The sequence below is a fragment of the Pleurodeles waltl genome, chromosome 6, assembly GCF_031143425.1.
Source record: "Pleurodeles waltl isolate 20211129_DDA chromosome 6, aPleWal1.hap1.20221129, whole genome shotgun sequence".
Taxonomy (NCBI): domain Eukaryota; kingdom Metazoa; phylum Chordata; class Amphibia; order Caudata; family Salamandridae; genus Pleurodeles; species Pleurodeles waltl.
In genome coordinates this window covers 1,606,622,541-1,606,766,719 of record NC_090445.1, presented here as the reverse complement: position 1 = coordinate 1,606,766,719, position 144,179 = coordinate 1,606,622,541, and positions in this window count along the sequence as shown.

Sequence of the window (144,179 nt, the reverse complement as noted above, 5' to 3'; positions counted from 1 at the left end):
AAAAGAAAAAAAAAAAAAAACCTTAAGAAGGTTTAACAAGGCCTGCTCCCGAGGCTTGACCCTATACAGTGTAATACACTAGACGAGCCAGTAAAGATTGGGGAACTTCGCCTTGCAATCAATCAGATAGCACACAGCAAAACCCTGGGAATGGATGGACTGCATTTGGAATTCTTCTCCACCCATAGAACAACACCTACTCCTTCAATTGTACCAACAAGCCAGAGACAAGGGCACCCTGCCAGAGACCATACAAGAAGCGATGATCGTAGTCCTTCCCAATCCTTTGGAGGTGCATTCCTATAGACCGATGTCTCTTCTTAACACTGACTGCAAAATTCTCAGGAAGATCATTGCAAATAGACTAATAGCATTCCTTCCTATGTTGACACACACCAATCAAAATGTCTTCATCCCAAGCAGGAACACACTTCTGAAACTACACCATTTATTTTGAATCATGGAAGAAAGCATGTGACGGGATTCACCACCCACAGCCTTATCCCTCAATACCAAGAAGGCTTTTGATACTCTGGAAGGGCTCTATGTAACTGCAATGTTGAAGAGAATGGGTTTTGGGGTCTGCACAGGCAGACAGATCGCTCTTTGATTGCTCACCGCGCCTTCGTGACCTGTTTCTCTGAGGTCTTTTCTCTACGGCTTATCAGGGCCTTTCATACTTTTCTTTACCGACGTGATCTAATACTTAAACCAGCCTTCTGTTGCTCAGGCAACCGTACCACTTTGAAATTTCCACTATCCATAAGATCATTATCACTTTTTCCAGCCCACAGATCTTAATAACATTGTTCACTCAGGCCGGACGGCCCAGCCTTGATGAAGTCACTTGTGTGACGAAACACGTGTTGGCTGTTTTTCTGCAATTATCATGCTCTTCAACACCTACGAATAAAGGCTATCTCTACTAATCAAGATTCTGGACGTTTTCTTCAACCTCAAACTTTCGCTTACCTTCAACAAACCACCGGGGCTCTTCATCCCTGCAACACTTTTGGACACAACACTCTGTGTGCTCTGGCCTATTTTCTCTTTTCTAGATCTCCACTGAGTTTTGGGTGCATACAGGCACCAGACAGGGATGCCCATTGTTGCTGATAAATTTCATTCTGGCAATGGAACCCCTCACAAGTCTCGTCCGCCTACAGGTACCACAGCGAGGGATCCCCAGACGTGATACTTGGGAAGTTATTTCCCTATACATGGACGATGCACTGGTGTACTTGTGGAATGTCCATAGAGACCTCATTAAAGTGATAGAAATGCTGTAAGATTTTGGAAAGATCTTGGGCCTAAAACTGAACTAGACCAAGTCCTGCTTGTTCTCCCTGTAAAGTGTCACACAACAGGAGCGTGAAGCACTTTCTCAGCAGGTTCTGGCATGACAGTGCAAGATGTTCTGGACGTGGGGGTAAACATAAATCATTTAGAAGATGCTCTCATACAAGGCAGGTTGGGAGCGGCGGTGGCCAACACACATAGGGCCTCATTATGACATTGGCGGTGTACCGACCGCCATTGTTTAAGTGGCGGTAATACCACTAACAAGCTGGCGGTAATTACCTCCAAATTATGACCATGGCGGTGAGACCTCCCATAGACAGCCAATGTACCACACCAACCACCAGGGCGTTAACACCACCGACCACAGGGGTAGCCACCTACAGCCATGTGGAAGTTAAGGGACCGGCCACCATATTATGACAAAGCACACCACCAGGATTTCCGTGGCGGTAGCAACTCTATCAAAAGTCTGGCGGAAGAACATCACAGAAAATGAAATACTCACCTTCAAGAATGGTCTTAATGGGAGTGGCTGCAGTCACACTCAGGGGCCCCTTAGTGGCAACAGCAAATTTCTTGGTGGAAGCAGTGGCAGACTGGTTGACTGAGGTGCTGAGCTGAGTCCTTGGAACCCTGCGCTTACGGGCAGGACTAGGGGGCAGAGGGGGTGGAAAGAAGTCAAGATGGGCAAGGAAAAGCTTATTAGTGACTTTGGGGCGGGATGTGGGAGGAGGGATGGGAGTGCAGGTAGAGGGAGTGGTTGTAGGGGGTGTACGTCTGCTGGACTTGGGTGCAGGTGCATGGACAGTGTGCGTGTGATAATTGGGATGCTTTGTGGTGTCTGAGTGTGAGCGTTTGTGTTTCTTAGGAGGGGGGCAGACAGGGTGGGAGAGGACAAACACGACGTGTGGATGGATGTTGTGGAGGTGTCTGCAAGTGAGGTGGGTGTGCTGCACGAGGTGGTGATGGCGGTGGTGGCTGTTGATGCAGTGCATGCAGGTGTGAGTGTGGATGTGACTGTGAAGGAGGAGGAGGGGGAGACACTGGAGGCAGTGGATGTTGTGTGTGCAACTGTCTGTTGTTTGTGTGAGTGCTTGTGGCTGGACGTCACTATGGTTGTCTGCCCTACAGAGATGGATCTCAGGAGGTCAATAGCCTCCTCACTGATGGCAGCAGGACTCACTAGGGCAGGACCTGAGGTCCCTGGGACGAAGGAGATGCCCACCTTCCTGGGTGAGCGAGCACTGGCAACTCGGTGGGGCGGCTACTGGGAGGGGGGTGCAGGTACAGGGGGTGGCGACTCTACATGTAGCTGAGGTGGTTCCAGAGGTGTCCGCCACCACCAGGGTGCTCCCATCGGAGGAGGTTTCAGAGTGAGTGTTGTCAGCTCTTGTCCCCACTGTGGTGCTCACCTCACCCTCCGTCCCACTGGTTCTCTCGGCGTCGGTGGACTCTGCCTCCTGGGTCCCATAGGCTGCAGCTCCCTCACTCGCGGAGGCCCCTGCTCCTGCTCCTCCGTCAGATGTTGCTAATGCACACATGGATAGGATGACAGAAGAAAATGGGAGGGGAGAAAGGGTGCACTGGGTCAATCACAGCACCAACAACACAGATGACATACACATCACCATCACACACAGGGACCAAGATTGAGCAGTATGCACCACACTGGCATTCCATTGGCTAGGTAGCACAGCAGGATGAGAGCCAAACACCACCATCTGCACCCCTCCTGGGACCTACTAAGCCCTGTCTGATATAGAATGCCACCTAGGTAGCTATCCAAATTTTGCTATTCACCCATTTACCCTGAGCAGGACCACACAGCAATGTATGAGCTGGCATTAAGGGGTACCCACTGACTTAAACCTACCACCAGGATTCCATGCCAGGATCCCATGCCAGGCAACTAAGATGGATGTCACACACACTAGACTTACCCCCTTGTGGCTGCTGTGCTGCTCTCAAGCGCACATCCAGCTCTGGGTAGGCCACCGCCAGTATGCGGGCCATCAGGGTGGTCAGGTTCCGACGGGCACCACTCCCTCGTTGGGAGGCCATCCCCATCTGGGCCTCTGCGGTCTTCTGGGCCTAGCGTCTCAGGTCCTCCCACCGTTTCCTGCAGTCGGTGCTCCACCTGCTACAGACCCTCAGGGTCCGCACGTCCTTGGCGGTGGAATGCGACAATCCCTTCCTCTGATGGGCGCTTAACTGCAGAGGAAACACAATCAGGAGGACACCATTAACCATACAATCCAGCCTGTCACACACATGGCCCACAAAAACCATTTCCCCTCATCAGGCGTACACATCACCGGGAGCCCTGCATGTACACTACCACCAGCCATACCCCCCACCCAAATGACACACTGCCACCAAACACACACATCTCCATGCAGCCTTGTCGCATGTAACGTCCCCATGGTGTACACACCTGTTGGTCTGGAGGCCCATACAGCTGTTCATACAGGGGTAGGACCCCATCCACCAGGTGCTCTTGTTGTGTAGCCATCTTAGTTACAGCTTCATACACGTTATTTTAGCAAACTAGGCCTGCCGCTGTGCACTTTAACTTAGATATATTTTAGTCAGCTTTGTTTTATTATTTTAACAATAGCCACATCTGCAGTGTTGTTTTATTTTCTCTATCTAGCTGTTCTTTGCCTAGGCCAGCACTGCATTCTTAAACAAGACATTTCTTTCAGTCTGTGCTTTTCTTGAGGCTGCAAGCCGGCAAACGTGGAACGCTATGTCCCTAATGTTCACAGAAACACACACACTCTTACGTGGGAATCCTTTCTTGGAACATCAGCTGTTTTATTATAAAAACACTACTTTGACCCATGTACGTTAAAGGGAGATTCCAGCCAGATGACCACGACTATGCTGATTGCTGAGTGCTTCGCTGCAGCTGCTTATGCAGACTACAGGCCTCTTGCTCAGGTATGAGGGATGATGTCTTCCCAGGGGAACCTGAAGGGCAGAGTTAGAGCTTAACATGCTGTGCTCTTACTTAGCCTAGGTAGGAGCTATTTTAATGATTCTAGTGACAATATGGCAGCATTATTTCTATGCTTAACTCTCCTTGTCACAATTTTAGTCCTGTCATGCTTCATCGTCCTCATTATTGCAGTACATGCTTTATTATCTAAGATGCAGTTACTTCAATAAAACCTTATTGAAATATAATCTGCCTCTGCTTGTCCTTGTATATGTGAGACTAATGTAACTGAGAGAAATGGATGAGATCTGAGTGACCACGATTTACCCGAGGAGTCAATTGTGTCATGCGCTTGGTTGCCCAATCATCCCTGCTCTTCGGTGGAGATGAGGCACTGCTAGTCAGCCAGAGCAAAACCCAGATTAGGCCGACAGGTGTCACCTGAAGTGGGTTCAGACTCAGTCAACCACAGTGCAAGTGATTCTGCTGCCCAGATCCAGTAGTCTCATTAGGATAATGACAGCCTATGCGACATGGCGCTGCCAACGTTTGGTCAGGCGCTAATTTTCGGGTCCTCCTGAGTATCTCTGTCTCACTACATACAAAGACACCTCAGTACTATATAGGGAGACATCCATGGTATCGAGGATTTTTCTCCTCAGCTAAGTAGGAAGTACCTAATGAACGCTGTTGGTTGTTCAAGCTTGAACTCTAAAATGATAATCCCCATTTGGTGTGCTTATCTCTAAACAAAAATTTACCATTCATCATGGCAAACCCACAACAGGTAGCAATTACAGTCAATATGCACCCACCCCTTACTGCACATTTCTTGGCACATGCCCTAACGGCCCAGGGGGGTCAGTTACATTTGTTGTTGAGGCTCATCCAGCCTATAGAACAGAATTTTTTTATTCTTGGGTCACATTTCCAGTAGCTGATGGGAACACAAATACATTTCATCACTATACACCTTCAAATATACCTGCACAGTACAGAGCATATGCATATCGAGACATACGTCTATCTTATCAAGGACACAATAATTGGCTTGATGGCGCCCTAACCCATACAATTCTATGCGTTAGGTTAGGTCCTCTAAGTAAGAATGGTCCTACCTGGCCTTTATTGGCCCCTTATACACCTCACCCTGCTGCAGCAAATTTAACAGTAGATGAGGTTTGTCGCTTGTATGCTGAGCTGATAGCAATATACAGGCGATTAGTACAGTGTGTAATGCAAACATTAAACACAAACCCAGCACATGCTGCTCCGGCGCAACCACATGTAGTAACGCCACGCATCAATCCTGCGACTGTACATTCGATCATGGGTAAAGCACCCGCCAAACGAGAAGAGATTCCGTTTTGGTTAGCTCAAAAAATAAATGCACTGGAAGCAATATTTCCCCAAACGGGACCTCAGGATAAGCATAGAATATTAACTATGTGCTTGCCATTTGAGATGGTTCCCGCAGGAGATAACTGCAATTCTTGGGCCATGGTATTTGCCACGCTCTATACTACTGCACATGGTACACCGACACTTGCCAATTTACCGGAAGTGTTAAAACAAATTCTAGATGAATACGGGGCTGCCCCGCCCTAGATGCAACTAATGGGAAATTTTGCCACAGTATCCTCAATTATATTAAGTAACCTTGAAGGGGAAGCAGTTGCACTAGTAGTGTGAACGCAGCTCCGGGATGTTCCTCCACAGGATCAAGAACGTGAGATGCCAAAGATTATCACGGAGACCTACTGTAGTATTGGTCGAGATACTCTGGGGGCCAGACCTACAAACCACATTTTCAAGGTGAATCTACTAAAGATTCTACCAAGCAAGCTCCTGAGGGTTGTAAAAAACAACCTGGAGAAAAAACAATAAACACCTAAAAAAGAAAGGGGAGAATCTCTGCATACGAAGACCCCACAGAATAGATATAATCTCAGAAATAGAGATAATATAAAAATGCCTGACAGATATCAATATACTGATACACGCCAATCTCGTTCCTTTCAGGACTCACCGGAAAAACGCAGTGAGAGAAGTGGGCGGTCAGAGCGAAGAACTGAGTAGGTGAAACCCAGACAGGAATCACAACGCCCTACAGAAGTTTTTGTTAAAAAAGAAACTTCCCCAACAAAACCACAAGTTAAAAAGAAAAAAGTGGCAGCGATTGCAGTTCGACATGCCACTCAAGAAGAGGGCTCTATTGAAGAACAAGAAGTGGGCATTAGCGCTATTAGCTCAGCAGAGGTCACAATAGTTCGCTGGAATCATCAAGAGCATCTGGAGGTGAAAGCAACTGATGACTTCTTAGAAGTTGAAACTGCAGACATGCGTGTCTCCACGCCTGATCGGGTGTATAAAGTAACGTTACAGATAGCAGGAGACATTGAACCTAAAATTGACGCAATCTTTTGGGACCGCATCATAAATATATATGATATTCTATTGGCCGAAAGGGATTGGCCACCTGAATTTGTCCATACTTGCCCACATGGGGAAGATGTTATCAAACCTTCTTTCTCACCCCTTGTTCCCGATGAGCTCACAGAATCCTATGCCATTGATTGGGCATTGTCAGAGGCACCCACATTATTATATCGCAACCACGTGGGGTGGGATACAGATTCCCCCTATCATGTAATTACAATTAAAAATCAACCTAAACCTCAACCCCAGTAAAGCACCCGTCAGGGAAATCCTCACACAACTGGAGTACTAGGGCCTAATCAAACCCTGCGTCTCACCAATGAATAATCCCTTATTCCCAGTAGCTAAAACGGACCATTCGTACAGAATAGTCTTAGACTACAGACATTTCAACAGTCATACACGCACATACGCTATACAAAACTCACACAGCACAGCACTCATGAACAACATAGTGCACACAAAATAAAAAAAAAGCACTGGATATTTCCAATGGTTTCTTCGGCCAAAATATAGCACCTGCGAGAAGCAGCCTAACTAGTTTCAGCGCACTAGGCTCCCAGAAAAAACTCTGTTGTTTACCCCAGGGGTACAAGAACAGTTCAGGAATATTTGCGGCTTGTGTGACTTCAATATTGCACAACATTGACCCTGAAGCATTGTGCTATGTAGATGATATCTATCTCACGGATGATGAATTAGTGCAGCATCTAAGATGGGTAGCTCTCATTGTTGTAGGATTTGCCGAATTCAGCTATAAATTCAATTAAAAAAAAATAGCCTTCCATAGTGTTCTTTTTCTGGGTTACGAATGATCAAGTGAAGGAAAGAGCCTACACCACAATTCTTAGAAAAATGCGCACAGTTACAACCTCCAAATACCAATAAAGTACTCCAATCACTAGTACGTTTCCCAAATTTTGGTAGAATTTACATTCCAGATTACGCATCACGAATAAAACGATTACATGACTTAATACATCCTGACTTTTCAAGTAAATTCTGGGCAGTCGAACACACACACGCATTCTCAGAGCTTTGCAAACAGACAATCTTACACACAAGGGAAAATAAAAAACATCTGGTCATCAGAGTAATTGCTGGTGCCATTGGTTTCACCTATGTAACTTTTAATGAGGGTGAGACAGTCCCGATAGCATACAAATCACATTTGTATTTAGCAGCAGAACAACACTTTGCTCCCACTGAGAAAATTCTTGCTGCTGTTCAAATGGTTGTCATTAAAGAAAGACCACTGGCCCAGGGGAATCGAATTATTGTTGTAACTCCAATCCTAGCCCTTGAGGGTGTTACCAAAGCGAGCGTTCCAAAAGCTAAAGCATTACATCCACGTCGGATTCAATGGGCAACATCTTAGACAGCCATTGATGTTGACTATATCTTTGACCCAAAATTACAAACTCAAGAAGTTTTGTAATATGAACTAGAATATCCAGTTCCAACAAATACACTGCCTATTGATCAATATGAAAGAGTCATGTACATTGATGGCTCGGCACAACCTGCAATTGGTACAAGGCATCAATACTCCACTGCTTGTGCGGTCGTAAGTGGCTACATGGAGGGTAATACATTTTGTCTGCAACATACATTCACATAAACCCTAGGGGATTGCACAGCACAACTAGCAGAGCTAAAGGCTCTGGTGATGGCACTGGAACATGCGGATCCCGCACAGCTAACACTGATTGTCTGTGATTCGTATTATTGTGTCCAGTCCTTCAATGAATATCTGCACTACTGGCACCAGAATGGGTTCAGGGATTCTAAAGGTAACACCATCAAACACAGAGTCCTGTGGGGGGAAAGTAGCAGATCTGAAGGAAACACTACCAAACATCCATGTTGTACATACACTTGAACACCAGCGCATTGGAATACACGTTGCTCTAAATTTACTGGCTGAAGAAGCAGCCAAATCAGCAGTAGCTACGGCTTCTGTTGCTTCACTAACTTGTTCTGGAACTAAACCAGACGATGACACACGGGCTGCCGTGAAAGTCACGGCTGAAGGCACGCACTATCCAAAATAATTTCCTGCTAAATATTGCTACTGAATGGGAGGCTTCCTTGACGCAGAAGTAAAAATACCAGGCAAGGGAGTTCAAGTAATTCCCAATAAAGACATAAGACCAGAATTGATTAAAGTAGCACATGAGGGGGATGCATATGCCCATGCTGGTGTGGCGGCTACAATATCATTATTGCAAGCACGTTATTGGTGGCCACGTCTATACAAACAGACCAAGCAGCATGACCTTTGTTGTGACATCTGCCAACAAATTAAAGGTTCCACGTCAAACCCCACCGCCGACACCCCTCCTAATTTCCAACAAACCTTTACAATGTGTGTACTTGACCATTGCGGTCCCCTAATACCGTACAGTGCATACAAATACATTTTAGGTGCTGTTTACTCTTGCTCCAGATTTCTATGGGTGTGGCCACAACGCTCGGCTGACGCTCGGACTGTTATTCAAGATTTGCAAGTCTTTATCGGCACATATGCAGTTGCGGCTTTCCACTCGGACCAGGGCCCTGTTTTGCCCCAAGGGCATTCAGGGAGGCCATGGCTTTGTTAGGGGTCCAACTACATTACTTGTATCCATTTCATCTCAACGGAAATAGTGTAGTGGAGCGACAAAACTGTGATTTAAAGCAGTCCTTAGCAGCCAGAGTATTAGGTATGGGTCATAGTTGGCTTAATCACCTTTATGGAGTCCAGAGAGCACTTAATATTCTGCCTAGAAGGTCCCCGGGGGGTCGTATTTGATACAAGTGCCTGCTTGGAACTCAAATGTATGTTCCAGATCTTGATGGTCCTGGTGTGGAGGCGGCGGAAACACCTTTTGACATAAATGAACGTGTCACTGTCTTGCACAAATTACAACAGTTCCATGACGACAATGCTTCAGCCAGTGCTGCCTCGGCAGGAATTAAGGATGTACCAATAACATCTACCAGCTGGATTGCAAAGGTTGGGGATCTAGTACGTGAAAAAGTTGCTGTGAAAAAGGAGTTTGGTCCTTCTTATCATGCACCAGTCCTAGTCTTGGGAATACACGGTACCAGAACTGTCATCCTACCACTGTTGTCTGGCGCTAAAGAAAACTGCTTTGTATTTATTGACAATGTCAAGTTAAACCATGTGGCCGATGCTGCACAACAGACCAAGAGGATCAGCCAGTTGCTCCCGAATCCCTCTCACTACTGGCCGAGATGTCCCTCTACAAGTTTTGAGCAGCAACGAGGAAAATGATCTTGCATTAGTTCCACTAACATCTGTTACAACAAACAACACAGAAATTACTGATCAATTTAACACAACTTCTACACAGACGGATAGCATCATTTACTGTGAACCACCGCTGGAGACACCTGCCAGTTCTGCTTCTAAACATACGGCTCCAGGTTTTGCACGAACTGCTTCTGGATACTTTGCCGACATCAACAACTCTTTCTCGGACTCATTTGCCTCTTCTACATCTGAACTACCAAAAACACGTAAGCTGATAAAGTGGCTTAAAACAAAGTACTTTTTTTCACATGGAACTATCTGTGGCTTTTCTTGACTGTATTAGCTTTTCTCCCTTGGCTTGCCTTTTTTAATGACATTCTTTCTATTAACACATGGTCATTACCTTCCTGAAAGATCAACAGTTGAACTGGTGGATGAGGTCCTAAAAGCCCATTTTTCTTCTCGCAAGTTCCGCAGAGACTTGTCTTTCGTGAACATTTCCGCTTTATCAATTCCTGATGGGATTGTTTGGGCTAAAGTCACATTTGATATATACGGCCCTACGGAGGTCATTCAAACACCGTATGTGTTTAAACTTTCTATGAACGATGTAATAATACCCAGAGCTGTTTCTGATGACTGGGATGTAAAAACAGTTGATTCCATGATGACTGAATTGCAGTATTTTACTGTTTTTGAAAGTGAGGATGTTTATAAATCTAAAGAGAATTATGGTGACATGTTTTGCTATAATTATTATGGACACCATTTGATTCACAGAGCAAGTAGCCCAAAGACTATTTTTAATTACACACAATGGGAACATTGTCCAACTCCACCACAGGGGAGTTCTAAAACCTATTCTGAAAAATTTGCATATTTTTCTGGGCACAATGTTAAAAATGCTGAGTCATATTATTTCAAATTGCCATTGATGGAAAATGTACATATATTACTGACAGATACGAAATTCATTTATTTGGATTCCTTTGTTTCTCGATTGACTTAAAAAGTGTGTGGGGAACAAAAAATTGGCAAAAAAGGGGGAAGGAAGCTTTATTTGGAGGATGCCTGATATTTGAAATATCAAATGATATTTTTAAATTAAACTGTACAACAGACAAGCTGTTTAAGCTTAGCAAAAATTAAGGAATTGAATGCGTCCAGTGTTCCCCTCCCCGCAAAAGTTTATAAATGGCAAAAGTATGTAAATGCAACTGAAGATCAGCTCGATGAATGGGTCTAGAATAGCACGTTTAATGCTTCACTTTCACGTCCTGGTGGGTAGGTATTGTGCCCAATAGATACAAATGGGTGTCATAAATGTTTTATATCCTCCATGTTTTTTTTTAGAACAAGTAGGCCAGACCCTCACTATGTGTCATCTGAACATGCGGGTATAGTAACATACAGTGTAGGGAAACTATGCCAGCAATGGTCGAAGAGTTCCTTGCTAGATGCGGTTAGAGAACACCTCAATCTCCTGTCTAATAATACTGACTTACAGGATTTCCTGTTAGGCCCCAGAAAACAATGCAGAAAGCGCTTCTTATATGCAATCTATAATGAAATTTGGAAGCTTTCTCAACAAGAAGCTGCTGCCCGGATAAGGCAAATAGATCAGGAAAACTTACAGAAGGCATTAGCTGTTGTAGGTAATGGGGTTAATACCCTGTCCGACTGGATATACACCTTAACCAACATTGTTTCTTCTGCAATAGGCATAATACAGAGTGACATGTCTTTGTTACACCATGGACAGAGTCAACTAAGGTCCATTATGCAGTTGGGTTGGACACTACAAACACTGAAGGCAGGTCGCGTTCCCTGGGAACACGTTAGCGCAAGGGACATATTTTCCACAATTAATTTAATGCGACAACAACAACTAATGGCTAAGAAAAAAGGGGGTCATTCCGACCCTGGCGGTAAAAACCGCCAGGGCCGTGACCGAAGGAAAGCACCGCCAACAGGCTGGCGGTGCTTTCCTGCCCATTCTGACCGCGGCAGTAAAGCTACCCTTCTCATACAAATGTCTCAGTGGCATGAAAGAGGTCTTTCTTAGCGGTAGTAAATGCAAGACTTAGTGGTAGTGAATGCAAGACTTCTGTCAGCCATTCAATGGTTTGTAAACAGCTGTCCTTACATGGGGTTGTGTGACGCTTCAGCCGCAAACTTGGCTTGTTATCTGAAGGGAGTCCCAGTCACCTTGATTAGACCTGCGTTCCAGGTGCTCTCGAATGGCAGCTATGTCCTCCTCAATAATGAGAACTGTTGTGGGATGCGAGGCGGAATAGTTTATGTCGTTTCGGTCTCTAAGATTGTCACATGCCGCGGGAATGTACTTTTTCTCCTACACAACAGAGGGAATTAGCTGAAATTTGGCCCCATATCGCTACTTCAAATGTGAATTTTGACAAGTTGAGCAGACTCAGGGCTTTATTGTTTGAAAAACATGTGGCGCTCACATCTGCACGCGAGACCTATGTACTTCAGGTTGCAAGGTCATCAGCAGAGATACAGGCCCTCATTACCACATTGGCGGTAAATCCCGCTTACCGCTGTGCAGAAGACCGCCAACACACCGCCGCGGAAATCTGCTACATCTATTACAACCCACAGCTCAGAATCTGCCAAAATCTAGACACCCACACAAGTCCGCCACACCAAAGGTCAGTGATAAACTGGCGATAACCAAACCTCCACTGTCACGCCAACAGGAATACACCCACACTATCACGACCCACGAATCCACGCGGCGGTCTTTCAACCGCGGTATTCCATTGGCGGAACACACCGCCTCGCTCAAAATAAACACACACATTTACAAAACACTACCACATTGGACAATTCCAAATACACTCACCTGATACACATACACACACCACTCCCACACACCCAATACAATGTAAAACACACACCCACATTACCCACAAACCCTTACAACCAAAAATTTGGCAGAAGCAGAGACAGCAAAGCAAAGACCACACCAGCATACAGAGGCACACAACACCATCACTCACACAACATCCATGCACAAAACACTACACACCCCTAAACATCACCCCACACATCACAACACACACCACCTCACACATCACCCACACCACCCCATGGCACCGCAAAGACACCCCAGGTTTTCTGAGGAGGAGCTCAGGGTCATGGTGGAGGAAATCATCCAGGTAGAGCCACAGCTATTCGGATCACAGGTGCAGTACACCTCCATAGCTAGGAAGATGGAGTTTTGGCGCAGAATCGTGGACAGGGTCAACGCAGTGGGACAGCACCCAAGAACACGGGATGACATCAGGAAGAGGTGGAACGACCCATGGTCTCAAGACACCACATTGCGGTTCAGAGGACTGGCCGCGGACCCCCACCTCCTCCCCCACAACTAACAACATGGGAGGAGCAGGTCTTGGCTATACTGCATCCTGAGGGCCTCGCAGGAGTAGCTGGAGGACTGGACTCTGGTAAGTCAAATCATTCACTACTTCATCCCTCACCCTATCTGCATGCTATCACATACCCCAACGCTCACCCTCACCCCCATCACTCCAACTCCTCACATATGTCCCACTATCACAAACCACACATCCCAACACCAAGCCCTGCATGCAACAACAAAGCATGGACACCCATCACCAATGCATGTCCACTACACATACCCACACAGACCCCTAACCAATTATCACACAAGGTCATACACAAGAATGTAAGCACTGGGGTACAGGGTCACCCACCCATTGCACACCATGGCACACACAGATGCAATAATTATGCCTTTACACCCCTGCAGGACCCCTACCCAACGTCACCGGACAGGAGGTTCCAGACATGTCCACTCCACCCACAGAAGAGGCCCACAGTGATGACAGCAGCTTTGTCCAACTGGATCTATATGACCAGCCCGGCCCATCTGGGACCTCAGGACAGTCGGTTCTCCTCACACAGTCACAGGCCACCACAGAGCCTCCCCCCTGAGGAAACACCAGCACAGCACTCCAGGACATGTCAAGCAGCAGTGTGTCCACCACTACAGGGAATCCAGGCAACCCACCACCCCAAGAACAAGAGGGACCTGGGGGCAGTGGGCACATGGTTCAGGGGACAGAGGCCCAGGAAAACCGGGGAACTGGGAGGTCTGCTTTGCGACAGGGGGAGGACAGGCCCAGGGAACCCACTCTCCACGAGGCCCTCTCCAACATCATGGGAGCGTACCATCATTCCCAGGAGTCAAGCGGCTGCAGGAGGAACAGTATTTGGGGTTCAGGGAGGAACTCAAATCCATCAATACCACCCTGGGCACCATTGTAGGGGTGCTGTAGGACCTCATGAACACCAGGAGGGACACTGTGGCACAACAAGGGGCCCCTGACACTAGCCTGGACGATGAACTGCCCACCACCTCCGCCGGCGCTAGTGGACAGGAGGCACCGCCACAGGACCACGACACCAGCACCCCACCCCCTGCAGATGGAGAACCACCCTGCAAACAGTCCCTGAGATCCAGGACAAAGACAGAGAACAATGCCAAGACCCCCACCAAGAAATGAGACCACCCTGAATGTCATCCTTCTGTCCCACCTTGTCACCCTGTCCATCCTTAAACTGCCCTAGCTCCATTTCCTATGCCCCTATGGACAATGCACCTGTGAGACCAATAGACTGGACTCTGCCATGGACATTCCTCCACCATCACCCCTGACCATTTTACAACCCCCTCCACTATTTAGCACTTACATAAACACCCTTGAACCACAAAACAATCTGGAGTCAGTCTGTGCTTTCACAAATGTGTATTTGCAATAACTGCGGGAAACAGCAATGTCCATTCTATTGTCAACATACCTATGTCACACAGCTCTAGTCCATGAGGTAACATAGCAGAGGTCATACAGTGGGACCCACATCTGTGAAATCAAAAGGGAAAGTGACAAATTAGGGTCCATACACTGGGTGAAAGTGACAGACAGATGAGAGGTCGAACAATTTTATCAGATGTAGGAGGCAGTGATGTCTTTTTACCTGTGTCTCATTGGAAGTATTGTTGGATCACATTGTTTCTGTTGTCTATGTTCTCTTCTTCTGCCTCCTCTTCTTCACTGTCCAAGGGCTCCACAGCTGCCACAACACTTCCTTCAGGACCATCCTCCTGCAGAAAAGGCACCTGTCGTCACAAAGCCAAATTGTGCAGCATACAGCAGGCCACGATGATCTGGCACACCTGTCATATGGAGGCACTGGAATCTGTCCTTCAGGAGGATGAAGGTCCTCTCTATAAACCCTCCTAGTTCGCCCATGTGCCTCATTGTAGCGTTCCTCTGCCCTTGTCCTCGGATTCCTCACTGGGGTCAGTAGCCATGACAGGTTGGGGTAGCCAGAGTCACCTGCAAATGTCGAGGGACAACTGTTAGACACACACTAACCCTTAGGGACAACCCCAGGCCCAGACAACTATTCACACTGCATAGGGTCCTTGTACACACCTAATAGCCACACATGGTGCCTCTGGAGTTGCCCCATCACATAAGGGATGCTGCTATTCCTGAGAATGTAAGCGTCATGCACTGAGCCAGGAAACTTGGCGTTCACATGGGAGATGTACTGGTCAGCCAAACACACCATCTGCTCATTCATAGAATTGTAGCTCTTCTGGTTTCTGTACACCTGTTCACTCCTGCGGGGGACGGGGGTACCAAGGCCACATGTGTCCCATCAATGGCACCTATGATGTTGGGGATATGTCCCAGGGCATAGAAGTCACCTTTCACTGTAGGCAAATCCTCTACCTGAGGGAAAACGATGTAGCTGTGCATGTGTTTCAGCAGGGCAGACAACACTCTGGACAATCCGTTTGAGAACACAGGCTGGGACATCCCTGATGCTATGGCCACTGTTGTTTGAAAAGACCCACTTGCCAGGAAATGGAATACAAACAGGACCTGCTGTGATGCTATTAATTGTGTTTGACCAATGACTTTGTGTTTCACCACTGCGCATATTAGTTGCTCAATGTTCACCAGTAGCACATTATGGGGGTCATTACAACATTGGCGGTAAAAGCCGCTTACCGCCGTGCAGAAGACCACCAATACACCGCCGCAGCTGCGGAAATCCACCACAGCTATTATGACCCACATCTCGGAATCCGCCGAAATTCAGACACCCACACAAGTCCGCCACACCAAAGGTCAGTGATAAACTGGCGAAAACCAAACCTCCACCGTCACACCAACAGAAACACGCCCATGCTATCACGACCCACGAATCCACGTGGCGGTCTTTCAACCGCGGTATTCCATTGGCGGTACACACCATCGCACTCAAAATACACACACATCTCCAAAACACCGCCACATTGGACAATTCGAATTACACACACCTGATACACATACAAACACCACTCCCACACACCCAACACAATATAAAACACACACCCACATCATCCACAAACCCATACGACCAAAAGTGATTGACGAAGGCCAGAGAGAGAGCACAGAATAGACAACCCCACCACACAGAGGCACACAACACCATCACCCACACAACATCCAGGCACAAAACACCACACTCATCACCACATACACCACCCCACACATCACCTACACCACCCCATGGCACGGCAAAGACACCCCAGGTTCTCCGAGGAGGAGCTCAGGGTCATGGTGGAGGAAATCGTACGGGTAGAGCCACAGCTATTTGGAGCACAGGTGCAGCACACCTCCATAGCTAGGAAGATGGAGCTATGGCGAAGAATAGTCGACAGGGTCAACGCAGTGGGACAGCACCGAAGAAATCGGGACGACATCAGGAAGAGGTGGAACGACCTACGGGGGAAGGTGCGTTCCGTGGTCTCCAGGTACAACATCGCGGTACAGCGGACTGGCGGCGGACCCCCACTTGCTCCCCCACAACTAACAACATGGGAGGAGCAGGTCTTGACCATTATGCATCCTGAGGGCCTCGGAGGAGTCGGTGGAGGAATGGACACTGGTAAGTCAAATCTTAACTATCATATCCCCCACCCTACCTGCATGCTATCACCGACCCCCACCCTCGCCCCCTCCCCTATCACTCCAACTCCTCACTAATGTACTAATAACACAAACCACCCATCCCAACACCAAGCCCTGCATGACACAACAAAGCATGGACACCCCTCACTAAAGCATGCCCACTGCACATACCCATAACACCCCCCAACCATCATCACACAAGCCCCCACACAGGAATGCTAGCACTGGAGTACACGCACATCCACCCATTGCACACCATGACACACACACATGCAATAATCATACTTTTACACCCCTGCAGGACCACTACCTAACGTCACCAGACAGGAGGGTCCAGACATCTTTACCCCACCCACAGAAGAGGCCCACAGTGATGACAGCAGCTCTGGCAAACTGGATCCGGATGACAAACCCGGACCATCGTGGGCCTCGGGACAGTCAGTTCCCCTCGCACACGCACAGCCCAACACAGACCTTCCACCCTCTGGAAACACCAGCACAGCACCCACCCAGCGGGCCCATACCTACGTACCCAGGACACGTCAATCAGCTGTGTGTCCACCACTACAGGGAACCCAGGATAACCCACCACCCCAACAACAACAGGGACCTGGGGACAGTGGTAGTGAGCACACGGTCCAGGGGACGGAGGCACAGGAACACAGGGGAACTGGGAGGGCTGCCGTGCGACAGGGGGCGGACAGGCCAAGGGAACCCACTCTCCACGAGGCCCTCTCCTCCATCATGGGAGCATACCACCACTCCCAGGAGACGATGGCTACGGTCCTGGCCAAGTTTCAGGAGACCCAGCGCCTGCAGGAGGAACAGTATTTGGGCTTCAGTGAGGAACTCAGAACCATCAGCTCCGCCCTGGGCACCATCGTAGGGCTGCTGAAGGACATACAGAACACCATGAGGGACCGTGGCACTCCAAGGGGCCCCTGACACTAGCATGGACGATGAACTGCCCACCACCTCCGCCGGCGCTAGTGGACAGGACGCCTCGCCACAGGACCACCACACCAGCACCCCACCCCCTGCAGATGGAGAACCACCCCGCAAGCGGTCCCTGAGATCCAGGAACAGGACAGAGCACGATGGCAAGACCCCCACCAAGAAATGAGACCACCCTGATTGTCATCCCACTGTCCCACTTTGTAACCCTGTCCATATTGGAACTGCTCCAGCTCCACTTCCTATGCCCATATGGGCAGTGCACCTGTGAGACTAATAGACTGGACTCTGCCATGGACATTCCTCCACCATGACCCCTCACCATTTTACCACCCCCTTCAATAATTAGCACTTCAATAAACACCCTTGAAGCAGAAAACAATCTGGAGTCAGTCTGTGATTTAGAAAAAGTGTAATAGCTATGACAGTGACAAAATCCGTTCTCAATAGTAATGTCAACATACCTATGTCACACATCACAAGTCCATGAAGGATGCAAGCAGATGACACACGTTGGTAACCACACCTGTGAAACCGTAATGGAAATGTACAACTCAGTTACCAAATACTGGTTGAAATTGACAGACAGGATAGAGGTAGAAGTGTGAAAGTACTTGTAGTAGTCAAGAAAGTGTTCTCACCTGTGTGTCACTGGAAATATTGTTGTATGACTGAGTCCCTGTTGTCAATGTCTTCTTCCTCTGCTTCCTCCTTATCACTGTCCACAGGCTGCACAGCTGCCACAACACCGTCATCTGGACCGTCATCTGGACCATCCTCCTGCAGAAAAGGCACCTGGTGTTGCAAAGCAAGATTGTGAAGCATACAGCAGGCGATGATGATCTGGCACACCTTCCTTGGTGAGTAGAATAGTGAACCACCTGTCATATAGAGGCACCTGAACCTGGCCTTCAGGAGGCCGAAGGTGGGTTCGATCACCCTCCTAGTCCACCCATGGGCCTCATTGTAGCGTTCCTCTGCCCTAGTCCTGGGATTCCTCACTGGGGTCAATAGCCATGACAGGTTGGGGTAACCAGAGTCCCCTAATAGCCACACCCGGTGCCTCTGGAGTTGACCCATCACATAAGGGATGCTGCTATTCCGCAGGATGTAGGCGTCATGCACAGAGCCAGGGAACAGCATTTACCTGGGAGATGTACTGGTCTGCCAAACATACCATCTGTACATTCATCGAATGATAACTCTTCCGGTTCCTGTACACCTGTTCACTCCTGTGGGGGGGACCAGAGCTACATGGGTCCCATCAATGGCACCTATGATGTTAGGGATATGTCCAAGGGCATAGAAGTCACCTTTAACATTAGACAAATCCTCCACCTGAGGGAAAACGATGTAGCTCCTCATGTGTTTCAGCAGGGCAGACAACACTATGGACAACACATTGGAAAACATAGGCTGGGACATCCCTGATGCCATGGCCACTGTTGTTTGAAATGACCCACTTGCAAGGAAATGGAGCACTGATAGCACCTGCACTTGAGGGGGGATTCCTGTGGGATGGCGGATTGCTGACATCAGGTCTGGCTCCAACTGGGTACACAGTTCCTGGATGGTGGCACGGTCAAACCTGTAGGTGATGATTAAATGTCGCTCCTCCATTGTCAACAGGTCCACCAGCGGTCGGTACACCGGAGGATTCCGCCATCTCCTCACATGTCCCAGCTGACGGTGCCTAGGAAGGACAAAAGCGACCACAGAGTCAAGCAACTCAGAGGTATGTACCCACAGCTACACAGAACACGAAACATAATCCAAAAAGTTGTCTGTATGTGTGTTGAGTCCAGGCCTAGATATGTGTGACGCAGTTGAAAATGAAGCCATGTGGGCCCCTGAAATGGCGGCTGCCTGACCTCTAAACTGGGACAATGGGATGTGAGGTAACTGCGCTGGCGTTGTACACCGTCGCGGTAGGCAGTCGAAGACCGATGCGCAATGCTGCATTGGTTAACATTGGACCCTATGTGTCCCAGGCGCCAATGACGAAGTGCGCCGGCGGTGATGATACGCACCACCGCGGACGTCACCGTCACGGATGTGACCGCCATTTTCTATCTGTTGAATCACTCGATACCTGATCTTCGACAGGAGAGGACCTATACTGCAAGTGCTGCTGTGACCTCGGTCTGGAAGAGACAATGGCACGTGCGTCTGGGGAAAGGGCCCCTGCCTTCACTGCACAGGAGTTGGAGAAACTCGTGGACGGGGTCCTCCCCCAGTACACGCTACTTTACGGTCCTCCAGACCAACAGGTGAGTACATAGGGTGCAAGTTGTAGGGGCTATGCCTGGGTGGAGAGGGCTGGTTGTAAGAAGGAAGGGGGCAGAGTTCTGCGAGCATGAAGGACTGTGAATGCATGTCCCACATGGCAAGGGTAGGGATGTGGGCCACTCGCTTCGACGGTGCAGTTGGTAATGACTTCTCTTCTTCCCCTGTACATGTCATGTAGGTCAGCGCCCACCAGAAGAAGAATATTTGGCGTGCCATTGCCAAGGACGTCCGGACCCTGGGAGTCCACCAGAGACAGAGCACCCACTGCCGTTAAAGATGGGAGGACATTCGCCGCTGGAGCAAGAAGACGGCGGAGGCTCAGCTGGGGATGACCTCCCAACGTGGGAGGGGTGCCCGTCGCACCATGACCCCCCTGATGTTCCGGATCCTGGCGGTGGCCTACCCTGAGTTGGATGGGCGCTTGAGGGCATCACAGCAGACACAAGGGGGTGAGTACACTCTCATTCAGCTGACTTTGCGCGCAGTGGAGGGGTCTGGGTGGGGGAGGAGGGCTGTGGGTTTCCCTAGGCCAGGGCAAGTTCAGTAGGCTAGGCCCCTCCGTAATGCAGGCCATGTGCCACTCCACCCCACCTCTGTAGAGTGCCAAGTACAGGTATACATGCCCCTGTGTCATCTATGTGTGCAGATGTCGACCATAGCCATGTAGGCCATATCCCAGGAACTGCATCTGTAGAGCCCAACAGTGCGGCGTAGTGCAGAGGGCTGCTGTGTCTGTATTGTCCGCCAAACGGTTGTGGTAAGCCATGCACTCAACCTGTCTTTCCTCTGTCCCCCCCCTTTTTGTGCTCTCCCTGTTCTTTTGTGCATCAGCATCATCAGGCGGAGGTACAGTGGCACCGGAGCACGAGGGGGCTGCATCCCACATAGCCATGGAGGGCCACACCACAGACTCAGAGTACACCAGTGGGACGGAGGGCGAGGGGAACTTCACGGCGGTCACCGGATCAGTAACCAGCGACACGGACTCGTCCTCCGATGGGAGCTCCTTTGTGGTGGTGGCAACATCTGTGCCCCCCACTTATACAGGTACAGCCGCCACCCCCCCCCCACCAGCACTGCCCTCCCAGCAGCCCCTCAGCCTTCGCCCCGTGCCCGCTCAGCCAGGAGGGTGGGCATCACATTCGCCCCAGGCACCTCAGGCCCTGCCCCTGTCACCTCTGCTGCCCTCAGTGAGGAGGCCATTGACCTCCTCAGGTCACTCACTGTTGGGCAGTCTACCATTGTGAATGCCATCCAGGGGGTAGAAATGGAGTTGCAACACACTAATGCATTCCTGGAGGGCATTCATTCTGGTCAGGCTGCCCATCATCGAACCCTGCAATTTCTGGCCTCAGCACTGTTGGCAGCCATTGTCCCTGTCTCTAACCTCCCCTCTCCAACTTCTTCCACCCAGACCCAATCCCCTGTACCTCTGCATATCCCAAGCACACCATCAGACCAGCCTGCACACATGTTAACATACAAGGGAAGCTCAGTCAAACATAGGCACCACACATCCCACAGGCACTCACACAAGCATCACCCACATACAGACACAGCAACATCCACTGCCTCCACTGTGTCCCCCTCCTCGTCGTCTCCCTCCTCCCTCCCAGTGTCATCTACACTCTCACCTGCATGCACTACCACTACAGCCACTAGGACTCGCACCAGCACACCCACCACCACACCACGCTCACCTGCACTCACCATCCCCACTACCATTTGCACGTCCCCTGTGTCCTCTCCCAGTGTGTCTGTGACGCCCCCTCCCAAAGTACACAAACGCGGGCACACACACACCCAACATACATCCACCTCACGATAGCCTCCAGAACATGCACCTGCACCCAAATCATCAAAAGTTACACCTCCTACAACCACCTCCTCTTCCTCCACTCCCAGACCCCCTCCAGTCCCAGTGTTCGTCAGAAACTTTTCCTGAGCAACGTTGACCTCTTTCCCACCACCCCCACTCCAATTCATAGGTCCCGTACTAGCACCTCAGCCAAAACATCTCCGGTACCAGTGGTGCCTGTTAGAGGTATGTGGAGTGCACCGGGCACCAGGGCAGCCAGTGTGACACGGAGCCAAAGCACAGCCAGTCCCCCCCCTGTGAAGCACCAGAAGTTGGACAGTGCCCGACGGGAGAGGGGGAAGACTCCAGCCGCCAAAGCCCCTCACAAGGGTCCCGGGGGGAGTGTTGACTCAGCTGTGACTCCTCCCAAGGTGGGGAAGGGGCAGAAGAAAGCGCCAAAGTCTGGGAAGAGTAGCACGGCGGAGAAGGCCGCCATCATCCCCGCTGTCCAGGAGGCCACCGCCAGCCCGATCGTCACTGGCCAGGACGCCACCGCCAGAGTCAGTGCCCAGGAGGGCAGTCCCATCGTCAGTGGTCAGGAGACCACCGCCAGAGTCAGTGCCCAGGAGGGCAGTCCCATCGTCACTGGTCAGGAGACCACCGCCAGAGTCAGTGCCCCAGAGGGCCCGGCAGCCACAGCCCCGCTGGGCAATGAGGGACCGCCATGGCAAACACCGCTGCACAGGTCAGAAACTGCAAAGTCAAGCACTGCTGAACAGGGCAAGCACCGCTGAACAGGGTAAAGACCGCCATGGCAAGCACCGCTGAACAGGGCAAAGACCGCCATGGCAAGCACCGCTGAACAGGTCAGAAACTGCAAAGTCAAGCACCACTGAACAGGGCAAGCACCGCTGAACAGGGCATAGACCGCTGAACAGGGCAAAGACCGCCATGGCAAGCACTGCTGAACAGGTCAGAAACTGCAAAGTCAAGCACCGCTGAACAGGGCAAGCACCGCTGAACAGGGCACAGACCACCATGGCAAGCACCGCTGAAAAGGGCAAGCACCGCCAAGTCAAGCACCGGTAGCCCATGTGCGGCAGGGGCAGTGACGGAACTGAGACTGTCATGGGGAGAGTGATGCACTCTGGGCACCAGTCCCCCTCCAGAACCAGTGGAGAACAGCATCCACTACCTCAGTCCTTAACAGGATGAAGCACTCTGAGAACAGCATCCACTACCTCAGTCCTTAACAGGATGAAGCACTCTGGGCACCAGTCCCCCTCAAGAACCAGTGGAGAACAGCATCCACTACCTCTGTTCTTCACAGGATGAAGCACTCTGGGCACCAGCCCCCCTCTAAAACCAGTGGAGAACAGCATCCACTACCTCAGTCCTTAACAGGATGAAGCACTGTGGGCACCAGTCCGCCTCCAGAACCAGTGGAGAACAGCATCCACTACCTCAGTCCTTAACAAGATGAAGCACTCTGGGCACCAGTCCCCATCCGGAACCAGTGGAGAACAGCATCCACTACCTCTGTCCTTAACAGGATGAAGCACTCTGGGCACCAGTCCCCCTCCAGAACCAGTGGAGAACAGCATCCACTACCTCTGTCCTTAACAGGAAGAAGCACTCTGGGCACCAGTCCCCCTCCAGAACCAGTGGAGACTGTCATCCACTTGAGAGACTGTGGCGTGGCGTTGCACTCCCCAGGATGGTACAGTGGGCAAACCACCCACTGAAAGGACTTGTGAGACTGTGGCTTTGCACTCCCCAGGATGGTACAGTGGGCAAACCACCCACTGAAAGGACTTGTGAGACTGTGGCTTTGCACTCCCCAGCATGGTACAGTGGGCAAAAAAAACACTGTAGAGACTTGAGAGACTGTGGCTTTGCACTCCCCAGGATGGTACAGTGGGCAAACCACCCACTGTAGAGACTTGAGAGACTGTGGCTTTGTACTCCCCAGGATACATCAATGGGCATGGAGCCCCGTTGTGGATCTGGCGTGGTGCTGTCATCCGGCTGAGGTGCCCCCCCTTCCCCCTGAGGTGCCTGTTGTATTTCGATCTGATGCCCCAGCAGTGTTCTCTCCGTTTCTGGTCAGGTATCTGATGTGGGCCTCGCCCATGCATTTTGGGCCCAGTGGTCCACGGACATTGAATGGTGCATACCTGCACTACTAATCGTGATGTATATTTTGTTGAATGTGTATATATATCTGTATAGATTAGCTCACTGTATTTTGATACATTACAATGGTTCAACTCATTTCCTTTTGTCTTTGCATTCTTCCGGGGGGATTGGGGGTTGTTACTGTGATGTTTGGATATGCATTGGTGTATGTGTTGTAGTGGGTGAGGGTCGGGGTGGGGGTGGGGGTGTTGCGTGTGTGTGTCCCTGACTTTTGCCTCCCCCCTCTCCTATGTCGTAGGTGCAGTACTCACCGTTGTCTTCGGCGCTGGCGTTGCTGATGATCGTAGAGGAGCAGGAAGACTATCGCCGGGAGTATTTGGAGTTCCGGCTCCATGGTGCCCTCCTTCCTCGTGGAGTGTGTTGAGGTGAGCGTTTTCCCTTTGAAATGGCTGTTTCTGCCGTGTTTTTATCCACGGTGAATCCGCCCTGGAAAAGGTGGCGGATTGGTAGGTTGTTATACTGTGGGAGGTACTTTGTCTCCCGCCTGTCTGTTGGCGGTGACCGCCGCGCTGCTTGTCTGTACCGCCGTGGCGGTCGGAGTGTTAAAGTGGCTGTCTTTGTTGGCGGTTTCCGCCACGGTCATAATTCCCTTTTTTTTCCGCCAGCCTGTTTGCGGTCTTACCGCCGCTTTAACACTGTCCGCCAGGGTTGTAATGACCCCCTATATGTTTTGTTCAGTTTAGCTGCCTATTGGTTTTGACATGATATTAGACATTACATTTGGTATTCAGTTTAGCTGCCTATTGGCTTTGACATGATATTAGACATTACGGGCCAGATGTAGCAAACGATTGCGACTCGCAAACGGGCCGAATCGCAATTTGCGACAGTGCAAAATCGGAAATGGGATGCAAAAAGCCCATTTCCGACTCGCAAAAAGCGATGGGACCCGTTTGCGAGTCGCATCCGGTGCGACCCCATTTTGCGACCCGCAAATTGCAAGTCGCAATTTGCGAGTCGCAACCCATATGCAATTGCAACTCGCAAATTGCGACTAGTCGCAAAAAGGCCAGTTTGCATGTCCCATTTACCACTAACTCAGAGCAGGTGGTAACCACTACCAAAGTATAAAAGGGGACCCAGAAGGCATCTGGGTTACTCAAGATGGCGGATATATACCTGATAGCAGTGAGGAGGAGAGTCTACGCAGCCCAGCAGAGGAGGAGGAGGGGCCACAGACAGGAGAAGATATATAGAACCAGGCAGACTCTTTTTTAGCAAACTGAAGAGGAGATCTATGACAAATACCGGCTTAGCAGCGCAGCCATTCTAGAATTAATAGATTTACTGAAACCACAGCTAGAACACAAGACTCTGCGTGGCTGCGCCATCCCTACGCATGTGCAAGTACTATGCACACTGCACCTCTTGGCCTCAGGGAGCTATCAGGGGGTCATTGCCGTGGCAGGTGGGGTATCCCAAAGTGCAGTGTCAAGGTTCCTCAGGGCATTCCTAGAAGCCTTAGTCACGCACATGTCTCAGTTCATATACTTACCAAGGAATGAGGCAGAAATTAACAGCACCAAGCTGGACTTTTACCGCATTGCCCACTTTCCTCATGTCATAGGGTGTGTAGATGGGACACACATTCAAATATGCCCCCCTGCTAATCTGGAACACATTTTCCGCAACAGGAAGTGTACCCACTCACTCAACATACAGGTTGTTTGTGATGCCCATTATGTCATCACGGACATCGTTTCCTGGCAGTACCCATGACTCATACATTTTTAGGCATAGTGGGATACATCAACGCCTGGAACGTGGGGAATTTGGAGACGGTTACCTCCTAGGTAGAGCCACAGACCCTTGCAGACATACACACAGGTCACTGTGCACGACAATCTGGACTTCCTAACCGTGTACTTTTGTGCCCAACAGGTGACAGTGCATATGCTCTCAGGCCTTGGATCATGACTCCGTTTTTAACACCCAGAACTGAATCAGAGAGGCAATACAACAGTGCACATAAGAGGACCAGGAACCTGATCGAGCGCACCTTCGGACTGCTGAAGGCAAGATTCAGATGCCTCCACCGCAGTGGAGGCGCCCTCCAATACACCCCCATTACCGCTTTCAAAATTGTGGTCGCATGCGCCATCCTCCACAACATAGCCACCCGACGTGGGCTACCTCTCACCCCTGCAGACCCAGATCCTGATGATGAAGAGCAAGAACAACCACATCGCCATCATGGGGATAGGAGTCTAGCTAATCAAGGCAGACTGAGACGGGACCACATTGCAACGCAATATTTTGGACGGTACGTGTCAACTCCCACCATACTCACCTATTAACCATTTGTTAAGTGGAACAAAAATAACTGTTTTATCAATGTCATGAAGAAACTATATACAAGTTGAAATTGTCCATGGGCAGGAAAATGCCAACCAGTCATGTGGCACATTAACGCCATGTGCCACATTAATCTGTCCTGGCTGTTATCTATGATCTCCTGCCCCTCCTGCCAGCCTGGCTGGTCCCTGCTGCGTCCATGGTGCTGTGCCTACCACTCCTCAGCACCCTACTGTCAGTGGCAGAGACACTGCTCACTGTTGAGCCCTCCTCCCAGGTGTATTTGTTAACCTCCTGGCTGTGATGTCATCATCATGTGCCAGGAAGTGTTTCCAGAGTGTTCTGGTATGCTTTCTGGAGTGTTCTGCTGCATCTGCAAGCAATTTTGAAGGTAATCGCAATTTGCGACACCCACTCGCTAATTGCGAGTTCGTTTTTTGCACACTCGCAAACAGCGACCTCGCAAACTGCGGACTCGCACACAGCGTTGCGAGTCCGGCTGCGAGTCGCAAAATCGGATCGCTTTTTTTTCTGACATTCCAATTTGCGACTCGCATTTTGCGAGTCGCATCAACTCGCAAAATGCGAGTCGCAATTTTTATTTTTGCTACATCTGGCCCCATATTTGATATTTAGGTTAGCTGCCTATTGGCTTTGACATGGCATTAGCCATTACATTCTGTATTCAGCTTAGCTGCCTATTGGCTTTGACATGACATTACATTTGCTATTTAGTTTAGCTGCCTATTGGCTTTAACGTGGAGTTAGACATTGCAGTTGAGACATTACAAATGAGCTGTGTTTTTCCAAGCTGTGTTTTTCCACAAGATGGACCAAGCTGTTTTCTTCACACCAGACCTTAGCTGATAAGAGCACGTAGATTTTGTGTTTACCTCGCAATCCAGTCTGAGAACGAGGAGCTCAGGAGAATTGGCCCCTCTCCAAGGTTCTTCGGCTCTCACACTGAGGCCCGTATTTATACTTTTTGACGCTAAACTGCGCTAACGCAGTTTAGCGTCAAAAAATGTTGCGCCGGCTAACGCCATTCTGAAGCACCATGCGGGCGCCGTATTTATTGAATGGCGTTAGCCGGCGCAAGCAGACCGGCGCTGCCTGGTGTGCGTGGAAAAAAACCACGTACACCAGGCAGCGCCGGCGTAGGGAAAAATGGCGCTAGGGCGTCTTAAAAATGGTGCAAGTCAGGTTGACGCAAAAATCGCCTCCACCCGATTTGCGCCATTTTTAACGACGCCCAGACGCCATTTACATGACTCCTGTCTTAGTAAAGACAGGAGTCATGCCCCCTTGCCCAATGGCCATGCCCAGGGGACTTATGTCCCCTGGGCATGGTCATTGGGCATTGAGGCATGTAGGGGGGCACAAATCAGGCCCCTCTATGCCACAAAAAAATATTTAAAAAAAAAATATTTATACTTACCTGAACTTACCTGAATGTCCCTGGGGTGGGTCCCTCCATCCTTGGGTGTCCTCCTGGGGTGGGCAAGGGTGGCAGGGGGGGTCCCTGGGGGCATGGGAGGGCAGCTGTGGGCTCATTTTGAGCCCACAGGTCCCTTAACGCCTGCCCTGACCCAGGCGTTAAAAAGTGGCGCAAATGCGGGGTTTTCTGCCCCGCCAACTCCCGGGCGTGATTTTTGCCCGGGAGTATAAATACGACGCATTTGCGTCGCAGTCATTTTTTTGGACGGGAACGCCTACCTTGCATCTCATTAACGCAAGGAAGGCGTTCACGCTAAAAAATGACGCTCTTTACTCATACTTTGGCGCTAGACGCGTTTAGCGCCAAAGTATAAATATGGCGTTAGTTTTGCGCCGAATTTGCGTCGAAAAAAACGACGCTAATTCGGCGCAAACGGAGTATAAATATGCCCCTGAGTTTGCTTTTAAGGATGACTCTGGGCTACAATGAGTTAGATTTGAATCTACTTGACTTCAGGCGGCAACTAGACTTCAGTTGCCCGTCTCCCGTTTGAGTAGAGAATCTCTTTCTCGCAGTTGACCGGAGTCATCAACTTGCAGACCCTAGAAAGATAAAGCTGAGTATAGGCCCTACCGCCTTGCACATACGGTGATGAATTTTGACTTTTATGCTTTGCTTTGAAGTTCTGCTATAAATCTCTTCACCTATATTTGCTGTGTACATTGCAACTGAGAAGTACTTTGATATATTTTGCTTTCATTGCTGCGACTACTTTTGAACGTGTGCTTCCAATCTACTAATTTCGTCTCTCAGGAACTTGTGGATGGGGGAGAATTAACAACAATAAAGGTCTTCTTTAAACTCAGAAGTGCATTCCAGAGAGGTTCGGTAAGCTCGGTTATGAGATAAGAGGAAAAGTAGAACACCTGCACAAGAGGAGGGATTCCTGTGGGATGGGGGATAGCTGACATCAGGTCTGGCTCCAACTGGGCACACAATTCCTGGATTGTGGCACGATCAAGTCTGTAGGTGACTATTACATGTCGCTCTTCCATTATCGACAGGTCCACCAGCGGTCTGTACACCGGAGGATGTCGCCATCTCCTCACTTGCCCCAGCGGCAATGCTCTATGAATGAGAACAGCGATCAGAGGGTCAGCCAACACTGAGGTACCAAAAAACAACTTTATTGCACACAATTGTCAATCCGCTATGTGCCTGTCTTAGTGTGTATGCAAGGCCTAGATATGTGTGACACATTTAAAATTAATGCCATGTGGCCCCCTGAAATGGCGGTTGCCTGACCTGTAAGGTGGGACAAGGGGATATGAGGTTACTGCGCTGGCGTTGTACACCGTCGCAGTAGGCGGTCGAAGACCGCGGCGCAATCCTGCATTGGTTAACATTGGACCCTATGGGTCCCAGGAGCCAATGACGATGTATGCCGGCGGTGACGGTACGCACCGCCGCGGACGTGACTGCCATTTTCTGTCTGTTCACTCACTTGATATCTGATCTTCAACAGGAGAAGACCTACACTGCAAGTGCTGCTGTGACCTCAGTCTGGAAGTGACAATGGCTCAAGTGTCGGGGGAAAGGGCCCCTGCCTTCACATCGGAGGAGTTGGAGAAACTAGTGGATGGGGTCCTCCTCCAGTACACGCTACGGTCCTCCAGACAAACAGGTGGGTACACTGTGAGCATGCTGTATGGGCAATGCCTGTTTGGAGTGGTGTGGATGGGAGATGGGGGGGATGAGGCATCCATGATACCACCGTGAGTGTATGTGCGTCAGGGCAAGGGTGGGAACGTGGGACAATGACTGTGACGGTCCGGACGGGTAAAGTTTTACCTTTTCCCCTGTACTATCCCTGTAGGTCATCCCCCACCAGGAGAAGGACATTTGGCGTGCCATCGCCAAGGACGTCCGGACCCTGTGGGTCCACCACAGACGGAGCACCCACTGCCGGAAAAGATGGGAGGACATTCGCCGCTGGAGCAAGAAGACGGCGGAGGCCCAACTGGGGATGGCCTCCCAACATGGGAGGGGTGCCTGTCGCACGATGACCCCCCTGATGTTCCGGATCCTGGCGGTGGCGTATCCGGAGTTGGATGGGCGCTTGAGGGCATCACAGCAGCCACATGGGGGTGAGTACCGTCACATCCATCTGACTCTGCACGCATTGGAGGTGTCTGGGTGGGGGAGGTGGGCAGTGGGTTCCCCTAGGCTAGGGCGAGCTTTGTAGGCAAGGACCCTTTGTGAGGGAGGCTAAGTGGCACCCCAACCCTACCAGTAGTAAGAGCCATCTACACCTAGTCAGGCTCCTGTGACTTCTATGTGTGCAGCAATCGGGCATAGGCCATGTACCCCATGTCCCTGTGATAAATTAGAAAACTCTAAGTGCATGGCGTAGTGCAGAGGGATGCTGTGTCTGTAGTGTCCGCCAACGGTAGCGGTGTTGCATTGCACTGAACATGTCTTTCTACTTTCTTCCCCCACCCTTTTTGTGGTCTCTCTGTTCTTGTGTGCATTAGCATCATCAGACGGAGGAGCTGTGCCACCGGAGCAGGAGGGAGCTGCATCCCACATGGCCCTGGAGGGTGAGGCAACGGAGTCAGAATTCACCAGTGTGACGGAGGGCGAGGGGAGCTCCACGACGGGGACTGGAGCAGAGACCAGCGACACGACTCATCCTCTGATGGGAGCTCCCTTGCGGTGGCGGGCCCCTCTGTGCCCCCGCATCTACAGGTGCAGCCGCCACCTCCCCTACCAGCACCGCCCTCCCAGCAGCCCCTCAGCGTGTGCCCCTTGGCAGCTCACCCAGGAGGGTGGGCATCTCCTTCGCCCCAGGCACCTCAGGTCCTGCCCCAGTCAGCCCTGCTGCCTTCAGTGAGGAGGCCATTGACCTCCTCAGATCCCTCACTGTTGGGCAGTCTACCATACTGGACGCCATCCAGGGTGTAGAGAGGCAGTTGCAACAGACAAATGCATACCTGGAGGGCATTCATTCTGGCCAGTCAGCCCAACAGCGAGCATTTCAGACTCTGGCCTCAGCACTGATCAATCAATCAATCAATCAATAGATTTATAAAGCGTGCTATGTACTCGTTAGGGTTTCGAGGCGCTGGGGGGGGGTGCTGCTAACGTTCGAAGAGCCATGTCTTGAGGAGTCTCCTGAAGGTGAGGAGGTCCTGGGTCTGGCGTAGTGAGGTGGGGAGAGAGTTCCAGGTCTTGGCGGCGAGGTAGGAGAAGGATCTGCCGCCAGAGGTCTTGCGCTGGATTCGGGGGACGATGGTGAGGGCAAGGTTGGCAGAGCGTAGTTGACGTGAGGGAACGTAGAAGTTGAGTCTGGAGTTCAGGTAGGTGGGACCGGTGTTGTGCAGTGCCTTGTGTGCGTGGGTGAGGAGTTTAAAGGTGATCCTCTTGTCCACGGGGAGCCAGTGGAGGTTCTTCAGGTGGGGGGAGATGTGACACCGGCGGGGTACGTCGAGGATCAGGCGGGCGGCTGCGTTCTGGATGCGTTGGAGTCGTTTGATGTCTTTCGTTGGGATGCCTGTGTAGAGTGCATTGCCGTAGTCGAGTCTGCTACTGACGAGGGCTTGGGTCACCGTCTTTCTAGTTCCTGTTGGAATCCATTTGAAGATCCTGCGGAGTATGCGGGGGGTGTTGAAACAGGAGGAGGAGACAGCGTTGACCTGTTTGGACATGGTGAGAGCGGAGTCGAGGATGAAGCCTAGGTTTTGTGCGTGGCTGGCAGGGGTGGGTGGGGGGCCGAGGGCGGTGGGCCACCAAGAGTCGTTCCAGGCCGAGGGGGTGCGCCAGAGGATGAAGACTTCCGTCTTGTCGGAGTTGAGTTTCAGGCGGCTGTTGCTCATCCACTCGGCGATGGATTTCAGTCCCTCGTGGAGGTTGGTTTTGGCGGTGAGAGGATCTTTGGTCAGGGAGAGGACGAGCTGGGTGTCGTCGGCGTAGGAGATGATGCTGAGGTTGTGTTGGCGGGCCAGTTGTGCGAGGGGGGGCATGTAGACATTGAACAACGTTGGGCTGAGTGAGGAGCCTTGGGGGACGCCGCAGATGAGGTTGGTGGCTTTGGAGCGGAAGGGTGAGAGTCGGACTCTCTGAGTTCTGTCGGAGAGAAAGGATGAGATCCAGTTGAGGGCTTTGTCTTGGATGCCGGCTTTGTGGAGACGGTTTAGTAGGGTGCGGTGGCAGACTGTATCAAAAGCGGCTGATAGGTCTCAGAGGATCAGGGCTGAGGTTTCGCCGTTGTCCATTTGTTGTCTGATGTCATCTGTGGCGGCGAGGAGTGCGGTCTCAGTGCTGTGGTTTCGTCTGAAACCAGATTGAGAGGGGTCTAGGATGGAGTTGTCTTCTAGGAAGTGGGCGAGCTGTGCGTTGACGATCTTCTCGATGACTTTCGCTGGAAAAGGGAGGAGGGAGATCGGACGGAAGTTTTTGAGATCGTTGAGGTCAGCCTTGGGTTTCTTGAGGAGGGGTTGGATTTCTGCGTGCTTCCAGCTGTCCGGGAAGGTAGCGGTGTTGAAGGAGAGGTTGATGATCTTGCGGAGTTTGGGGGCGATGGTGGCGTCGGCTTTGTTGAATACGTGATGTGGGCAGGGGTCAGTGGGAGATCATGAGTGAATGGAGTTCATGGTCTTTCGGGTTTCGGCATCGTCTACTTGAGTCCAGGTGGTGATGCGGTAGGTGTGGGAGGAGTTGTTGGGGGTGGGGTCCGGCGGAGGTGAGGTGTTGAAGCTGTTGTGGATGGTTGCGATTTTCTGGTAGAAGAAGGTGGAGAGCTTGTCGCAGAGTTCCTGGGAAGGAGGGACGTCGTTGACGTTGGCGTTGGGGTTGGAAAGTTCCTTCACGATGCAGAAGAGTTCTTTGCAGTCGTGAGCGTTGTTGTCGAGGCGTTCTGTGAAGTGGGAGCGCTTGGCGAGTCGGATCAGTTGGTGGTGTCCACGGTTGGCTTCCTTGAGGGTGGCAAGGTTGTCGGGTGTGCGCTCGAGGATCCATTTTTTCTTGAGTTTCTGGCAGGTGCGTTTGGAGGTGGTCAGTTCGTCTGTGAACCAGGCTGGTTTCTTCTTATCTTGGTTGGCGGTCGGTCTCTTGAGTGGCGCTAGGATGTTGGAGCAGTTGAGGATCCATTGATGGAAGTTGATGGCGGCGGAGTCTGGGTCGGTGGGGTCGGGTGGTGGGTTTTTGGCGAGGGTGCTGGCTAGTTGTTCTTCGTGACTTTTCCCCAGCGGCGGTGAGGCGGTAGAGGGGTGCGGTGGTGTTCGGTGTTTTTCTTGAAGGTGAAATGTACGCAGTGATGGTCGGTCCAATGGAGTTCGGAGGTGTGGCTGAAAGAGATGTGGTTGCTTGAAGTGAAGAGTGGGTCAAGGGTGTGTCCGGCAATGTGGGTGGGAGTGTTGACCAGTTGACGGAGTCCGAGGTTGGAGAGGTTGGTGGTCAGTGATGGGGTGTTGGCGTTATTGTTGTTCTCCAGGTGGAAGTTTAGATCTCCCAGGAGGATGTAGTCTGGAGAGGCGAGGGCGTGGGTGCTTGCGAGGTCGGAGACGGTGTCGCTGAAGGGGGCTCTTGGTCCTGGCGCACGGTATATGAGGGTTCCTCTGAGGGTGGTGTTGGGGTCCGTGTGAATCTGGAAGTGGAGGTGTTCGGCTGACTTGAGGGTGTTGTCCGTGTGGGTGAGGATCTTGAGGGTAGATTTGTGGGAGATGGCTATTCCTCCGCCAATTCCATTGGTACCATCTCTTCTGGTGATCTTGTATCCGTCAGGGATGGCGATGGCGATGGCGATGTCAGGGGCCGAGGAGTCGTTCCACCAGGTTTCGGTCAGGAAGGCCACGTCTGGGGCGGTGGTGTCGAGCAGGTCCCAGAGCTCGATGGCGTGTTTTCGTGCGGAGCGTGTGTTGAGGAGGATGCAGTGCAGGTGGTTGGTGTTGGTTGTTGCTGGCTTCGTTGTTCTGTTGCAGGAGAAGTTGCAGGTGCGGCAGGAAAAAGGTCCTTTGGTGTGCTTCGGGCTGGCCTGGAAGCACTCTGTGGAGGCGGGAGGGAGCGGCGAATGGGGGCGCGAGGGGGGCGGGGCCGCAGGGGCCGCAGGGAGGCAGTGGCAGGGAGAGAGCTGCAAGGGGGAGCGCCCAAGGGGCGAAAACAACAAAAACAAGGCACAAAAAAGTTGGGCACAAATTAGAAAAACAGTCACAAAAATACACTAATGGCACAAAATACAATCGGGGCACAGCAATCAGAGGGGCACAACGGGGGCAGACGTGCAGGAGGCAAGGCGCTTGAAAACAATAGAAAAGCACTTACAGGACGGCGAAAAGTGGCACAATCAGAAGGGGCACGACGGGGGCAGAAGCGCAAGGAGGCAAGGCGCAGAAAATATAGAAAACACTTACAGGACGGTGGAAAGCGGCACACGGGTCAAGTGAAGCTTACTAGAGCCCACTAGACACCAGGGATGAGGCGCAGGAGGATGCCTGCGGGTGGAGGAGGGCCTCGAACATGCTAGCAGCAGCGTGGGTGGGGGTCAGAGGCAGGAGACAGCAGGTTGGTGCTGCGGACGTGGGGGGCGAGCTCTAGACCTAAGGCAGGTCAAAGGTCGCTGATGGCAGCCATTGTCCCTGTGTCCAGCCCCCCCTCCAACTTCCTCCACCCAGACCCAATCCCCAGTACCTCAGCCTATCCCAATCACACCATCAGACCAGCATGCACACACCTCAACACACAAGGGTGGCTCTGGCAAACATAAGCACCACACATCCCACAAGCACTCACACAAGCATCATACCCATGCACACATACCAACATCCACCACCTCCAATGTGTCCCCATCCTCCACGTCTCCCTCCTCCCTCCCTGTCATGTCTCCACTCACACCTGCATGCACTACATCTTCAGCCACTACCTCCATCATCAGCACGCCCATCACCACACACCACTCACGTACAGCCACCACCCCCACTGCCATTCACACATCCCCTGTCTCCTCTCCCAGTGTGTCTGTGAGCCCTCCTCCCAAAGTACACAAACACAGTCACACACCCACCCAACAGCCATCCACCTCACGACAGCCTTCAGCCCATGCACCTTCATCCAAAGTCAGCAAACGGACACCTCCTACAACCATTACCTCTTCCTCCACTCCCAAACCCCCTCCATCTACCTGTCCCAGTGTGTCTAAAAAACGTTTCCTGTCAAACCTTGACCTCTTCCCTTCACCTCCCCCACCCTTTCTGTCCCCTAGGGCCCACCTTTCCAGGTCCCAACCCAGCACCTCAGCCACCACATCACCAGGCACAGTGGTGCCAGCAGTAACCGGCTTCTGGAGGGTGCCAAGCAGCAGGGCTGCCAGTGTCCCAAGGAGCGAGTCCAAGGACATTCCCCCACCTCCAAAACAGAAGAAGTTGCCCACATCCCGGAGGGAGAAGGCCAAAACACCTGCTACCAACGGCTCAGCCAAGACAACAGTTGGGAGTGGCAAGAAGGCTGCGCCACCATTCAAGGTGGGGAAGGGCCTGAAAAAGAAAGGCAAGTCGCCACCAACCTGCACGGTGGACAAGACCGCCACTGGCACCGCCACATGCACCGCCGCCACGGCCACCACCGGCAGCACCCAAGATACTGAGCCCTTCACCAGCACCGCAGACACTGTTCCCTTCAGCAGCACCGAGGTCAGTGAGCCCGCCACCAGCACCGCCACTCATGACACCGCCGCCAGCAAAGAGGTCAGTGAGCCCCCCACCAGCACCGCCGCTCATGACACTGCCGCCAGCACCGAGGTCAGTGAGCCCCCCACCAGCACCGCCGCTAATGACACCGCTGCCATCACCGAGTTCAGTGAACCCCCTACCAGCACTGCCGCTCATGACACCGCTGCCAGCACCGAGGTCAGTGAGCCCCCCTCCAGCACCGCCGCCCAATGACCACTGCAAACACCGCGGCTACTGAGCCCGCCTCCAGCACCGGCAACAGCCAGACCACATCCTGAGCCAGGGGCACCACCGGAGACATGGCTGCCATCCCCAGTGGTCATTCGTACGAGGCTGGTGGTCAGTTCCAAGGGCTTGGGCAGCTTCCATGTTGCACCACCGTCAGTGGAGTATCAGATCCACTACCTCAGTCCTTGGCAGGATGAAGCACTCTGGGCAGAAATCCCCCTCCAGAACCAGTGGAGAATCACATCCACTACCTCTGTCCTTAGCAGGATGAAGCACTCTGGGCACAAAGCCCCCTCCAGAACCAGTGGAGAAAGGCATCAACTACCTCTGTCCTTGGCAGGATGAAGCACTCTGGGCACAAAGCCCCCTCCAGAACCAGTGGAGAAAGGCATCCACTACCTCTGTCCTTGGCAGGATGAAGCACTCTGGGCACAAAGCCCCCTCCAGAACCAGTGGAGGATCACATCCACTACCTCTGTCCTTGGCAGGATGAAGCACTCTAGGAAGAAAGCCCCCTCCAGAACCAGTGGAGAAAGGCATCCAGTACCTCTGTCCTTGGCAGGATGAAGCACTCTGGGCACAAAGCCCCCTCCAGAACCAGTGGAGAAAGGCATCCACTACCTCTGTCCTTGGCAGGATGAAGCACTCTGGGCACAAATCCCCTCCAGAACCAGTGGAGTATCACATCCACTACCTCTGTCCTTGGCAGGATGAAGCACTCTGGGCACAAAGCCCCTCCAGAACCAGTGGAGACTGTTATCCACTTGAGAGACTGTGGCTTTGCACTCCCCAGGATGCAGCAGTGGGCAAACCACCCACTTGAGAGACTTGAGAGACTGTGGCTTTGCACTCCCCAGGATAAAGCAGTGGGCAAACCACCTACTTGAGAGACTGTGGCTTTGCACTCCCCAGGATAAAGCATTGGGCAAACCACCCACTGGAGAGACTTGAGAGACTGTGTCTTTGCACTCCCCAGGATAAAACAGTGGGCAAACCACCCACTGGAGAGACTTGAGAGACTGTGGCTTTGCACTCCCCAGGATGCAGCAGTGGGCAACCCACTCACTGGAGAGACTTGAGAGACTGTGGCTTTGCACTCCCCAGGATAAAGCAGTGGGCAATCCACCCACTGAAAAGACTTGAGAGACTGTGGCTTTGCACTCCCCAGGATAAAGCAGTGGGCAAACCACCTACTTGAGAGACTGTGGCTTTGCACTCCCCAGGATAAAGCAGTGGGCAACCCACCCACTGGAGAGTCTTGAGAGACTGTGGCTTTGCACTCCCCAGGATAAAGCAGTGGGCAAACCACCCACTGGAGAGACTTGAGAGACTGTGGCTTTGCACTCCCCAGGATGCAGCAGTGGGCAACCCACCCACTGGAGAGACTTGAGAGACTGTGGCTTTGCACTCCCCAGGATAAAGCAGTGGGCAACCCACCCACTGGAGAGACTTGAGAGACTGTGGTTTTGCACTCCCCAGGATACATCAATGGGCATGTAGCCCCCTCGTGGAGCTGGCGTCGTGCAATCATCTGGCTGAGGTGCCCCCCTTTCTTTCCCCCATGAAGTGCCTGTTATATTTTGATCTGATGCCCCTGCAGTGTTCTCTCCATTTGGATCGGTTATCTTGTGTGGGCCTCGCCCATGCATTTTGGGCCCAGTGGTCCACCGACTATATAGGTGCAGTACCTGGACTTGAATTCTTGGTGTACATATTTGTTAATAGCGTATATACATTTTTGTCTTATGGATTTTTCTTGATTACATTCGTTCAAATCATTTCCTTTTGTCCTTGCGTTCTTCCAGGAGGGGTTGGGGGGGAAATGTAACATTTCAGCATGTATTTGTGTGTGTGTTGTTGTGGGTGAGGGTGGGGGTTGGGGTGTTGTGTGTTGCATGTGTGTGTCACTCTCTTTTCCCTCCCCCCTCCCCTCTCTCCTGTGTCGTAGGTGCAGTACTCACCGTGGTCGTCGCCGCAGTCGGTCGTGCTCCTGGTAGAGGAGCAGGAAGACAATCGCAGGGAGGATTTGAAGTTCTGGCTCCATGGCGTCCTGGTTCCTCGTGGGGTGTGTAGAGGTGAGAGTTTTCCCTTCCAAGTCCTGTTTCCGCCGTGTTTTTGTTTGCGTTGAATCTGCCCCAGAAAAGGTGGCGGATTGGCCTGTCATAAAGGTGTGGGCGGTACAGTGTCTTCCGACTGTCTGTTGGAGGTGACCGCCAAGCTGTTTGTTTGTACTGCTGTGGCGGTCGGAGTGTTAAAGTGGCTGTGTGTGTTAGCGGTTTCCGCCACAGTCGTGATTCCATTTTTTTTTCTGCCAGCCTGTTGGCGGCCTTACCGCAGCTTTACCACTGACCACCATGGTTGTAATGAGGGCTACAGTCCCTTTTAAGTACCAACTTTCTGAGACACTTTGGTGAGCTCGTGGGATGAATATTTAATATGTCCAGTACTACTGGAATCGCAAATTTCTTAAAGGCTGTTGGTTCTGGTTTCGTTCACACTTTCTCCTCTATATTCGGCTTAATACCATCAGTCATCCACTCAATATTCTCCAGTATTTTCGGGGGATTTACGATAACTTTGGCTATAATAGGTGGCGTCTTGCTATTGCTACTTTTTCTGCTCAATGGCTGTCCTACCGCAACAAGGAGGACAGAAAGCGCTTCCACCAGCGCAGCTGTGTCGTGAATGCATGATGCAGTACTTTGGAGCAACACTACTGGAGCAATTGGAGTGTGACTGGTCTCTGTAATTCACACCGGTTTTGCATTGTGTGCAGCCCGTGTTTCGGTGCCTCTGGTGCTCCTTCGAACATACACTGAAAGTTTGTCTTTCCACGCAGTGCTTGCTTTCATTGGACGCTGATCGGTTCATCTTCTCGCTGAGGGTTCCTTACCAGGCATGCGCCTTGAGGGTGCATTTGCTACGGGAAGCTGCTTATGAGTTGCCCTTCGTGGAGGATGCAGCTTTAAACATATTGTTGGGCACACCACAGAATGCTGCTGCCTTGGCTAGAGCTCAGGCTTTGGGACACAAATGTTCCTTGATTTTCCTTTACGATGAACTTCCTACTTTACCATCTGCCAAAGTGGAAGGTTTCCTGTCTTCAATTATCCCTGATTCGATTGGCAGCTTCCAAAATGACTCTGACTCTTGAAATTCGGCCTTTTGGCGCCACATTTAACATTTTAAATTGTCCTGGTAATACATGCTCATGTGTCTTTTTAACTTGTCATTATTGACATTCTTTTATATGCCTTAGGTTGATTTTTAGTAGCCTTTATCTATAATTAGGCTTTGAACCACCTTCGAACCGGCAAGGGGAGAGTGTGTGTAGCCATTTTAGGTATAGCTTCACACATGTTATTTTAACAAACTAGGCCTGCCGCTGTGCACTTTAACCTAGATATATTTTATTCAGCTTCATTTTTATTATTTTAACAAAAGCCACATTTGCGGTGTTGTTTTATGTTCTCTATCTAGCTGTTCTATGCATAGGCCAGCACTGCGTTCTTAAACAAGACATTTCTTTCACTCTGTGCTTTTTTCAAGGCTGCAATAAGATAGGTTGCCGGCAAATGTGGTACGCTGTCTCTAAAGTTCACAGAAACATACACACTCTTACATGCAGTCCTTTCTTGGAACATCAGCTATTTTATTATAAAAACACTACTTTGAACATGTACGTTAGAAGGAGATTCCAGCCAGATGACCACGACTGTATGCTGATTGCTGAGTGCTTCACTGCAGCCGCTTATGCAGACTACAGGCCTCTTACTAAGGTATTAGGGATGATGTCTTCCCAGGGGAACCCGAAGGGCAGAATTAGAGCTTAACATGTTGTGCTCTAACTTAGCCTAGGTAGGAGCTATTTTAATGATTCTAGTGACAATACGGTAGCGTTATTTCTATGCTTCACTCTCATAATTTTAATCCTGTCATGCTTCATCGTCCTAGTTATTGCAGTACATGCTTAATTATCTAAGATGCCGTTACTTCAATAATATATTATTATAATGCCTCTGATTGTCCTTGTATATGTGAGACTAATATAACTGAGAGAAACGGATGAGATCTGAGTGACCACGATTTCCCTGAGGAGTCAATTGTGTCATGCGCCTGGTTGCCTAATCATCCCTGCTTTTGGGTGGAGATGAGGCACTCCTAGTCAGCCAGAGCAGAACCTGTATTAGGCCGACAGGTATCACCTGTAGTGGGTTCAGACTCAGTCCCCCACAGTGCAAGTGATTCTGCCACCCAAATCCAGTAGTCTAATTAGGATAATGAGAGCCTATGCGGCACTCTAACTTCTCCAATATGAAAGCACACAGGCCATGACAGGCTCCAGACAGCAGAACACACAGTGGAGGTGTTGTCCTGTGGAAAGTCAGGAATCAAGAGACGTTATAGTCAGAAAATGTCGGTCACGTCCACGGCGGTGTACACCGTCACCGCAGAGGATCCTCATTGGATACTGTACTCCATAGAGCCCCATTTTAGCCAAAAAGGAATAGCACGGAGGTGCAAGACCGCCTTCTGCCAACCAGCCCAACACCAGCGGAGTTACATCACTTCCACCTGTCCCTACGTACAGGATAGGCGGTCGCCATGTTATGGTGCTGGTACACAATCTTAAATTGAAAACTGTGTCATTGCTGTCAATTGTACATACATTGCCATGTACATAGTCCAGTTACATACATGCTCAATGTACACTGAAGTGGTGGTTCCATTGTTCAGTTTGTCACTCTCTCCTTACTCTTGTGTTCCTTAGGTACCTACCACTGCGGAGGAATAGGAGGAGGAGGTGACAAGCCCCCATGTACAGAGCCCTTGTGGACTTGGCTACACTGGAGGACAGGCACATAATACTCACCTGTACCACAATCACAGAGCAGTGTGCTCAATTGCAGCCTGATCTGATATCTGATATCCGTCATCCCATTGGATTCCCCCCTCTTGTGCAGGTCCTATCAGTGCTCCATTTCCTGGCAACTGTCTCTTTCCAAGTGACAGTGGGCTTGGCTGCAGGAATGTTATATCTAATGTTCCCAATAGTGCTGGCAAGGGTTTTGTCTGCCTTGCTCAAACACATGTGCATCTACATCGCTTTCCCTCAAATGGAAGATTTGGCCACTGCAAAGGCAGGATTCTATGCAAGGGGACATATTCCAAATGTTATTGGGGCCATTAATGGAACACATATAGCATTTGCCACGACTCCGGCCAATGAACAGCTGTTCAGGAATCAGAAGAGTTTCCACTTACTGAATGTCCAAATGGTGTGCCTGGCTTACCAGTACATCTCCCATATCACTGCCAAGTACTCTGGGTCAGTGCATGACGCCTTCGTCTTGAGGAATAGCAGCATCCCACATGTGATGGCACAACTACAGAGGCGCAGGGTGTGGCTTATAGGTGCGCCTGAGTCCCCACACAATGCATGCCAGTGTATCCCTTCAGGAGTCATCCCCCATGCCATTGTGCAAGGCTAATGTTTGTCTGTCACTTCTTGCAGGTGACTCTGGCTACCCAAACCTGTCCTGGCTCTTGACCCCTGTAAGGAATCCGAGGACAGGGGCTGAGAATAGGTATAATGATGCTCATGGGCATACCAGGAGAATTATTGAAAGGACCTTCGGTCTCCTGAAGGCCAGGTTCAGATGCCTCCATCTGACAGGTGGATCCCTCTGCTACTCCCCTGAGAAGGTCTGCCAGATAGTTGTTGTATGCTGCATGTTGCACAACCTGGCCATCAGACGATATGTGCCCTATCTGCTGGAAGAGGAGGGTGAAAATGCTCCTGTGGCAGCAGTAGACCCTGAGGACAGTGAGGATGAGGAGGATGAGGATGTGGACAACAGGACATCAGATATACAGCAGTACTTCCAATGACACACAGGTAAGACAGTAGAACTGACCATTCCTCTAATAAATTATTTTTATGTGTGGCTGTAGCATGATGGCAGTCACTTCCTTAGCATCCCAACTGACTGTCACCCATGCCTTCCCATTTCGCAGATGTTAGTGTGGTTACAACTGTGTACTGATGTGATGACTACAAACTGCTACAGGCCATTTTTTGGATGGAACCACAAAGTTCTGGACAATTGCACAGGATGATACAGTTCAAAACAGTGCACATTTCTGTCAGATAAAGCACTATTACTCAGGTTGTGTTCAAGGGTGCTTATCGAAGTGTAAATTACGAAGGAATGGTGCAATGGAATGGAGTGATGGTAGGGGAAAGTCAAGGGTAGTGGTCCAGTCTGTTTGAAGCACAGGTCCAGTGTCCAAGCAGCCACAGGAAGGGGAGCAATGGCAGTTCAAAGTGGACAAGGTGACAGAGTGGAACGCAAGGGGTACATTCAGGAGGGGCTCATTTCCTGGCGGGTGTCTTGGCAAGTGTCTCTGGCTTCTGTCTGGGTCACAGGGAACGTTTGCGGGGTCATTCACCTTCTGCGTGGAAGGGGTGCCTTTGGCCTGTGGGTCCTGTGGCAGGGCCTCCTGCCCACTAGCTGCAGCGGAAGTGGAGGGCTGGTCAATGGACTGGCTAGTGGTTGGGACCCGCTGGTGTGCTGTTGCCTCCCTCATGATGTTGGCCATGTCTGCCAGCAACCCTGCTATGGAGATCAGTGCGATGTTAATGGCATGCAAGACCTCCCTGATCCCCTGTTACTGTCCCTCCTGCAGCCGCCTGTTCTCCTGCACGTTGTTAAGGATCTGGCTCATCATGTCCTGGGAATGTTGGTAGGCTCCCAGGATCTCGGAGAGTGCCTCGTGGAGAGTCGGTTCCCTGGTCCTGTCCTGCCCCTGGCACACAGCAGTCCTCCCAGTGTCCCTTATGGCCTGTGCCTATGTCCCCTGAACGATGTGCCCACTGCCACTGACCCCAGGTCCCTGATTGTCTTGGGTATGAAGTGTGGCCTGGGGTCCCTGTACAGGTGGGCACACTACTGATTGACGTGTCCTGGGGACAGAGGTGTGGGTACGCTGGGAGGGTGCTGTGGTGTTGGATACTGAAGGAGGAGGCTCTGTGGTGGACTGTAAGGGGGCTTGGGTGACTGGCTGTCCAGTGGTCCCTGATGGGCCAGGTAGGTCATCCATATCCAGAAGTCCAGAGTTACTGTCATCACTGGGGGCATCTTTTGTGGGGGGACTGGATAGTCGTGGCACCTCCTCTCTGCTGACATTGGCTAAGGCACATGTGGGGATGTGTGTGGTGTATTATGCTACAAGTCTATGATATATTATATATCCCTAGCTTACCCTATATTGTTGCTGTTGCCCTTCCACCTTTGTTTGGGTATGGTGATGTATTGTGGGATTGTTAGTTCTCCATGCTGTGCATTCATTGGTGGTAGGTGTACATGCAGGGCTGGGAGGGATGTGCATGCAGTGGGTATGGCATGCAGGGCTTGGCATTCAGGATAGTTAATTGTGGTGGTGCACTGTGTGGGATGGAGTGGAGTGATGGGTGTCAGGGTGAGGGTGTGGGATGGCATGCAGGTATGAGAGGTGGTAAGTGGTAATTGTAGACTTACCAGTATCCAGTCTTCCGGCTACTCCAGTGAGTCCCTCAGGATGCAGTATTGCCAAAGACTTGCTACTCCCATGCTGTGAGCTGTGGGGGAGGAGATGGAGTTCCACCGCCAGTCTGCGTATGGCGAGCTGGTGCCTTGCTGCTATGTAGCGTACCTTCCCCCGTAGGCTGTTCCACCTCTTCCTGATGCCATCCCTTGTTCTTGGGTGCTGTCCCACAGCGTTGACCCTGTCCACGATTCTCTGCCATAGCTCCATCTTCCTTGCAATGGATATCTGCTCTACCTGTGCTCCAAAGAGCTGTGGCTCTACCCTGACAACTTCCTCCACCATCACCCTTAACTCCTCACCATTGAAACGAGGTGCCTTTGTGGGGACATGGGTGTTGTGTGGTGTGTGTAGGTGAGAGTGTGATGTGTAATGTGCGGTGCGTGAGGGATGTGTAGGTGTAAGTGATGTGTGTCTAGTTTTCGCAGTGGTCTTGGTGTCAGTCTCATGGCAATTATTTGTATTCTTAAAGGGTTGTGTGTAATGTGGGTGTGTGTTTTATAGTGGTGTGGGTGTGTGGGTGTGGTATGTGTATGGTTGTCAGGTGTGTGTTTTTCGTATTGGCCAATGTAGTGTTGTTTTGTATGTGGGTGTCCATTGTGAGCGTAGCGGTGTGTACCGCCAATGGTTTACTGCCGATGAATGTCCACTGTGGTGATTCGTGGGTTATAATGTGATGGGCATTGTTTTGTTGGCCTAACGGTATGGGTGTTGGGACTGCGACTTTTCCACTGACCTTTGGGCTGGCGGATTTCTGTTTGTGGCTGTATTCTGTTAGATTGCTGTGTGTGTGCCATAATATGGTGAACGGATATTCACCATCGCAGCTGTATGTTGGCTACCGTCACCGTGGCGGTAAGCGGCATTTACCACCAATGTCATAATGAGGCCTTAGTGTTGTTATGAGCGTCAGTGACTTGGTAGGTGTGTCCAAGTAGGTGTTGTTCAGGGGATACCAGTTTTTCAGTCACCATTGTAACACTGACACCTGTGTTCCTGTAGGCCCTGAGCCTCAACATCATTGATAAGGGATGCTGCCTGTACTTGCCCATCTTAAGGGGACAAGCAGCTGGGGTGGCAAGATCAATACCACCTTCTGAGACCAAAACTGCTTCACTGGTCTGCACTGACTAACCCAGGGGCCCACTGCAAAGTGAACCCAGCTACCCTTGGTCTGACTAATACTACCAGTGCTATTGCTAGGGAAATTAGGGATAGCAGTGGTAGTGGTAGTAGCAGACTTAGGGGGTTATTACAACTTTGGAGGAGGTGTTAATCCATCCCAAAAGTGACGGTAAAGTGACGGATATACCACCAGCCGTACTACGAGTTCCATAGGATATAATGGACTCGTAATACGGCTGGTGGTATATCCGTCACTTTACCGTCACTTTTGGGACGGATTAACACCTCCTCCAAAGTTGTAATAATCCCCTTAGTGCTCTTTTTAAGACAGGTGCTGTCACCTGCCCTGTGGCCTTTTTGTCTACATAAGTAGAACCAAGGGTTCTTATTGTGAGATGATGAAGAAAAAGATTTAGACCCACCCCCAGAGGAGTTTTTTGAGCCCGATGAAGACTCCTTTTTTATCTTTGGATTTGTCCCCACCTTTCTCCCGTTTCTCTGCGGGTTCGTGCGACTCCATGCCCGGCACCACATTCCATCGTGAGTGGTGCTGAAAAGTTGGGAACAACTCCATCATGATGCCATGATAGCACCAAGTGCAGTTTATGTGTTTCTAACTGATTTATTGTGATTTAATCTTTAAAAATTCATATCTTTACTTGTGTATATTGGATGTTTGTTATTTTGGTCTTGTTTCACTTAGATACATGTTGGCTATTTTTCTAAACTGGTGTGGTGTCCATTTGTAGTGTTTTCACAGTGTTCCTGTGTGTGAGTACAAATACTTAACACATTGCCTTTGGGATAGGCCTGACTGCTTGTGCCAAGCTACCAAGGGGTTATCTTAAGAGTGTGATTCCATTACGCTGACTAGAGTGAGGGTCCCTACTTGGACAGGGTGTAAATTGACCCCCAACTAGAGAACCCATTTCTAACACTGGTGCTGCTTAGACTACTATGCCACGTTTCTGCGGTCTGTACATATGCCCAAACACTTTTTTAGGAATCTGAACTCAATTCTCACCGACTTGATCTCGGAGCCGGCTTAAAGAGAGTGGTGCTTCACAAACTGTGTACCCTGCTGGAGCACTAGGGTCAGTATGCCCCCAACTACTAGCTCTATTACATTGCATCACAGCTTTAGAAGGCAATGCGGAGGCTTGCTGCATCCCGAAAGCCCGAGCCGTCAGCCGTACTGGGGAACCTGGGGGGCCGTTCAATAGTGGACTGGCTTCTGGAGCCCCGACAGGATGCCCTAAACATAAGCCCTAAACAGAAGCCTCTTGGCCAAGACATTACTAGTGTGCATACACACATCCCAGGTGCTATCCTACTCCATAATCACCAGCTCTCCCATTGTGGGTTTTCCTGGTCTTCTGTATTCTGACAGAACACCACAACATCAGGGCATGGACTGAAGTGGTCCTCTCTACTTTAGGTTTTCTTTACACCCACAAAACCCTACTGCCTTTACAGGAACACAGCACAGAGGAGGGCGAATTGCTGAGGTATAACACATTGTTTAATATGATAGACACACTGTGGGGACTGGAAGACACACAACCAGATGCACACCCTCCCTTACACACACTGTTAGCCCACGAGGGCCACAAACGAGCAAATACAGTATCCTCCTGGACTACCGCACCCCGAACCTACAGGCCCTAAAAGATAAATGGTCTGACATCCTGGATCAAGACTTTCCAGACAAGCAATGGTCCGCCACATTGGAATATGACCGGATCCCCGTCTAAAGTATACTCAATTTAGCGACTTACACCGGACATACTTTACACTTGTGTGCATACATCCCATGGTCCTAGAGGCAACCCCCAAGTGTCAACACCTGCTTTCTGCTGTTGCTGTGCATTCGATGTGCATGTTGACCACAAATAGCACATTGGGGGTATATTTTTACCACCAATTAATGAAGCGTAATTGCTCAGTGTGTTGTAATTACATAATTGCTGGAATTTTGCGTAAAAAGTATAACGTGAAATTCCGGAAACTACTTGATTTATGCATCGTAATTTCAATTTCGCCCAGGTGTAATTCAAATTAAGTTATTTTCACTACCAAGAAAACATTATCTGTACACGAACACAAGGTTATGTTATCTTTTGAAAACAGAGGTTCTGAAACATGTAGAATGTTACGTATTGTGATGGAGGTAGTGTATAAGCATGTTCTTGTCTTAATTGTGGGCTGTGCATGTTGTGGGGAATTCCACTGTAAACACTAACATAATGCAGAGCAGTAACTGATTTGAGCGTACTATTGGATTGTGAAATCACATTCTATATGTGCGGAAAGAGAAGTAAGTCACTTATATACTTACACTTGATGAACAGAAATATTACTCTGTTATAGATATTGTTGTCTCTTACAATCCACATTACCTCCCGCCCTCTACATGTTACACCCCAACAACTGATACTGATCTGGGTACCTTTATCTTATTGCTTGTTAAAATATTTCTGATGACCAATAAATTAATAAATAAATGATCATAAAAGGCAGCCATATTCATTAGACGACTGTGTCCAAAACCCTAATAGGTAATTGGAATACTGATTTTTTGACATATAAAGGTGGCAGAGGGGAGCGTTCATTGGACTTATCTTTAGATGTCCTTATTTTTGTCTACTGTACCCTTCCCTTCATTTCAGTATGACCTAAACTGCCCACATTCTGCGTCTTCATTTTACTGGTAATGTGGTTATGTTGGATTTTCCACTGCTTTGGTTGTCTCTTACAATCCACATTATTACCTCCCGCCCTTTAGTGGCACCCCGACAACTGATATAGATCTGTTTAACTTTATCGTGTTGAAATATTTCTGATGATCAATAAATTAATAAGTAAATACTCATACAAGACAACCATATTCATTAGACGACTGTGTCCAACACCCTATTAAATAATTGGAACACTGGTTCTGTGTAATATAAAGGCGGCAGAGGAGATCTTTCACTGGACGTATCTTCAGATTTCCTTATTTTTGTCTATTTTACACTTCCTTTCATTTCATTATGACCTCGCTGCCCACGTTCTGCCTTTTCATTTCACCTGTCATGTGGATATGTTGAATTTTCCACTCCGTTTTATGGACAGTAGAGCAGGGTGTATAGACAGCAGTTAACCAAAATGCCAGAGCTATAAAAGTGACCTTATGAGCATTTTGACTCCCCCCATCACATCACAGAAAAATGACATCTCTTAACCTTTGACTCTGACGACATTATAAGAAGTGACATCGCTGAAGAAAAAAAAACTGGATGGAATATTTCATCAGTGCCCTCTCAGGACCACGGGTTTTTAGCTAAAGTATGTAAAAAATGGTGCATGTAAAATGTATCCCTTTTGAATATTCCTGAGGAGGATGTCTCCTCCCCCACTGCATGTCACCTTAATCGCATGGTGTAATTTGAGGTGGTTATTTACACTCCACTGCCGTTAAAGGCACACACCCACTGGTTCCAAAGTGAGACAGGCAATCTATTACTCAAGACTATGAAGTAAATACATGTATGAAGCGGGGTGGGGCCAGAAATAATATAGCCAGCTGAAAAAATCGCAGGGGTAATATTTCCCTCTTTTTGGTACCTACAGAAGAACCAGACTTTGTTTAGTGTCAGACCCCACTGAGCGAGGAGATGGGAGGCACAGCGCAGGGATGGGCTATTGAGACGCCAAAAAGGGTCTGTTTGCCACTGGTGTCCTGGGGTTCGATTCTGCTACTGCTCTGCAACCTGGGCTCAGTGCAACACGTTCCACGCTTGACTCTCAGGGTAGCAAGTGTGAGAGGTCCAAGGCTTACAGGGAGATATTGTGAGTGATAATAACTCCAAACTCAACAGCGAGCCATGAAATACAGTAACACACTGACCAGCCCACTGTTTATCTTTTAGTTAAAATAAAGTAATTTAATCTCACAACAAACCTAAGTATTACAAAGTTCAGTAGGAAAGCAAGTACATGGTTGAAATCTCAGTTATGATCTTCAGTAGGGAGCTAAAGGAATATGATTGAGTTCTTCATTTACTTCTAGGCTTCGGGTCAAATAAATTGGGTCTTTATACACCTGTAATCGACGGTGGTTCGACCTATAGCTATTAGAAGGTCATCATCAGGACAGAGTAGTGAGTTCCAGGAATCTAAAGATAGTAGTTCCATTATTACAAAAGGCTGGGGTAGGTAATTAGAAAATAGTGGCAGTATTTTAGAGAATTTGCCTTTCTCGGGTCAAAACGTTCAAAGAAGGAACAATCAACAAGGATTTTTTTAAATTGTAATGACAAACTTAATTTCTAGTTGGGGAGGGAATAGTGGTGCAAGAATAGTAGTAGTTAGAAAGGGGGGAAGGGAGAACAAAAAAAAGGGAAACCCAAAAAGGCAGGGGCTGCAGGTTGAGGGTAATGGGAAAAAAGAGAGTGAGGGGAAAGAGGACGCGAGGAGTGAGAGGGGCACCAGGATCAACTAAAAAGGAAAGAAAGGGACAGAAGTAAGGAACCATAAAATAATACTCTGAGAATTGCTGGTGGCAACCCGTGCTTCATTAAGCCTCCATGTCTCCCAGATAACCAAACATATCTAATTTATGCTGCACCAGCGACCTGCAGTTTATGGAGAAAAACTTGGCTCAAATTTTGGGAGGTTTTAAAGCTTCAACAACCTTGTTTACTTCCAACATGTCTGTGGGTAAAGGCTCACACTTTTGACACTTACCGGTAGTCCTGTTGAAATCTATAGCATGCTGGCAGGCCCTAGGCAAGGCAGTGTTGACTTGCTTCAACTCCTGTTTAGAGTATACAATGCGGGCTGTCGTCAAGCCACCAGGGGTCCTGGCCCCTGGCGCTGTCCAGGCGCGGACGGGCACAGATGGGCTTGCCTTAGGTGCGTCCGGTGTACGTGTCTGCTTTGACATGCCCCTAAAATAGCCCAGACAAAAGGAGCGCTAGAGCACTAACCTTTGAAGATCATGGCAGGAAATGAGTAACAAGCATTGGCAAAGTCAATAGGTTTCGCTTTAGTTTTTTCTTTTGCATTCTATCCTACTAACTAGATTAGAAATATCAGAAAAAGGTGATAATAATGTCTGTTTTAAATTTGATAAACCGTTAATAGTTGTTTATGTTGTGATGTATGTTGAATTAATATCCCAGGGTTCCAAACCCGTAATTTGTACCTTATTTAATATGGCATTGTATTAGAGTATAGTATGTGTAATTAGTAGAGTGCCACTGCACCTGCTGCACCATTCAAATCATGCCCCCCCTTTTAACTGCAAGGTAACCATAATTGTGACTGCCTATTTAGAGGTAAAATATAGCAATATATGGTGTTTAGAGGAGTGCTGACAAATTTTGGGTCTGGTGCCACTGCACCTGCTGCACCATTCAAATCATGACCCTAGTGCCTGCAAGATAACTACACTTGTGACTTGCAGTTTATTGTAAATATAGCACTATTTGGTGTTTAGAGAAGTTATGAGAACCTTTGGACCTGGTGCCATTTTACCTGCTGCACCAATCAAATCATGACCCTAAGTGCCTGCAAGGTAACTGCATTTGTGACTTCCTGTTTAGTAGTAATAGCTAGCAATATGTGGTGTTTAGAGGGCTTCCTAGAGCTTTTGGCCCCTGAGTCACTGTACCTGCAAAGCCAATAGGTTTCACCTATGCAAAATCTATTGGCTTTGGCAATGTTTTTTATACGTTGCACAGCAGTTGAGTTTCTGTGGAACATGGCTTAAAGTTAAAAAAGGCAACTCACAGTGTCCCACACTGGGGTCTCTAGCATTCAGCTGCCAAACAGATTTAGAACTCTTTGGAAACCAACAGACCCACAGTGCTGGCAACATGATCTCAGGCGGATAGAACCCCTGGCGCTAACTGCATCCCATGCTTGCCTTAACCTACGACCCTCTTCTCTCACCCGCAAATGCCACAGTAACAACCGTTGAACAGTGCTTAATTTGTAAATAAAAATGTGCTGGTGCCCACAGCGGATTCTTTTCTCATTCACTATTGCCAGTAGACCACTGTATGGTTTTGTATGCTTTAAATTCCTTTTGCTTGACATCTTAGGAGCAGAAGTTATTTCTTTTTTGGTCATGATTAATTCTGATTACACCTCAGTTGAGGGTTAACGTGGCAGAAACATGTTGACCACTTTTGGTGACACATCTGAGCAGGTTTAATCTGGATTTTCTAATTAATAATGATGGAAAGTCCTAATTTTATTAAGGACTCTGAGGCAAATATTGTGCTTGTTCCAGTAGAGGTGCTATGGCATCTAAAGCTTTCTCTGTGGGTGCTAGATTGGAGGAAATCTTGAAAGGACGACTGGTCTTCATCTTTTACCCTCAAAACCTTCATTACCAGTGATTAATATGCTTTGAAATAGCATAGTATGAAGCCTCTGGTTCTGTCATAAAATCTGGATTTTCTTATTTTATATCACACTTATCTACCCATCACCATATGTCATGTCTCTATCAATCTAGCTTCCATTCCCACTCTGGCTCATCCCAAATCCATTCTACTACTTTCATCTCCTAAATAACTCTGCCTAAGCTCTTCCCTCCGCTTCCACATCTAACTCACCCAAACCTCACTTTACTACCATGATCTCCCAAACAACCCTACTATATTCTCCCTCATTTATCTCACCCTGCATGTGGAACATGGCTTAAAGTTAAAAAAGGCAACTCACAGTGTCCCACACTGGGGTCTCTAGCATTCAGCTGCCAAACAGATTTAGAACTCTTTGGAAACCAACAGACCCACAGTGCTGGCAACATGATCTCAGGCGGATAGAACCCCTGGCGCTAACTGCATCCCATGCTTGCCTTAACCTACGACCCTCTTCTCTCACCCGCAAATGCCACAGTAACAACCGTTGAACAGTGCTTAATTTGTAAATAAAAATGTGCTGGTGCCCACAGCCCTCCTCTTAAACAACGTGGCTGCTACAATTAAATGTGTGAACATGGAATACTGAGGCAGCGTAATCCTGAGGTCATCTCGGGCCTCTTCAATCCGTTTAAAGTCACTCCCTAGCCCTTCAGCTCACTCTTGCAGCTTTCTGCTTTCTCCAATTGATGCTTTTTTGTTTTTTTCTTCCTCTGTCTTTTCCATATGTGTCTTTTGCTCGCAGTAAATGCTTGAGGCAGACAAATAAGTGTCGGCCCTCAAACATAAGTGCCGTGCCCACACCGTAAACAACAAGCACAAATTAAGCACTCAATTGTTGCTGCTACCACAGACGAAGAGCGAGGACTTCATGGAAAGAGGACTGACGAAGTTGCCAAGTGCCCCTATGCCTTGCGTGGCACCTTCTGCCGGTCCTCATGTTGTAGTTGAACACTTTGCATGCTGGGAAGTATAAGCTTTGCATGTAAGCTAAGGGTGTGTCCCAGAATGCAGAGTATTGTTTATTGAAAAATAGGACATATTGACAGTGTCACATGTGACTTATGGCCAGGTATCACCAATTTATTGCAAAAGTTGTGAAAATTGCATTTTTTTCAGTGGAGGTGGAGTGATCTATCAGGGAAAATGGTATTTTGCTTGGAGTGCCGAAAATCCGTGCCCAGTTCCTACCAACTGTGTTCAGATCAGGTCATCCATGTTCAGCACTGTGTGCTCTACCTGGTCCTCCTCCTGTTTGCAATACGTTGTTTCTCCTACTCGTGGTCTCCATGCCTGGCATTTAGGATTCAAACAGTGGTTGAATGTAGGTTGTCAGACAGTAGATTCTTTTCTCATTCACTATTGCCAGTAGACCACTGTATGGTTTTGTATGCTTTAAATTCCCTTTGCTTGACATCTTAGGAGCAGAAGTTATTTCTTTTTTGGTCATGACTAATTCTGATTAGACCTCAGTTGAGGGTTAACGTGGCTGAAACATGTTGACCACTTTTGGTGACACATCTGAGCAGGTTTAATCTGGATTTTCTAATTAATAATGATGGAAAGTCCTAATTTTATTAAGGACTCTGAGGCAAATATTGTGCTTGTTCCAGTAGAGGTGCTATGGCATCTAAAGCTTTCTCTGTGGGTGCTAGATTGGAGGAAATCTTGAAAGGCCGACTGGTCTTCATCTTTTACCCTCAAAACCTTCATTACCAGTGATTAATATGCTTTGAAATAGCATAGTATGAAGCCTCTGGTTCTGTCATAAAATCTGGATTTTCTTATTTTATATCACACTTATCTACCCATCACCATATCTAGCAATCTCTATCAATCTAGCCTCCATTCCCACTCTGGCTCATCCCAAATCCATTCTACTACTTTCATCTCCTAAATAACTCTGCCTAAGCTCTTCCCTCCGCTTCCACATCTAACACACCCAAACCTCACTTTACTACCATGATCTCCCAAACAACCCTACTATATTCTCCCTCTTTTATCTCACCCTGCTACTATGATCTCCCTAACCCTTTCCACAGACTCTTCTCTCCTCCATCTCCCCTTTACTCATCCCAAGCCTAAATCCTATTACCATAAACTCCCAATTAGCACTTTTGGATTCTTCCCTTCTCCACCCCTCCATTACTCCAGTCAATCTAACAAACTCTCATATCCGCGGCTCAAATTAACTCATCATAATACTAAAACTGTGCTCATATTTCCCTATACTAATCCACCACTAATTCCTTTTGGGTTCCGGATTAGCGTGCTACTCGCCGAAAAGCGATTTGACGCCTCGTCAGGGGTAGTAAGCGCTATATAAATACTATTACAATACAATACAATATGGATTTAATGGGGTGCGCCGGTAAGGGTTCTTTTGCTGTGGCCGTAATGGTTTGTGAGCTTTAAGTGTGCTCTTCCATTTATAATGCTGGCCAATTTGTTGGACCCGGTTTTAGATAGTGAAACATATCTGTGCTAAAATCGGGTCTATTTCACTCAGAAAAGATAAGGTCTAAAATGCCAGTGCTGCCAAATTTGGAACTGGGGAAACCAGGTTTGAGTTCTGTCCTGGCTCAACATCCTGTGATCTTGAGCAAATCTCATTAGCAACTGTGCCTTAAAAAAATGAATGTGAGCTTGTGTAATGTAATTTGATGGTCATAGATGAACGCTTTGCATGCTGGGATGTATAAGCTTTGCATGTATGCTAAGAGTGTTGTCCCAGAATGCGGAGTATTGTTTATTGAAAAATAGGGCATACTGACAGTGTCACATGCGACATATGGCCACTTAGCACCAATTTATTGCATAAGGTCTGAAAACTGCATTTTTTTCATTGGAGTTGGAGTGCTCTATGAGGCAAAATGCTATTTAGCTTACAGTACAGAAAACTCCTGCCCAGTTCCTTACAACTATGTTCAGATCAGGCCATCCATGTTCAGCACTATGGCCCTCATTACAACCCTGGCAGTAAATCCCACTTTCCGCCATGCTGAAGACCGCCAACATACCCTTGCGGCAGCGGAAGTCCGGCCTATCAGGGACCTCGGAACAGTCGGTTCCCCTGACACAGTCCCAAACCACCACAGAGGCTCCCCCCTCAGGAAACACCGCCACAGCACCCACCCAGCCGGCCCATCCCTCTGTCCCCAGGACACGTCAATCAGCAGTGTGTCCACCACTACAGGGACCCCAGGGCACACCACAAGCAGAGGACGATCAGGGACCTGGGGTCAGTGGCAGTGGGCACAAGGTTCAGGGGACAAAGGCACAGGACAACAGGGAAGCTGGGTGGACTGCTGTGAGACAGGGGTAGGACAGTCCCAGGGAACCGACTCTCCAGGAGGCACTCACCAACATCCTGGGAGCATACCACCATTGCCAGGAGACCATGGGCACGGTACTGGCCAAGTTTCAGGAGACCCAGCGGCTGCAGGAGGAACACTACCTGGGGATCAGGGAGGACTTGAAGTCCATTAAGACCACCCTGGTCACCATTGCAGGGGTGCTGGCTGACCTTGTCAACACCATGAGGGACACAGTGGGACACAAACAGGCCCCTGACACTAGCCTGGACGATGAACAGCCCTCCACCTACTCCGGCGCTAGTGGACAGGAGGCCCCGCCACAGGACCAACAGGCCACCAGCACCCCACCCCCTGCAGAAGAAGAACCAGCCCGCAAACGGTCCCTGAGATCCAGGAACAAGACAGAGAACATTGACAAGACCCCCACCAGGAAATAAGACCCTCCTGAATGTCACCCTTTTGTCACACTTTGTCACCCTGTCCACCATAAACTGCCATAGCTCCACTTCCTATGCCCCATTAGACAATGTACCTATGAGACCAAGAGACAGGACTCTGCCATGGACATTCCTCCACCATCACCCCAGCCCATTTCACACCCCCTCCACTTATTTGCACAGAAATAAACACCCTTGAATCACAAATCAATCTGGAGTCAGTCTGTGCTTTCACAAATGTGTAATTGCAAAATCTCTGGAATATAGCAATGTCAATGTACTTGTTCACATACCAATGTAACACAGCTGTAGGCCAGGAGTAAACATAGCAGAGGGCACAAATTGGGACCCAGATCTGTGAAATGGAAAGCCAAAGTGACAAGTCAGGGTCCATACACACAGTTAAAAAGGCAGACTTATTCTAGGTCCTACAATAGTATGACATGTGGGAAGCAGTTCCATCTTCTTACCTGTCTCACTGGAAGTATTGCATGATGATGTTGTTTCGGTTGTCTACATCTTCTTCTTCTGCCTCCTCTTCTTCACTGTCCACAGGCTCCACAGATGCCACAAGACCAGCATCAGGCCCATCCTCCTGCAGAAAAGGCACCTGCTGTTGCAAAGCCAGGTTGTGCAACATACAGCAGGCCACGATGATCTGGCACAACTTCTTCGGTGAGTAGTATAGGGAGCCACCTGTCAGATGGAGACATTATCCTCCAAGTTCGGCCATGTGCCTCATTGTAGCATTTACCTGCCCTTGTCCTGGGATTCTTCACTGGGGTCAGTAGCCATGACAGTTTGGGGTAACCAGAGTCACCTGCAAATGTCGAGGGACAACTGTTAGACATCCTCCAAACATTAGGGACTCTCCCATACCCAGACAGCAAATGAAACTGTGTGGGGACTTTAGGCTCACCTATTAGCCACACACGGTGCCTCTGGAGTTGGCCCATCACATAAGGGATGCTGCTATTCCTTAAAATGTAAGCGTCATGCACTGAGCTAGGATACTTGGCATTCACATGGGAGATGTACTAGTCGGCCAAACACACCATCTGCACATTCATAGAATGGTAGCTTTTCCGGTTTCTGTACACCTGTTCATTCCTGCGGAGGGGGGGGGGGACAAATGCCACATGTGTACCATCAATGGCACCAATGATGTTGGGGATATGTCCCATGGCATAAAAGTCACCTTTCACTGTGGGCAATTCCTCCACTTGAGGGAAAACAATGTAGCTGCGCATGTGTTTCAGCAGGGCAGACAACATTCTGGACAATACGTTAGAGAACATTAGCTGTGATATCCCTGTTGCCATGGCCACTGTTGTTTGAAAATACCCACTGGCCAGGAAATGGAGTACAGACAGGACCTGCACTAGAGGGGGTATTTCTGTGGGATGGCGGATAGCTGACATCAGGTCTGGCTCCAACTGGGCACACAGTTCATGGATTGTTGCACGATCAAGTCTGTAAGTGATAATTATGTGTCTCTCTTCCATTGTCGACAGGTCCACCAGGGGTCTGGACACCAGAGGATGCCGCTATCTCATCATCTGCCCCAGTGGACGTGCCCTTTGGAGGAGAACGGTGAGCAGAGGGACATACAACACTTGGTATCATAATGCCGTTTAGAAAAACGTAACAATTTCTCAATGTGCATTTGTCTGTCCGTATTCCTGGCCTAAATAGGTGTGACCCAGTTATTTGGCCTGCCATGTGGCCCCCTGAAATGGCGGCTGCCTGACCAGTAAGGTGGGACAAGGGGAAATGAGGTAACTGCGCTGGCGTTGGACACGTCGCAGTAGGCGGTGGAAGACCCCGGCGCAATTCAGCATTGGTTAACATTGGGGCCTATGGGTTCCAGGAGCCAGTGACGGTACGCACCGCCGCGGACGTGGCCACCATTTTCTATCTGTTCACTCACTTGATACCTGACCTTCAACAGGAGAGGACCTACACTGCAAGTGCTGCTGTGACCTGTGTCTGGAAGCGACAATGGCTACAGTGTCTGGGGAAAGGGCCCCTGACTTCACTTCGGAGGAGTTGGAGAAACTAGTGGATGGGGTCTTCCCCCAGTACACGCAACTGTACGGTCCTCCAAACAAACAGGTGAGTACACTGTGAGCACGGTGAATGGCACATGATTGCATGGAGTGTCGTGGATGGAAGAGGGAGGGAAGGTGGACAGGCCAGCATTTGAGGATAGTGTGTGTGTATGTATGTCTGGGCCAGGGTGGGAGGTTTTTAGGCAATGTGTGAGAAGAACAGTACAGGATAGTAACATCCATTATTACTTCACTTTTCCTCTAGGTCAGCGCCCACCAGAAGAAGGGGATTTGGCGTGCCATCGCCAAGGAAGTGCGGACCCTGGGGGTCTACCATAGACGGAGCACCCACTGCCGGAAAAGATGGGAGGACCTGCGCCGCTGGAGCAAGAAGACGGCAGTGGCCCAGCTGGGGATGGCCTTCCAACGTGGAAGGGGTGCCTGTCGCACCATGACCCCCCTGATGTACCGGATCCTGGCGGTGGCATATCCGGAATTGGATGGGCGCTTGAGGGCATCACAGTAGCCACAAGGGGGTGAGTACACTCTCATTCAGCTGACTCTGCGCGCTTGACGAGGTGTCTGGGTGGGGGCGGTGGCCTGTGGGTTCCCCTAGGCAAGGGCATACGCGCAAAGGTAGATCCATTGTTTTACAACCTCATTCCCAGTCCAACCCCAAAGGTGGTATTTGTCCTCTACACCTAGTCAGGCTCCCATGGGTGCCAGCTGTGCATGAAATGGGTCTAGACAGAGTCCCCCTGGGGCATGTGCTTTTCCCCTGCACCGTTAGTGCATGGCTTAGTGCATAGGGCTGCTCCCTGTGTGTTGTGTCTGCCAACGGTAGTGGTGTTGCATGCACTGACCATGTGTATCTTCTGTCTTTCCCCCTCCTTTTTGTTTTGTCACCCTGTTCTTGCGTGCATTAGCATCATCTGGCGGAGGAGCAGTGGCACCGGAGCAGGAGGGAGCTGCATCCCACATGGCCCTGGAGGATGAAGCAACGGAGTCTGAAAGCACCAGTGGGACCGAGGGCGAGGGGAGCTCCACGACTGGGACAGGAGCATACACCAGCGACAGCGACTCCTCCTCTGATGGGAGCTCCCTCGCTGTGGCGGGCACCTCTGTGCCCACCGCATCAACAGGTACAGCCGCCACCCCCCCTACCAGCACCGCCCTCCCAGCAGCCCCTCAGCGTGTGTCCCGTGCCCGCTCGCCCAGGAGGGTGGGCATCTCCTTCGCCCCAGGCACCTCAGGCCCTGCCCCAGTCAGCCCTGCTGCCCTCAGTGCTGGGCAATCTACCCTTTTGAATGCCATCCAGGGTGTTGAGAGGCATTTGCAGCAAACAAATGCATACCTGGAGGGCATTCATTCTAGGCAGGTGGCCCAAACAGAGAGTATTTCAGGCTCTGGCCTCAGCACTGATGGGAGCCATTGTCCCTGTGTCCAGCCTCCCCCCCCCACCAACTTCCTCCACCCAGACCCAATCCCCTGTACCTCAGCCTATCCCAAGCACACCATCTGACCAGCATGCACACTCATCAACACAAAAGAGTGGACATGGCAAACATAAGCCCCACACATCCCACAGGCACTCACACAAGCACCATCCCCATGCAGACACAGCAACATCCACTGCCTCCACTGTGTCCCCCTCCTCCACGTCCTCCTCCTCCCTCCCAGTCTCATCTCCACTCACACCTGCATGCACTACATCCTCATCCACTACCTCCATCACCAGCACGCCCATCACCACACACCGCTCACGTGCACTCACCACCCCCACTACCATTCACACATACCCTGTGTCCTCTCCCAGTGTGTCTGTGAGCCCTTCTCCCAAAGTACACAAACGCAGACACACACCCACCCAACAGCCATCCACCTCACAACAGCCTCCGTCCCATGCACCTTCACCCAAATTCAACAAACGTACACCTCCCACAACTACTACCTCTTCCTTCACTCCCAAATCCCCTCCATCTTCCCATCCCAGTGTGTCTAAGAAACTTTTCCTGGCTAACTTTGACCTCTTTGCTACACCTCCCCCCGTCCTTCCCCTAAGGCCAGGCTGTCCAGGTCCCAGCCCAGCACCTCAGCCACCAAATCCCCAAGCACAGTGGTCACAGCAACTCCGGTCTCATCGCGGCCGCCACCCATCAGGGCTGCCAGTGTGCCACCTGGCGAGGCCAAGGAGCAGGCCATTCCACCACCTGCCAAGGTGAAGAAGGTGCCCACATGCCGGAGGGAGAAGCTGCGCCTACCAGCAAGCAAGGGCTCCTCCAAACCAAAAGGGGACAGTGGCAAGACACCAGTAGTAACATCAAAGGTGGGGAAGTGACACAAACCGAAGAGCAGGTCAGGACAGGGCACGGTGGCTCCGGCTCAGGGACCTGAGTCACCACTTCTGTCAACCGGTACACCAACATGTACGGCGGTGGACACCGCCACCTGCACCGCCACCTGCACCGCCACCAGCACCGCCACCTGCACTGCCACCTGCACGTCTGCTGCCTCACCAACAGTCCCCAGCATCATCCCCAGTGGGCAGCTGTCCGAGGCTGCAGGAGACGTCTTGCTGTGTCCCTCAACAGGTGCAGACACATGCACCACCGCCAGCACCTCCGCCACAGACACCGCCGCAACCACCGCCACCAGCCCTGCGACATGCTCAGACAGTGCCACCACAGCTGATATGGCAATCATCCCCAGTGGCCAGCCGTCCGAGGCTGCAGGAGACGTCCTGGACCCTGCCCAGCGTCCATGAGGCATGACTCTCAGCACTGTTTGTACCTGCAGGTGGCAGGCGAAGTCGCAGCAGGGTGGAGTGTGTCTCTGCCTCCATGGCGTATCATGCTACCTGTTCCCAGGCAATCTCGTGGCACACACACCCAGGTGAGGGAATGGGACCTGCCACACTGCATGTGAAGCACTCTGGGCACAAAGCCCCCTCCAGAACCAGTGGAGAATCACATCCACTACCTCAGTCCTTGGCAGGATGAAGCACTCTGGGCACAAAGCCCCCTCTAGAACCAGTGGAGAAAGGCATCCACTACCTCAGTCCTTGACAGGATGAAGCACTCTGGGCACAAAGCCCCCTCCAGAACCAGTGGAGAATCACATCCACTACCTCAGTCCTTGGCAGGATGAAGCACTCTGGGCACAAAACCCCCTCCAGAACCAGTGGAGAGATACATCCAATACCTCAGTCCTTGGCAGGATGAAGCACTCTGGGCACAAAGCCCCCTCCAGAACTAGTGGAAACTGTTATCCACTTGAGAGACTGTGGCATTACACTCCCCAGGATAAAGCAGTGGGCAAACCACCAACTGGAAAGACTTGAGAGGCTGTGGCTTTGCACTCCCCAGGATACAGCAGTGGGCATGGAGCCCCCTCGTGCAGCAGTGGCGTCGTGCGTTCATCCGGCTGAGGGGCCCACCCCCCCAAGGTGCCTGTTTCATTTCGATCTGATGCCTCTGCAGTGTTCTCTCCGTTTCGAGTCAGGTATCTTGTGTGGGCTTCGCCCATTCATTTTGGGACCACTGGTCCACAGACAATGATTGGAACGCTATCCGGACTTGTGTAGTTGGTGTACATATTTGTATATACTGATTTTTATTGATTACAATCGTTACAATCATTTCCTTTTGTCCTTGTGTTCTTCCAGGGGGCGAGGGGGTGTATATGTAATGTTGCTGCATGTATTTGTGTGTATGGTGTTGTTGGTGAGGGTGGGGGTATTGCATGTTGCGTGTGTGTGTCACTCTCCTTTCCCTCCCACCCTCCCCTGTGTTGTAGGTGCAGTACTCACCGTGGTAGTCGACGGCGTCTTTGCTGCTCCTGATACAAGAGGAGGAAGAGCAGCATGGACAGGACCTGTAGTTCGGGCTCCCTGGCATCCTGGTTCCTCGCTGGGTGTCAAGAGGTGAGTGGTTTCTGTTCCAATTCCTGTTTCCGCCGTGCTTTTGATGGCGTTGGTATCACCCCGGAAAAGGTGGTGAGTAGGCCTCTTGTAATAGTGTGGGCGGTACTTTGTCTTCCGCCTGTCTGTTGGCGGTTACCGCTGCGGTGTTTGTTTCTACCGCCGTGGTGGTCGGATTGTTGAAGTGGCTGTCTATGTTGGCGGTTTCCGCCATGGTCGTGATGAAATTTTTTTTCCCGCTGGGCTGTTGGTGGTATTACCGCTGCTTTAACACCAACCGCCAGGGTTATAATGAGGGCATATGTGTGCTTTACCTGGTCCTCTTCCTGTTTGCGATACGTTGTTTCTCCTACTCGTGGTCTCCAAGCCTAATATGTAGGTGTACTATATGGATTTCATGGGAAGCGCTGAGAGGGGTTACTTTTCTGTGGCCAGAATGGTTTGTGAGCTTCAAGTGTGCGCTTCCATTTATAATGGTGGTCAATGTGCTAGGCCGGGGTTTAGTTAGTGAAATATTTCTCTGCTAAAATCGGGTCTATTTCATTAGGAGAATATGAGGTCTAAAATGGCAGAGCTGCTGACTTTAGAACTGGGGAACCAGGTTTGAGTTCTGCCGTCGACTCAACATCTTGTGACCTTGAGCTCATGTAATGTAATCTGATGCTCGAGTAAAGCCCTATACATGCTAGCGCTATATAAAAGGTGCAAAAATAATATGTAACTGGTTCAGAATTACGGTTTTAGTGTATTGGATACGACCACCCGTTACAGTGAGATGGCCAGGTGAAAATGTTATGGAAGGGGTACGAGGGGGTGGCAAAGAAAAATCATTAATATCAGTAACGTTCACCTGCTTCCTCAGCCATCTACATCACGATACGGGGGGGAGTTGTTTATAATCTGAGTATCCTAGTGTGATAAATAAGCCATACCATTTGAATGAGCCTCCAAGATTAAGCATAGCTGTTCTCTCATTGTCACTTACACTTTGTAGTAGTCAAGGCTCACATTAATCCAATGAGAGAATGCTCCATGAGTGCAAAAGAAGGACTGAAATCAGCAGAGGGGGAAGAGGGGATTGAGAGGGGATTGAAGAGACACGCACTCAAGGAGAGTCACGTCTGAGTACGGAGTGTATGGAGTGCAGGTATAGAATGAAAAAAGTACCTCAGAAGTGAGACTCTAGTGGAAGGACACTGTTTTTTCAGCCACTCATCACCAACCGGAAAGGGTACTTGATCCAAAGTCTATGCAACAGACTTTGTTGAAGAAGTCAAGGAACGAAGAGACGAAGTGCAGCCATATGACGTGAGAGACTGCTGCTGACCATTGAGAATCAAGAAAGGGAGAGTGACCATGGAAGCCTACCAATGGTAAGTAGTGGAAAGGCTGCGGGCGGGCTGTAAGCCCATGTTAAGATTTTTTTTCCTAATACAAAAGATTTCCCCACAGTGCAAGTGCTGTGCAGTTTAAACCTAAAAAACCTCGGGATCTCCTGCCCTCTTTGCTCAAACAGAGCCTGTCCGGTGGACCAGAGGGCAGGAAACTACATGCAGCCCAAACAACCCAAGTTTGCAAACACCCTTTCCCCATTGCAATCCCCAACCACACCAATGACTTTTCCTGTTTATAGTTCAGTAGCAAATGAGTTTTCAGTTTCCACACAGAATTAAAATCAGTAAAAGCACAAGCTTCTAAAAATGATTTAAAAAGTTAAGAGCAGATAAACAAACTGATGAGCAGGTTGTGTGTCGATACCTTTAGCACGTATCTGCGTTGGCATGCCCCTAATATAGCCAAGACAAAGGGAGCGCTAGAGCGCTAACCTTCCAAGATGGTGATAGGAAGTGAGTAAAAAACTTTGGGATCTCCTGCCTTGTCCACTCACAGCCTCTCCGACAGACCGGAGGGCAGGAAACTACATGCAGCCCAACCAATGTGAGTTTGCAAACACCCTTTCCCCCAGTGCAATCTCCTACCACGCTGGTGACTTTTCCTTTCAAACGTTCAGCAGCAAATAACGCAGAGGGGGTCATTACAACCCTGGCGGTACAAGACCGCCAGGGCTGTTATGACGGAAGCACCGCCAACAGGCTGGCGGTGCATCACAGGTTTCCCGCCACAATGGCCCCGGCGGTAAGCTGCCCAGGGGATTACGAGTCTCCCTACAGCCAGCCTTTTCCTGGCGGTTTGAACTGCCAGGAAAAGGCTGGCGGAACGGGGAGTCGCGGGGCCCCTGCACTGCCCATGCAACTGGCATGGGTAGTGCAGGGGCCCACTGACAGGGCCCTTGCAGCTTTTCACTGTCTGCATAGCAGACAGTGAAAAGCGCGTCATGCAACTGCACCAGTCGCACGGCTACACAGCCGGGTCCATTTGGAGCCGGCTCCTGTGTTGCGGCCGAGATCCCCGCTGGGCCGGCGGGCAGAAACTAGGTTTCCGCCCTCCGGCCCAGCGGGGATCTCCAAATGGCTGCGGCGGGGGTGCGGCCGCATTGGCGGCGGCCCGGCGGTCCGATCTTGGCGGGCGGCTGAGGGCCAGAGTTTTCAGTTTTCACCTAAAATAGATTAACAAACTGATGAGCAGCATGCGTGCAGCATGTGTGCCAATACATTTGCTGATCTTATACATAGTCTAGTGGGTATACATGCTAGAAATATCATGTACTATTAATTATAGTGTTGCATTCCATTCCTCTATTGTGGTTAGGCGATTGACAACTGATTAACAATGAAAAATCCATTTGCATTCCATTATATGTAGTAAAAATTATAGTGTCTCCTCCCATATGTTGGGGTCTCACCATGTCAATAACCGCCATGTGAAATCATTCTTGCTGTGCTTAGCATTTATAAAGTATTCAGCCAATGGTGCAATGGCTATTTTACAGCAAATTCTGCTTTTGTTTTGGCAAATGTGAGCTTTTACCTTTTGTTTAGTCTGATCGATGTAAAATAAATTACATGGACAGCGAATGCAATAGATCACATTATTCAAATTGCAGTTTGAAAATAAATTTAGATCATATTGAGTGTGTGGATGTTGAAACACCTTGGTGTTAGAGGTATAATTGAAGGCAACACAACTGCCACAGTTTTAGTGTCTTTGAACAAGTGTAAGTTTCAGCAAGGGCTGAAGGGTATTATTATTGGTTTTAAGTTTGTATGCCCTTACCAAATGGTCCAGTAAATTACATCCCTGTTTAAAACAATGGTTTCTCTAGTGATTGATCTCCAGTGGTTAGTACATACCAATGTGTTTTGATGCTTTTCACTATCTTATTACTCGCTAAGCAAAAAGTGGTCACACAGGTACTTTTCTTGATAGGTATATTTAATGTAGGCTGGAGTAGAATATCTCTGTGAGAATACCAAGCTCTTTTCATTAATGTCTCACTATTTTTTGGGGGTAACCACGTTCAGTAAGCTTGAAAAATGCCCTTCTTTAATAAAAAATACATCTTTGAGTTTAAAACTATGCCAAATGCATAGAAACTGTCCCTAGAGAAGACCATCTCTTAGACCATGAAGGTGGAAGCTAGAATATTGTAGTAGTGTGTTTCTTTCCAGTTTATCTTTTTAACAAAGGCGTATAAAGTTGGTTATCTGAAATCTTTACAGTCACATCTAAGTAGTCATTTTTTTCATTACTTGAGTCGTAAGGGAATTTACGGTAAGGTTAGCAGTTATTTAACCACATTACATATTGTTCAAGTTCAGCCTCATTGCCTGAACAAATCATGAAAACATTGTCTATTTACATTTTCGGTAGACCGATCTTTTGGAAAAAGAGATAAAACTGGTGAAAATCTTCATAGTTTCTAGATTCTCAACAAACAGAATCACCAAATTTGGGGCAAATACTGCGCCCATAGAAGTACCTTTCCTTTGTAGCATTTACCTTCATAGAGGAAGAAATTCTTAGAGCAGTCTCCAATAAGGAGATAAAGAATTCCGGGAGTATTTGTATCTTTGCTGATCTAGAATGTAAGAGGTCCTTAATAACAAAGAAAATACCTCTGTACATTTTTAACATTTTGGTAGAAATCAATTTCAAGTAGGTGACTGACTTCCATGCACAGAAGATAAACAAACAATCCTAGTGGTAGTCAATATCCTTGACTAAGGAGACTTTTATGGACGGTTGAGTGCCTTCCGCACACTGGATGATTTTTATTGCATGACTGACAAGGAGGTGAGAATGAGGATAGCTGGAAAGAGGATATATTTGAATAACTCACCACTTGTAGCCCACAAGGCAGGGTGCATGGTAGTTAAAGGTGAAACATGTAGATATGTAATGTTCACATGCCATTATAGTGACTACCAACCAAAACCTATTTTCAATGTTGCAAGCCTAGCTGTCCTATGTAGAAAACCAGAGTACAGGTTAAAATACTGATACTATTTCTTGTGAATGGGAACAGGTAGAAACATATTTGTAAGAGTTTTTAAAAATCTAATTCAATTGTAAAGTCATATTTTAATAAATAGTAAGGATAAGTAAGTTTTAGAAAGTTACCTTTTCCCTGCCTGAAAATCTTGGATGCTAATTTACATTGGCTGTCTGGCGTCTCCCAGCTAGTTATTAGCCTTGAATAGGTATGAAATGCCTCCCAGGAGAACACAGTAGGCTCGCCAGAACAAGCAGACATGACACCTCTGAACTCCACTGAATATGTGGGGTAGGGGCTGTGGGCATTCTTGTGGACCCAGTGTCTGGTTGCTGAAAGACTCTGCTTTTTTCCTACCAGACTTCTGTCTCTTGATTTGTTGTGGGTACAGTGGCTGCCTCAATCTGTATTTTAGTATTAGATGTAGGAGCGTACTAGGATTAAAATAGTACACTTCCCATACATACACACGCTCCCAGCCATCAGAGCCCAAGGTTAGTGTGGCCAAAAACTTTAACCATCTTGAAAATGCCCAAAATTGTTAAGGTTGGCCCTGGGAACTTTTACCCCATTGGATTAGGGTGTGCTCAAGAGTCTTTCCTGACCAATAGCTAGCGGCAAATATAAATATGGCACCTTCAGGCACCCCCTTCAGAACATTTGGTGGGTTTGTGAATGATCAGAAGAGGACTGGCCATGCTGTCATTGACCTGAGATGAGCCCAGAATGACAGGATCAACTCCCTCCTGTACCCAGGAGAAAGAATTGGACACAAAGGGTCATAAGGATGACCACCTGTTCAAGCTACAGGGACAAAACAAGCTACAAGAGGCCTTTCCTACCCAGCGGAAACTGGACATGGAGTGTGCTACTGACCTCTTTCATTACACCTTGTGAGTCTCTAGGTGTCTCACATCAGGTCCTGGGGGGCTTTAGAAGTGTACTCCTCTGGTGCATTGGGACTTAAAGGACTAAAGGTCTGATTTATATTTTGGCAGGGGTGTTACTCCATTACAAACGTGACGGATATTCCACTGCCGTATTACAAGTGCCATCTTTAACTAGCACGAACTTGGTTGCTGTACCCAACACATGATACACTGCAATCAGCCTCATATTGCTCCTAGGCTTCGGTCTATTGCGACTATTGACTATAATTGCGCTGTGTGCTTTTGGTGCTATTTATATCTAAATGTCATAAAAATCATATATCCAGTCTCTCTTATTTATTTTTTGTCACTTTGATATAATTCTGTTTATTACATTTACTCTATTTCTCTAATTTGATTTGGGATTTTTATTGTTTTAACTTTGTTGCTGTATTACTTCTGCAGGAATAGTTTATACGTTGCCATAAATGAAGCCTGTTTGTCTGTATCATTGCTACCAGAGGGTTAATCCCATTTCTTAAATCATTCACAGAGCCCAGCCATGATCGCTAATATCTCTCATTGACGCTTGAAAGTGTGAGATTCTGACACGCAAAAGGAGAGCCAGTGTCCAGGATCATGCATGGTTAGGGCTACTGCATTTGTGAAGGTTTGTTAAATAGATTAAAGGCACACCACGGGCTAAAGTGGGATTATGTTGAAGAAAGGGCTCTGCTATCCTTTATTGCCAACATCATTATGGGATAGTCGGACAAATATACCTCCCATACCTAGAACCCCAAAAAAAATGCATCACACTTCACATGGTCGTCTCAGATTATATCACTATGCACCTCACAAAATCTGCTATCTGCAGGAAGTCCACTAGAGGTAAGGCACACCTGTAGTTCAATAGGTATTGCAGATTAACAAAGATTCTACAGTTAGAAGCCATAAAGGGCAGTAAATCTGGGGTTACAGAGTAATCTAGAAGATCATACAAAAGTCTTGGCTTTTAAAACAAATGGTGAATGGTAACACGCATGGTGGTGTGGCTTGCTTAATGCAGAATGAGCAAAACACCAAAGGCTTTTTTGGCATCTCATGGCATCAAGTCAGATACACACATCACAGATGAGTGCTGGTTTAAGCACCTGTCCCCTACGTCCTATTGGCAGGTGGTTTAAGCACCTTTCCTCTCTGTTCTATGGGCAGGTGGACCAAAGTTTTGACGGACAACTTTTGTGATGACTTGCTCACAGATAATACACAGTTGGAACCTTCCAACCTTCACATTATTAAGCAAAAAGGGAAAGGCCCCATGAATACATAAAATCCTAGCACAACTATACAGAGCTTTCACATTGGAATTTCATCATGCTTGTTAGTAAAGCTATTGTGAAAGAAGCCTCCACACAAACTCTTGGCTAACTCCAGAAATAGTGCTACTGTATGATAGAGGATGCAGAAAGGGTCCTGCAAATTATCACCCAATACGGTCCCAAGACAGCATGCAAACATTATTTGCAGGAGCTATACTGGCCAAACTGGAATCCTGGGTAGAGAGAAATGATTCTATTTTCCATATCCCAACATGCTTTGGCAGTACTGTGAAGCAGGTGTTTTAGGTTTTTTATTCTTACAAAATTATGTAGTTCTTAGAATGATGCCATTGTATGTTGTTGTAGAATTTGCTAAATCACAAATATCATCCCATTTTAAAGGGGATTTGACTATCTGTTTATGTGCAATTTGTTCCGCTAGGTCTTCCAATGATCAATCTATTCCTTTGGTACTGGTAATAACCAAAGCAGAAAAGTCTCAGTCCCTCATTTTGAGCCTCTTTGCTCCCCACAGATCCCAAACAATGTCTGCTCCTCTTTGTCATACGTTTTCCTCACCTACCCAAGGTTAGGTCAGTCTTATTTTAGTATCCTTGCCAGGGTAAATCTTCTTTGTCTCCTCTATGTCCTGAAATTTTCCCAACTCTTATTAAAGCTTAAATCCGTCCACCTGGAAGAAAGAGGGACTTCAGATAAGGTGTTGCCTTTCAGCCAGTCTTACCTTCCCCGAAGAAAAAGGGATTTCAGTGAAGGTGTTACCTCCTATCTAATCTCCATATCTACTGGAGAAACTTGGGTTTTATAGAAACTAGCCCTGCCCCTTTTCTCTGGATTCCTGCCCCTGTCTTCGTGTTGGTGGAGTTTTCCAAGAAGCTCGTTGGACTTTTCCACCCTCCTCCCTTTTCAGTCCCTCAGTCCCATGGGCCTGCCCTCTATAATACTCCATATGCTGCATCCTTTTACATGAGGTTGGATTATGGCTTTACTGGTAATCTGCCATCTTCGTGAAAGATGTGCTAACCTTGCTTTCCCAGGTGAGGCTATCCTCCTTTCTATGATAAGGCTTTTTATTGTCTTGGTTACCAAAACACGTATGGCACATATGTCATTTACACTGTACCTGAGTGTGGGTTCTCTCTATTGCACTAACCTGCCTATCCAGATCCACAACGGCAACCATAAAGGTCACAACTCCTGATTTTCTCAGGATCCCATCCTCACAGTGGTATCTTTGGTATGTCTTTGATAATATTCCAAGACACCCTTTTGGAAAGTCCTTAGAGGAGCAAGAATCCATTGGGGCTAGGTAAAATTCTGACAAAATGAAGTCAAGACACTCACTGAGTGATGTGAGCCTGGCAGTGAAAACTCAAATCCCTTTACAGTAAACAAAGAAGTTCTCTAGGCTTGCTCTCTTGCACCATCACTTTTTCTCTGTAGAGCAACCAAGTAATGCAGCATCTGTGATGACCCAGGGTTGAATGGCTCTAAACTTTCTACATGACTCTTTGTAGAAGATGCGCTCCTGGTCTCAAACATGCCCTAGGGTTGCAGTCTTTCAATGAATTTGAGAAATGCCTTAGACCCAAGGGTTCAGCCATTAAACCTCTAGAACTTAACTGGTGTCCTTTAAACCTCGCAAAGGCATTTAGAGTAACTTGGCTCACCTCTTTTAAGAGACCAAGATTTTGACTTCCTGGGTTTTCAAATATCATCTGACCTAGGATGGGCCAAGCAAATCATAAGGTCAACATTTTTTTTTTGCTCAACATATGAGTGCAATCAGATGTTTTTGCAAGGAATCGTGGAGGTTTAATGGTTTCCCAGGCTACAGAACTTTATGAAGCAGTTCCATAATTTTTTATTAAATGGTTTTGAAACAGGGGATATGGCAACATTTCAATATTATCGGCTTTTGATAATGCTGTTCTAAACCATCATTTAAGAGTGCCATCCAGCCATCACACCCACCAATCCATAACTGATAGGTCTAAACATATTCAGTATCTCTGCTGTTTCTAAACTTAGATCAATCTTGCACTGGATGAAAGCCTGAGGAGCTCCAGAACTAGCTGTCACAGAGAATGCCTGCACAAAATATTGGGTCTCCCTGGGAAGGGTCACTGGCCAGCTTCAGACGCATCTGGAGCTTGGATGAACAAAAAGGTATGTCCGAGGTGTGATCTTCCCTCAGTTTTACTTCTGCTAAAATCGGAAGCAGAGTAAAGAAATATACAAGCTATGACTGAAGGATAATCTGCACAGAAATGCGCTGAAGGCCACCCACGCATCCCTATTGAGGTAGTTCCACCAGATGTTGAGGTCTGCTTGGATGAAGTTAAACCTGCTCTAGATGAAACTTTGTTCTTTTGATTTCAGATTTGGGTCCTACCTTTGACTAGTTTCATGTATAAATGAAGTACCTTTTAGGCGAAATCCAGATGCTGCCTTAAGTGCATTGGTCAGATCGAGGAAGATAGCCACTTTTTTTGTTTTTCTGTAATTTATATTTAGTGACAGTGTAATTAAGGAAATTTGCTGCCTCAGCATTTTTGGTATAATTATGGATTTGCTGCATTTGTCCCATAATTCACCATCTGCTGCATAATCTACATATTTTAACAACAAAAATATTTCGAACTCAAAGGCATCAAAAATTACAAAAAATACAGCAACACATGTTGCTGTGCAGTGGAAGGTTCGTCACAAAAGTTGACTGGTCATCATTCTGTTGCTTATTGCAGTATTTGGGTGTCAGACTGGTTCTAATGAGGTGAAACCTTTGCCCCGAAAGTGTTAACTTATAAAAATGACAAAATAATGTAGTATTACTATCACAAACTTTGCCACAAAGTTAAATTTACCCGAGTGAATCTAACAACTGTAAATTTACTCTTACACTTTGTATTAAAATGAATACATTTGGTTAGTCACCCTTTCCAAATGTAAATTTACTACAGAGTGTAGATGTAGGAATCTCCACTACCTGAAACAGAGGGTAGAGCTATGTTTAGGAGTGTAAAGTTATTAACAGCAACTTTTTGCATATAGGAGGAGGTCTTCCGCACCAGGACGGAAATCTGTATAGTAAAATGTAGGAAAAACTATGTAAGCTTTTTAAAAAAAACATAAAAATAGGTTTATGTTAACTCAATGTAAAATAATGTTATGCTTTCATTTTAAATGCATAACAAAATAGAAATTACTATTAACTTTCAATTTGATATTTCATTGAAATATTTTTAATTCAAATTATTAAAGGTTTATTAAGAAAAATCTAATCTAAAGTCAAATGTTTATATTTGGTTAATTATTATACATACCAAACGTTACATATATGAATAATGTAATTGATGTTTTAAAAATGAATTATGTTTATGTTTACTTAAAAAAGTTATTATATTATTTTCAAAGAACATATTTTTTATTGCTATATCATTAAACTTTAAATGTAAATATACTTTTAAAAGTCAAAATATTTTATTTTACTTTAACATTATTCCCTATGGGGTTTTAATTCAAGTCCCCACATCCATTATTTTCTGTGGGAGTGTGTTGCAGTACATGGGAGTGCTTACGTGTGGTACTGGACTTACTCCAAGGAAGTGAATAGGAGACTTGTACACTCAGGATGAAACCTGCACACATGGAACCAAGACCTCTGCATAGTAGGGAATAGGAGACCTCCGCATGGTAAGGAGCCTATATTTTTCTAGAGTCTCGTTGCCCCAGTTAACCAGAGCCACCAGCTGTACATCACTGTAGAAATCTTTTTGAAGACTTTCCCACAGTAATCCCAAATCTGGAGTGACATCCCCAGATGGTGTGCTGTAATGCATCCAGCTGCATAAGCATAGGCCGGTGGTGCCACATTCCATTCAATACTGTCTAGTTTTTTTGTATTATTTTCAACTGGACGAGGCGAACACCTGCCTTTATGGCCACCTCAAATGGGTATCTACAGGCTGCACCCCATCTTTCACCTTTTATCCTAGCGATGTCCTGCTCCCACTTGTCCTGCAGTGTGTCCATCGGTCAAATACTGTGGGTGAGTACGGTGGCATTTACCTATGAGACTAAGGCCCTCATTACAGCCCTGGTGGTCGGTGTTAAAGCAGCTGTAATACCGCCAACAGGCCGGCGAAAAAAAAAATGGATTCACGATCATGGCGGAAACCGCCAACATAGACAGCCACTTTAACACTCCGACCACCGCAGCTGTAGAAACAAACACTGCGGCGGTAACCGCCAACAGAGAAGCGGACGAAAAAGTACCGCCCACTGTATCACAACAGGCCTATCCGTCACCTTTTCCGGGGCAGAACCAACACTATCAAAAGCACGGCGGAAACAGTACACAGAAGGGAAACCACTCACCTCTCGACAGCCAACGAGGAACCAGGACGCCATGGAGCCCAAACTACACGTACTGCCCATGCTGGTCTTCCTCCTGCTCTATCAGGAGCAGGACAGACACCCTTGACGACCACAGTGAGTACTGCACCTACAACAGAGGGGTGGGGGGAGGGAAAAGAGAGTGACACACACACGCAACACGCAATACCCCCACACCCACCCTCACCCACCCTCACCCACAACAACATACACACAAATACATGCAGCAACATTACATATACACCCCTCACCCCCCTAGAAGAACGCAAGGACAAAATTAAATGATGGTAATGATTGTAATCATGAAAAATCTGATAGTGAAAGTTCAAAATTCAGTATATACAAATATGTACACCAACTACACAAATCTGGATAGTGTACCAATCATTGTCCGTGGACCAGTGGTCCCAAAATGCATGGGCGAAGCCCACACAAGATACCTGAATCGAAACGGAGAGACCACTGCAGGGTTATCAGATCAAAATGAAACAGGCACCTCAGGCGGAAGGGAAGAGGGGCACCTCAGCCGGATGAACGCACGACGCTACTGCTGCACGAGCGGCCTCCATGTCCATTGCTGTATCCTGGGGAGTGCAAAGCCACAGTCTCTCAAGTCTTTCCAGTGGGTGGTTTGCCCACTGCTTTATCCTGGGGAGTGCAAAGCCACAGTCTCTCAAGTCTTTCCAGTGGGTGGTTTGCCCACTGCTTTATCCTGGGGAGTGCAAAGCCACAGTCTTTCAAGTCTTTCCAGTGGGTGGTTTGCCTATTGCTTTATCCTGGGGAGTGCAAAGCCACAGTCTCTCAAGTGGATAACAGTCTCCACTGGTTCTGGAGGGGGCCTGGCGCCCAGAGTGCTTCATCCTACCATGACTGAGGTAGTGGATGTGATTTCCACTGGTTCTGGAGGGGGCCTGGTGCCCAGGGTGCTCCACATGCACTGTGGCCGGTCCCATTCCCTCACCTGGGTGTGTGTGCCACAAGATTGCCTAGGAACAGGTAGCATGATGCGCCATGGAGGCAGAGACATACCCCACACTGCTGCGGCTTCTCCTTCCACCTGCAGGTGCAAACAGTGATGGAAATCATGCCTCATAGAAGCTGGGCAGGGTCCAGGAAGTCTCCTCCAGCCTCGGACGACTGACCACTGGGGATGGTAGCCATGTCAGCGGTGGTGCCACTGTCCGAGCACGTCGCGGGGCTGGTGGCGGTGCTTGCAGCGGTGTCTGTGGCGGCGGTGCTGGCGGTGGTGCATGGGTCAGCATCTGTTGAGGGACACAGCAGGACGTCTCCTGCAGCCTCGGGCGGCTGTCCCCTGGGGAAGATGCTGGGGACTGTTGCTGAGGCTGCAAACGTGCCGTGGCGGTGCAGGTGGCTGTGCAGGTGGCGGTGCAAGTGGCTGTGCAGGTGGCGGTGATGGTGGCGGTGCAGGTGGCATTGCTGGTGGCGGTGCTGGTGGCGGGGCAGGTTGCGGTGTTCACCGCCATACAGGATGGTGTAGTCGTGGACAGAAGGGATGACACTAGTCCCTCAGTCGGTGTCACCGTGCCCTGTCCTGACCTGCTCTTCTGCTTTTGTCCCTTCCCCACCTTTGATGGTGCCGCAGGTGTCTTGCCACTGTCCCCTTTTGTTTTGTCAGAGCCCTTGGTGGCTGGTAGGTGCGGCTTCTCCCTCCGTGATGTGGGCACCTTCTTCACCTTGGCAGGTGTTGGAATGTCCTTGCCCTCGCTACGTGGCACACTGGCAGCCCTGATGGGTGGCGCACTCGATGACCCCGCAGTTGCTGGCACCACTGTGCCTTGGGATTTGGTGGCTGAGGTGCTGGGCTGGGACCTGGAAAACCTGGCCCTAGGGGAAGGATGGGGGGAGGAGAAGGGAAGAGGTCAAAGTTTGCCATGAAAAGTTTTTCTGACACACTGGGATGGGAAGATGGAGTGGGTTTGGGAGTGGAGGAAGAGGTAGTGGTTGTAGGAGGTGTACGTTTGCTGAATTTGGGTGAACGTGCATAGGCCGGAGGCTGTTGTGAGGTGGATGGCTGTTGGGTGGGTGTGTGCCTGCGTTTGTGTACTTTCGGAGGAGGGCTCACAGACACACTGGGAGAGGACACTGGGGATGTGTGCATGGTAGTGGGGGTGGTGATTGCACGTGAGCGGTGTGTGGTGATGGGCGTGCTGGTGATGGAGGTAGTGGCTGAGGATGTAGTGCATGCAGGTGTGAGTGGAGACAAGACAGGGAGGGAGGAGGAGGACGTGGAGGAGGGGGACACAGTGGAGGCAGTGGATGTTGCTGTGTCTGCATGGGTATGGTGCTTGTGTGAGTGCTTGTGGGATGTGTGGTGCTTTTGTTTGCCATGTCCACTTTTGTGTGTTGATGCGTGTGCATGCTGGTCTGATTGTGTGCTTGGGATAGGCTGAGGTACAGGGGATTGGGTCTGGGTGGAGGAAGTTGGAGGGGGGAGGCTGGACACAGGGACAATGGCTCCCATCAGTGCTGAGGCCAGAGCCTGAAATGATCTCTGTTGGGCTGCCTGCCCAGAATAAATGCCCTCCAGGTATGCATTTGTTTGTTGCAAATGCCTCTCGAAACCCTGGATGGCATTCAAATTGGTAGATTGCCCAACAATTAGGTATCTCAGGAGGTCAGTAGCCTCCTCACTGAGGGCAGCAGGGCTGATTGGGGCAGAACCTGAGGTGCCTGGGGCGAAGGAGATGCCCATCCTCCTGGGTGAGCGGGCACGGGACACACGCTGAGGGGCTGCTGGGAGGGCAGTGCTGGTAGGGGGGTTTGCGGCTGTACCTGTTGATGCGGTGGGCACAGAGGTGCCCGCCACCGCAAGGGAGCTCCCATCAGAGGAGGAGTCGCTGTCACTGGTGTATGTTCCTGTCCCCGTCGTGGAGCTCCCCTCGCCCTCCGTCCCACTGGTGGCTTCAGACTCAATTGCTTCACCCTCCAGGGCCAAGTAAGTTGCAGCTCCCTCCTGCTGTGGTGCCACTGCTCCTCCGCCAAATGATGCTATTGCACACAAGAACAGGGAGACAAAACAAAAAGGGGGGGGAAGACAGAAGAAAAACATGTTCAGTGCATGCAACACCACTACCGTTGGCGGACACAACACACAGGGAGCAGCCCTCTGCATTACGCCATGCACTAAAAGTTCCTAGCAAATTCACATGCCCATGGGGTACGAGGCCTAAGCCCAATTGCTGCACACCTGGAAGTCACAGGAGCCTGACTAGGTGTAGATGGCTATTACCACTGGTGGGGCTTGCCTACCAAGTTCGCCCTGGCCTAGGGGAAACTACTGCCCACCTCCCCCACCTAGACACCTCGTAATGTGCACAGAGTCAGCTGATTGAGAGTGTACTCATCCCCTTGTGGCTGCTGTGATGCCCTCAAGCGCCCACCCAACTCCGGATAGGCCACCGCCAGGATCCGGTTCATCAGGGGGGTCATGGTGCAATGGGCACCCCTTCCACATTGGGAGACCATTCCCAGCTGGGCCTCCGCCGTCTTCTTGCTCCAGTGGCGCAGGTCCTCCCATCTTTTACGGCAGTGGGTGCTCCGTCTGTGGTAGACCCGCAGGGTCCGGACATCCTTGGCGATGGCAAGCCAAATACCCTTCTTCTGGTGGGCGCTGACCTAGAGGAAAGGTACAGCATGAAAGGAAATTACTCACCCGTCCGGAGCGTCATACTCATTGCCCACCAGTTCCCACCCATGCCCTGACGCACATACACTTACCATCCGCACATGCAGGCCTCAGTCCCCCCATGCATCTTCCATCCACACCACTCAAAACAGGCATTGTCCATACAGCATGCTCACAGTGTACTCACCTGTTTGTCTGGATGACCGTACAGTTGCGTGTACTGGAGGAGGACCCCATCCACTAATTTCTCCAACTCCTCCGAAGTGAAGGCCCTTGCCCCAGACACTGTAGCCATCGTCGCTTCCAGACACAGGTCACAGCAGCACTTGCAGTGTAGGTCCTCTCCTGTTGAAGGTCAGGTATCAAGTGAGTGAACAGATACATCGGTGTACATCGTCATTGGCTCCTGGGACCCATAGGGCCCAATGTTAACCAATATTGAATTGCGCCGCGGTCTTCGACTGCCCACCATGACGGTGTACAACGCCAGCGCAGTTACTTCATCTCCCCTTGTTCCACCTTACAGGTCAGCCAGCCGCCATTTCAGGGGGCCACATGGGATGGATAAAAACTGTGTCACACCTATCTAGGCCGGGAATACAGACAGATACCGGCACATTGCAAATTACCAACGTTTCAGCAAATAACACATTGTGATACCTCAGTGTTGAGAAGGAGTGTATATGGCGTGTTTAGTACCTCTTGAATTGTAATGATAAATCCTCTTTGGATGACCCTCTGCTCGCTGTTCTCCTTTATAGGGCACGTCTGCTGGGGCAGGTGATGAGATGGTGGCATCCTCCGGTGTACAGACCCCTGGTGGACCTGTGGACAATGGAAGAGAGACACATCATAATCACATACAGACTTGATTGTGCAACAATCCTGGAACTGTGTGCCCAGTTGGAGCCAGACGTGATTTCAGCTATCCGCTATCCCACAGGAATCCCCCCCTGGTGTAGGTTCTGTCTGTACTCCATTTCCTGGCCAGTTGGTCTTTTCAAACAACAGTGGCCATGGCATCAGGGATGTCACAGCCAATGTTCTCTAACGTGTTGTCCAGAGTGTTATCTGCCCTGCTGAAACACATGCGCAGCTACATCGTTTTCCCTCAGGTGGAGGATTTGCCCACAGTGAAAGGTGACTTCTATGCCCTGGGACAGATCACGAACATCATTGGTGCCATTGATGGTACACATGTGGCATTTGTACACCCCCCGCAGGAATGAAAAGGTGTACAGAAACTGGAAAAGCTACCATTCGATGAATGTGCAGATGGTGTATTTGGCAGACCAGTACATCTCCCATGTGAATGCCAAGTATCCTGGCTCAGTGCATGACGCTTACATTTTGAGGAATAGCAGCATCCCTTATGTGATGGGGCAACTCCTGAGGCACAGTGTGTGGCTAATAGGTGAGGCCAAGGTCCCAACACAGTTGACATAGGTGTCTGGGTATGGGGTTGTCCCTAAGGGTTAGTGCTTGTCTAACAGTTGTCCCTCGACATTTGCAGGTGACCCTGGTTACCCCAACCTGTCATGGCTACTGACCCCAGTGAGGAATCCCAGGACAAGGGCAGAGGAACGCTACAATGAGGCACATGGGTGAACTAGGAGGATTATAGAAAACACCTTCGGCCTCCTGAAGGCCAGATTCTGGTGCCTTCATCTGACAGGTGGCTCCCTATACTACTCACCAAAGAAGGTGTGCCAGATAATCATGGCCTGCTGTATGCTGCACAACCTGGCTTTGCGATGCCAGGTGCCTTTTCTGCAGGAGGATGGGCCAGATGGTGGTCTTGTGGCAGCTGTGGAGCCCATGGACAGTGAAGAAGAGGAGGCAGAAGAAGAAGATGTCGACAACCGAAACAACATCATCATGCAATACTTCCAGTGAGACACAGGTAAGAAGCTGTAACTGCTTCTCACATCTCATACTATTGTTGGAGCTAGTATAAGTCTGTCATTTTCACTCAGTGTATGGACCCTGACTTGTTACTTTGGCTTTCCATTTCACAGATCTGGGTCCCACTTTGTGCCCTCTGCTATGTTTACTGCTGACCCACAGCTGTGTTACATTGGTAAGTGAACAAGTACATTGACATTGCTATATTCCAGAGATTTTGCAATTACACATTAGTGAAAGCACAGACTGACTCCAGATTGTTTTGTGATTCAAGTATGTTTATTTCTGTGCAAATAAGAGGAGGGGTTGTAAAATGGGCTGGGGTGATGGTGGAGGAATGTCCATGGCAAAGTCCAGTCTATTTGTTTCACAGGTGCATTGTCCAATGGGGCATAGGAAGTAGAGCAATGGCAGTTTAAGGTGGACAGGGTGTCAAAGTGGGACAGAAGGGTGACATTCAAGGGGGTCTTATTTCCTGGTGGGGTGGAGTGTCGGTTCCCTGGGCCTGTCCTCCCCCTGTCGCACAGCAGTCCTCCCAGCTTCCCTGTTATCCTGTGCCTCTGTCCCCTGAACCGTGTGCCCACTGCCACTGCCCCCAGGTCCCTGATCGTCCTGTGTTAGTGGGGTTGCCTGGGTTTCCTGTAGTGGTGGACACACTGCTGATTGACGTGTCCTGGGGACAGAGGGATGGGCCCGCTGGGTGGGCGCTGTGGTGGTGTTTCCTGAGGGGAGAGGTTCAGTGGTGGTTTGTGACTGTGTCAGGGGAACCGACTGTCCCCAGGTCCCTGATGGGCCGGGCTGGTCATCTTGATCCAGGCGTGCAGAGCTGCTGTCGTCACTGTGGACCTCTTCTGTGGGGGGACTGGATATGTCTGGCACCTCCTGTCCGGTGACATTGGGTAGGCGTCCTGTTGGGGTGTAAATGCATAGTTATTGTATCTGTGTGTGCCATCTTGTGCAATGGGTGAGTTACCCTCTACTCCTGTGCTTGCATTATTGGCTTGGCCCTTGTGTGATTGGTGATTTTGGGGCATGAGTGAGTCTCTCTACTGGACATGCTTTGGTGATGGGTGTCCATGCATTGGTTTTACATGCAGGGCTTGGTTTTGGGATGTGTGGGTTGTGTTAGTGGGGTATCTGTGGGTTGTTGGGGTGATGGGTGTGAGGGTGGGAGTATGTGATGGCATGCAGGAGGGGTGGGGGGGATAAAGTAGTAAAGATTTGCCTTACCAGAGTCTAGTCCTCCTGCTACTCCTGCGAGGGGGTCAGGATGCATGATCGCCAAGACTTGCTCCTCCCATGTTGTTAGTTGTGGGGAGGAGGTGGGGGTCCACCGCCAGTCCTCTGTACAGCAATCTGGTGTCTGGATACCACGGAACGTACCTTCCCCCGTAGGTCGTTCCACCTCTTCCTGATGTCATCCCGTGTTCTTGGATGCTGTCCCACTGCGTTAACCCTGTCGACAATTCTGCGCCATAGCTCCATCTTCCTTGCAATGGATGTATGCTGCACCTGTGATCCGAATAGCTGTGGCTCTACCCGGACGATTTCCTTCACCATGACCCTGAGCTCCTCCTCAGAGAACCTGGGGTGTCTTTGAGGTGCCATGATGTGGTGTGGGTGATGTGTGAGGTGCTGTCTGTTGTGATATGTGAGGGGATGTGTTGGTGTGTGTTGTTTGAGGTGCGTGGATGTTGTATGAGTGATGGTGTTGTGTGTCTGTGGATGCTGGTGTTGTGTTAGGTAGTCTCTCTCTCTGGCCTTCATTCAAATTTGTGGTTGTAAGGGTTTGTGGGTGATGTGGGTGTGTGCTTTATATTGGATTGGGTGTGTGGTGTGTGTATGTGTATCAGGTGTGTGTATTTTGAATTGTCCAATGTGTTTGTGTTTTGTTAGTGTGTGTGTATTTTGAGCGCGGCGGTGTGTACCGCCAATAGTTTACCGCGGTTGAAAGACCGCCGCGTTGATTCGTTGGTCGTAATACTGTGGGCGTATGCCTGTTGGCGTGATGGTGTAGGTTTTGGTATCGTCAGATTATCACTGTCCTTTGGTGTGGCAGACTTGTGTGGGTGTCTGTATTGTGGCGGATTCCGAGCTGTGGGTTGTAATACCTGTAGCGAAATTCCGCTGCCGCAACAGTATGTTGGTGGTCTTCTGCACAGTGGAAAGCGGGATTTACCGCCAGGGTTGTAATGAGGGCCAAAGTGTTTTGTCAAGGGGGTCTCAAGAGGCCTTTTCTCACACAAGGATTCCACCTCCATGGCTCACAACCGATCTTCCTATCCCCGCATTATGTGGTTTGGCTAGGGTGGGCGGAACTCATGGAATATCACTCTGCTGAGTTCCACTGAGCTACATAAAAACTCTGGACGACGCAGTTGTGTTCCATGGGCGGAAATTAGTATATTGTGTTTCCTGTGCTGATTTTTAGTGCTGGGAGCTTGTTCCGCTCTGAGAAGTCAGTGCGAATGTCAACACTGGGCACATCAGAGGGTGCTGCTGCTCGAGTTGGTTTTGCTGCTGCTCAAGTAGATTTTCTACTTGAGCTGCAGCTTTTTCAATGGAAATGGTCGTGACCGACATTGACCACCCGGGTTGGGAAAATCTACTGGGTGCCCTCCTAGCAGGTGAAAATCACACTATGGCACACCAATTCCCGCTTACCAACTTACCATTGGCAAGCTGCGACCAAGAAAAAACTTTGCCATGTGGCAGAGTGCGAAATATGTCTCGAACTCTGTGTTACATGTGGTGGAATTTTTTGTCACCCCCGGTTTTATGTGCAAGTGCTTAAGGTTTTGACTCCTAATAAGTTCGTATTCATTTTGTAACTTGAACAACAGTATCAGCTGGTTATCCTGCCAAATGTCTCCCATCCTGGTAATTCCCAACAGGTACCATCGCCTGTGACCCTCCACCACCCTCTGTCCCTTCAATTAGTTTGCCTCCCATAAAGGAGTAACCAGCATGAATTTTCCTTTCTAACCTACAGCCTGCATCTCCTTTCTCTGCATCCTAACTATCATAGCTGTTGAGGTTTTGACCATATTCGCACCCTCCCGCTATACAACTGGTAAAGTTATCATGCCAATCCATTGCCCATCTGTCCACCAACAGGGAGGGTTCCCAATGTGCTGTGAAGAACCAGTTGTTGACAACCCGAGCTGGGCAGGGCTATACCACTGTCTCAAAGCTTCCTAGTTAATGTGGCAAAGGCTGTCCTTTCCTTGGAGTGCTCCTCCATTCCTTGTGGCTTTGTCCACTTTGTAGACCGCAAAATAGATGTTTTGCCACACGTAGAGGAACTTGGGTACATAGAACATTTTAAAGAGAGCCGCCGTGCCCATCGGAGAGAGGGGCAATCCGCGCCAGTGTCCCACATCTCTTTTGTACTCGACTAGTAAGTATCCTGTCAAGATTTTCGCTGAAAAACAGCTCTTGATTTGTTGTGACATATAGATCCCCAGGTACAAAAAAAACACACGGTCTTCCATTTGAAGGGAGAAGTCCATGCCCTCATGGCTCAGATATTATTATTGTCTTAAAAGTGGCCTTGAACACTGGTTATGTAAGGGAAGCATCATGAAATATGTTACGCTTTGTTTTAACTTGCAAGATAATAATATTTGTGCCAGTCAAAATGGGTAGTAAAACCATGTATTTATAATTTTCTTATTTGATTAACAATGACTTACTCCCATAAGCATGCCTCTCTTTCCTGTCAACTTCTGTCATGCAACAGCCCGTGGTGACAACTTTGAAAACTTCCACAACTAGGACATCAGGAGCCATCCTGCAAGTTGCACTTAAGTCCTCTACCATGCATCTGTCAGTATTGGAGCTTATGACCTTAACTTCTCGATCTTATTGGTTCTCTTGCTAACTCATTTCTTTCTTTTTTGTAGGTACACTGCATGGTAATTTAATTATTCCATGGTGGTGTATGATCACCTGTATGTCTCTCTAATGTATCTACATTTGTGGTCACGATGACTTATATAGATTGACAGTATCAGCTGAACCTACATCTTATCTCTATAGCTTCCAAATCTGGACACACTGTGGAAATATCTACAATGACCCAGGTTCTTTTAACTGACTTCACAGCGGAGCTCCTAAAATGTAATCTCTGTGGCTGGAGCTGGTGAGTTCACGTTTTTGGGATATATTAATTTCATGCATGAATAAACCCTTAAATACATATATTGACATGCTCACACAGTAGTAACTTTATTCTTTATGTGCTGAACCATGCTTATTATAGTACTGTGTTGACGTTTTGACACAAACCTTGATCTGATGTGCTTCATCTGTTGAAATCTTCTTCTTTTAGGTAATAGGGAGATTGAGCTAGATGATGATGCTGAACCATCTACAAGTGGGGGACAGCATGCAATCCAAGGAAATAATCTGATCCTCCTCCAAGCTACAGTATCTGCTCACCAAGAAGAGGAGGATGAGCTGGCCGAGGAGAAGGAGGACCTGGATGAAAAGGAGGACATTTACCCCCCCCACCAAAGAACATCTTCAGGAAGGCCACTTCATGGCCAGGCAGAAGTGTTCCTCCAAAACTCCTACTCAGGATTGCAAGTTACTAGCTACTAGCTAAGCACATAGCTCTCAAATCAATTATGTGAGGGACAGCACATCCTGTGTGAATAGCAGGTATCCACTATTCATGAATCTCAACAGCACAACCTCCTATATCCCATCCCTCTCCGTGCTGCTCAACCTGCTGGCCAGGCCAGGTGGACACGCAGGCGGGACTGGGGGGTGGCATGAGAGCTATAAAGGACTATATGGGGAAAGGAATAGGGTAAGGCAGGTGAGGAGGGACAAGGGCTGAGATCAGCAGTGATGTAGCTAGGTTGCCATGGTCCCCAGTGCAAGTAAAGTAACTGAGCCCACTGACTAGGGTGAAATCTCAGTTTGTTAGCTGTCTCTGACACTCCTCAACCTCCTTTGACAGTCTTATTTGACCCTTATCAAAACTCACCACCATTCTATTGTATTTCCACTCCCTGCACTGAATTTCTCAAAGTCAAAGCCATAATTTCTTCAAGTCAAAGCCATAACCTGAAAAGCATTCCCAAAGCCAATAGGGTTGCACACAAAGACATACCATGCAGGGGTGCCACACTCACTCTTCTTCCCTCACATAGGCACATCCTCACATTGCACACACACATGCATATGCCTCACTCTATGCTAACAGTTCACTCCTTCTTCAACCTGTAGGCCACTTACCCTGCACTCACAAAATACAATGTTAATCTTTCATTCACACAAGCACATCCCTCAAAATGCGTTCACTAAACACAGTGACAATCCTGCACTCAGACGAGCACACTGTACCCACACAGGTGTGCCGCTCACAGGGTAAGTACCTGTTGCATCAGTCCACTAGTTGACAGAAACAAATACTGGATTCCTAGACCCTTGCAGTGCAAGAGTCCGTTCCTGTGAGAGCCAAGGAGAATAGATTAGTGGATGAGGAGGAAGAGCACTTGCTGGAGGATACGGCACTAAGAGAAACAGCAGACTCGAAGGTCCAAGGCAAATGCTTATTAGCCACACTGGCATGATCATTCTTGAGGGTAGGAGGGCAATACAGAGTAACCAGAAGAAATCCAAGGACACAGAGAGCAGATCTACAGAACAACAAACAATGGGGATTAGTCAGTATGACAATGAGGCATTATAACAGCCGAGACAGCTCCAGAGTCGGAAGGCAATTGGCAGTGGGTGGGCAGGCAATGTGCAGGCATGTAATGTATCAGCCGAGTAGGGAATGTAGCAGCCGAGTAAGTGTGCATGTGAGGGGCAGACTCCTCGAGAGGCACAAGCTGAACCGGCTTAATGCTGGCTGCCCCTGTGCCAGAAAAGGAGCCTTCCTGGTGCCTTTCTGGTGCCTGCTGGCTGGCTGGAGCAAAATGCCAGCATGGGCTCATTCATTGCGATTCACACGTGACTCCCAAAGCGGCACGCAGCGCACTCAGAATGATGCTGCAAGGGAAGGACTCCAGCCCAACTGCTGTCTTCCACCAGCCTCCTGCTCCTACTGGGGTAGTGCTGCTGTATAGCCTCCACAACTCTGCCACTCTGAGGCTCCTGCTGTGGCTTCAGCCTGATCCTGCCCAGCTTCCAACCGATTTGTTCTTATGAATCATACACAGTATTCCGCTCTAGCAAAGGGGTTATGAGAACTCACCCGAAATTCCTCCCTATGGGTATTTCGGACTTTAATGTTAACCAGACCATATCTCTACCTACATTCCTTCAGAATCCCTCTACCCCAGCTGAAGGAATTCTTCATTGCTTAGATGTGAGAACAGTTTTGAAATTCTATCTCGACAAGACATAAGACATCCGCAGGTCGAACCAGTTGTTTATCAACTATGGTCCGGTTCGTATGGGCCTTGACACTTCCAAACAATCCATCTCCTGATGGATATTTTCCTGCATCCTTTTGTGCTATCAGAAAGCTAACAAGACATGATCAGCTAAACCTAAAGTACACTCCACTAGAGGCAGAGCGACTGCAGTTGCTTTATTAAGAAATATCTCTATATGAGATATTTGCAAAGCAGTTGTGTGGATATCTGTTCATATATTTACCAAGCATTACTGCCTGGAGTCTGATCCTAGTGTGGGTGCTCAAGTAGAACAGGCCTCCCTCAGAAACCTATTTTCTTAAAATTACTGCCTTAGTTAACTTTCTGTCGTCTCGGCTGCTTTATGTAGTGATGGGCTTACTACTCTATTCAGTGCTTATTGCTATAAATGGAAATCTCTAACGGGAGAAAGACTAGTTTCTTACCAGTAACTCCATTTCTCTCATGGGGGAATTTCCATTATAGTCATAAGCAACCCTCCATCCTTTCCGGTGGAGTGGACAGAAATACCAAGGGAACCTATATGTCATCATATAAGCATTGCCTCAAAAAGAACTGAAGCAGCTGCCACCTGCTCAGCATGATGGGATACTGGTGGTCACTGGGTTCGTAAAGGCACATCTCAATTTTAACCCATATGACAGGCTATAGGGCTACACTGCCCTGCTTTACTTCATCTCTCTACCCCCCCACCCCCAAAAAATGAGTTTGTGAAAGACATGTATGCTGTTTTACAAACACACAATATATTTATATATATATATATATTGCCATTGTAGCCTGTTTCTATATGTTGCATAGTATTTTTTCTTTCTTTAGTGAATCTGCAGGCCTTCCTGAAGAAAGGCAAACATCTACACTTAAGAACATATACTGTGAAAAACTGCTGCGGGATCCCCGCACTGGGCAGGATTATTCAGTGCTTATGACTATAATGGAAATCCCCTACAAGAGAACTGTAGTGGGCTTACCTAATCCCCTTTTCTATGAGATATATTATTGTTTAGAAAAATGAGGCTAGTGAGAGAGCTAAGCCTGTCTTTTAGTGAGCCCTAAAACACAGAGTAAATAAAGAGAGCACAAGAATCATTTATTGTCTCTAAAGATACAAAGAACAAGCAGTAATTCATAGTTGGTACAGGTGTATGGAACAGCACTCAGGTGTTTGAGTATAAGCTTGACTCACATGCATAGCAAGATTTCCGCACACAAAACGTCAGATAGGAGTACATGCTTCCTTCAAACCCATTGAACTCATACTGATCTGGTCAGAAACAATGCAAGCTTCCCTTGCATCCACAGAACATGGGCAGCATCTGCAGCAGTCCAAGCCAGTGTGTAAACACACACACAATAGGCAGCATTTGGCAGAAGTGTATGTTCCCCTCACGTGTAGCACAGGTACCAGACAGTCATCAGCAGTGCAAGCTAAGATATCCTCACGTACGAAACAGGTATTGCACTGGGAACATCATCTATGCTTACTTCAGGCACAGAATACCCAAAGTAAAGACGTAAATCAGCCAATGAAGGCTTGAGCCAAATACTAGGCTCTGATTCAGCTCAAGGCCAAAAATGAGCGGATCACCTTGCCACCCGTGCTCTAACCTCATGCATCAGGAATGAAAGACAAAGCATTAAACCTGGATATCAAACTGGAAATAGAAAGGGATACAAGTCTAGTGGCTGAATTACACCATGTGAGATCGGAAAACCTGAGCTTACTCGTGACTTGGCTACTGGACAACATTGTATGATCCTAGCCAAGTATTTAATTTTATTGTGCCTCCTATTTTCATTACTGCAGATGAGAAAACCTTGAAATATGTGAGGATGTTTGATGTTCAAAACTCTCTTGTGTGTTTGACTTAATGGATTAAAAAGTTGCTCCATGTAAAATAAGAATTTTATAGCCACATATAAAGCGCACATGACAAATGATGTGTCTCTTCATTTACTAATGGTAATGTCGGAGTCGGGTGGAGGAATGAATTTTTCAAAATTGATGTTTAAAAACTATCGATTTTAATAAATGCTTCTCTATGCAGTGATACAATCTGATGCACTAAGATGGACCTGTTGTCAAAGAATTATTACTTTTTGAATTTTAAGACACTTTATTATATTTTTACACATGATTTGTTGCACAATTTCCATGCCAAATGTTACCATGGCTTGAGCCTCAGCTTTAGTCTAGAGCCAAGGCAGACTCTTAACTCAGCTCTCCTGTTTAATTTATTAGCTCACCCACCTCTACCACAATACTGTGTATAACAGTTACTCGAGTTACCCCATCTCAGTATCTCGCTCTGGGGAGCAACATCTTGTTTTCTGGCCAGTTTCCACAGGTATCGAAGGATTACTCTTCCTGCTTCTTGTTTTAATAAGAAAGAATTGTGCATTAGCCACCCCAAGAAATTGCTGAAAGTTGCCAGTGCATTTTTTTAGCATACAATGAAAACAACAGTTCTCAAATCCTTCATTTTCCCAGTTCCTGCACCCTGTGCTAAGTATGTCTATGTTCTTTTACTAACTGCCATTATTTCTCCTCCACCCATCAGACTGAACACAGTGATTGCTGTTACTGTCTTGTCTTCAGAAGCTACCCAGGAGTATGGGAATCAGTACCCCTTCTGGTGTCAGGCAGCCAGGGCTGAGGGCTGCACCCTACGTTTACAAAAGTGAGCATATGCATTGCTTGGCCATTCATTACGCACGCAATGAGGCCTTCTGAGTGTCTCCGCAGGTACTTCAGTAGATTTTGCTGCTCAGAGTTTAACTCCTGCAGCTGAGAAAATCAGGCAAGACTAACAGCGCGCTCTCAGTGTTGTTAGAGCTCCTGTGGCCCTAGTAGGCAGTGGTGCTAGAACAATTTCAGACTGATGGTGCTGCCATCAATGTTACATCACTGAGCCCGTAGGAATTTTGAAAAATCCAAGCATCACACAACAAACAAGTGTTGAAAATGAGGAATGACGATTTAGCAGGAAAGTGGCAAGGGCAATATGTAGCTGGCATTGCATTTAAGAGCGCACTGTCACAAATATATTCCTTAAGCATGCTGTGGTAGCAAAAGCATTTACAGACTGCACATTTCCCATTGAAATGGTTACTAAATTTCCACAGACATACAATTTTACTGATAAACGTATCTAGAGCACAAACAGTAATGTGTGGAAATTGGGTTTCAGCGATTATTTGACATTTGCGCTTCACCAAGGAAAGTGCCTTGATCTTGTTATGACCTTATTAAAAACGTTGTTTCTATCACACTTTAGAATTAGAAAACAGTTCTTCAGTGGTGCTGATCCTGTTTATTTATGTTGAAATATTTATAAAGTTATTTGCAGGTATTTAAGATTTTTTATGTTTTAGCAGAAACAACATCCTACAGCCTTTTCTTTGAAACCAGCAAGGTTTTCACATAGTTCACTTTACCAAAATCTCAGTCTTGGCAGTAAGTAAAAGACAAGTAAATGCCAGTCTCCATGTTAAAAGAATAAGCAGCATTTTGTCAGAAGACTAGACTGACATTTGGCCGCTGTCTTTGAACGCACAGCAAATGTGACAAGATAAAACCAAAATTTAAAGATATCTTTAACGTTGGTTCATCTTCGGCACCTCAGCATGGGTATTTAGAGCCCTCTCAGAGGTCAGGGTGCTGTTGTAATTGGGCCCTTTCCCACCTCTGGGCCCTGGTGTATTGCACTGCTGCACCACTGGTAGCTATGGCCCTGGGGATGGGAAAGGAACACAGCATTGCAGATGGGCCAAATTAGGATAGGCAGGAAATAGTGATAAAAACGTCCAAACAAATGGGAAGGGCAACGAATTGAGTAGATCAGGTCTGAAGAAGGGCTCTTCAGAAAACAGAGATACAGATAAAGACAGGGAAAGAAAGGGAACAGGGGGTCAGCGTGCTAGATCATGTCAAGAGTTCTTGCCAATTTTCTGTGACAAAAATAGATAATATTTTTTCAGGTTTTAAAATGCTAATTATGGTAACTGTTTTTATTCACTTTATTTTCAGTTTCCAACATTAACAAAGTGGCATAATACATAGCATGAGGATGCATCACAGTATATTTTGATTGGGCCCAATTCTGGAAAGTATACAACAGTTGTCCTTTGAAATAACATAGTTATGGAATAATACCTTTGAGGTATACATGCATAGGGGACCGTATGTCCCAAGGACGCAAGGTGTGTAGTAAAAGTTTACTATAAACCTCAGAGTACTTGCTACAGGTGATTTTGGGGGTCATTCCGACCCTGGCGGCCGGCGGATTGCTGGCGGGAACACCGCCAACAGGCTGGCGGTGTCCCGGCAGCAAGTATGACGGTGGCGCAAAAGCCACAGCCATACCGCCGGCCCCTCCATTTTCCCGCCAGGTTTCCGCCTGGCGGCATAATCCCCAGGGCAGCGGTGCAAGCACCGCTGCCCTGGGGATTATGAGTCCCCGACCGCCAGCCTGTCCATGGCGGTAGACACCGCCATGGAAAGGATGGCGGTAAGGGGACGCATGGGGCCCCTGGGGGCCCTTGCACTGCCCATGCACTTGGCAAGGGCAGTGCAGGGGCTCCCAGGCGTAGCCCCATCGCGCATTTCACTGCCCGAATTTCGGGCAGTGAAATGCGCGATGGGTGCTACTGCACCCGCTGCACATCAACATTGCCGCCGGCTCGATTACGAGCCGGCGGCAATGTTGATGTGCCATTTCCGCTGGGCCAGCGGATGGTAATGCTGTTACCGTCCGCTGGCCCAGCGGAAATGTCGGAATGGGGAGGCATGAATACCGCCGGCAATGGCGGTATTCTGTCTTCCCCGGCCTCGGCGGTCTTGAAAAAAGACCGCCGAGGTTGGAATGACCCCCTTTGTCTTTTAACCAGCTAATATAGGTGGATGCAGTCGTTCTGCCATCTTACAGTTACCCTATGTCTGCACAGTAAGAGTGCATTTGCAACCAATTTATCAGACGATTTGGGGAATGTATTTTACATATTCTAAAGGTGCAAATAGGGGGTGATCTAATCCCAACACTTGTAATTTCTCACACGTTCTCCAATACCTTCATTCAGTAATCTTGGATTGGTGTCAGAACCATACCATGTGTATACGATCAGTGTTTTGGATGTTGCATCTCCAGCCATTTGCATTGTTCACTAAGCCATAATGCAGCATACTGTAGGGCATGCAGCATGCTCCTCGAACACATTTTAGATGAATTCATCTAAATTTGCCATTAGTGAAACCTCTCTAATGTGTTGCTGCAAAATGTCTAGTGCACATCTGTAATTTTGTGCCCCAGTTCCTCTTCCCATATGTCTTTCATTAGTAATCCACCATGGTTCAGTGCATTTAATTTATAGTTCCACATCTTTGTTTCAGGTGAGTCTTGCTGGAATCTGCAATCATAGAAGTGAGAGTCGCCCATAAAGGGGGAGCTCGTCGGGCAGCACAGGAAACAGTTCTCTCATGGAGCCTTTTAAACTGTGATCTACTATGTTAATTAATGTAGCTATCCCCAAAGCACTCTGAATATGATAGGACAGTTCCCTAGTGTGGAAAACTGGAACCCTGTTGCAGTACCCCCCACACTTTTTGCTTGCATGTTTGGGCATAGATGCATGAGCAATATGCCCCTTCTGTGTCCTTGCCAAACCTAGGACATAGTAAATGAACAGAGCAGCCATTTTAAATGCACGTGCTGGACACTGGTCAGCATGAGTTTCACAGTTACTAGTTTGACCCCTGGGTTGTTTGGTATCAACTCAGAATAATAAATCCAATATTGGATTTATTGCAAAAAGTACACAGGGCCACTAACACTGGCATGGTTGCTGGCCAGTCACAACCAGCCTACTACCACCAGACAAGAGTCTGGAACCCTGGGGTGAGAGCTCCTGCTCTCTGGGTCCCAGGTTAAAGCCCTTCCTGGGTGGAGGTGTCACACTTCCCTCTTCAGGAATGTGCACTGCCCTGCTAACAAGCTTCAAAGGGCTTTGCGCCTTTGAAACTTGACCCCAGGCCTGCTGCTAGCAGCAGATGGCCGCCCTGTTGCAAACCCCCACTTTTGATGGAAGCAACAGCGGGAAAACACACAAAGGACAGGAGGAGTGGCCACCACCAGCTTGCACGACCCCTAAGGTGTTGCATGCATGGTGACCCCCCCATTTCATTTTCCTCCATCTTGCATGGTAGGAAAATGACCTTGCAGGGATACGGAAGTAACCTCTGTCCCCAGGAAGTGGTCACATAGTGGGTGTAGCCACCTTAAGGCAGATGACCCATTGATCACTACAAGGTACTCCCCTAAATGTCCACTAAATACAGTATAAAGTGGGCACCCCTAGACCAGAGATTCAGATTCCAAGGACACAAGAAGACCAGCAACAAAGAAGATACCAAGGCTCAAGAACTGAAGTCTTGCTGCATTAGGAAAAAAGTGCCAAACCCTGCCTGCTGCACCCAGGACTCGACAGTTGCCGCCTGACATTGGATGGACTCTAAAAACCTCCAGAGGACATCCACCATTCTAAAACTCACCAAAGATCTCTCTTCAGGGTGAAAGCATCACTCTTTTGCATCAAAGACCAAAAAGCCAGTGAAGTACAGTTCACTTGACCGGCTGCCAAGTTTGGTGGTACTGCGACCTCCAGTGGCTGAACCATGCTATAACCAGGGGTACTGGACCCTCAATGTCAGGCACCCAGAAGGACAAGTCACTCTGGACTGCAAAAGGACAAGGAGGAAGCCCTAGTCGAGGGACTTAAGAAAAAAACAGGACCTACTACCAGATTAACCCTGCTGACCGGCAAACGATCCTCAAAGTGACTTACCTCCTGCTTCCAAAGGCACCTCTGCACACCTTGGCTCACTGATTTGCTCTGCCCCCTCTACCCTGTGCCCGGCATCAAAGGTGCAGCTGTGTTCTAAGGGTTCTCCGCCCCATGCGCCCTTGACACTCCGAGGGGACTCACTGGACACACTTTGAAGTCCACTTTTGCAGTCCTTTTCCAAGTGGTCCCCCACAGTGGCCTTGCCCCAGCTCCAAAGACTCTCTGCAGCTCCTGCTGCCAAGATGTCTGAACCTGTCCAGCTGGTCCACAGGGCCCACCAATGACCTCGCCTACAACTGAGCGGAGACATTGGTAAAAGCATTGCCTGATTTTATATGCATTTTAAAAATATTTCTCCACTGATTCCTATGGTGTGTAATTACTCACTGAACTGAGACATTTTCTAAACTTCAAAAATTCATCACTGAAAAAGTACTTATGATACTTTTGATGATCTTGGACTTAAAAATGTTATTAAAATCTGAAGTATTTTGATAAATTGGTCTCAAGTTACTCTTTTGAGTGTGTGTTTTCATGTATTTATACTGTGAGTACAACAAACTACTCAACCAAGATACCATAAAAATTAAACCATTAGGTGGTCTAGTTTTAACCTCTGTAAACCAACATGTGGCTTCCTGGACTCTCTGCACAGTGGGCCCTGCATTGCACACTACATAGAGAGCCAGCCCCCTACATTTAGGTTAAAAAAAAAAACTGTACTGATAAGGATGACTATAGAGTCCACACAGATCTGTTGGAAGAAAAGCGCAGAGAGAAAAACTACCCATGGAAATTAATAAATAAAGTAATGAAAAGGGCCCAAAATATCCCATGTGAACAACTACACCAATTTTTTGAAAAGACTGAAACTGACCATTAACTTTGTGTGACCACATTTACCACACATCCTAATCAGATGAAAAAGATAATAAACAAACATTGGAGGATCTTCACATCAGGCTCTCTTAATTTCTTTAGACCCATGTTTTCTTTCAGACGTGGGCATTCACTGGAGGACTCATTGGTCCACAAGACCCAACATAAGTCACAGTAATACACTTTGTGAACAGCTTAGAATCTTCCACCACTGTCAAAATAAAAATAACTTACCTTGCCTCCATCCTTCCCACCTCCTCTTCTTCTGGTGTCCCAGCATTCACTGCTGGGACACCAGCACAGGCTCCCCAGCAATCCTGGTGCTGCTTCATTGCAAAACCTTGCATGAACGCAGTGCCAAAATTCACAGCCCTGCGGTCTGTGCAGGTTCTTGAGCCCGGCTGTGGACACAGGCAGGCTGGAAAAACCTAAGTGCGCATGTGTGTTTGGTCGGCCAAGCACACATGCACACTTAGGTGCCCTCTCCACTCCTCTCCCCTCCTGTGGCCCTGGTTGTTAAATTCACTGATTTGACAAGCTCAAAAGGGCTGATATGTTTGTCAAGTCATCCTCCTCCAAAACCGATATGCTTGGCAGGTCTGATATGTTTGTCAAGTCATCTTCCTCAGATGTTACTGGAGGAGAACTCTGCATAGGACCTCAGGTCACTCCAATTCATTACAGCCACTCAGTGCCCTATATTCGTCCACCTATTAGTTGAGACCACTGATTTCATTGTTTAGAACCCCCCCCTTTTTTAATAGTCCTCATATCACCCTGCAAAGACCACTGGAAGTCAGGAAGAGGGAAGTGACCACGAGCCTGATGTGACGCATTTGCCAAATCTGGATGTGGCTGGTGATAACACCGGGATCACTTTGGCCACTATGGTGTAATCATAGGACTGTATTTTGCTTTTAAGAATTGGACACACCTTCCCTGCTAAGGAATCTAGCTCTTATGGCATGCAATCTACTAGAGGAACCTTCAACATCTAAGGGCTTATTTATAAACCCCTCGGGCCGCCGGTGCGTCACTTTTTCCCATATAAAAAGTGATGCACCTGCGGCATAAGGGGCTCGTAACTAAGCCCGCTAGTTTGCATGTTTTTACAGCTTTCAACCACGACTGAGGGCAGGGAATTGTAGGGTTTACATAGCAACACAAGATGATGGACGGAGTGCTGAAACTTTTCAAACACTCACCCCCAGTCACAGATCTTGGTTAAATCCATTGTTCTTTTGCTCACCATGTAACCCCAGTTTGGACCCACCCATATGCAAATCTGTCCTGCCCCTGCTTCCCATGGCAATAGTCCAGCCCTAACAGCCAGGCCAGGTCTTCTCTGGACCGGAAACAAGCATCCTGGGACTGGTTTCAGTGTATCACCTTTCAACAGCCAGGCTAGCTTGAATCCAGTAGCACAGTAAGCAAGGGATCCACGTGTGGGCATAACCTGGCCACTTAGGGTGAACATAGCAACACAACAAGATGATGGACAAGTGGATAAATAGTGTAGCATCAGGTAAAAAAACAAACTCCTCTGGAAGTAGTCGAGAAGATTATTTGATGGCATGTCCACACCAAATAAGATAAGAAAGGTGCTTACTTATATTGTAACAGACAGTACATATGAGATAATAATACTCAGGGTGTCCCAAAGGACAGAAAGAGAGGAGGGGGAAGGATAAAAAAGGATGCTCACCATTGGACTCAAGACAACCACAACTTCTACATCAAGGGACCTGATTTTTTGCAAACCTTGAGATCTTCTGAGTGGTCCAATAAATCCTGTGAAAGGTGTAGAAATGCTTTCCCGTTAGTGAGGCAGATTTAACAGTGCTATATAGAGGTTTCAGGGATACTTGCCGTAAGTACTGTTACTTCATCCTCGGCATCGATCCCTCCCATATGTGGTGGGCAGCCTTCAACATTTCCTTCTCAGCACTGAGTAGCTTCCAGTACCAGGTGGACACCTCTTTTTTAATTGGTTATATATTCTGCATTCTCATCTCAAAGTCCCGGGATCCTCCAACATCTTGCCTTTCAGCTGCATACCACGAGGCCAGTTGAAGATATTTGAATCAAGAAAGATTCCCCTTAGTCACTGATACTAACCTTGGTAATAGACCTTTAACTGCCAAAATTTGCCTCCAGAGAGTAAGGCCAGCGTCCTTTAATGGAGAGCTTAAACTATCTAGGAGATATTCTGGGTACCTGGGCTTTAGAGCCCTGAACTTGTTGAGGAAACCGGCTGTTCCCAAGTTGCTAGTCATCGCATTCAACAACATGCTCCAGGTGGAGATATCGGGGGAGCCCAATGGAGCCTACTTCTTAAACTGAAAGGAGTCACAAAGACAGCCTCAGATCAGGCAGAGCCAGGCCACCTTTTCCTAATCTGCGCCTCAATTTTTTCCACGAGAGAGTATAATAGTACTTTAAGCCGAAATAAAGGTTGTCATCTTCCCTTGCATTTTCACTATGAGTTTTTAGATAAAGAGAGGCAGATACAGTTAAAGAAGTACGTCAGCTTTGGCAAGCCAGACATTTTTGATGAAGTTGACAAACCCATCTGTTGTTAATGGTAAATTCCTCTACTTGGAGAGTAGCTGATCAATACTTTTAGCGACCTCCCCCAGATAGTATTTTGGAATTTCATTGAAGGTTGTGAGGTTGTCTGCATACAGAGCTACCTAGTTCCTGAATCCCTGCGAGATGAAGGGTATTAGTTTGTGGATCGATCCTAGGGGATTGGCCCAACGGCTTGCTATATATATATATATATATATATATCAAACCAAGGCCCTTTCAGGGATAGAGTGATGCATAAATTATGCAAAGAACAAAGGAGAACTCTGGGAAGTTCCCAATTTTAGGTGGAGAGCTGCTCTAGTAAGGAGCACCCTGCAACACCAGCGACGCTCTAGATTTGCTCACCTCAAATGTCTGCTTATCTAGCAAAGTCTTTAAGCATAGGATTAGCACAGTGCTATCCTCGCCGAGCTAGATGGTGACAAAGTCTTTTGCCATTTGTACAGCAAAATCTTTAAGCATAGGATTGACATAGTATCATCCTTGCCGAGCTGTAAAACGACAAAAGCCATTTACCACTCCAGGCACAGTATTACAGCTTTGGACTGGTCAAATACCATTCAAGCCAACCTGGAACAAGTAAAGCAACCCCTGACATGTGTTTCGCTCTCATTAGAGCTCTTCAGAGGGGTATAGCTTTGTCCAGACACAAGGGAGCACCCAGTATAAGTCAAACCAAGGCCCTTTCAGGGATAGAGTGACGCATAAATTATGCAAAGAACAAAGGAGAACTCTGGGAAGTTCCCAATTTTAGGTGGAGAGCTGCTCTAGTAAGGAGCACCCTGCAACACCAGCGACGCTCTAGATTTGCTCAGCTCAAATGTCTGCTTATCTAGCAAAGTGGTAAATGGCTTTTGTCGTTTTACAGCTCGGCAAGGATGATACTATGTCAATCCTATGCTTAAAGATTTTGCTGTACAAATGGCAAAAGACTTTGTCACCATCTAGCTCGGCGAGGATAGCACTGTGCTAATCCTATGCTTAAAGACTTTGCTAGATAAGCAGACATTTGAGGTGAGCAAATCTAGAGCGTCGCTGGTGTTGCAGGGTGCTCCTTACTAGAGCAGCTCTCCACCTAAAATTGGGAACTTCCCAGAGTTCTCCTTTGTTCTTTATATATATATATATATATATATATATATATATATATAGATATAGATATATATAGATATAGATAGATAGATAGATAGATAGTGTAGATATATGTGTATATATATATATATATATATATATATTTATATATATATATATATATATATAAATATATATATATATAGATGCTCTGTAAAGCATTCTGGCTACGAAGAAGACCGTAATGGTTGAAACGCGTTGTCATTGATGTGAGCTATGCCATTGATGTGAGCTATTAAACAAATATTGGAGCTATGTGGAGTGCTGGCTTTTAAAACTTGAAAGTTTTTTTGCTCCACCATATATATATATATTTATATATATATATACACACATATACATACATACATACATATAAGCTAGTGGCAGTCGCCACTAGGTAGTTATAGTTAAAACCTAGTTTCCATAGACAGAGCATTTTTTTTCTGCCAATAACTTTGGCGCCGCTTGATGAATCTTCACGAAATTTAAAACGTATACTTTGGTCAGTTCAGCTGCTGTCTGAAAAGTTTAGGGTGATCTGTCAAGCCGGGGCTGAGAAAAAGGGAAAGTCCTGAAAGTTTTCCCCATTCATTTTTCCTTAGGATCTTTAGACATTCCTATAGCCCGAACCACTGAACAGAACTACACCAAATTTGGCATGAAGCTAAAGTCTACCCCGGAGATGACTTTTTTTGTGGTTTGGCGCGAATCTGTTCAGTAGTTCTGCAGTAATTTAAGGCCAAGAAATACAGATATCTAGGGACGCGGATCTTCTGCTGATCCATCTGTCCCCATGCTGATATCTGATTGGCTGCCAACACTTCAACAAGGAAGTGTTGGTAGCCATGAAACTGATTCCCAGAAAAGAAAGTAGAGAAAAAAGAAAAGGGGGCAGGGAACAGTCATCCTGAACCCTTAGCCCTGGTGCTGGAGTCCCTGAAGGACCCCACCAGGGTTAAAAGCCATTAAAAAAAATAGGAAAAATCTGTGGATGGATTTAAAAATAAATAATTATATATGCGGTCCCTAATGTGGGCCCGATGCACCCCCCAGCTCTGGGGACCGCCACCTCCCTGAAGCATTATTAATATTGACTGTGGGGGCACGAACCCCCCCCCCGCTGCTCGGGGAAGCACCACCTCCCCGGGGCTACAATTTTTGGAGGGGGTCGCGTAGCCTCCTTAAAGGAGTTACAGATGGCCCTGGGGACCGCCACCATCAGGGACCAGTTCCTGCTATGTCCTGCTGTGTCCCAGGGTGCCCACTCACAGACAAACTCAGCCTCTTGTGCACCCAGTCACAGCCCCAGTCAGACCCACTCATATGGTTACACACCCCTCACAGACCCACTCAGACTCTCACACACCCACTCACAGACCCACTGACACCGTCATGCACCCACTCACAGATGCACGCACACACTGATGCACCCACTAAAACACTGATGTATGCACCCTCACTCCCAGATACACCCTCGCACACCTTTTCTGACACCCAGAGAGGCTGTGGCCAACTCCCCCTGCACACGGACAAAGGGCGTGCGCTGTGTGGAGTTGGGTGGTTAGGGAGGGTTGGATGTAGGTTCTGGCTGCAGGATAGGTCATGCGGGCAACCTCCGATGTGCACAGGCAAAGGCCTTGTATGATGAAAGGTTGAGTGGTGATAGGGGATTGGCCTCAGGGCCTGTGGCCAACCACCGCTGCCATGCACTGCTAATTATTCCACAAATTACGGCACTCACAAGGGCACTCATGATATCTTTGATAACATAATTGATAATATCACTATAATATGTGCAGTAACATTTTTGCCAAAAAAACTGTGCATGGCAGGGGCGCGAGCTATAGTTACCTTAGGGCACGAGTTATAGTTACTTGAGCTAACTCTAACTATAACTGGTGAATTTCTATGGGTTTGTATGTTTAAAATGTGTCCCTAACTATAACGTCCCTGTAACCTTTGGCTTTTTCAGTGAATTTTTATATATATATATATATATATATATATATATATATGTGTATATATGTATATATATAGAGAGAGAGAGAGACAGAGAGAAAGAGAGAGAGAGAAAGAGAGAGAGAAACAGAAAGAGAGAAAGAGAGCAAAGGAGGATCCATACAATTTTTGTAGTGTCACAATAAAAATGGGGCTAAACTCCAATACAGACACAACCTCCCAGACATATGCCCAGCAGACCCTATTGAAAGATTTGGTGGAATCAATCACAACAACCGCCAAAGGATCTGAGAGAGTGCATGCAAGATATGCTGTGCCTATTAGAAGTAGGGTAAGCTTGTGTAGCTGTCTTTTTGGGACAAAAGCCTTCTGGTCGGGATGAATGAGTTGAAGGGCTAGTTTAGCCAATTTGCTAGTAAAAATGTTATAATCACTGTTTAAAAGTGAGATTGGCCTGTATGAATGTGCCTTCTTAAGCTCCTTTGCAGATTATAAAATTACTAAAGTGGCTTCTTTCCATGTACCCGGAATCTGGGCATTCCAGAGGTAGATTGAGTTAAACAGGTCTCCCCATATAATAATTACCTCTTTTAACAACTTATGGAGGAACAACTTATAGAGCTCCGAAGGAATGGTGCGTGGGCTAGCCACTTTCCCATTTTTAACTTTTTTAGATGTTCCCAGATTCCTTCTTCTGTGATCTGGGCTGTTGAAATGTTTCCCAATATCCGTTAGACCGGGGAAGCTACTGCCCCTCAACCAAATCCTTAACCTTGATAAATCTGGATTCACCTCTTCCGTATCGTGTGTTGAGAACAAGTGGATTAAATGATCCTCCATTTCCCCTACTTTATCAGAGATTATCCCTTGGTTGTTTATTCTCAATTATTTAATGTTATTTCTTGTTCTGTGAGATTTTGCCTTCCAGGCCAATAGTGCCCCACACCTCTCCCCATATTCAATACCTCTCAAGCAATTGGCCTGACACTTCTCTTTGCATCAGTGTCAGAGGGAGATGGGCATGAAAATGGACGAACTCCATAAATTGGGAGCTAAATAACGACTAAGATTCCCGGCTATGCCCTGTATAATGTGGAAGAATTAGATGTACTGTTATTGAGATTGACGCCCTAATTGAATCTATCAAAAAGACGCAAGAGTCAGAGTCAGCCTTTAGTGCTATGATCTGTAACTGCAATGCAGGAGCGTGAAGGGGAGCACTCAATCTATGGATATTTTCCTCTGGTCGGGATCTCTAATGGCATATGTGTAATGCCAGCTAACACTGGTACGGTTCCTCAGGGCGGTACTGTTTGGGCACTGAGTGGGGAGCATTTGGAAAAAAAAAAAAAAACGCAGTTCTCATTATCACCTTTTTAACCCACAGGCAATTGGCCCAATCCAACAGTACCAGCAGTTCCCCCTTTTCGCAAGATTTAGGACTAAATAGGGGTGGGTAGGGTGGTCAAGTTTTAACTTGGAATGTAAATGGTCTTCGGTCTCAGTGGAGCCAGAAATCAGTTTTTCAGTATGTAGAGGATAGTGGGGCTCAAATTTTGATTCTGCAGGAGACACATCTGACAGCAATTGAGAATAGGCCTTATTCTCAAAACAAAGGTGGATAGATCAGTATGCCTTTTCAGATCAGGCAGATTACTCTAAGGGGGGTCACTGTTATTTTAAAGAGATGTGGGGTTGGAATGTTTGGATTTTAAGATGAACGTATCTGGAAAGTGGGTTATAGTGCGAATGAAATGTTGTAAATTTAAATTTGTTTGTGCCAGTTTTTATGGTCAGAGTACGGATGACCCATCTTACCTTTCGATCCTTAAATGGAAATTATTGCAATTTTCACTTCTGATAATTATTGGGGGTATTCTCAACACCTTGATGAATATTAACTTGGAAACATCCAACAAGAAAGACTGTACTAATACACCTAAGGTGAGGCAAGCTTTACAAAGTATGCTGCAAGACCTGGGCCTTACCAATGTTTGGTACTACCAGCTGGGCCAGCAGAGGGGACATACATTTTACAGTAAGAAATATGGATATTATTCCAGACTGGATTATTTCTTTGTGGACAGTAGTATTTTGGAGAAGGTTAGAGAGGTTAAGCATATACTGTAGCATATTTCTGATCAGTCACCCAGCACTATAGTGATAGAGTTTCCATCTGAAAGAGAAAATCCTAGATTGACTATAAATCAGGTCCTACTACTAGACGCAGGAATAGGCCAGGTTTTGGACAAGGTGAGTCGAGATTTTTTGGAGATAACAGAGCATCAGCCCCCTTAGCTTTTGTTTGGGACACCGATAAGGCTTTCATCCAGGGGATCGTATGTAATCAAGTGATCATTAAGAACAATGGAGCTAGAAAAGGGCTAAGTTCCATAGAGTGAGAAATTGGGGGGGTTGAGATCACCTTACAGAAGCATGATCCACTTGTAGACATGGATCAAGTCCTAAAGAGACCAGAAGAGTTACAGGCAAGATATAAAACCAAGGTTGAGTTAAAATTGTTTAGTCCCCTTGTTGAATACTTCAGTCGATTATATCCACCATTGTTCTAACTGGAACAATCTTGCCTCTCCTGAATCACTGGGTATCTTATCACCTATATACCATTCCATGTCATTCTCTGAGTGGTTATTGTCAAAATAATGTTTCATCAGTTTGGTAACTGTCTTTTTACACCTAATAGTGCTCCGGTGTTCATTAATTCTGCAGCTGGTAGACTAGAATCAATATAGGCGTGCAAGCCATTATGGGGGTCATTCTGACCCCGGCGGTCTCAGACCGCCGGGGCCAGGGTCGGCGGGAGCACCGCCGACAGACCGGCGGTGCCCCGCAGGGCATTCTGACCGCGGCGCTTTGGCCGCGGTCAGTGCAGGAAAACCGGCGGTCTCCCGCCGGTTTTCCGCTGCCCGTCAGAATCCTCCAAGGCGGCGCAGCATGCTGCGCCGCCTTGGGGATTCTGACACCCCCTACCGCCATCCTGTTCCTGGCGGTTCGCCCGCCAGGAACAGGATGGCGGTAGGGGGGTGTCGCGGGGCCCCTGGGGGCCCCTGCAGTGCTCATGCCAATGGCATGGGCACTGCAGGGGCCCCCGTAAGAGGGCCCCGCTTGTATTTCACTGTCTGCATAGCAGACAGTGAAATACGCGACGGGTGCAGTAGCACCCGTCGCACCTTCCCACTCCGCCGGCTCGATTACGAGCCGGCTTCATGGTGGGAAGGTCGTTTTCCCCTGGGCTGGCGGGCGGCCTTTTGAAGGCCGCCCGCCAGCCCAGGGGAAAACTCAAAATACCCGCCGCGGTCTTCCGACCGCGGTACGGTATTTTGGCGGCTCCCGCCGGGCGCGCAGTGACCGCGCCCGGCGGGAGTCAGAATGACCCCCTATATCTCCTGGATGAAGTAAGTGGGCAGGATTGGAAGCATGTTCTTCATGCGACTCGCTAGCAAGAGGGGGCCTCTGTCTTTGAAATTGTATGAACCCTTATGATTTCAACAACAAAGCTAGGTGATAAATTAAATCACTGTTCCCCCTAATGCATGCCATATTATGAGTGTCAGCTATTTACAGATGGGCACTCCAGGGTCTCCTGATTACAGCTCCTTAATTTAATTGTCAACTGGCACACAGGAACCAACATAGATGTGCACCCTAGTACACTGGCCTAACAAAGTAAGTGAGAAGAGGGGAGACATGTCATTTTGTTATTTGACAATTCCTCTTCAGAAGGCAGAGCTTTGGCCTTACAATGGTACAAAACAGGTACCCGGCTTGGCCTTCAAATTGTTACAATGAGCATAGGGATAAACAAGACTACTGCGCTCTCTCTTAGTGCATATCATATTATCCGTATGGGCTATACAAAATATGAACAACTGTTTAGCCTTTCCTTATTTAAATGACTATGGTCCAGATGTACAAATCTATTTAGCGGTCTCAAAATTCGTTGTTTGTGACCACTAAATTGCCTTGTACCATGCACCAACCCTATTTTACGAGCCGGTAACCTATTACTAACTTGCAAAATAGGGTTTGTAACTCACTATTAGGAAGGAGCATGCCAAGGACGTCCCTTCCTAATAGCTAGTCGCACTGGTATGTAGGAATGTTTTGCAAACAGAAATTCAGTCACAAAACATTTACAGTACCACCAACTTCAAGCTGGTGGTAAGCTATTCCCAATGGGTTGAAATTGCAAACCGCCTCATGAATATTAATGATGTAGGTCCCATGCGACCCATTTGGGTATTGCAAACAATGTCTCAGACACTGTTGTACATCAATGTTTGCGACTCACAATTTGCGAGTCACAAACAAATGCAAATTACAATTTGCAAACACTGAGGGTCGTACATCTGGCCCTATGAGCAGAGTGGAAACATGACTACCCCTCACATTTTCTATGAAAGAATTTGACACAATGGATTAATACTACTTGTTTCCGCTCTTATATTGACAGGTCATGATGTACATAAGATGCGATTTTAACAGAAAATAATGTGGAGCACATAGCATAATATATTGTGATTTACGTAAATGTTAGTTCCTTAGATATCCAGCTGGGCGATCGGATTGTCTATCACCAATGGGTTTCTCATGAGGACTACTTCGACCCATGTTGGCTCCCCCTGTTTTCAGCTCTACCTAGCTTCATTTTATGTTTCAGGTTTTATTTGTTTTAGTAGGGCTGCTTTTAGCAATTGTTTTTACACATGTTATCAGCTTGCTTTTCTTCTAGGATTCTAATAACGAGCTGCTTGTTTAGTTAGCCTTTGCACAACATGTAACCAGTGGGGCGGCGGGTCAGAGTGTCATGTTTAGGTTGCCACAATTACCTTCTGTCCCAGTTGGTTTGGGGATTCAGGTGAAGCACTGTGAGCTTGTCAGGATGTGGCCCAACGGATTCTGACAGTGTGGATGGACTTAGGGCCTGATTGAGATCTTGGCAGACTCGTAACTCCATCAAAACGGTGACGGATATCCCATCCCTTGAATCCCATTATATCCTATGAGATTTATATTTTGGCGGACGGGATATGCGTCACCGTTGTGAGAGAGTAACTTGTCTGCCAAGATTGCAATCAGACCCTTAGTGCTCCACATTCCAAAATCCTGCTGTCCTAATACACAGTCCTATTAGCATAGTAGGAACCGTTTAACATGGTGCTGCCAACTTAATTAGGTCTGGTACTTATTTAATGGGACTCCTGAATAATTGTCTCTTGTCTGCCCAAGGTGTCCTATTCACTGTCATGCGGAGACATCCATGGTGTTAGTGAAATATCCTCCTCAGAAGAATAGGTAGCACCCATATGTGTCTGTAGCATGTTCAAGGTTGAACATTTAAAAGGATATCTCACTTAGTATTTCTTACTCTAAATTCTGTTTTTCAAAAAGGCAAATCCAGTTGTTATTCCTGTACATGCTGTCACACAACATTTACTTCAAAATGGGATACCTGGGGGGGGGGGGTGGAGATGTTACATTCATGATAGAGGCACACGATGCATCCAAAACCGAAATATTTTACTCATGGGTCACTTTTCCTGCATTTGATACCAACTCAAATACATTTCATACATACACAGTAGGAAACACTCCACAACATTACAGAGCATACATTTATTTAGAAATAACCTTAACATATCGAGAAAACAAAAACTGGATCCAAGGCGCCCTACCACACGTTGTTGAACATGCTAGATTGGGTCCACTCAGCAATGACAGGGCCAGTCCTAGCTGCTTATACCCCATATCCAAACATACAAAATTTACTTACAGCAGATCTGCACCCATTATATAATAATCTAGTTTGATTGTATAAACATTTAACACAATTTCTTATGCGAACATTGAACACTGCCCTAGAGAGGGCTGCTTAAACTGTTCAAGCATAATTGGCTACATCTGGGATTAACCCAGTGACTATAAATGCTATAACGGGTAAGGTAAGGTTGGGGAGGGTGGATAATGAACTTCTGCTGATTCCAGTCACCACTACTAACACAAGAAATGCACCAGGCACAAGTCATAGTTCTGTACTACTTCTCATGGCAACTCAGTTGTTTATGATGAACCACCTTTAGAGGCTTCTAGCAGTTCTCTTTCACCAGCTAAAGTTCCTGTTTTTAGACAGACTGCTTCTGGGTATTTTGTTGACATTGATGACTTCTCTTCAGATTCTAATGACACGTCTCTTCATGGCGTATGTACGCTCTTTCACTGGCTTAAACACAAGTATCTGATTCGTCTGCGGTCCTATTTGTGAATTATACTTGCCTTGTTTGCCCTTTTCCTGTGTTTGGATTTGTTTCTGTTTTCTTCTTGCTAATAAATGGGCATTATCTTCCTGAACACTGTTGTTGAACTGGGAGACGAGATAATGAAGCCTCATTTGTCTTCTGATCAAGTGTGAAGAGATTTGTCCCTTGTGACCATTTCTGCTGTTCTAGTTCCCGGTAAGATTGCTTGGGAAAAGGTTCCATATGATATTTTTGGTCCTACAGAGACAATTCAAATTCCAGGACCGTGACCGATGACGAAGACGATAAGTACTGCAGCCTAGTACACATGGGAGGAAAGGGCACAGTTACACACCGACCCACCCCACCCACACCGCAATGCACTCCCAACCCCTCCCACCATCCCAAGCAATACATACCATAACAAGATGTACTTAACAGACACAAGCCAACAAATACCCGCACCAATGCACACACCTGTGCACACCACACCCCCACAGTGAAACGCTGCACAACGGCTCAATATAGCACCAACTGGTCTGCTGGGCACTCAAATTTAATAAGAAGAAATAATAAGAAATGTCCTAACAAGGCCATAGGCCAGTCCATATTCAAATGCCGGAAGGGCAAATATAGGTTACACTTGACTCCTACGATGGCAAAGGAAACTCAACTGAGAAGGGGCATCTATGGGGCAGCCAGGCACCTCAGGGATCAAGGGCAGGGGGTGACGGGGGCTGTGAGTTAGGTTTTGAAGGGGGGGTCTTGGGCTTAGGTTTAGGAGGTGGAGAGGATTTGGGCTTGCCCTTGGAAGGAGGGGGAGTGGGCCTGGACTGGGGGGGGGGGGGGTGTCAGAGGGACCTGGGGCAACATGGAGTTTCTTCCTCCCTGGGGAATGGGCACTGGAATGGGATGGACGGACTGTTGAGGACTTTGAAGAGGAAGGAGTAGACTGGTCTAGGGCATGGGAACATTTAAAGACAAGACGGGGTAGGCCAGAGGGTTCAAACATGTCAACACGGGTGAGGAAAAGCTTCTTAGGTGCAGTTGGAGGGGATTTGGAGCCAGGTCTGGGAATGGAGGTTGAGGGAGTGGTGGTACGAGGCGTAGGTGTGCTGGACATGGATGCAGGTGCCTGTTTAGTCTGCTTATGTATGGTGGATGTGTGTGGTGTGGATGAGTGTGAGCGTTCGAGTATTTTAGGAGGAGGAGGGTGGACACAGTGGAGAAGACAGGCTGCCAGTGTATATGGATGTTGTGTGAGTGTCTGCAGGTCTGGTGAGTGTGCTTCAAGTGTCTGTGAATGTAGTGGTGAGTGCAGGTGTGGGGTTTGGGGTGCATGACTGGATGTTAGCTGTTGTGGTGACTGCAAGAATGGGGGCAGCAGCAGTGACTGAGGGTGCAGTGCATGTGGGTGTGCATGGTGAGGTGACAGACAGGGAGGCGGGGGAGGTTGACACATTGGCAGAGGTGGATGTTGTTGTGTGGCATTTGGTATGATGGGTGTGTGCCTGCCTGTGGTGGGAAGTGTGGTGCTTGTGTTTCTCTGTGCGTTTCTTGTGTGTTGATCTGTGTGCATGGCTGTCTGTATGTGTGCTTGGGATGGGTGAAGGGAGTGGGGTGCTGGAAGGGGTAGAGGTGGTGGGAGGGGGGATGGAAAAACCAGGGACACTGGCTGCCGTCAAAGAGGAGGCCAGAGTCTGAAAAGATATCTGTAGGCCAGACATGGCACCGTGAATGCCTTCCAGGTATGCATTGCACTGCTGCATCTGGGATGCTGGCTACTGCATTCACAATGGTTGTTTTCCCTACAGAGATGGTTCTCAGGTCAACAGCCTCCTCTGTGAGGGCAGCAGGGCTGACTGGGTCACGTGATACGGTGCCGGGGGGCGAAGGAGACGCCCACCCGCCTGGGTGAGCAGGCACGGGAAACTTGGTGGGGAGCAACTAGGAGGGCGGTGATGGTATAGGGGGTTGCGGAAGATGGCATAGATTGGGTGGGCTAAGTAGGGTCCACCACCACCAGGTAGCTGCCATTGGAGGAGGTATCGGAGTCACTACCTCTAGTGGTAGTTGCCTCCCCCGTGGTACTCCCCTCGCCCTCCAACTCACTGGCCCCCTTGGCGTTGGTGGACTCTGCCACATGGGTCCCGTGAGCTGCAGCATCCCCACTCGCCGGTGCCTCGGCTCCCACACCAGATAATGCTAATGTACACAGGGACACGAGCACAGAGGAGGGGAAACAAAACAAAAAAGAAGTATGTCAATTCTAGGAAATATGTACATGTGGTGACACATACACTCCCATCCAGCTCAGGCACAAACCCTCAGCAGACACAACACATGTTATGAATGTGCCCCTGACTGGTAGGCTTGACCCCACAGTACAGTACATTCCCATCCTGCCCCACTACCCTGATACACTTTGTGAAGTGAACCAATGAGAGATGATGCCACGCCAACAGATCTGCAAGTCCATGAGGCTACATTGAATACAATGGCCCAAACAGGGGACCCCTCACAGACCTACAGACGTAGCCAAAACTACCTAGGACACTATCCCACGGACATGGAGGGGGGCAGGACTGCAGGAACACACCTGTTTATGTGACTGGCACTACTATTCATGCACACCTTAGCATCTAACTACCCTCATCATAGTGGCATCACAACAGTGTTGGTACTCACCCTCTTGTGGCTCCTGTGCTGCCTTCAAGCGCCCATCCAAATCCGGATAGGCCACCGCCAGAATGCGGGCCATTAGGGGGGTCAGGGTCCGACGGCCACCCCACCCTCGTTGGAAGACCTTTCCCGGCTGGGCCTCTCCGGTCTTCCTGGCCTTAGGTCCTTCCACCGCTTCCTGCAGTGGGTGCTCTGCCGGTTGTTGACCTCCAGGGTCTACACTTCCTTGGCGATGGCTTGCTACAGTCCCCCCTTCTGATGGGCGCTGACCTGCATGGGACACACAGAGTAAAGAAACAGACATCAGTGTGGGTGCCCCATACACAAATGCCATGCCCGTTCAAACTGACATGGCCCATGGATACATCGATATGGACAATTTTAAAGCCAAAAACTGCCAGACACACTACAGGTGAGCATTCACACAGCGAACAAAAACACATACAGGCATCCGCCACATTCACACACATCTAAGGAGGACAAATAGCAACTCACCTGTTCCTCTAGTCGCCCATACAGATTGGCATACAGGGTTAGGACCCCGTCTACCAGCTTCTCCAGCTCCTTTGCGGTGAAGACCGGGGCCCGTTCCCCTGTTACACGTGCCTTCTCATGAACCAGAGTCAGGACACAGCAGCACATTCAGTGGAGTTCTTCCGTTCTCGTAGTGCAGGATTCAAGTGGCAAGGGCCTGTCAAAATGGGGGTAGATACCGCAGCGGAGTGCACCGTCACCGCAACTGGGGATCATGATTGGCCCAGGTTCCCCATTGACAACCATGTTATTCAATGATCAGGTGCACGGCGGTGAACACCACCTACCGCCATGACGAGTTACGCCAGCGGAATGAAGTCACTTCCACACTACACTTCCTGGATGGCAGGAGGCTACCATTTTGCATCCAACACGCCTCCATAGCCTGGCCGGGGGCCTCATCCATGGCTCCTTTCCCTCTCCCCTTTGTTGAGTACTGATATCAGTACTGGTCCCCCACATGTAATCATGATGGGAAGTGTGCCTACACTGTGATGCCATTATGACTGAAACACCTCACCACACATTAGCCTGACAGGATTACCTCCTTCTTTGCGTCTTTGTGCGTTACATATGTGTGGCATGTGAAACATGAATTCTGTCACCATGTGATGCAAGTTTATGTCCAAACTCAATGTGTCTTTGTTCCTCCCCCATAGGTACAGACCCATGTGGTGAGGGAGAGCCCCATCTGTTTACAGATCCCTGGTAGATCTGGCCACCATAGAGGAACTTCTCATCATAACTTACCGACTTAATCGAGCTACTATCCTTGACCTCTGTGCAGAAATGGAGCCTGTTCTGAAGCAAGCTAATAGGAATCACTTGCCATACCTACAACTGTGCAGGTACTATCTGTGCTCCATTTTATGGCCACAGGCTCATTCCAAGTGACAGTGGGCATGACTGCAGGAGTATCTCAGCCAATGTTCAGCCACATTCTGTCCAATTTCCTGAATGCATTCGTTCAACACCTGCAATGTCCAGTTTCCCAAAAGGGCTGATCTCAATGCCATCAAATCAGGATTCTATGCCTTTTCAAACATCCCCCATGGGATAGGTGCCATTGATGGTACCCACATAGCCCTCATACCCCCAAGAGTAAATTAACAGGTGTTTCGGAATCATAAAAACTATCACCATGAATGTCCAATTGGTGTGTACTGCTGATCAGTGTATTTCACATGTCAATGCAAGGTTCCCAGGATCAGTCCATGATTCATTTGTCCTGAGAAACAGCAGTGTGCCACACAGGATCAGGCAACTACAGGGAGACAGAGCTTGGCTCTTAGGTGAGTGGGTATGCCACTGGATCAGTCACATAGCTGACAGGCAGGCTGTATGCAAGTAAATTGTGTGTGTTTCAACCCTCTTTCGCCCACTTTTGCAGGGGATTCTGGCTACCCCAACATACAATGGCTCCTGACACCTGTGAGGAATCCCAGGACAGATGTAGAAAGGAATTATAATGAGGCACATGGTTGTACTAGGAGGGTGATTGAGCGGACCATAGGACTCCTGAAAGCAAGATTTCATTGCCTCCATCTCTCTGGAGGATCCCTGTGCTATGTCCCTTACAAGGTGTGTAAGATAGTGGTGGCCTGCTGCATGCCGCACAACTTGGCTGTGAGAAAAGCTATCCCACTTCTGGAAGAGAAGAATGCTGTCCAACCAGCCCTGCCACCTCAGAGGAGGGATGAGAGTGATGGTGAAGAAGAGGGGGAAGACATCAACTCCAGGACCCAGCTAATCTGGCTATACTTTCAGTGACTCTCAGGTACGTTTCCTATGATGCTGATGGCTTCACTGCATTGTTTCAGGGTGACTCATGTAGTAAGTGCTGTGGTGTCCTTTACCAGTGATACAGCAAAATCATGACTGAAGTGACAGATACCAGTTAACGTTATGGAATGTACAGTGTGACATACTTCAGACACTACAGTCTGTTAGATCCCCTCCTGCAATAAAAGAAGCATTATGATGGTAACTGGCTAATGCATTCACATTCACAATTGATTGCTCATATTGATTAAGGACACATATTTTGAGTACACAGGTATATTTATTCCAAGTCAAAACATCCATGAGTGTTGGGCCAGTGGAAGGGAGTAGGCACATGGTGAACAATATACTCAGGTACATATGCTCAGGTGTTGGTAGCACAGGGGTATAGTCCATGGGGCCATTGGAAGATGGTGAGATGGCAGTGGCATGTCAACAAGGTAGATCAGTGGCACACAACGGAGACAGTTCAGGGCAGAGACATTTCCTGGCGCTTGGCTTGGTCTTGGCTGGTGTTTCAGTGGGATATCTGGGTCTGAAGGCATGTTTGTGTGGGTGAAGCTGGGCTGCAGGGGTAGGGGTGCTGGTGTCCTGTGAGTTTCCTGGCAGTGCCACCAGTCCAGTAGATGCTGCAGATGTAGATGGCATGGCAGTGTCCTGGCTAGTGTAAGGGGCCTGCAGGTTGGTGGAGGACTCAGGCTGGATGTTTGCCTGCCGCTGCAGCACCCCTGCAATGGAGGCCATGGTAGCATTTAGCTGTTTCCTTTTCTCCATGACCTCCTGGTGGTGTGCTACCTGCAGCCTCTGATTCTCCTCCAACGTTGCCAGGATCTGGCCCATTATGTCCTGGGAATGGTGGTATGCTCCCAGGACCACAGTAATGACCTCCTGGGCAGCAGCATCCCTCCTTGGGCCACCACCCTGGGCCATTGATACCCTCCCACTGACCCTAGCCCCCTGTGCCTGTGTCCCCTGCACAGGTCTGGCAGTCCCACTTACAGTTGGCCCTTCATCATCCTGCCTGGGGGTGGGTGGAGACTCGGGCCTCTGTACATGTGGGCAGCCAGTCCGTGGCCTGGTGACACTGGTTTGGGGACGTTTGGCCAGAGCTGATGGTGGTGGCTGAGTGGTAGGGGTGTCTTTGGCGTCCTGGGTGGGGCTTCTGAAGTGTGACTGTTCAGGGGTGTGGGATGGGCCAGGGATTTCCTCTGTGTCCAGACATCCCTCTGCACTCCCCTGAGTGGGGCCTTCGTCTTCAGGTGGAGGACTGGCACTCCTTGACGTCTCCATAAAGGGTGGCAGGGGTGGTTGTGCCTGTGTGTGAGAGAATAGAGATGTGGGTGTCCTGCACCTTCTTGTCAGTTGCTGCACTGGTCAGCTATAATGGATGGTTGACTTCCCATGTAGTGGCATGCAGGGTCCCTTCATGTTCATTTTGATGCATTTATTGAGGGGTGTGGTGCATTGTGGGTGTTGTAGTGCTCCTGAGATGACATGCACGGGTTGGTGACTGTGCACAGGGGGATGGATGGTGATTTATATGGGGGATTGTGGGCATGCAGGTGACTTGGATGTGAGTGTGTGGGTGTTGTGGGCTAGGTAGGGGATGGGGGCATGGTGGTAGTGAGAGAGATGGAGTGATACATGCATTACAGGTGTGGTGACTGTTAAGGTGTTGTAGTTGTCTTACCCGAGTCCAGTCCTCCAGTGAGTCCTGATAGGCCTTCCGGGTGCAGGATAGCCAGGACCTTCTCCTCCCAGTCGGTGTATTCGGGGAGAGGAGATGGGGGACCAGCCTTCTGAACGTCGATGTTGTGCCTGGATGCCATGGAACGCACCTTCCTGCGCAGGTTGTTGCATCTCTTCCTGATGTCATCCTTTGTGCGTTGATGATTTCCCACAGCATTGACCTTGTTGACTATCCTCTGCCATAGCTCCATCTTCATAGCCAAGGGTGTCCGCTGCACCTGTGCCCCGAATAGGTGTATCTCGACAATGATTATTTCATCCATGATGGTCCTTAGCTCCCTGTCTGTGAAGCAGGAGTGCTTAGGGGGTGCCATGGTGAGTGTTGTGGGTGGTGTGTTGTAGGTGTATTGGTGAGGGTGCTGTTGTGTGGTTGGGTGTGTGGCTTGTGATGGTGGGTGTGCAATGTATGAGTTTTGGTGTTTTTTTGTGTGTCTATCTGTTGTGCTATTGGTGTTGCGAAGGACAGTGGGGTGTGTATGTGTGTGTTTTAAAGTGTTGTGGATGTGTGTCAGGTGCGTGCTTTTCAAACTTGCCAATGTGTGCATTTGTTGTTGGTGGGTCGCATTGCTGGACGTGGCGGTCCGTACCGCCAATGGTCGTTCGACATTCACTGTCCACCAAGCTGATTTGTGCATCACTATTTGGTGGGCGGGATTTGGTCTGCATGGGGGTGGCGGGGTGATGTGTACTGCCTTTCCATCGTCATTGGCCCTGGCGGTGGGTGGAGTTTGCAAGATTTTTGGAGGTTTGTCTTTTTGGCATCATCATACGGTGGTATACAGTTAATCGCCACTGTGGTCTTTTGTTCACCGTCAACACAGTGGTTGGCGGTGATTGCCGCCAAGTTCATAATGAGGCCCATAGTCTTCAACATGACCTGACGGGTCAAGACTCGGTAGGCATCTAAACATCTGAGGAGTAATATGTCATGAAGTCCCCCGACACCTTCCCAAATGTCCGCGGACAGCCTCTATTTGTGGAGGCCACCTTTTCTGCCTTCATAAACCCATCCATTTCCCTTCTCCGTGCATCCACAGTGGGACATATCTCAGAGCCCCAGAGGTGGGCAATATTCCCCTGGGCCACCACCAGTCTGCGGCCGCAAAATAAAAGCTTTGCACAGGGCAGGACAACATCGTTGGGGATTCCTAATAGAATAAATTTGGAATCAAGGGGGATCTGCTCTGATACCACCCCCCAAATTCCCCTACAATCTTGGTCCAATGTTCATGGATCACAGGGCAGCCCCAAAGTGTATGTAGGAAGGTGCCAGTATTCCCACAACATCTAAGACAGTTTGGTTGCTGAGCCTTTCCCATAGTATGTATTATCAAATCAAATCAAATCATTAACATTTATAAAGCGCGCTACTCACCCGTGCGGGTCTCAAGGCGCTAGGGGAAAAAGGGGGGGTTATCGCTGCTCGAACAGCCAGGTCTTTAGGAGTCTCCGGAAAGCGGAGTGGTCCTGGGTGGTCCTGAGGCTGGTGGGGAGGGAGTTCCAGGTCTTGGCCGCCAGGAAGGAGAAAGATCTCCCACCCGCCGTGGAGCGGCGGATGCGAGGGACAGCAGCGAGTGCGAGGCCAGAGGAGCGGAGGAGGCGGGTGGGGACGTAGAAGCTGAGGCGTCTGTTGAGGTATTCCGGTCCCTTGTCATGGAGGGCTTTGTGTGCGTGGGTGAGAAGTCGGAAGGTGATCCTTTTGCTGACTGGGAGCCAGTGCAGGTGTCTCAGGTGTGCGGAGATGTGGCTGCTGCGGGGTATGTCGAGGATGAGGCGGGCCGAGGCGTTTTGAATGCGTTGCAGGCGATTTTGGAGTTTGGCTGTGGTCCCGGCGTAGAGGGTGTTGCCGTAGTCCAGGCGGCTCGTGACGAGGGCGTGGGTCACGGTTTTTCTGGTGTCGACGGGGATCCAGCGGAAGATCTTGCGGAGCTTGCGGAGGGTGAGGAAGCAGGCGGAGGACACGGCGTTGACTTGCTTGGTCATGGTGAGAAGAGGGTCCAAGATGAAGCCGAGGTTGCGGGCGTGGTCTGTGGGGGTCGGTGCGGTGCCGAGGGCTGTGGGCCACCAGGAGTCGTCCCAGGCGGACGGGGTGTTGCCGAGGATGAGGACTTCAGTTTTTTCAGAGTTCAGCTTTAGGCGGCTGAGCCTCATCCAATCTGCGACGTCCTTCATACCCTCTTGTAGGTTGGTCTTGGCGCTGGCGGGGTCCTTGGTGAGGGAGAGTATAAGTTGGGTGTCGTCGGCGTGGGAGGTGATGATGATGTCGTGCTTGCGTACGATGTTGGCGAGGGGGCTCATGTAGACATTGAAGAGTGTCGGGCTGAGTGATGAGCCTTGGGGTACGCCGCAGATGATCTCGGTGGGTTCTGAGCGAAACGGAGGGAGGTAAACTCTTTGGGAACGGTTTGAGAGGGAGGAGGCGATCCAGTCCAGGGCCTGGCCTTGGATTCCGGTGGAGCGGAGGCGGGTGATTAGGGTGCGGTGACAGACGGTGTCAAAGGCAGCCGAGAGGTCGAGCAGAATGAGGGCGACTGTTTCACCGTTGTCCATCAGGGTTCTGATGTCGTCAGTGACTGAGATGAGGGCGGTTTCAGTGCTGTGGTTGGTTCGGAATCCGGTTTGTGAGGGGTCGAGCAGGTTGTTGTCTTCCAGGAAGGTGGTCAGCTGTTTGTTGACGGTCTTCTCTATTACTTTGGCTGGGAAAGGCAGAAGAGAGATGGGGCGGAAGTTTTTCAGGTCGCTCGGGTCAGCCGTAGGTTTCTATAGTAGGGCGTTGACTTCGGCGTGTTTCCAGCATTCGGGGAAGGTAGCAGAAGAAAAGGAAGAGTTGATGACGGTCTGGAGGTGCGGGGCGATGATGTCGTCGGCTTTGTTAAAGATGAAGTGCGGGCAGAGGTCCGAAGGGGCGCCGGAGTGGATAGAGTTCATGATGGACTTGGTTTCTTCCGTGTTGATGTGGGACCAGTTGTTGAGCGTGATGGCCGTGGATGCCGGTTCGGTGGTGTTTGGTTGGGTCTGGTGTCCGAAGCAGTCGTGGAGGTCGCTAATCTTGCGATGGAAGAAAGTGGCGAGGGATTCGCACAGATCCTGTGAGGGCGTGACGGCGTTGGCGCTGGGGTTGGAGAACTCCTTGACGATGCTGAAGAGTTCTCTGCTGTTGTGTCTGTTTTTGTCCAGTCTGTCGGTGAAAAAGTTCCTTTTGGCGGCGCGGATCAGGTGGTGGTGTTCGCAGGTAGCGTTCTTGAGGGCGGTCATGTTGTCAGCGGTGCGGTCCTTGCGCCAGGCTTTCTCAAGGGCGCGACAAGTTTTCTTTGATTCTTTGAGGGTGTCAGAGAACCAGAGAGGTTTTTTGGTGTTGGTCTGTCGATGCATGCGTTTGAGGGGAGCAAGGATGTCTGCGCAGTTGGAGATCCAGTTTGTGAGGTTGAGGGCTGCGTCGTTGGGGTCGGTGATGAGGGTGGGTTGGTTGGCGGCGAGTGCGGAGAAGAGTTGCTCTTCGGGGATCTTGTTCCACTGTCGACGAGGGATGGGTTGGGTGCGGAGGTAGCGGGTCTCGCGTCGGAATGTGAAGTGGACGCAGCTGTGGTCGGTTCAGTGTAGGGCGGAGGCGTGGCTGAAGAAGACGTGTTTGCTGGCGGAGAAGATGGGGTCAAGCGTGTGTCCGGCGATGTGGGTGGCGGTGTTCACCAGTTGTTTGAGGCCGAGGTTGGCGAGGTTGTCGAGCAGGGTGGTGGTGTTGGGGTCATTGTTTTGTTCCAGATGGAAGTTGAGGTCACCTAGGAGGATGTAGTCCGGCGAGGCAAGGGCGTGCGGGGAGATGAAGTCGGCGATGGCGTTGCTGAAAGGGGCGCGTGGCCCGGGAGGACGGTAGATGAGGGATCCTCTGAGGGTGGTCCTCGGATCGGTGCGAATCTGAAAATGCAGGTGTTCAGCGGCGAGAGGGGTGTCTTCGATGGCGATACCTCCTCCTACCTGGTTGGTGCGGTCTTTTCTGGAGATCTTGTAGCCTTCGGGGATGGCAGTGGCGATGTCAGGGGCCGAGGAGGCGTTCATCCAGGTCTCCGTGATGAAGGCGACGTCCGGTGCTATGGAGTCCAGGAGGTCCCAGAGTTCAACGGCGTGTTTGTGGACGGAGCGAGCGTTGACTAGGATGCACTTGAGGTGGTTGATGGCGCGTGGGCTGGTGGTCATGGTTGTTGCGTGGTGGAAGGTTTGCAGGAGTTGCAGGCGAAGGGTCCATGGGTGCGTTTGGGGTGAGCTTGGAAGCAAGTGTTGGAGCGTCCTGGGTTGAGGGCGTGGAGGGTGGTGGGGTCGTAGCGGGTCAGCGGGGCTTGGGAGAGCTGGGGACCAGGGGTCGTGGCGCTGGGCGCGGGACAGGCGCGGACGGGCACAGACGGGCTTGCCTCTGGTGCGCCTCCGGTGCGCCAGCGGTGCGCCCGCTGCGCGCGCGCCGCCATATGAGGTAGGAGGGGTCAGGTGGGGGCGAATGGGAGCTGGGGGGCGGGGGCGTGCAGGAGGTCGCGGCGGGAAAGCGCGAGGGAGGGGGGACAGGTAGAGTGAGAAGAGCTGGGGGAGGGGGTTTTAAGGGTGGAGGGGGGTGAGTGTTAGGAGGTTTAGGAGATAAGGGAGAAAGATAGGAGTAGGGTTGAGAAGATAGGGGAGGGGGGGTTGTAGAGGTGGGTGAGGGTGAGAGGTAGAGTGAGAGTGAGAGGATAGGAAGATAGGTAATAGAGGGGGTGGCGGGAAGGGGGGGAGAGATAGAGAAATAGATAGAGAAAATAGATAGGGAAATCGATAGATAGGGAAATAGATAGAGAGATAGGAAGATAGGAGGAGGTGGAGAGTGAGGGAGTTAGATAGTGGGATAGAGAGATAGAGAGATAGGTAGATAGGAGGAGTGGGGGAGGTAGATAGTGAACGGGTTAGATAGGGGAGATAGAGAGGGGGATGCGAGTGGGGGAGGGGGATGAGGCAGAAGCAGGAGGGCAGGCGCGGGGAGAAGAGGACGGAGGAGGCAGAAGAGCCGAAGTCAGAAGACAAGAAGAACAGAAGACAAGAAGACAAGAAGAACAGAAGAACAGAAGAACAGAAGAACAGAAGAACAGAAGACTGGAAGGAGAGAAGAAAGGAAGATCAGAAGACCGGAAGGAGAGAAGAAAGGAAGACCGGAAGAACACAGAAGAACACAGAAGAACACAGAAGAACACAGAAGAAGATACAGAAGAAGATACAGAAAACGAAGAACAGAGGGCAGAAGACCACAGAAGAAGATGAGGAAGAAGAGAAGTAGAGTGAAGACGGGGGAAAGAAGAGTACAGAAGAAGATTACAGACGAGGAGCGAGGAGGAAGAACAGAAGAACAGAGAAGAAGAAAAGAAGAAAAGAAGCAGGAGCAGGAGAGAGGGTGAGTAGCGCGGGGCAGAGCGAGGGGCTGGGAGGTGGGGGGTACTTACTGTGAGGTGGGTCTCAGGAACTCAGGAACCTGGAGGAGCTGCAGCGGCAGGGGGAGCGACCTACCCTTGGGGATTTTGTCTATCATAATATATCCTGTGAAGGATTTTAAATTGGATTAGTCTGAGTCTCTCCAGGATAGCCACTTCTCTTGAGAACATCAGCACTGCCTCCCAATCTATATCCCCTATTTCCCCTAGTTCGGTCTTCCACTGTCTACTCAGTTTTAGAAATGTGTGTGGCATGTTATTATTGATGTATGTCATAGATGTCACCTTTGTGTCTATGCCTTCCATCAATAGTCTACCTTCCAGTGGGGCATAGTCAGGTATTCCTCCTCCCGGAAGGCCCACTGCATTCCATGAATGTAGCAGGCACGTACATCGGAGGAATTGTGTCTTGCTAAGCGAATACACTGCTTGAAAGGATGCACAAGGCATTATGTCCCCCCCTTCCATCACATCTCCCACCTTAGAGATACCAATGCGTTCCCAGGTCTCAAAACCTTTCAACTTACTAATTTCCATTGACGAATATCCCTCTCATCGGGGGGGTCTCCTCGTGGGATGGCAATGCCATCCCATTACTGTGGTAGCCCTAGTCCATGCCCTGGGGGACACCTGAGTGGTGGCAGGATATGCCGTCTCCCCCCCCTCCTCCGTATAGGTAGTGCAGGATACCCCTTCCCATTCCAATCTCTCTAATCAGAAGGTGGGATGATCCCCAGGGGCAAACAGCCAGTAATTTATGTTAATCAGTTGGGCTGCCCAGTAATACGCCTCCATGTCTGGGAGAAACAAGCCCCCTGCATATTGATTTCGCTGTAGGTTTTGAGAGCAACTCTCAGGTGTTTCCCCTCCCACAGGAAGAGCCGCATGTGTCTTTCTAAGGTCGAGAAGCAATATGTGCTTTGCACAATATATAGGAGCTTTGGGAGAGTGATCATCTTAAACATGGCCTCCCGGCCCATCAATGTGAGAGTAAGACCTCTCCAACGCTCCAGATCAGCTCGGAAGTCTCTCATCACCCTCCCTAAATTATTAGTATGACAGAGGTTCGCTCTATGTGTCATATAAATACTGAGGTATTGAAATCCTTCAATTGAGCTTTGCAGGTGAACTGGAAGAGAATGGATCACCATATCTTTCTGTGGGGCATCCAGCATTGATTTGTCCTAGTTAATCCGATATCCCCCATACTCCTCAAACAGGTGGAAAAGTTGTGGAAGAGATACCCCGTGCCACGGGGCGGAGCCAAGATGGCGACCGGGAAGGACGCTTGATTAAGCGCTCCTCTCGGGCTCGCCTCGTAAATAATTGCCGGGCGCTTCTGGGGCGCCGCTGTCGCAGCCCTGCGGCGGGATCCGCGGCTGGGACCGCTCTCCTCTCGTCGGCGGCTCCGGGCGTGATCGAGCGGCCGGGCAGAGGGACTGCCGCGGAGCGGCTCGGAGCCGGGAGCTGCGGCCGCCATTTTGCTGGCCGCGTCGGGCTGGATGCGGCCTTAAGGACTGAAGGAGAGGTGGGTGCGCGGAAGCGGGGAGCGGCCCACCTTGCGAGGGTGATAAACCCATATTAAGCTTTAATTCCGCCCTGGGTGCCCCCCCCCTCCTCGACGCCAATCAGCCGCCGGAGTTTCCCCTCCCCCCCAATCAGGCGTGGGGGAGCCCCAAGGAGCAGCGGCGATTCAGCGGCGGGGACTGCAGGGACCCCGGGTGGATGTCCCCGCCGTGACTGGAAGCGAGCAGAGAGACGCGCCTCCCCCTCCGCAAAAGGCCCTGTGGGACCACAACAACAGGCCAGGGGCGTATCTGTTACATGAGCGGGTCGGGATCCGCTCCTTGGACTCCCCAGCTGCTACGCGTGGCCGCGGGCCCTGTCGGGCGGCTGTGCGCTCGGCCACAGCAGACGCGCCCTCTCCTGGAGGCCGCTGGCGCCGTCTCCCCTTGGGGCGGGGTTCTGCGCCAGATTTGGAGGTCCTGACGGCGAGACGGACGTATGGCGTCTGCGGGGACCGCCGCGAGGGGAACTGGTCACTGCCTTCGCCTTGCATCGCCTACCCCCTTCCTGCCCGCAAGGGGGGAAGAAGGACGGGAGACGAATCCTGTTGTGGGCCACTGGGGGTGCCTCCCTATCCTATAGCGGTTGGCGTGGAGCGCCCGTCCCAGGAATCGTCTCTGGACCTGCAGCTGGATATCGAAGCTACCATAGACGTGGTTTGCGCAGGGTCGACCAGGATCAAGCTAAGCCATATCCTCTGTTAAATGGCGCCGACCTGCACCGCAGGGAGGAACAGTGCTTAAAGAACTGTGCGAGCCCGCATCACACTAAGTAAACACACCTGGGAATATCACTCCTTTACTCCACACTGAAAGTGGACCTAGAGCCTGGAGCTGGCTGCTGACCGGGGGCTCGGGGCACGCACGTGGACCCAGCGTCGGGAGGCACTAGACCACCTGAATGAGATCTCATTAAGAGAACCAAAAGTAGGGCCGAAACCTCAAAAACTGAAATCTGCACCGGCGTGGCCCCGCGGGGACATATATGCCCTCCTCGTTTACAGGGCCCAGAGAAAGTAGGTGAGCGCGAGATTCTGGGAAGAAGCAGGCCGCAACAGATAAGTCAAAATGGCCGGAAGGCTCAAATCAGCTAAAAACCAGGACCGGATCACGCCAGGCCAGGCTCCCGGAGATCAGCAGCATACGCCCTCTCTGCAGTCGTTGGAGTCCACGCTCATGTCACATTCCTCGCAATTCGAGAAAATACTACAAGCAATCATGGACACTAAAACCTCACTGGAGACCAGGATAGACACGGTATCGCAAGACCTGAACATCCTCAGAGTAGACCATGGCAAACTATCTGATAAAGTGAAGACAGCGGAGGCGGTGCTAAGTGACCTGGCCCCCTCGGTAGCGGATAACCAAAAACAAGTTCTCCGTCTAGATGCAGAAGTAAAGTCACTGATGAGAAGAGCAGAGGAGGCGGAGGGCAGATCCCGTCGCAACAATATACGTTTTCTTGGTTTTCCTGAAAAATCACTGGATCAAAGCTCAGAGCTCCTGCTGGAACACTGGCTAATTAAAGAGGTCCTGAATGGGAACCCATCCAAATTCTTCTCAGTGGAAAGAGCATATAGAATCCCCGGACGCCCCCCGGCACCGGGCCAACCTCCGAGACCACTGATAGCTAGGTTCCTAAACTTCAGGGACCGGGATACGATACTTCAACAGTTCCGCAGCAAAGGTCCATACAGGTATGAGGACTCGACTGTTTACGCTTATCCAGATTTCACTCAGGAAGTGCAAAGGCAACGCAACTCCTTCACCCAAGTTAAACAACGCCTCCGGGAGTATGACATAAAATACGCATTAATGTTCCCCGCTAAATTACGTGTAACAACAGATGAGCGCATTCATATGTTCACCTCACCGGAAGATGCCTGGACGTGGATGCATGCCAAAGGCTTCACCCAACCCCGCGAGGCAGCCGGTACCGGCGAGAACTGGTCAACGATGAAACCTAGGAAACGATCCAAAAGGCGAGCCAGGGGTCAACCCACGGTAGAACAGGCTGCAGAGGAGAGAGCCAGGGCCCTTAAAAAAAAAACCCTACTAACTCAGAATTCCTTTGAGACGCTCAGGACCCAGCCAGTGGAGGGCTCGGATTCTGACTCGGTCAGCTCGGACTCTACATTAACGGAGGCATTGAGGGGCCCGGAGCTCACCCCCAGGTCCGCAGACACACTCTGAACAAACACTACTGAACTATCCCCCCCGGGGGGGACCAACCGCCACAGCCTGAATACAGAACTGAACTTTGCGACCTCCTCCTGATGTGGGTGGTCACATCACCTGAACTTATGTATCCTTGCACGTTTGCTCCTGGAGATAACTCCTTTATTCATATTGCGCGCGGCGGGCGGCGTGGGGAGGGGGGGCGGATGGCTGTGCCCTGGGAGTGCCCCAAGCCAATTGCGGACCGTGTCTGCAGAAGGATGCGAGCCCCTAAAATGAGCCGCATCCGGATAGTATTATTGCTCCCCCGCAGATATCCATACGGAGACACCTTGGCACGCACCTAAAATGGGTGTGTAGCCTGTTGCAAGTTCATAGTTGGGGTTGGGATCCAGTTGGGGAGGGAAAGAGGGTAACTATTAGTTTGTGCACTACCGGTCTGCTCGCAACACTGGATAAGCGCCCGGAGGCAAGGGGCCCGCACGCGGGGGTGGGGGGGGGGCGGAGGGGACCCAATGGGCCTTCCCGGGATCCGGGGTGCAAGACATGCACTCACAAATTGAATATGGCCCAATCCACAACCCATAGCGCATACAAATATGACATAGTCACTTGGAACATCAGGGGACTGGGGACTCCGGGCAAAAGGTCCAGGGTGGATGCACGACTCAAACGCCATGGCACACATATTGCAATACTACAAGAGACTCACCTGCGGGACCCAGACCTGCAGGATCTACGCAGTAAATGGGGAGGTCAGATTGTGGGCACATCCTATTCAACCTTCGCGAGGGGGGTACTTATATGGATAGCAGGGAATGTCCCTTTTATCCAAACATCACACAAGATAGATCACGAGGGCAGATATGTGGTAGTGGAGGGTAAGCTGGACGGCAGACAATTGTCAATCATAGGGGTATACGCTCCCAATAGCGCACTGCCTGAGTTCCTGAGCACACTCACTCCAGCGTTACTAACGAACCCTGAAACACCCGCCATATGGGGAGGTGACTTCAATTGCACGCCAGATCCAGCATTGGACAGGTCAAATCCCCCCACAGATTCAATAGTCATCAGACACCCCAGCCGCCCATTATCGATATGGGCTAGTAACATGAGCCTTCATGACATATGGCGCATGAAACACCCACGACAAAGGGAATATTCATTTTATTCAGCACCACATAAGGTACACACCAGGATAGACTTGATGTGGGGCACCCAGGAGATCTGCACAGGGACCAGTAGAATAGAATACCTAGCCAAGACATTATCAGATCATTCACCGCTTAAAATAGTTTTGGACTGGGGCAGGAAGCGCCAGGCTATCCCAACGTGGAGGCTACAAGCGGAAGCCTTACACGACCCTGCGTTCACAGACTCACTGAGAACAGCGCTGAAACAGTATTGGGTATTAAACACTGGCACCACAAAATTAAGAGCAATGGAGTGGGACGCACACAAAGTGGTGATCCGTGGACATTGTATTTCCACTACATGGGGGGTGAGGCGCACACTCCATGCAGAGGTTAGCAAGCTGGAGAAGAAACTAAGAGCACTAGAAAACGCAGTTGCCCGCAATGCAACGCCATACACGGCCCTGAAGGAAATGCGCGCGGAACATGCAAAGGCTGATGCTACATTACGCCTTCACGACCACAAACACCACGTGGCTAGGCTACAATCGGAGGGCGACAGATCTGGTAGGCTGCTCGCATGGCTGCTGCGGGAGGACCGGCGGTGCTCGCCGATCGGGGCGATAGGAACAGGCGCAGGTGCAATAGCTACTACACAGGTAAAAATAAATGATGCGTTTAGGGAATATTATACACAATTATACACCAAAAGCACATCATGTACCATCCAACAACTTGAGTCCTTTCTAGCAGATTCCCCCCTGCCCCAACTAATGCATGTCGATAGAGAGACACTGGAAGCCCCCATCACATTAGGGGAACTTAATAAGGCTCTTGAACAACTACCCAGGAATAAAGCCCCAGGGACAGATGGCCTGCCGTCGGAATACTACTCCACTTTCGCGGCGCACCTTAACACACATCTCCTAAAAACGTTTGAAGAAGCAGGGACCAATGGTATCCTGCCTCCCTCAATGAGAGAGGCAATGATAGTGGTCCTTCCAAAGCAGGGGCGTGACCCCACTGACGTCAGGTCTTACAGACCTCTCTCATTGTTGAACCTAGACTGCAAGATACTTGGCAAAATCCTGGCTAACAGACTAGCTCCCTACATGCATATATTGGTACACGATGACCAGAATGGATTCATCCCGAAACGTAACACCTTCCTAAATATTCGGAGGCTGCTCAGTGTGATGGGTGACACTCCCCTGACCGCACTCGAGGAGGTGGTAATATCGCTCGACATAGAAAAAGCGTTTGATACATTAGAATGGGACTTCCTGTTTGCCACTATGCAGTTAATGGGTATCGGTCCAAAATTCACAAACTGGGTACGCATTCTGTACACTGCCCCACAGGCTAGGGTGAAGACGGGAGGAGAAATATCAGAAAGCTTTCCGATTAACAGGGGAACAAGACAGGGCTGCCCCCTCTCCCCCCTCCTATTTGCCATAGCGATGGAACCACTAGCTGCACGCGTCCGGGCCAAAAAAGAAGAATGGGGGGTGTCAAGGAACGGCACTCTCCACTCCATATCACTATACGCAGATGATGCCCTGATATACATACGTAGAGTGGAGGAGTCGCTGCCCCCAGTGATGTCGCTGCTGTCTGAGTTCGGAAGGGTATCTGGTCTAATAGTTAATTGGGGGAAATCCTGCATATTCCCACTAACCAGCTGGGCTCCTGCGAGGCAAGAAAGTGCCCCACCAGGCCACCTTAAATGGTGCTTCAACACATTTAAATACTTAGGAATCAACGTATACCACAGGGCGGAAGATTTAAGGGATGGGAATCTGGGGAAAGCGGTGTCCTCTGTTAAGAGTTCACTACGCTTCTGGAATAAATTACCTCTCTCCCCACTGGGTAAAGTAGCTATAGCAAACATGCTGATATTACCCAGACTGCTGTACTATTTTGCGGCCCTACCAATCATTATCCCCAAAAGCTTTTTCGTCGGCTTGAACTCCATCCTGCTACAACTGGTTTGGGGAGAGGGCAGAAGGCGAGTTGCACTTACCACGCTACATCATCCGGTAGCAATGGGTGGACTGGGCGCCCCAAACTTTGAGCTCTATTCTGCGGCCGCACAGTTGCAGTGGATCTTCAATTGGCTCCACAGACCTAGCTCGGCAGAAACTATATGGTTACAATCCCAACTCCAAGGCGCTCCCATACTAGCTTGGCTGTTGGATAAGCAGACTAAAAGCACATGCACAAACCCGCTGATGATAGTGGCACACACATACTGGAAGAAGTATATCCAAAAAGGAGTTAAAAAACTACCCTACTCACCACTCCTCCCGCTGGTTAGGCTCCCCGGGCGGGTGGAAGCTGGCTCATATTCACCTACAACCTGGTTAGACGCGGGTATTGGTGCAGTAGGAGACTGTTTTGAGGAAGGGAAATTAATGACGTTCGAAGCTATACAGGCCCTCACAGAGATCAATCCGGGGCAATTCTTGGCATATCACGCGATATGCCATGCAATCAGGAAAACGTGGGCATCTGGCGACGTAGAGCCTGATATCTCAGTCACCCTGCACCACATGCTGAACTGGGACCCCCAAGGAAAAGCAGTCTCAAACCTTTATAAACTTCTGAATCGACCCCCGGAAGACAACTTGCAGAAAGCTAGGGAGAGGTGGAACATCGTATTGCCTAATCCGCTCTCAGGGACAGATTGGCCAAAAGCTCTGTGTCACACACGTGAGGTCTCAAGAAACCCCAGATTCCGATATACACAGTTCAATTATCTACATCAGACATACCTGGCGCCAGCCAGGATTAAACGCATGTTCCCCGGATCGGATCCAGCCTGTCCCAGATGTAAAACACCAGCAGCACAGTTCTATCACATGGTCTGGGAGTGCCCGCAGTTAAGGGGGGAGTGGGAGGGGGTGGTCACAGCCTTAGCGGAAATCACGGGGCTCAACCTGGACACGAATCCCAAATCCTGTCTACTCGGATTAAGGACAAGGACGAAAAGAAATAAACACTTGCACAGGTTTGTAGATCTAGCGTATGTAATGTACAAAAGTTTGATAGCAATGAACTGGAAGGCTTGAAACGCGCCGGACTTAAAAGTCTGGCTTGCTCTTACGTTACGTTGGGCTCGAGCTGAGCATCAGGTATTAACAAACTTAACCCGTAGGGGACTGCGGCAGGCGGGCTGCGAGACCTGGGGCGTCTTAGTGTCTAGGCTAGAAGCCAAAAACGATGAAAGACCCCCCTGAATCACAGATAGCTGTATCCACCTGGAAGGCCGCGGGCCCTGCCCCCGGCAGAAAGGCAATACTACACTTGGGGACGCATACATACCCTTCATCAATGCCTCGCCAACACTGACAGCTTAGTAGCCCATCCCCCCATGCAAGCATGCCACAGCACCAAAAGGCCTGCATAATCAATTAATAGACACCTGCGCTAAAACCTACTGTGCCATAACCCTCCGCCTCGTCCCCCCCCCGTCTCCTCTGCTCCCCGACCTCACCCGTGTGGTCACGTGGGCCCCTGTCGCTAGTGGTAATAGAATCACATTGCAACTGAAAGCTTTGCCCTACGTGGCGGCAACCTCGGTAGTGATGGGCAGAATCAGCGGACCGGGAAGTGCACACAAGTTCTTAGCAGTTTGATATATACATTGACCATTAATATGGGAGAGCCAGACGATAGACTGTAACCAATGATAATTTGTTATCAATGACTATGTATGCCAGAAAATGTATGGCTTTCGTCTTGAAAAATCAATAAAAACATGTTTAAAAAAAAAGAGATACCCCGTGCCTCGCGACATAGAGGAGTATGTCGTCAGCATACAAGGAAATATGCCCCTCCTCAGTCCCTTCCTCTCTCAGCTTGAAGTTATGCAGCCCGGTGGGTGCAGATCCTACATGCCAGGGAGTCTATGGTGAGAGCAAACAACAAAGGGGACAGGGTACATCCCTGCCTAGTACCCCGTGCAATGGAGAATTTAGATGAAAGGATCCCGTTTCCTCTCACTGGTGCTATTGGATTACAGAAGAGCAGCCTCACCCACTCTCTATATCGAGGTCCAAATCCGAATCGCTCTAGTGTGGCTTCCAAGAATGGCCAGTGCACCGCATCAAATGCTTTCTCAGCTTCAAGGGCCAGAAAAATATGTGGATACAGCCAGGTGTGCGCTAGCCTCAGATTGTGTCTTGTAGAGCATCCTGGCATGAAGCCAGATTGGTCTCTATGAACTGGGGGGAAATAATGCAGTGAAGGCGGGTTGCTAATACCGTGGCCAGAACTTTCCCCTCTACATTTAGGAAAGAGATTGGACAAGAGGATGCACAGGACAGTTTATGCCTTTCTTCCTTGTGAATTATCTCAGCCCTTCTCAAATCAGTGGAGAGAACTCCTTGCTGTCTGGCCTCCAGGAACATATTTAGAAGATGGGGGGCTAGGATAACACGTAGGGGGTCATTCTGACCTCGGCGGTAAAAGCCGCTTACCGCCGGTCAGAAGGCCGCCACAATACCGCCGCGGCCGCCACGGACATTCTGACCCACAACTGCAAAACCTCCAAAAATCCGCCCTCCACTGCAGTCCGCCACATCAGCGGCCAGCGGTAAACTGGAGAAGACCAAACCTCCACCGCCACGCCAACAGAAATACGCCCATCCCATTATGACCCGCAAATCCACGCGGCGGTCATTCAAACGCGGTATTCCATTGGCGGTACACACCGCTGCGGTCAAAATACACACACCTTTACAAACCCCTACCACATTGGACAATTTGAAAGGCACACACCTGAAACACATACACACACCACTCCCACACATCCAATACCATATAAAACACACACCCACATCACCCACAAACCCCTACCAACAAAAACCAGAGACGAAGGAGAGAGAGACACATCAGAGAATAGATAGCCAGACACACAGAGGCACACCACAACATCACACACACCACATAGAAGCACAAAGCACCACACACCAACACACACATCATCACATACACCACCCCACACCTCATACACACCACCCCATGGCACCACAAAGGCACCCATGCTTTTCGGACCAAGAACTCCGGGTCATGGTGGAGGAAATCATAAGAGTGGAACCCCAGCTCTTCGGCTCACAGGTTCAGCACACCACCATAGCAAGGAAGGCGGAGCTCTGGCAGCGGATCGTGGACAGGGTCAACGCGGTGGGACAGCATCCCAGAAATCGAGAGGACATCCGCAAACGATGGAACGACCTATGGGGGAAGGTGCGCTCGATGGTCTCGCAACACAACATCGCAGTGCAGAAGACTGGCGGGGGACCCCCACCCACTCCACCCGAATTCACAACATGGGAGCAAGAGGTACTAAAGATCCTGCATCCTGATGGCCTCACTGGAGTACACCGAGGAATGGACTCTGGTAAGTACAAGGCCAACCACTTCACCCCCCCCCACAGCATGCTAACCCCCACCCTCACCCCCAACCCCCCAGCACACATCCTCCCTGAGAATGTCTCTCCAGCACAACCCACCCAACACCAACCCCTGCATGCCATCCCCAAACTATGGACACCCATCACCTAAGCATGACCACTGCACATACCCATCCCCCCCCACAAAACACCCTCACAACACCTCCCCCAAGGGAATGCCAGCACTGGGGGACAAGGGCACCCATAAAACGCAAGCTAATGCACACACAGAAACAATAACCATACCCTCTTACCCCATGCAGGACCCGAACGACAACACACCGGTCAGGAGGGACCAGAAATGTCCATCCCACCCCCGGAACAGGCCCCTAGTGATGACAGCAGCTCTGTCGACCTGGACCCTGATGACCAGCCCGGACCATCGGGGACCTCTGGGCAGTCGGTTCCCCTCACCCAGACACAGGCCACTGCAGACCCAACCCCCTCTGGGAACAACAGCACAGCTCCCACCCAGCGGGCCCATGCCTCAGTCTCTAGGACAGGTCAAGCAGCGGTGTGTCTACCACTACAGGGCCCCCAGGGTAACCCACCAACCCAACAACAACAGGGACCTGGGGGCAGTGGGAGTGGGCACACCGTCCAGGGGACAGAGGCCCAGGGAAACAGGGCAACTCGGAGGGCTGCTGTGCGACAGGGGGGGGAGGAGAGGCCCAGGGAACCCACTCTCCAAGAGGCCCTCACCACCATCATGGCAGCCTACCACCACTCACAAGAGACGATGGCGACGGTACTGGCCAGGTTCCAGGAGATCCAGGCACAGCAGGAGCAACGCTACATGGGGTTCAGCGACCAACTCACCAACATCTCAACCGCTATGGGGAGCATAGTCCAGGCCCTGAACCGTATAGAGGACATGTTTCGGGACCATGTGGCATCACACAGGGCCCCTGTCACTAGCCAGGAACAGGAACAGCCTACCACCTCCGCCGGCGCTAGTGGACAGGAGGCCCCACCACAACGACAGCCCACCAGAACCCCACCTCCTGCTGAACAACAACCACCCCGCAAAAGGAGCCTGAGATAAAAAAAAACGACAGAGTAGGATGTCAAGACCCCCGCCAGCATCACATACCCCCTGAAGTCCTCCCACTGTTCAACATTGCCACCCTGTCAAACCTTGAACTGCCCCTGCTCCATCCTGCCACAGGCATATGGACAATGCACCTGTGAGACTGAGAACTGGACTCTGCCATGGACATTACTCCACCCCCACCCATCACTGTTTCACTATCATGTACCAATATCTATGCACTAATAATAAATCACACATTGCACTGAAATCAATCAGTACTCAGCCTGTCTTATTTACAAATGCATGACACATTACATATCAATTACGTATTTTTAACATTGTGAATTACACATACTGAGGTAACTTAGCATTAGTCCATGGGCCAACCAAGCCGAGGTCACGCAGTGGCTCATACAGCACAGAAAAGGGAAGGGAAAATCAAACATCATGTTTATAGTTCTGGGGGGAAATCGACAAAGTTGAGATGCAGGAGGCTTTCAGGAAATGTAAAATGGCATGGGTGATTATTACTTGTGTGCTACTGGAAATACTGTTCTATTACTCTGTCCCTGTTGTCTGTGTCGTCCTCTGAGTCTTCCTCCTCTTCACTCTCCGCAGGCTCCACAGCTGCTTCAACACCACCATCTGCACCATCCTCCTGCAGGAAAGGAACCTGACGTCGCAATGCCAGATTGTGAAGCATACAGCAGGCCACGATGATATGGCACACCTTCTTTGGTGAGTACATCAGGGATCCCCCTGTCATATGCAGGCACCTAAACCTGGCCTTCAGGAGGCCAAAGGTCCTTTCGATGATCCTCCTAGTTCGCCCATGGGCCTCATTGTACCGTTCCTCTGCCCTGGTCCGGGGATTCCTCACTGGGGTCAGTAGCCAAGGCAGGTTGGGGTAACCAGAGTCACCTATTAGCCACACACGTTGTCTCTGTAGCTGCTCCATCACATAGGGGATGCTGCTATTTCGCATAACATACGCGTCATGCACTGACCCTGGGAACTTGGCATTTACATGGGAGATGTACTGGTCAGCCAAACAGACCACCTGGACATTCATCGAATGATAACTTTTTCTGTTTCTGTACACCTGCTCATCGTCTTTTGGGGGTACCAAAGCCACATGGGTCCCATCAATGGCACCAATGATGTTGGGGATATGTCCAAGGGCATAGAAATCACCCTTCACTGTAGGCAAGTCACACTCCTCTGGGAAAATCATGTAGCTCCGCATGAGTTTCATCAGGGCAGACAACACTCTGCTCAAAATCTTTGAAAACATAGGCTGAGACATTCCAGATGACATGGCCACTGTTGTCTGGAATGACCCACTTGCCAAAAAATGGAGGACTGACAAAACCTGCACCAGAGGGTTAATCCCTGTGGGTTGGCGGATGGGGGACATCAGGGCTGGCTCCAGCTGGGCACACAGTTCATGGATAGTGGCACGGTCAAGTCTGTATCGAAGTATTATATGGCGTTCTTCCATTGTCGACAGGTCCACCAGCGGTCGGTACACGCGAGGATTCGTCCTTCTCCTCGCAAGTCCCAGCGGACGGTGCCTAGGAAGGACAACATGGAGCACAGAGTCAGGCAAACCACAGGTACGTACAGACAGCTTGCACAGTTAAAGAATGGCAATGGGTTGAAAGGCGTGTATGTGTGGCAATGCAAGGCCTAGGCCTGTGTGTCGCAGTCAAAATTAAGCCATGTAGGCCCTTGAAATGGCGGCTGCCTGACCTGTGAAGTGGGACAATGGGATGTGAGGTCAATGCGCTGGCGGGGCACACTGTGGCGGTAGGCGGTCGAAGACCGCGGCGCAAAGCCGCATTGGTTAACATTGAACCCTATGGGTTTCAGGAGCCAATGACGATGTGCGCCGGCGGTCGCGGTACGCACCGCCGCGGTACGCACCGCCGCGGGCGTGACCGCCATTTCCTAGCTGATTGATCACTCGAGACCTGATCATCCACAGGAGAGGACCTATACTGCAAGTGCTGCTGTGACCTCGGTCTGGAAGTGACAATGGCTGCTGCGACTGGGGAAAGGGCCCCTGCCTTCACGTCTGAAGAGTTGGAGAAGCTCGTGGATGGGGTCCTCCCCCAGTATGCGCTACTCTACGGTCCTCCAGACCAACAAGTGAGTACACCGGGTGCACATGGAATGGGCTATGCCTGTGTGGATTGGGGTGGATGTAAGTTGGTGGGGTGGGGTGCGAATGAGGAGTGCAACGCACGACAGATGAGAGCATGTGCCATATGGCAAAGTTGGTGGGGGGGGCCAATCACATCTAACATGCAGGTCATTGATGATTTCCTCCTTTCCACCCTGTACATGTCAAATAAGTCGGCGCCCATCAGAAGATCGAGATTTGGCGTGCCATCGCCAAGGAAGTCCGGAACTTGGGGGTCCACAACAGACGAGGCACCCACTGCCGCAAGAGGTGGGAGGACATCCGCCGCGGAACAAGGAAGACCGCAGAAACACTGCTGGGGATGGCCTCCCAACCTAGGAGGGGTGCCAGTCGCACCATGACCCCCCTGATGTCCCGGATCCTGGCGGTGGCCTACCCTGAATTGGATGGGCGCTTTAAGACATCACAGCAGACACAAGGGGGTGAGTATCAGCACATTCTCCTATCTTTCTGCGCAGTGGAGGCGTCTGGGTGGGGGAGGAGGGCTGTGGGTGACATTAGGCCAGGGCGCTTTCTGTAGTGTAGTCCTCTCCCTTAGGCATGGCCCTGTGCCCCCGGCCCCCACCTCTGTAGGGTGACAAGTACAGCCATTGATGGTCCAGCATCACCCATGTGCGCGTTTGACGTCTCTTGGCCTGTTGTCATAGTCAGTAGTACTGAGTAGTGTACCCCGAATGCGCGGCTTAGTGCATGAGGCTCCTGTGTCTGTCCTCTCCGCCAACGGTGTTGACATTGCAATGCACTCAACCTGGTCTTCTTTTTTCTCCCCCCACCCTTTCTCTTCATCTTCTTGTGCATGTGTGCATTAGCATCATCAGGCGGAGGAGATTTGGCATCGGAGCACGAGGGAGCTGCAGGACACAAGGCCCCGGTGGGCCCAGGAACAGACACCGAGGGCACCAGTGATCCGGAGGGCGAGGGGAGCACCACGACGGGGACCGCTGGTGAGAGCAGCGACAGCGACACGTCCTCGGATGGGAGCTCCCTAGCGGTGGCGGCAACATCCGGGCCCCCCGCCTCTACAGGTACAGCCGCCACCCAGCGCACCAGCACTGCCCTCCCAGCAGCCCCTCAGCCTACGCTCCGTGCCCGCTCGCCCAGGAAGGCGTGCGTCTCCTTCGCCCCAGGCTCCTCAGCCCCTGCCCCTGTTGCCCCTGCTGCCCTCATTGCGGAGCTCATTGACCTGGTGAGGACGCTCATTGTTGGGCAGACGACCCTTTTGAATGCCATCCAGGGTGTGCAAAGGGAGGTGCAACAGAGTAATGCGTACCTGGAGGGCATTCATTCGGGTCAGGCTGCCCATCAACGAGCGTTCACTGCTCTGGCCTCAGCACTGACGGCAGCCATTGTCCCTGTTTCCAGCCTCCCTCTTCTTACTGCCTCCAGCCTGTCTCTGTCTCCTGTTCCTCAGCCTATCCCATCCACACCATCAGACCAGCCTGCACACACCTCAACACCCAAGAGCAGCTCATCCAGACACAAGCACCACAGATCCCACAAACACTCACCCAAGCAACACCCAGATGCAGACATTCCATAAGTCACAACCACCTCTGTGTCCCCCTCCTCCTCGTCTCCCTCCTCCCTCCCTGTGACGTCTACACTCACACCTGCATGCACCCCAACATCAGCCAGTGCTTCCATCACCACCTCACCCTCCAGTACAGTCCACACTCGTGCAGTCACCACCCCCACTGCCATTTACACGTCCCCTGTGTCCTCTCCCACTGTGTCTGTCACCCCCTCTTCCAAGACACACAAACGCAGGCAGACACCCACCCAACAGCCATCCACCTCACGTCAGCCTACAGCACCAGCACCTTCACCCAATGACAGCACACCTGACTCTCCTACAACCACATCCTCTTCCTCCACTCCCATCACCACTTCTCCTACCCTTTACCTTGGACCTAAAAAGCTTTTCCTGGCTAATCTTGACCTCTTTCCCTCCGATGAGCTCCCCTCTCCATCTGCAAAGAGTCCCAAGAGCACCGCAGCCACCACCAGCCCAGCTTCGAGTGTCACTGTTGTGCATGGGTTCTGGAGTCCACCCTTTGCCAGCAGTGACACATCGATCAGCAGCAAGGACACGTCCAGCCCCCCCCCGGCAAGAGGACCCGCAAAAACAAGGGACGCTGTGCGAGGACTGACAGGGCTGCCCCCAAGGAGCAATGTGCGGCCACTTCACCAGCCACACCATCTAGGGGAGGCAAGGGCCCGAGAGCCCCATGAAAGGAGCGGAAGGGCAGCAGGAGCGCGGAGAAGGTGGACCCCACATGTCACATCCCAGCTGCGAAGGAGGACACTAAAGAGGCCAGGAGTCCGTCCCCGAAGGGTCCAGAAATGTCACGGTCCGAGGGCGACTGAGCAGGGAGTCCAGGCCAGGTCTGGCTCCCTTGACCTGCTGGATGAGCACCGCTGAACAGGGCCCGCGGTGCAGAAGAGCACCGCTGAACAGGGCCCGCCGTGAAGATAGGCACCGCTGAACAGGGCCCGCCGTGGAGAAGAGCACCGCTGAACAGGGCCCGCCGTGCAGAAGAGCACCGCTGAACAGGGCCCGCCGTGAAGATAGGCACCGCTGAACAGGGCCCGCCGTGAAGATAGGCACCGCTGAACAGGGCCCGCCGTGAAGATAGGCACCGCTGAACAGGGCCCGCCGTGGAGAAGAGCACCGCTGAACAGGGCCCGCCGTGGAGAAGAGCACCGCTGAACAGGGCCCGCCGTGGAGAAGAGCACCGCTGAACAGGGCCCGCCGTGCAGAAGAGCACCGCTGAACAGGGCCCGCCGTGCAGAAGAGCACCGCTGAACAGGGCCCGCCGTGCAGAAGAGCACCGCTGAACAGGGCCCCGCCGTGGAGAAGAGCACCGCTGAACAGGGCCCACGGTGCAGAAGAGCACCGCTGAACAGGGCCCCGCCGTGGAGAAGAGCACCGCTGAACAGGGCCCCGCCGTGCAGAAGAGCACCGCTGAACAGGGCCCCGCCGTGCAGAAGAGCACCGCTGAACAGGGCCCGCGGTGCAGAAGAGCACCGCTGAACAGGGCCCGCGGTGCAGAAGAGCACCGCTGAACAGGGCCCGCGGTGCAGAAGAGCACCGCTGAACAGGGCCCCGCCGTGAAGATAGGCACCGCTGAACAGGTCCCGCCGTGCAGAAGAGCACCGCTGAAGAGGGCCCGCCGTGCAGAAGAGCACCGCTGAAGAGGGCCCCGCCGTGAAGATAGGCACTGCTGAACAGGGCCCCGCCGTGAAGATAGGCACCGCTGAACAGGGCCCGCCGTGCAGAAGAGCACCGCTGAACAGGGCCCTGCCGTGAAGATAGGCACCGCTAAACAGGGCCCGCCGTGCAGAAGAGCACCGCTGAAGAGGGCCCGCCGTGCAGAAGAGCACCGCTGAAGAGGGCACCGCCGTGAAGATAGGCACCGCTGAAGAGGGCCCCGCCGTGAAGATAGGCACCGCTGAAGAGGGCCCCGCCATCTCAAGGACCGCTCCGCTGGGCCCTTCTTCTCAAGCACCGCTCCGCTGGGCCCTTCATCTCAAGCACCGCTCCGCTGGGCCCTTCATCTCAAGCACCGCTCCGCTGGGCCCTTCATCTCAAGCACCGCTCCGCTGGGCCCTTCTTCTCAAGCACCGCTCCGCTGGGCCCTTCATCTCAAGCACCGCTCCGCTGGGCACCGCCGTCTCAAGCTCCGCTCCGCTGGGCCCTTCTTCTCAAGCACCGCTCCGCTGGGCACCGCCGTCTCAAGCACCGCTCCGCTGGGCCCTTCTTCTCAAGCACCGCTCCGCTGGGCCCTTCATCTCAAGCACCGCTCCGCTGGGCACCGCCGTCTCAAGCACCGCTCCGCTGGGCCCTTCTTCTCAAGCACCGCTCCGCTGGGCACCGCCGTCTCAAGCACCGCTCCGCTGGGCCCTTCTTCTCAAGCACCGCTCCGCTGGGCCCTTCTTCTCAAGCACCGCTCCGCTGGGCCCTTCATCTCAAGCACCGCTCCGCTGGGCACCGCCGTCTCAAGCACCGCTCCGCTGGGCCCTTCATCTCAAGCACCGCTCCGCTGGGCACCGCCGTCTCAAGCACCGCTCCGCTGGGCCCTTCATCTCAAGCACCGCTCCGCTGGGCACCGCCGTCTCAAGCACCGCTCCGCTGGGCCCTTCATCTCAAGCACCGCTCCGCTGGGCCCTTCTTCTCAAGCACCGCTCCGCTGGGCCCTTCATCTCAAGCACCGCTCCGCTGGGCACCGCCGTCTCAAGCACCGCTCCGCTGGGCCCTTCTTCTCAAGCACCGCTCCGCTGGGCCCTTCATCTCAAGCACCGCTCCGCTGGGCACCGCCGTCTCAAGCACCGCTCCGCTGGGCCCTTCTTCTCAAGCACCGCTCCGCTGGGCACCGCCGTCTCAAGCACTGTTTATGGTTCACTGTGCCCACCATGCCTCCTCCTTGACCAGTGGAGACTGTCATCCACCTGATGGACTGTGGCTTTGCACTCCCCAGGATGGTACAGTGGGCAGCCCACCCACTGTAGAGACATTGAGAGACTGTGGCTTTGCACTCCCCAGGATGGTACAGTGGGCAGCCCACCCACTGTAGAGACATTGAGAGACTGTGGCTTTGCACTCCCCAGGATGGTACAGTGGGCAGCCCACCCACTGTAGAGACATTGAGAGACTGTGGCTTGGCACTCCCCAGGATGGTACAGTGGGCAGCCCACCCACTGTAGAGACATTGAGAGACTGTGGCTTGGCACTCCCCAGGATGGTACAGTGGGCAGCCCACCCACTGTAGAGACATTGAGAGACTGTGGCTTTGCACTCCCCAGGATGGTACAGTGGGCATGGTGGCTCCTCGTGGATCTGGCGTCGTGGACTCATGTGGGTGTGGTGCCCCCCCCCTTCCCTTCCCCCTGAGGTGCCTGTAGTTTTTACATCTGATGCCCCTGCAGTGTTCTCTCCAAAGGACTCAGGTCTCCTGTGTGGGCTTTGCCCTTGTTTCTCAAAACTTTGGCCCACGGACATGATGAATTCGTAGGATGTGCAGGACTTGTTACTTCAGTTATACACTGATGTGTATATCATTTGTTTTCTTGTAAATATCTTTCATGTTTGTACGATAATTTTCAGGAGCTTTTTGGTACATAAATATTTATTCCAAATTTGATTATGTCATAGCATTTTTCAGGGGTGTTTGGGTGGTGTCACTGTGACTTGTTGCTCTGCATTGGTGTGTACATAGTTGGGGGGGGGGTCGCATATGTGTGTGGCCGTAACCTTTCGTCCTCCCCCTCCCGTGTGTCGTAGGTGCAGTACTCACCGTTGTCGTCTGCGCCGGACTTCGTACTCGTGGTAGATGAGAAGGTAGACGAGAGCATAGACGAGAGCAGGTAGGATGTTTAATTCGGGTTCCATGCTGTCCTCCTTCCTCCTGGAGTGCGTAGTGGTGTGCGTTTTCCCGTTCGTAGTCTGTTTCCGCCGTGTCTTTATCGGCGGTGCTCCCGCCCCGGAAAAGGTGGCGGATTGGTGAGTTGTGATAGTGTGGGCGGTACATTGTCTGCCGCCTGGCTGTTGGCGGTGACCGCCGCGCTGTTTGTTTGTACCGCCGTGGCGGTCGGAGTGTTAAAGTGGCTGTCTGTGTTGGCGGTTCCCGCCAGGGTCAGAATTCAATTTTTTTGACCGCCAGCCTGTTGGCGGGTTGGCCGCCGCTTTAACACCGACCGCCAGGGTTAGAATCACCCCCCTAGTCTCTTAAATAGCTCAACCGGGAACCTTTTGGGTCCAGGGACTTTGCCCGGGCAAAGCTGTGTCAAGGCGACTGTAACGTCTTCCAAGGTGATATCCCTTTCTAAATCTGTCTGAGAATCTGCTATGTTCTGCAAATATTCTGCAATCCGCCAAGCATCTTCCAGTGGCCTTGCCTTATATAAGTTACTATAATAGCAGGCAAAGGCCTCTGCAATGTCTTTATTTGAGGACATTCTAACTCCCTCCAGGGTCACTATCTCCTGTATCCATCTCGGTTCCATCTCCCTTCTACCCAGCCAAGCGAAGAGTTTCCCTCCCTTATCGCCCGCTTCATAGAGCCGGTGGTGGGTAGCGCGCAGCTGACTTTTAACCTCTCTCTCTGCCATTTCCCTGTATTCAGCCGTCCCTAACTCCAGCTGTCGGAGAGCAGGGAGGGGCGGCTCCTGCCCTAAGGACCCTCAAGTGCCAGCAGCTAGACTTACTCAAGGCTTCTGTTGCCTTTCTTCTCTTCTGGGCTACTAAATTCTGGGCACTATCCCGGAGCACCATCTTGTATGCCTCCCATAGCACGACTGCGGACCCGACTGACCACACATTTTCTTGGAAATATAGTTCAGTGTCTACCAAGAGCCCCTGTGCCACCTCCCGATCCTGGAGGTCCCAAGCCCCTAGCCTCCATCTCCGCTCCCCCTCGACTCCCTAGACGCACCACCAGAGGGGAGTGGTCAGACAAACCTCACACCAGGTATTCCTCCTGATGTATAGTTCCCACCTCTCCTGCTGGGGGTAATCCAATCTAGAAAAAGACCTTATGGGCCTCGGAGCAATAGGAATACTTTATGTCAGCGGGATTGGCCCATCTCCCAGGTCAGACAACCCAGGGCTGTAGCAAAACCATTAAGTGGGCTAGAGGAGCAGGACAATCTTGGTGTCCCAGATCGGTCTATGTCCACCATCATCATATCACTGAAGTCCCCCCCTAGGACATGATGGGGGAGTCAACCTCTATCAAGATCTACGCTAATATTTCTAGCAGGACTGCCTGGAGCTTGGACCCTGGTAGGGGGGTACACGCTCATTAACAAGACCTCCTTCTGCCTCCAAAACCCCTTCACCCCCACATATCTACCATCTGGGTCTATCCATTGTCATGTGATGCGGGGGGAATCTACGAATCAAGATTGCCACCCTCTGGAGCCAGAAGTGAAATCTGCATGTGCCAGCATGACATAAGGCCCTTTACTTAGAAACGTACACTTCGTGCCCTTGAGATGCGTCTCTTGTAGGAGTCCGACATCCGGGCACAGCCTCTTTATATACTGAGATATTAAAAAAAAGAATCCTTCCTGAACAGAAAACCATCCCACCCCCTCCTCACCTCCCACCAGCCCCTGCGAGTACTAAGCCCCATACACAACCTCGCAGGAGCCAAGAGGTCTGTAGCCCACCACCTCTCTCACCCCCTCAATATCAAAACTTAAGAACCAACGCAGTGTCGAACCCACCTCAGGGAGCGGAGATCCCTCAGTTCAACACACAGCACACGAAAAGTTATTGCCTGCGTGGAAAAGACCCCAATATCCTTATAGGAGCCCTCTACCAGCAGGGGGCGGGGCGGGAGAAGCCAGTCTATACTCATCCTGCCCCCATTCGCAGTGCTGCCTCCTTGGTCCCACCACCTCCATTTGCCCCAGGCCCTCCTTATCAGTCTCTAGACAGTTTATGGCCACCACCAACCGATGGCGAGATGCCAATCTAGTCTCACTGTCTGCGCCCAAGCCATCTACTGTCGTGACAGCATCGGGGTCCTCCCTCCTGTCTCTCCTCCGGGTGATCGTGCTTCGGCTCCCTTGAGAGTCTAATTAGTCCGCTCCACCCAATGATCATCCAGCCGCCTCTTTGTCGTCTCCGGCCCTTACTCACGGGGGGACACTACTCCTTTTGTCTCACTCCCCCTATGTCCCTGGCCCACCATCAGCCTCCCGACGCCTCCTACCGGAGAGCTGGGGCGCTCCCCCAGCCACGCCCAGGCCTCCTCTGGGGTCTCAAAGAAGAATGCTTTCCCCTGGAACAGGACCTTCAGTTTAGCCAGAAAAAGAAGCATATAATGCAACTGAAGACGGCGGAGCTTGGCCTTCATGGAGTCAAAGATGCGGCGCTGTCTCTGAACTTCTCTGGTGTAGTCCGGAAAAATGAGGATCTTGGAACTTTCATATTGGACTTCCCCAATTTTGCGCACCTCCATCAGGATCATCCCAGTCCTGAAAATTAAGAAAGCAGGCAATCATTGGTCTAGGGGGAGCCCCTTAAAGAACCTCAATGGGAGCATTCAATCACAAAACAGGCAGAGAATTTCTCAGCCCGGAGAACTCGCCGGAGCCAAGTATCTAGGAACCAGTTGATGTTTGTCCTTCGACTCCTTCCGTAGATCTTACAAATCGCAGATTGTTCCTTCTGGCCCGATTTTCCACGTCCTTATGTCGCCACATGATATCTTTGTTGAGGACCTTGGTCTCCAACATCTCCTTGCACAGGTCCCGGATGGTGTCTTCAAGATCCGATATCCTTGTCTCCGCTGTTGTGACTCGCTCTGCCACGTTCCAAAGGTCCGGCCGCGGGAGAGAGACCTCTGATCGCACCTCCAGGACCTCTCTAGAGGCTTGCATCGCAAAGAGGAGGGCAGCATTGTCCGGGCCCTACAGGGGGGGGGGGTCCGAGGCCAGCAGCAGGGAAGGGTCACAACATTCATGTAATGGTCCATTTTGCCCTGTCGGGCAGTATGGGCTCTCTCGCTATCTGGTGGTGCCGTCTCGGTCAGCCTCTCAAGCCTCTCGAGCGGCATGTTGCAGTCTCCATCAGGGCAGGGAGGGAGGCCCTCCAGAGGGATTATCCGGCCTACGTTAGGGTTCCTCCTCCACGGCACCCCCATCACTTGCAGCCACCAGTATCTCAAGGGTCCGGGTCACTCTGAAGGCCAGGACCTTATGCTCAAACTGTTCGGGTCCACGCACCCTGGGGGTCACCACCCTCTTTGCTGTCTCTTGCCCGGGGTGGGCGGGGGGGTGGTGGAACTCACCCCAACTTCAGCAAGCCTCCAATTCCCCCTCCCCACTCATGTTCCACTCTCTATCCGTGTTCAGCCGGGCAGGATCACTACGGGCACGAGCAGGCCTCTGTCTCTCACCCCAGCGCACCAGTCGGGGGCCATGCAATCACTCATGGCCCAGGGACCCCGGCTGGGCCCCCGGCCCTCCATGCTTACCTCTCCGTCAAGGTCGGCATCAAGGGTGCCACAGGCCGGTAAACCACACAGGCCCCACGGCCGCCCAGGAAAGCACCAGCTCCACTCCGGCCCAGTAGTGAGTTGCGGTCAGAGGCTCACCCTGGCCGATCAGGAGGCATTTCTCTCGGCCCGGGGCCTGGACCGGGAGGCACAACAATGTGCCAACAGGATTACAAAAGAGGCCGTGGTGGAACTCACTAAAGGAGTGTCCGTCTCCAGCACCATCTTGACTCCGCCCCCCAGTGTTTCAGTTACTTTTAAAAAGAAGTTACTTGATGTTGAGTGATTAAGGCTGTTGTGGCATGAGAGCAGGCGTCGCATATGTGATTTCTGTTTCTCAAATAGTGACCTGCTGTGGTAATGTACTATCCCCCTCCACACGAGATTAAGGTAGTGACTATATGGCCTTCCATTCCCTACCCTTAATATTAACTTCAACAAAGTGAGCAGACTAAAGGCACTATTGTTTCAAAAACATGTGGTGCCTACATCTGCCCGTGAAACATTTGAAAGGCAAGTGGCAAGGTCATCCTCAGAGATACAGTTGTTTTTAAATACCAGCTTTCCAAGGCACTTCGGTGAACTTGTGAACCTCATTTTTAATGCTTCCAACACTGCAAGTGTTGTACACTTTTTTAAGTCAATTCGGTCAGGTTTTGTCAGCACCAGATTATCTTCTGAGTCATTCCATCTTTTATACACTTTCTGTTTTCGAGTGTATTTGGAGGCATACCACTAGTGTTGTTCTTAATTGGTGATATGTTGTTACTCCTTTTCTGCTCTGCAGTGGATATCCCATTTCAAAGCCCAATGGTGATGGATCTACCACCCATCTAGCTGTGTTATGCACGCATGATACAGTATTTTAAAGTACCTTTTTTGGAGGAACTAAATGACATCTTGTCTTTGTCATTCTACAGACTTGGGCTGGCAATAATATTATAAGGCACAGCCACTTTAAAAGTTGTTGGAAAGGAATCGAAATGCTAGAAAGTTGTAATGTTGTTTGAAATGTTTGTAACTGTACAGACACTCTGGAAGAGTTTCTATCTCCAGGTTTTGTGTGGATATCTTTAGCCTCACTCCTTACATTATGTATAATAAAACCAAATAATTACATTTAACCATTTGTTTTGGTTTTCCAGTGAAGAATTTGGGCTTCATTGTGATAATTATCTTTATAGGATTTGTCCCTGGCACATTCTGTCTTGGTCTTCATTGTTCTTGATGCCTAGATGTACACAAGGTTACCTGGGCATACCCCTGCATTTTCAGAGAGACCGGTAGGCAAGGCATAATACATCTTGTCTTGCCTACTGGTCTCAGAATATATTATTTTTTGTCTTGAACTGCTCCATCCTTGGCACAGAAGTCTTGGATACGTGTAAACTTGGGGAACTACTTTCCCCTATTTGCGCTGCGCCACCTACACTACAATGACTTTAGAGCCAATACATGGCATGTGACGCACAACAGTGCAACTCACTGGAGTCTCCTGTATGCCAACCATATAAAATGCTCAGCCCGTCCACCTATCAGGCACCATTATGGCAGACAGCTTACAAGCAACAGACACATAAAGATGGGCATAGCCTTTTGATGAAGTAAGTGGTCTGAATGTTGTATAACTGTATGTTACGAATTCCGCAGCAGCCTGGTAACGGCGGCTGCACTTGAGAAAAGTTACTGTTGGAAATGGGGTCTCTAGTTGGCAGTCAGTTTGCACCCTGTCGAAGTAGGGACCCCTATTCTAGTCAGGATAAGAGAGATATCCGCTCAGATAACCCCTGCTCATCCCCTTGGTAGCTTGGCGTGAGCAGTCAGGCTTATCTCAGAAGCAATGTGTATAGCACTTGCACATAACACACAGTAATGCAATGAAAACACTACAAAAGGACACCACACCAGTTTTAGAAAAATAGCAAATATTTATCTGTGTAAAACAAGACCAAAATTATAAAAATCCAACATACAGTGCTAAAGATAGAAATTTTGTAAGATTTATCTTCAAAATACAGTTCCTTGAAGTCGATAGCTCCACCTGGGGCTATCACGGCGTCGTGATCAACAAAACCAACAGTTCAGGCTGGCCGCAGCATCGTGGGCCAGCTACGGTGTTAGGAAGACCTGCAAACAGTATCTTGGATTTACAGGACATCAGGATCCTTGCGGTGAGCTCCGGAGAGCGGCATCGCTGGTGTTGCGGTGTCACATCCAGAGTCTGTGCCGGAGTCGTCGGACCCTGGAGGTCACACGCACTGCAGATCAAACTCCGGGCTCCTGAAGTCAGGGGTGCTGGTGTGGATGGCACCAGGGCTGCGGTGCAAAGCGGAATGATGTGATGTGCAGTGCCCACAGGCCACGGTGCAGGCAGTGGCTCGCTGATGGCGTCCAGTGGTGTCAGTGAGACCAGGGCTGCAGTGTGAAGTGGGCGGTGCGGCGTGCGGTGTCACCAGGTCACAGTGGAGGCAGCAGTGTTGTTGTTACTGAAGCACTGTTGTCAGTAGGCCCAAGCCAGCGATGCGGGATGGGACAGAGCTTCGTGACTCTCACGATCGGTGTCCACAGGCCACAGTGCAGGCAGTTTGCCTGGTGACGACACTGGAGTCGATGATGCTGGCATCAGTGGACTGGGGCTGTAGTGTGGGACGGGACGGTGCTTCATGTACCTCACCAGCGGTGTCCACAGGTCACGGTGCAGGCAGCTTTGCCGGTGTCAGCAGGAGCGGTGTTGTCGGGGATGCCCAGGCTACGGTGTGAGCAGGCGATGCTGAAGTGCGGGGCCCACAGGTCGCGGTGCGAGCAGCGGCTAAGTGAAGTTGTCCGATGATGGTGTCAGTGAGACTAGGGTTGCGTTGCGTAGTGGGGCAATGTGACTCCGTGTGGCGTTGGCAGGTCATGGTGCAGGCCAGTGGCGTCGTTGGTGGCATTGCAGTTGTTTCTCCTCTTGAGCAGCACAAAACACACATTCCCCAGTGCTGCATGTCGAGGAAACTGAAGTCTTTGGTGTCCCTGAAACTTCCAACAGGAGGCTAGCGCTACTCCAAGCCTTTGGAGAACTTTCTCAAGCAGGACACACAGCAAAGTTCACCCTTTGCACTTTTTTCAGGCAGAAGCAGCAACTGCAGGCCAGTCCAGCAAAGCAACACTGCAAAGGGATTGTACTCCTCCAGCTCTTCAGCTCTTCTCCTTGGCAGAGGTTCCTCTTGTTTCCAGAAGGATTCGACCATCCTGGGGTTTTGGGTCTTCTTCTTTATACCCTGTCCAGCCTTTGAAGTTGGCAAACTTCAAAGCAAAGTCTCAAGTGTTTGCAAGATCCTTCCTTGTCCAGGCCTGGCTCCAGACACACACCAGGGGGTCGGAGACTGCATTGTGTGAGGGCAGGCACAGTCCTTTCAGGTGTGAACGACCACTCCTCCCTCCCCTCTAGCTCAGATGGCTCATCAGGATATGCAGGCTACACCCCCACCCATCTTTGTGTCATTGTCTAGAGAGGTGCAAAACAGCCCAACTGTCAAACTGACCCAGACAGACAATCCACAAACAGGCAGAGTCACAGAATGGTTTAAGAAAGAAAATGCCTACTTTCTAAAAGTGGCACTTTCAAACAGACAATTTAAAAAACAACTTCACTAAAAGATGTATTTTTAAATTGTGAGTTCAGAGACCCTAAATTCCACATTGTTATCTGCTCTCAAAGGGAATCTGTGCTTTAAGGATATTTAAAGGCAGGTCCCATGTTAAGAGAGATAGGCCTTGCACAGTGAAAATCGAATTTGGCAGTATAACACTGTTAGGACATAAAAACACACTAGTATTTGTCCTACCTTAAACATACACCTCACCCTGCCCATGGGGCTACCCAAGGCCTAACTTAGGCGTGCCTTACATGTACCAAAAGGGAAGGTTTAGGCCTGGCAAGTGGGTACACTTGCCAAGTTGAATTGGCAGTTTAAAACTGCACACACAGACACTGCAGTGGCAGATCTGAGCCATGTTTACAGGGCTACTAATGTGGGTGGCACAACCAGTGCTGCAGGCCCACAAGTATTTGATTTACAGGCCCTGGGAACCTCTAGTGCACTTTACTAGGGACTTATTAGTAAATCAAATATGCCAATCATGGATAAACCAATCCACAGTACAATTTCTATGGGGAGCACTTGCACTTTAGCACTGATTAGCAGTGGTAAAGTGTGCAGAGACAATAAACCAGCAAAAACAGACCCAAAAAAATAGGAGGAAGAAGGCGAAAAGCTGGGGATAACTCTGCAAAAAGGGCCATTTCCAACAGTCACAAATCACACAGTGAAGGGTGTTCTATGGCTTTCTACAGGCTTAAATAAATAGCGCTAGGAATGAGAGAGATTGCTGTTTGAAATTAATACAATTCTGATTGAGTGTACAAATAACAATAATTACCTAATTACCATAGGCTATGGATGAAGCTAAGTATGTGGTAGTAACCATGGCTTTAAGGATTATTGGTATCACATTCACACTCAGTAAACCCTGACTATTGAAAATGGACTAAGAACATGTTTAGCCATGCAAGGGTTTGAATACAGACGGTGCCTTCTTAAATAAGTCAGAAAACACTGCAGTCATGATATTTTGTGCATGCAAGTGGGCATGTATAGTTTATAGCTTTTATTTCACTATATTTATATACCTCTTAGGTTGAATCCTTTGCTGTCGTACGATCAACTGAGGTATGATAAACAAAAAGTGCTCCCTAATCGGGCCCTGTGTGTATAAGTACAAGTAGCCGCTATGTAGGGATCAAACTGAGCCCTGATGAAGGCCTCCGGCCCCTATGGGCTGTACTACAGGCTGAAACATGCAAGCATTGAGGATGTATGTGCCATAATACTCATTAGGCATTCCTCTTATTTTCTTTTTTCTTTTACCTGATGCACCCATACTAATACAAGAAATATCTTTGGGTTTACCCTGAGGAAATTTTATAGCTCTGGATCCCTCTTCTTTCAAGTATTACTTTATGAAAAATCCTCTCAATGAAGAAGTTGACTCCGTCTTGGCAGTACTATCGTTCCAGGATGGAGTAAAGTTGCCTATGATGAAGCATGACACAATAATGCAGGAGAAGTTTTCTTATCTAGAAAGATCTGGTTCCATTCCTGGACGAAATGTAAATCATGCCATCATAAATTACACAACTTTGTGTAATTATGTGCTATTTGAGGGAAATGTATCTTTGTGTCAAAAATTGACGCAAGGATGACCTTCATTTGCAGACATACAGTTTTCCTGATAAAATTATATAGCACATGAACAATAATGTGTGGAAATGAATTGGATTTCATTGAATACCTGTTATTTGCGCATCACCAAGTGGAGTGTCTTGATTTGTTTTGATCATATTAAAATGTTTGTGTCTTTCACACTTCAGAATTAGATTTCACTTCACTTATGTTTTCCTAACTGTTTGTTTACTTTCCTTTCACACAAACAAGATTGTCACACAGTTCACTTTACAGAATCCTCACAATTTGCAGTAAGTGAATGAAAAGTAAACGCCAGTCACCATGTCAAAAGAATAAGCAACAATTTGTCAGAAGACTAGACTGCCATTTGAGCTCTGTCTTTAAACGCAGCAACTGTGACAAGATAAAAGCAAAATTTAATGTCCTCTTTAATGCTCATTCACATGCGAAACTCCAGCATGGATATTTTGTGGGTGCTGCGGTACCATTGCAGCCATACTTCATGTGTTGATATTAGCCAATGTAATGGTATCCATATAATCGCCTTCAGAAAGAAGTCTTGTGAGATTCAAAATTGTGGGCTGCCAGTCACACACAGATATCAGCTCCAGGCCCACCAACCCAATGACCTGTGTATCTGGCTTACTAATAATAGTTTACTGTAACTATAAGAAACTAGGTTATAGGTTGAGACAGATGGAAGCCCAGCTCAGGCAACAACCACAGTCCTTTCCAGGGAGAACCATAAAAAGGCACATCATCATCCTGTGCTTAACCCTCTGGTAGCTTGCCACACAGCAATCAGGCTTTGCGTATTTGAAAAGCAATATGTGGAGTATTTATTCAGCACATAAACAGTAGGAA